Here is a 144,179-nt window from a genome sequence, read left to right as displayed (position 1 = left end):
CAAAGCCCTCACAGGACAAGGTTGCTCTGTTGAATGACGCAGGTGTTTGACGGCAAAGTGGTCTGCGGTTTGGGCACTGGGTGTGGACGACTCACCCTCCTGTCTACAGCTACCAGATAAGAAGTTGTGGGGAGTTAGCTTGCTCTGTGCTTCTTAGCCCTTACCTTCTTAGCCCTTCAACTGTGCCTTCTCCCCTGACTGCGTCCCCTCTTATCTCTACGACCTGCCCCTCTGCCCCTGCCCCTTGGACGGTTGTGCCCTGTTCCCTTTTGATTCCTACCTGCGTTGTCCTCTCCCACCCCTCCTGAGTCACCCTCGCCCCTTCATCCTCATTCCCCCGTAATCCCTGATCGCATGCTCTCCGCTTGCATCCTTGCCTGTTCGCGTGCTTCTCCTCCCCTTCCATCTTTGGATATGCTCACGCCTGCACATCCTCAGCCTGTGTGGTCCCTCGCAATCCTTTATCATGTGTGCTTCTGCTTCCCTTCCATCCATGGCTACGCTTGCACCTGTGCGTCCTCAGCACGCATGGTCCGACGCAATCCTTGAATGCATGTGCTTCCTTGCCCTTCCATCCTTGGCTACGCTTGCGCCCCAGCCCGCGTGGTCCCTCGCAATCCTTGATTGCATGTTCTTCCGCTCCCTTCCATCCTTGGCTAAGCTCGCGCCTGCGCTCCTCAGCCTGCGTGGCCCATTGCAATCCCTGATCGCGTGCGCGCCTCGCTGCTTCCATCCTTCCTGTTTGCATTTGCGCACCCACGGCCTGTGTGGTCCCTTGCACACCTACCTTCTTATGCCCGCGTGTCCTCAGCCCGCTTGGTCCCTCACAATCCATGATCGCGCGTGCTTCTGCGTCCCTTCCATCCGTGACTACGCTCATGCCTTCACAGCCTTCGCACGCACAGCTCCCTCGCAATCCTTGATCGTGTATCTTGGCTGGTTGTATACGAATTGTTCGAACTACAATTGTTTGAATTACAATTGACCTTTGCACAATTGACTGAATTGTGAAGGTCAATTGTTACATATATGCGGGGAAACCCCTGCAACCCCCTATTATATATATATATATATATATATATATATATATATATATATATATATATATACAAATATATATATGTGCGGTCAATTGTGCAAAGGTCAATTCGGACCCCTGACTTTCGGTCAATTAGGTAATTCGAACAATTGTGTTCGAACAATTTGGGTAATACCTCTTGTCTCATTAGCACTCACGTGCCCTCTGCATATCCTTGCCCTCCTGCAGGTTCCCTCCTCCTGGCCCTTTTCCCCTCTAAGACTCTTTTGCTATGCTGTGTTGCTCTGTGTTTCTTCTTCTGTGCCTCTTTGCTTATTTCACTGTTCTTGTTTTTGTTTTTGCTTTCTTGACTACTGTTATGTGTACTGCCTACCTCCGTTTTTTTCTCACTCTTCTCTGTAGGTTCCCTGATCACTGCTCAGTTATCTTGCCCTAGCTCTACCTGGTTGTTCCCTGTTGTGTCCTTTTCTTTCAGGTTCCCTCGTTCTTGTCATACGCAGTACTGCCTACTTCTGTATGTTTTTTCATGTTTCTCCTTAGGTTCCCTTTGTCTTCGTTCTTTTCCAGGCCCTGCTCTGCCTGTTATTCCCCTGTTGTGTCCTTTTCCTTTCAGGTCCCCTCATTCTCACTCTGTTAACTGGGTTTGTTCACTTCTACTACTCATCTCTTGTCCCTTTGAGCCCTTTGTTTAAATTAGTTTATTTATTTACTAACTTGTTCTTGTCTTCTTGTCTCGTTCGGTCTCGTCTGCTTACACCCCCCCTTTTGTCCGCCCCCAGTGTCTCTCCCTTCCGTTCTCCCACTCCTCAATTCCCCTCTCTTGCTATCTCCTCTTTCCCCACCTACGCCTCTTCTATGGTGCTCTCTGTTTCTCCTATCTTCTCCATCTGCTTCCCTATTGACTATCCTGCCGTTCCCACTAAGTCCGGTAGGAAGAAGCTCAAAAAGGATATCCTAGTCTCCAACCCAGGACTCCCTATCGCCGACACCTGTACCAGCGCTTCCACCAGACAGACCCTCACTGACATCCTCTTTGTCTTTCCTTCGCCAGACCTATGGACTCCTCATATAGTCTCTGTGCTCTCTCCTTTCTCTTCCTCTCCCATTAATCGTGGCACCCGGTGGGAGGCTCTCCAGGCCCCCTTCCACTCCTCTAAGATCATCATTAATATCTACCTGAATGGCACTGTCTTGGTCCAAGGCCCTCAGGCCAACCTCCACCTCTTTATAGAGACTTCCCGCGCCTTATCAATTTCCTTTCCTCTCCTGCTGTCCCTTGTTTGGCTTCCTTGCCTCCTTCCACTGCCACCTCTCTGGCGCCCTCATCCTCCTCCTTGGCTACCTTGCCATCTCTTTCTTCCTCTTCTGCCCTCCTTTGGGCTCCTTCCACACTTCCACAGGGAGTACCTCTGATTTGTACCCCTGCCCGGAACTCTTTCAAGGGTGGCAACCTTACCCACATTGCCACTCTCAAATCTCGCTCAGCTGTCAAACACTCCTCTGCCGTCTCCTGGAATAACTCAACCTTGATGTTCTCAGTCTCACCAAGACATGGTTCACGGCTACGTCTGTCACGAGTTTTGACACTCTCCTCCCTGATGGCTACAAGATCCTCTCTGTGCCCAGATCCAACGATTCTGGTGGGCGTGTAGCCTTGATCTTCCCGAAGTGGATTCCTGCATCTATCTTTCAAATACAGGTCTACTCCTCCTTTGAATGCTTTGACTGCAGGCTTTCTCTCTCTCCTGGCCACTCTCTCACTGTGGCTACTATCTACAGGCCACCTGGTCAGATAACCTCCTTCCTCTCTGAGTGGGCGGACCTCTCATCCTCCCTCCTGGCCTCGATCCCTCAACTCCTCCTCCTTGAAGACCTCAACATCCACCTGGATTATTCCTGTCCCTCCTCCAGACTCTTTCGTGACCTCTGCGACTCTCTGTCTCTCTCTCTATTCTTCCCTCTGGCCCGACTCACTCTGTAGGGCACACTCTGGATATTCTGATCTCCTCAGACCTCCCCCTCTCTAACCCGATCATCACTCCTCTCATCTGGAGTGACCCTTTTCTCCTCTCTTCTCAGCTCTCTCTCTCTACCCCTCATGCCGAGCCAATGCTCACACTGTCACCCACATTCCCGGTCATGCGACCCATGAAGCCTATGTCATTTGAGGATTTCTGGCCCACTTTCTCTCCCCCTCTTTCACCTCTAGCTGACTCACATCCTGACACAGCCCTCTTCAACCACCACTCTTCTATCTCTGATACTCTTGATGTACTTGCTCCTGTCATGAGGATCTGCTTGAAGCCCAAAGCCAAGTGCAACTCCTGGTATGACTCAGACCTTGTCACCCTTAAGCGCAAGTGTAGGGTGGCTGAGAGGAAATGGCTGGGATCTTGTGTATCCTCTGACAAACTGACCTGCTGCCTGCTACAAAGGCAATACCGACTCTCTGTCCTCACTAAGAAGAAAGCTCACCTCCAAGCCTGCATCTCTGCAGCCTCTTACAACTCAGCCGAGCTCTTTAAAATTTGAAAAGAGCTGACCAATCCTGCTGCAGTCTATACCTCTCCTGTCCCTTCCCAGGCCCTCTGCACAGCCCTGGCTTCTCATTTCATCACTAAAACCCAGGACGTCCTGTCCACCATCTTGTCCTCTCCTCCTTCTCCCTCTGCCTTCTCCTTTACCACCGGCCTCCCGGTGGCCACCTCTCCTCTGCCCTTCTTTGCTTTCCTCTGTTGACCCCTGACAAGGTTTCTAGACAAGTCCGATCTATGAAAGTCTCGTCAGAACAGATTCTTCCCTGTTCCTCCAAAGCCATCAAGGACCATGTTGACAACCTCGCTCCAGCCTTGGCCGACTTGTGCAATCACTCTTTCGCCACTGGAACCTTCCCTCCCCCCCCCCGAAGCACTCTCTTGTACACCCTCTTCTCAAGAAACCCTTAGCTGACCCCTCCTGTCTGGCTAACTATCACCCAATCTCCATTACTCCTTTCCTGGGCAAACTCCTGGAAATGCTGGCCATCTTTCAGCTTAATCTTCACTTGCTGGTTGTCTCCATGACCATCAGTCTGGCTTCAGAGCTGCCAGTAGCTCTCGTGAACATCCATGAAGACCTGCTCTCTAACTTTGTTGACCATCACCCCTCTGTCCTCTTCTTACTCGATCTCTCTTCTGCTTTCGACATGGTCAACCACGCCATCCTGCTAAACCGGCTCCTTAATAACCTGGGTATCATTGATCAGGCCCTGCCCTAGCTGACCTCTTTCCTCTCTGACCGACCCTCGCAGGTCCAACTTGGGTCCTTTCTCTCCTCTATCTCACTGTCTACCTGTGGTGTTCCCGAGGGGTCTAACCTTTCTCCCTGGCTGTTCAACCAATACCTGGCACCTCTCGCCCATTGTATTGCTGCTCTCTGTTCCAACTTTCAACTTATGCAGTTGACACTCTGCTCACTTTCAGGCTCCCTTATGCCCCCTGGTCACCCTCTCTCAACCCAAATTGTCTGTCTGCAATCCATGAGTGGTGTGCCACCAATTATTTCTGCCTTAATGCCAGTAAAATGGAGATCCTCCTCATCGGCACACCTGCACCTTCCTTTCCTGTCACTCTCTGGCCGGCCATTCTTGGCCCTCTTCCTGCTCCCATCTGTGAGACTAAGAACCCCTGGGTCATGTTCGACTCCACACTCTCCTTCTCTCCTCACATCTCTGATGTCTCTAAGGAGTCAAACTACCAGCTGCACCTCTGTGATGCTGGAAATGCATCGGAGGGACAGGGCCTCCGTATCCTTGTCCTTTACTGCTTTTTATCGTGTTCTGTCGTGTTTTCCGCACAGGGGTTCGTGTGGGACTCCTGGCGGTGCAGCTCTCTCTCTTGGTTTGGTGAACAGACCCATGGGATACCCTTATGGCACCCATGGGTAGGGGTGCAACCCTGTGCCCCTAGTGTATGTTTTTGGGCACCTGTGGGTGGCCCACAGAGCAGGGTACGGGCTGGTGGCAGCTCCGTGCTGAAATGACTGGTGCCCTGGGCGTCCTCCATTTTGGGATGCCCAGGCCCTGCCATTGGAATCGGTGGATTCCTGATGGAGACAAAATGGCCCCCATGGCCTCTTGCCTTCCATCGCCTATTACTTTGATCTTCCCGAAGTCCCGGGAAGCCCTGACTCTGTCCCTTCCCCCTGACTGGCTGTTGGGTGGAAGTTCCATATATGGTAGTGTGGGGAAGTGCTGACCAGACTGGCTGGAGCCTTCCTAACGACCGTATGTTGTGGGTACGCCTGTGGGTGGGACCTGGGTGAATGTAGTGTGTGACGAATACGCATTCTATGTTGTGGGTGTCTAGTATCTGCTGGTTGACACAATGGCCCTCATTAGGACCCTGGCAGATTTATTCCGCCGTCGGCGGACTTTTCCGCCATGGCGCAAAATCCCTTTACGCCATGGCGGATGGCGGACTTACCGCCCCATTCCGAGGTCGGCGGGGCGGTAAGTCCCCATTGACCCATTTACCCTTCCCCATTCCCATTTCGGCCCCATAGGGCTCAATGGGAGTGGGGAAGGAGTTAATTACGCCACCGTAAATTACGGTGGCGTAATTAACACCAAGGTCCCATAGCGCCATGGATTTTTACGCCCGCAAAAAGCGGGCGGAAAAATGACCATGGCGCTATGGGAACTCGTAGTTGGCGGTAAGGGGTCGGCGGAGCTAACGCTGGCGCAAACCCCTTACCGCCAGGGTCCTAATGAGGGCCAATGACTGAGACAGCCCTGGCCGAAACCGGTATGAATGCAGTATGAAGTGTTGAATGGCTCGGTACTTGTCCCAATACACTTAACTTGTTGTGAGTGTCTGGAGAGAAGTGAATGGCCTGAATGCACTGTGTGCCTGATTGGTTGCCTGCCTGCATGAATGCCCTTCATAGTGATTGGATGCTTCAGTGTGACCCAGCGGAATGAATGGGAGATCAACAGTATATCTGGGGACCTCTCACTGCTAGGAATCGTGTTCAGAAGCTCCACTACGACGCTTAACTGGAGTAACTGAAGCTTGACCTTGAAGCCCTGATGGACGAGAAGAATTGCTGTTGCTCTCCTTCACAATCTGAAAGTTGCTGTGTCTCCCAGGACGGACCCAGAGAGGACCTGGTAAGGCGCCCTCTTCCCGTGCTACGAGGGACCATCGTGCACCAGCAGATCTTTGCCAAAGATCCCTCATGGACAGACCTTCGAGAGGCTGCTGACCCGAGACGGGGACCGCCGCGGAATTCCCAAGGAGAAGCGCCCGGACTGTTTTCCGCCACTGTCGGCGACCGCCGTCGCCGACCGGAGCCGCCGTGCTCCCGTTTGCCTAAGAACTTTCGAATCCAAGGATGCTCTCGTCCGCATCGTCGCCGCTGTATCCTGCTGGAGAAGGCCTGACCGTCGATGCGCCGAGGAGCATCCACCAGTGGGTTTCCCGCCACCCAAAGACCACAGAGACGCTCACGACTCGACGCCCTTGCTGGGCCACAGTTCTTCAAACTCTTTGCGGTCCAGAACTATCGACACCGAGGTGTCCCGCACGCCTCTTCCTTGCAGGACGTTTATGCCTCCCCGCCAACGAGCACCACTAGAAACGAAGCTGCCACTTCACCGTCGTAGCTCACCCCGTTCTCCATCGGACGTTCGACGATCCGTGACTCCTGCCTTAAAGGGAGGGCATTCAAGAAGGGCCGTCGATTCCCCGACGAGGAACGCTACAATGCCAAAGTACTTTGGGATTGCAGAACTATTGGAAAGTCTAGTGTGAACAATATATGGACTGGGCTTGTGAAACATCTTTTCTTTACAGGTTGCCCAGGTGGGGTGATCTCCACACAAACTGTATCTAGGTATCGGGGCCAGTATTCTGCCAATTGTTCTACCATCTTGCTTTCCTTCCTTTCTCTACTGCTGGTTTCCTCTTTATTTTGATCTGTGTGTCATTCTGACCGTATGCACTTTAATGAGAATTGATAATGTTACTGGTACCACTTTAGAACTGTATTTATTTACCATTGTTGATTTTCGGAGTACAAAGTGAGTTATCGTGATAGTGTATGTGATATTGAATATTAATTATATAAAGACTGTGTTTTAACTGATACAGTGTGCGGACATTCCTTTGTGGGTGCTTGGGGACTACACTGTTCTTAAGAACCAGCCCGCATCACCTCCTGAGAAGTTAGGCCTTAATTGCTCGACCACGTTTACCAATAATAGAGAATCTTGGCAGGGGTCCTCTGTGCCTCCTCTACCCTATAGAGAGCAGAAGTACAGACACCCCCCACCGGCGTCTTTACAACCTCCTCAGAGGTATTCTTCCTTTCCTTTTCTTCCTTTCCTCACCTTCACCTCCTTTCCCCCAGAACTCTGGTTCTCTCTATGCTGGACTACTGCAACAGCCTCTTTCTAAATCTGCCTACCTCTACTCTCCATCCTCTACAACTCATCCAGAGCAGGACTACGAGACTTGTCCTTGGCCTCAAGCCTGGGGATCGTATCTCTCCAGCCCTGAAATCTCTCCATTGGCTCCCGGTGGCTGCAAGGATCAAGTTCAAGATCCTCGGCATTGTCCACAAGGCCTTCTGGGGCCTGGGACCGAAATACCTCCAACTCTCTCTCCAGAAATATGTTCCCACTCAAGCTCTTCGCTCCTCCACCTCCAACTCCTTGAGGGTCAGTCGTTTCTCCAAGCAACAAGTTAGGGCAGATCTCTTTCTTCGGCTGGTGCTTCCATCTGGAACATCCTCTCTGCCTTTCGGAAACTTGAGCAAAACCAAACCCGGTTTCGGAGGCACCTCAAGACCTTCCTCTTTGTTTCTGGCTTCTCTCTTCCTCTCCCCTGCTGATTGCCTGTCTGTTTCTGCACTGGTCACCTGGTTACCCTCTGAACTCAGGGCCAGGTCCCTGCCCGCCTAGTTGCACATCTGCACTGCCTCCTGGCAACCCCTGTACTTGTGGTCTGTATTTGCAACCCCACAGTCCCCTTACCTGCACTTATTAGACACCTGTTGTCTGCACTTTTATCACTCGCAATTGCCACATGTTGGCCACACTACTTATTGTTTTTGGTCCGTGTCCGGCACTTGCCCTCCTCCCCTCCGCTCCGGCACTTGCCCTCCTCCCCTCCCCCTGGCACTTTTCCAATCCCCTCCCCCTGCACTTGCGCGTTCTCAGTGTCACTAGGCCTAGTAAAATCATTGTCTTTGTCCTCCCTCTGGGTCCCATGTGATATAATCGCTGCAGTACATGTAAGACATGCGGGGGACACCCCTGCAAACCCCGGACCCATTATACCATTTAAGGGGAGCGTGGGACAAACCCCTGCAACCCCCGCTCCCCTTAAATGGTATAATGGGGCACACTTTTACCGGGTCAAACAGTGGCGCCGCGATATTTTTTTACCGTGACTTTTTGCCTCGATTATATTACCTGATACCTCCCTCTGTTCCCCTTCCTTGCCTCATCGTGCCTTGAAACAGTTCCATGTCATTTCATCGTGGGATGATACAACGATGGCTTTTTCTCTGTTGATATTTCAACGTGAAAACTCCTCGTCTTTTTTATTTTTTTATTTTTGGGGGGTTCCCCTCCAACCCCATCCCCTTTAATTATTTAACTATTCCCGAACACCCACACCCCATCTATATATTTTTTTTAACCCTCTACAAAATGCGATGAGTTTTCACGTTGAAATGACAATAGTGAAAAACCCAGCGTCCTTTCATCCCATGATGAAAGGACGTTGTACCCTTGAAACACTTGTGTATAGGCGTGTTATAAATGCCATATCATATCATATCTTAATGCCCGCTCAGCCAACAAACACTCTGCTGACATCTGCCTCATTCTTGAAGACACTGACCCTGACATTCTTGTTCTTACTGAGACATGGTTCAATGCCAGCTCAGTCACTGCTTTTGACTCCATTCTACCTGAAGGCTCTAAGCTCACTTGCAAGCCACATTCACACCGTGCTGGCTGTGGGGGTGCCTTAATCTTCCCTGAATGATGTTGCATCGTCACTTCAGAAAATCACAGAGTCCTTTAATAATAGTAGATGCTTATGTCTTAAAAGACCAAATGACTCTGCGCTCCACCTACAACTGTCATTCACGGGCCCCTCTCTCTACATACTCTCACGTCACACACATCAACATTCCATCCCCGACGTACTATGCATTCTCAAAGAACAGAGTGAAGCACAGGTGAATAATGTTATTCCTACACACTATAACCCCCCCCCCAGCCTAAATACAATGAACAATAAAATGTTTAGGACAACCATAACAAACAAATCAATAGTCCTTCTAAATAATTCTTAAACCTACTGAGAGTCAGTTCTTCACCAATTATTTCATGAAATTGTCTATTGACCACATTGGGGGTCTGCTCATTCTTCCTCCAGAGACACCCCTTTCACTGGTTGTGTTATTAACCTCTTCCTCACTAGAATGAGTACAGCTCTCTCCTCTCATCCTGTACTCTTTCATCACATCCCTATCAAACAATTTATTACCATTACGCTCCACTTCCTCAGAATTCTGAACACCCATACTCACTCCTTGCCATCTCCATCTACTCACATGATACATATTCCATATTGACCAATCCTGTACCCTAACAGCATTTTTTAAAACCACTTTAACTCTTATAGGCTCGGTGTACTTCGACTCTCCCTTTCTCACTACTCTTCCCTTCTTTATCCTGACAAAATCACCCGGTGCCACACGTATTTGCAATGGATGGCTAGACATCATACACATACTGGATTTAACACTGTGTTCAGCTCTCTACCTCTCATCAACTCAAACAGAGACTTCCCCAAATCAGCTTGAAAAGATGTCCTACAACTCCACAACTTTTTCTCAATCACTTTTTCAACTGACATGTTGTTTCTAATGGCTTGTTCAACAGCTTCTACAACTACCCTATTACTCCTTTCTACTAACCCATTGGTCCGTGGGTGATAATTAGCTGAGAACCTCCACTCAATACCAAATGACCTGGCATACTTCATCATTTCATTACTCCTACAATGCATACCATTGTCACTATTGATGACTTTAGGGTAACCTTCCCTTCTAAATACATGTTGCATGAACTTGATGACATCATTCATCCCTGCATTACGCACCATTTTAATCTCAAGCCATCTCAAACAATAATCCACCATAACAACCACAAATCTGATTTCCTTGCCCAAATTACCATATGGACCTACAATGTCAATTCCAATCTGCGCCCATGGTTTTTCTGGTTTACGCATAACTATAGGTTCAGTTCACTTTTATCCGAATTTGGACAAGGCCAACAACTTCTCAAAAACCTTTCCACTTTAAGATCCACACCAGGCCACCAATATTTAGACCTAACATTTCTTTTGGTTCCTGTGGGCCCTGGGTGTCCCAGATGCGCCCTCTTGATTAACCCTTCTCTAAGACTCTGGGGTGGTATCAACTTGTCTCCTCTTACCAATAACTCATCCTCAATGGAACACTCATCCCTAACTTCCCAAAACGGACGATATCTCTCATCCACCAAACCTTTATTGGAACAACCTCTTACGGTATAGTCCATGACCTTGCAGAAGAGCTTGTCATCCTGGAGTTCCTGAATCCATTTTTCTCTAGGAATCACATACACTTCCTCAGCTTGCCCATCTTCTTCCAGGTCTAGGGGCAACCTTGAAAGGAAATCAGCAAACTTATTCTTTTTCCCATGCAGATACTTAACTTCAAAATGGTCATCGTGTAATCTCAAACTCAACCTTGCAAGTCTGGGTGTTGTTCTCCACATACCTCATACTAATAAAACTTCTATCAGAGGTTTATGGTCGGTACAGACTGTAAACGTATTCCCCCACACATGCATCCTGAAATAGTTAATTGCCCAAACACAAGCCAATAATTCTCTCTCAATTACTGAGTATCTACTCTCTACTTCAGTCACTGCTCTGGATGCATGGCAGATGATTCGTTCACTGCCATTCTCCATCACTTGAGATAACACTGCTCCCAATCCAACACCATTTGCATATACAATGAGTTTGGTTTTATTTCCAATCGTAAATCCTCCCAGACTAAGTGACTCGCACAAACTATTCTTTATGCATTCAGCTGACTTCTTGCATTCTGCATCCCATTGAAATTTGACCTCCTTTTTGGGTAATCTTCTCATAGGTTCCGTTAAACTTGCAGAGTTCCGCACGAACTTGTTATAAAATTCACAAAGACGCAAAAATGATCTGAGTTCCTCTTTACTAGTTGGATCCGGTGCATTTTTGATAGCTCTCATGGCATCCACCCTTGGTTTATAACCTCCCCCACTGGCCACATGGCCCAAGTACTCTTCTTCAGGCTCTTTAAACCTACATTTGCTCCTTTCCACCTTCAAACCCTTCTCACTCATTCTAAACAGCATTTTCTGCAACCTTTCACTCTCCTTTACCACACACAATGATATCATCCTGATACACTAACGTCCCCTAAAACCTTCCAGGAGGGGAGTTGCTAGGTCTGGAAAAGACCCGGGGCTAAGCTGATGTCAGAACTTTTGGGACTGGGGGCTAGCTAGTCTTTTGGCTGTAGCTCCTGAGATTCTATCCGGGGCTACAACCAAAAGATCAGGGGCTATAGCCCCCTCAGCCCCCCCTAGCAACGCCCCTGCCTTCCAGCACTTGAGGTGTGCCCCTCTGAAATACTACAGCATTGGATATTAAACCGAAAGGCATTCTTTTATAGCAGTAAATGCCGAAAGGCATAATGAAGGCAGCTAAATTTATGCAATCTTCTGTGAGATTGATCTGATGGTATACATAGGACAAATCTAATGTAGTAAATATGTCCGCTCCCTCAGTGCAGTTCAACATTTCTGATATTATGGGCAACAGATATTTGTTCACCAAAATATTCTTATTTAGATTCCTGAGATCTATACAAATTCTTAACCTCCCATTGTTCTTGACTGCGACAACAATGGGGCTCACCCATTGAGACGATTCAATCTTCTTAATCATTTCTTCCTTCTCAAGTCTATTCAGTTCTTGATCTACTCCCTCCACCAAGGCAAGCAGAATCTGCCTCGCCTTGGTATGTGCAACTGAAATTGCTCCAGGTTTCAAAACTATCTTGTGAGCATAGTTTTTCAACAACCCAATTCCTGCTGAAACACATCACCAGTATTTTTTTAACACTCTTCCATACATGGGCTGCTGCTTTCACCAACAGCACAGGCTCTTCTTAACATGCATCTAAGTTCATTCTTAACACAGCCTGATCTCTCTAGCCAAGAAGATTTACACCCTTCCTTGCAGTATTAACTTTGATTTCTGCTTGACGATCCTTGAACTGTACAATACTTTTGAACAAACCCATGATGTAAATTCTGGATCCTTCTTACCCTCTAGGATTCTTGATGTCTAATGGATGAACTTTTGCTTTCAATCCTTGGTATCTTACTTTCTCCCATGTCTTGGCTGTAATTATGATGTATGGAGAGAGAAACTATCCACCATGACTGATAATTCCCAATTTTCTATCAAAATGTCACATCTGGGGGATTTTAACTCTCCGCCAACTGGTTCACAAACTACTTCTACATGTTCCTCTTCTGAATCCCTATCTTCTTGTACAACTGACACCTTTTATTTATTTCTACAGACCACTGCAAAATGTCCCCTCATTCTACAAATTGCACGTGTCTGATTCATGGCTGGACAGTTTCTTGAATTAGCATAATGTCCTGCCTTGCTGCATTTAAAGCATCTATCTTCATCTCTGTTCTCATTCTTGGATCCAGTTTTCTTCATACCCCTCTGGTTCTCTCTACGATCCTGATCTTTCAACTTTGAATGTCTTCCACTTGCTTCATCAGCTTCTTCTTTATCGCTCTTACTTCTCACAATATTCGCCATAGATTGTTCTACAGACTCTTGGCTTGGTTTGGTTTGGCTTTGACCGGCGGTTTGAGCTTGTATAACTTCCATTTTCTTATTCTTAATCTCCTTCGAACAGTGGTGAGGTTGTTCAACCCTCTTTGCAATTGCCACAACCTCCGATAATGAGGGATTACCCACCATCCACAACCGATCTTGAACCAAGGGGTCTTTGGTGTGGATGATAATCTGATCTCTTAAATAATCCAGTGTGATGCCTGCACCAAATCGGCAGATGTGAGCTAGCTTCTTCAGAGCTGATATATATTTTGCCACTGTTTCTTCCTCTTTGCGACCTAGTGTAGAAGTAGTATCTATTAATTGTGACATTTATCTCTGGGACATAATACTTATCCAATTGCCTTAAAGCTCGCTCATATTCATCAGCGTCACCAGCTTCATCACCAGTCAATTCCGGCAACTCCCTATATTTGCACTGGCCTTCAAGCACTAAAGCATATAATAACAGTAGATTCTTCTTTTGTGGAGATAGTCCAGCCTGTTCAGATTTAACATAATTCTTACAATATTCCCTCCATTCTGGCCACAAAACATTTGGCTGACCAGGATTTGCCAAAAATCTTTCTGGAGGGTGCACTGTTATCCCTTGCATCTTTGTACTGCAAACTCTTCACTATTGTTGTTTCTCTAATTATAAGGTGTTGAAATGAATGTTGTAAACCTTCCATTAACACTGTGTTACTTGCGGCAAAGCATTCATGTCTTCAACATAATGAAATGTTTTTTTTTAAGTACTGTGAAGAAGAAGAACTTCAGGATGAATGCTGATCCCCGCCTGAGCCTTGAGTTTACTTTTAATGCATTCAAAATGGTAGTACGTGGCCTGGTGTTTTATGGTCCTTTACTCTAATCTTTTTTCCTCATTGCGTCGCTGCAGTGCTTCAAATTGCCGGAAATGTCTTAATGGCACACAAGTGACTTCTTGTTTCAACAATTATCGCTGCTCTATGCTATGCCCCGCTGCGCCTTACTTGATATGATATGATATGATATGGCATTTATAACGCGCCTATACACAAGTGTTTCAAGGCACGAAAAGGTGTACTTGTAACTCCTTCATGGCCCAGGATCAGCAGACAACATGAAACGGAGGGAGCTTCACTGCAAAACTTCCAGGTATACTTATTGCGCGGGTCCTTGATCGGTCGTTGGTCAGCTCGTTGCCAATTGTATCTTCACTTCAATGAATCAGAGAGTCCTTTAATAGTAGTAGATGCTTATTTATTAAAAGACCAAACCGCCCTGCGCTCCCTCCGGCATCCACCTTCAACTATAATTCACGAGCCCCTCTCTCTACATTCTCTCATTTGTATTTTGTATTTATTTGTATTTTGTATTTATTTGTATTTGTTTGGTTTATATAGCGCTTTACACCAAAGCACTGCACATGAAAAACAACATGATACATTAACATAATAAATACCAGTAACTAAAGAAGCATAAATTCCAATTTTGAATCAGCCAACAAAACAGTATTTAGAGCAATTAGACAGAGGGAATGGGAGAGAAGTGGAGTAGAGCTTGGAGGAAGAGGGAGGAAGGGAAGGAGGAGGGAAAGGAAGGGGGTGAGGTTGAGGAAGGGATAGAGGGGAAAGGAGGGAGAGGCTTAAAGGGGGAGGATGGGGAGGGTGGGAGAGGGGGAGCAAGAAGAGGGTGGAATCATGGCGGGGAATGGAGAAGGAGAGATTTAAGGGACGTGCGGAATGAGGAAACGTTATGGATAGAGCGGATTGATAGAGGTAAGGAATTCCAGTGGAGGGGGGCCAGGAGTTGGAAGGAGCGGAAACGGGAGGAGGCGCAAGGGGAGGGAGGAACAGTGCGTAGGAAGTGGTCAGCGGAACGAAGTGAGCGAGATGGAGTATAGAAAGAGACAAGGGAAGAGAGATAAGGGGGAGCAAGATCGTGGAGAGATTTGAAGACTAGGCAGAGAAAATGAAATTTAAGTTGGGAGTGAAAGGGAAGCCAGCCAATGGAGGATAGAGAAGCAGAGATGGAGTCACGGGGGAGAGGAGACAGAGGGTACGGATGGCAGAGTGGTAGATGGATTTGAGGGGGGCGAGATGTGAAGTAAGTAGATCAAAGAGTAAGGAGGAGCAGTAGAAGAGGTGAGAGAAGATAAGGGAGGAGATTAAAGGTTTAGTAGCATGGGAAGTAAGGCAGGGGCAAAATTTGCGAATATTAAAGAGGTGGTAGCGACAAGCACGAGAGGTGAGAGAGATATGGTGGGAAAAAGTGAGAGAAGAGTCAAAGTGAAAGCCTAAGTTGCGAGCGTGGGGGGAGAAAGAAAGATTTGAGGGAGGAAAATATATGAAAGGAGGAAGAGACGGAGGGGGAAGGGAGTTGGAAGGGAAGAAAACTACTTCAGTTTTGTCAGAGTTAAGAGAAAGAAAGCGAGAAGACATCCAGTTCTTAATAGCAGTAAGACAGGAGGAAAGTTTAAGGTGGAGGTCAGGAGAGAAGGAAGAGAAGGAAAGAAAGAGCTGCGTGTCATCAGCATACAAATGGTGAGAGATGCCAAATGAGGAGATAACAGGGCAAAGAAGGAGGTGTAGAGTGAGAATAGGAAAGGACCAAGCACCGAGCCTTGGGGTACTCCGTATTCAAGAGGGTGAGTGGGAGAGGAGCGGCCTCCCCAGGTAACAGTAAAAGAGCGGGAGGAGAGGTAAGAGGATAGCCATTTGAGTACAGAACCCTTGACACCAAAGGAAGAGAGAGTGTTGAGAAGAAGGGGGTGATCAACAGTGTCGAAAGCAGCAGAGAGATCAAGAATAAGGACAGAGGATTGCTTATCGAGTCGGGCAGTGAGGAGGGAGTTAAGGATGTAGGTGAGGGCTGTTTCGGGAGGGTGTTTGGGGTGAAAACCAGATTGAGAAGGGGGAAGGAGAGAGAGGTTAGTGACAAAGGTAGAGAGCTGCGAGTAAGCGAGGCGCTCAAGAAGTTTAAATAGGAAAGGGAGAAGTGAGATTGGACGGAAGTTAGAGGTGAGCAGGGGATCAGGAGAAGGTTTCTTCAGAATCGGAATAATAGTGGCATGCTTGAAAGCAGAGGGGAAGGAGGCCGAGGAAAGGCAGGTGTTGAAGAAGGAGGTTAGGTAGGGAATAAGAAGAGGGTAGATCTTAGGAATAAGAAGGGAGGGGACAGGGTCAGAAGGGGCTGATGAGCGGTGGGCTTTGGAGAGGAGGGTAGAGACGTCAGAAGGGGAGACAGGGGAGAATACAGTCATGGAGGTAGAGGGTGAGGTGGGAGAAGTGGGGGGGGGGGAATGAAGAGGAATTGATTTTTTGCCGAAGGGCAAGAATCTTGGTGGAGAAGAAGCTTGCGAAGTCATAGAGAGAAAGGGTGGAGTAGGTTGAGGGATCAGGGGTTGGGGGAGAGAGAAGACGAAAGAGAGTTTGGAAGATGCGGCGGGGATGCGAGGCTTGGGAGAGAAGAAGGTTAGAGTAGAAGGAGCGTTTTGCCGAGGAGAGGCAGGAGTCATAGAGGGAGTGATAAGAGAAGTAGGAGGTTTGGTTGGATAGAGAAGGAGAGTTGAGCCAGAGTCTCTCAAGACGTCGGAGGAGGCGTGGCATGGAGAGGAGTTGGGGGGAGAGCCATGGTTGAGAGGGTTTCCGGGTTGGACGGAAGAAGGAAAGGGGGTGGAGTAGATCAAGAGAGGAGAGGATAGAAGAGGAGAGAGTAGATAGTGCATCATTGGCTGATAGTGCAGAGCAGTCATGGAGAGAGGGGAGATAATAAGAGCAAGTTTCAAGAAAGAGAGAGGGATTAAAGTTACGAAGGTCGCGACGTGAGAATAAAGAAGGGGAGGGTTTAGGAGAAGAAGGAAGGGGAAGGGGAGAAAGGGAGAATGAGAGTAAAGCATGATCAGAGAGATAGAGGGGGAGTGTAGAGACAGTAGAGGAGGTGTAGGAAGAGTTGAAGATAAGGTCAAGAGTGGAGCCAGGGGAGTGAGTAGGGGAGGAAGGAAGAGGGGAAAGAAGGTAGGAGTCGAGGATGGATGAAAGGGGAGAAGAGTGAGGGGGAGGAGGGAAGTGAAGATTAAAGTCGCAGAGAACAGTAAGAGGAGAGGGAGAGGGAGAGATGAGAGAAAGGAGGTGATCGAGGTCATCATAGAATGTAGAGTGAGGGCCAGGTGGGAAATATATGATTAGAAAGAAGATGGGGTGAGGAGAGGAGAATGATTTTTAAAGAAACTCGAAAGAGGGGAAAGAAGGAAGGGAAGGAGGGGAGGGATAGGAAAGGTATTTGGGGTGGAAGAGGAGGCCAACACCTCTGCCACGACCAGTAGGACGAGAGATATGGGAGAAGGAGGAGGAAGAGGTGGTGAGGGAAGCAGGGACTGTAGTGTTGTGAGGAGGGATCCAGGTTTCAGTAAGGCAGAGGAAATGAAGGTTGAGACGGAGGAATATGTCAAGAACTGCTGCGGTCTTGTTGCAGAGGGATCTAGCGTTCCAGAGAGCAATGTTGATGAGAGAGGAGGGTTGGACAGTGGGGGGGTAGAGAAGGTTAGGGCGGTGAGGGAGGGTAGGTGTAGTAAAGGAAGAGTGGGGGGATTGAAGAGGGGGATAGACATGAGGAGGAGGGAGAAGTAGCGTAGGAGAGGACAGGGGAGGCGGAGATGGAGAGGGAGGTGGGGGAAGGGTAAAGAGGACGGTGGGGAGGTGATGTGGCCAAACACATAACCGAGGGGGGGAGAGTGGATGGAGAGGGACAAAGAGGTGGTGAGGAGAGCAAGTAGTAGAGGAGGGATGGAAGATGGAGGGAGAGGGGGATAGGGAGGTGGGGAGAACAGTGAGGACCAGAGAGCTGGCAGAAGAAGGCAGGTAGTTGAGAGGTCTGGAGGCCGCACAGGGAGGTCGAGTTGGGTTAGCTGAAGTGGGGCACTCAGAGGTGGCGGGAGAGGTGAGTCACTCTGCAGAATGGACTTGCGCGTGGGTAGATCCGTGAGGGGCAAGAGCTGGCAGAGGAGGGTAGGTGGGTAAGAGAGCTGGAGTCCGCACAAGGGGGGTCGTGTTGGGTTCAGCTGAGGAGGAGCACTCAGAGCAGGCAGAAGAGTTTGGCAGATGAGATGGGCTGCTGAGGAGGGGCACTGAGCATGTAGATGAGGGGCTGGAAGGTATAAAAGGACTGGGGGTCACACAGGGGCGGCGTTGGGACCAGCTGAGTTGGGGCAGTGGACAGGAGAGACGGTGGGACAGATGAGACAGTCCTGGGGAGTGGACTGTCGGTAGTGGAGGTGGGGAGAGACCTAGTAGTTCAGGGAGTGGGTTGCAGAGAGGGCCTCAGTGGCAAGGACGCTCTGGTGTGGAGAGGAAGGTGGGCAAGACACTGAGGTTGGAGAGCTGAATAAGGAGGAAGGCTGGAAGGGTCAGCAGGTGAGGGCTACTTAGGGTTCGTAGTGGAAAGGACGCCACGGCCAGAGGAGGGGGGCGTGCAGCGAGTCAGAGGGTCAGGGGATAGTAGATGAGGAGAGTTGGAGGGCACTGAAGAGGCTCCCTTGGGCTCAGGAGCGCCAGGCACTGAAGAGTGTAGGGCGCTGAAGTCAGAGAGCCTGCGCGGGAGCAGCGCAGGAAGAGGCTTTGAAGGAATCTAAAGTCAGAGTTCCAGCACAGGTACAGCGCAAGAAGAGGCTCTGATGGGTTCTAAAGTGAGTGTGCCAGGGCAGGAACAGCACAGGAGGAGGCTCAGTGGGGTATTGGTGACCATGGAGCCCATGCAGGAACAGTTCAGGGAGAGGCACTGAAGGGCACTGAAGTCTGTGGTGCCGTGCAGGAATTGCGTAGGAAGAGGCAGTAATAGGGACTGAGCAGGGATTCTTCTAAAGAGGGGCCCACAGTAGTGAACAACACGCAGTCATGAAAAAGGGGTGGGCAATGAAGCCAAAGTCTGGTGAGTCACTGGAGGCTCTGAGGGCTGGGGGGCCTGTGTCAGAGCTGGGCAGGCTGCAGAGGGGTCCAGCTGAGAATATCCGATATGGGACCTTTGAGGAGAGGATTGGAGGTGGATCACCGCTGAAATCCAACAGGGCTGTGGGGAAGAGGCGGCGAGACCCGCCGTGGCAAGCAGGAGCCACAGTCTGGGCAAGATGTACTGCACTCACGCAAAACACCGGGAGCACAAGCTCCAGTCCAAGGAGGAGGGCGAGCTAGCATGCATGGGTCACAGGGGGCTGAGGCGGAACCGAGTCAGGACAGCTGCAGAACACTGGGCTTCCTGACCCTGGAAGACAACAGTACCGGGAACAGTACAGATGGAGACCCGGTGAAGGCGAAGGGCGTGCCGGATCTTGGCAGGCTGATGGACCGTGGCAGGCTGATGGATTGCAGGTGAAGAGGCCAGACCAAGAGGCCAGACCAGCTGCAGAACATTGGGCTTCCTGACCCTGGAAGACAACAATACCGGTGTGTGTACTCATGTCACACACACCAACATTCCATCCCTCACGTACTCTGCATTCTCACAGAACATTCACACAGGAGTGGAGAGCAGGTGAATGACCTCAGACACTACAAGCATTTGTTTTCCTAAAGCTCCGACCATAAGAAACCTAGTGAGCCCGAGTTTTCTAAAACCATTACCGGACACAAGGAAGATATTTTTTCAATCACTAATGAAAGGTACTCAAAAGTGTGGACATTGCAAATTATGCCCATTCTTGAGCACAGGAAAAAAGGAAATTTCATTACCCAATGGCAATATTAAACAAATTAAACAACTTATCAATTGCAATTCTACTTGTGATTTATGGACTGGAATGTGTCTGCAAAAAACTCTACATAGGCAGCACGATAAGGAAACTAAAAGTTAGAATGTTTGAACATTTAAGAGCTATTCAAAACCGTGACCTAAGATCTCCCATTGCAATGCATATTTTGGAAAATCATCCTATGTTTGATATATCAGGATTGAAAATATTTGGCTTGGAAAAAATTTCCCTAGCGCCAAGAGGGGGGAACAAAGAAGACATTTTGAGAAAGCAGGAATGCAAGTGGATTTGTATAATGGATACATGCACAACTGGTTTGAATAATGGTACAGAAATGTATAACTGGTTATGAGACTAATTGTTTGGACAATGACACTGTAATTGGCTATGATATTATATTTTTTTATTTAATTTATTTATGAATTGAGCAAATTGCCTGGCCAAAAAATGTATTAATATAAAGTATTGTGTTTTGTTACGTTAGGATATAAGACTTTGGCTGGTAAAATAATGTTGTATGAGAAATCAGATCTTTTCTTATCGAAAGATAAAAGAGTTGCATACTTCCTTTTTCTTAAAAATGTGATTACTTGCATGAGCCTGCATCTTGTAAGCACATACAGGATCGAACTTGGAACAAAATGGCCGCTACAGCGTGAGCGGGCGCGATGATGTCATTGCGCTGCGCTAAATCACGTGACGTTATGACGTCATCGCGACCCGCGGGAGCGTTATAAATAGAGTAATAAGCTACAGAGAGGCCGCGAAAGCATCCGGCGGCACTCTGCTTTGGAACCTGGACAAAAGCAGGACTTTTAGAGGAAAAACAAAGCTAAATAACAAGGTGAGGTATTTGGATATGCATTTAGTGTTAGAATTCGAAATTTTGGTTAGAAAAAAGGACTCCAATAGCCAAATATTTGTTGAAATTGAAACTTTAATATAAAATAAAACAAAACCTTCTTTATCCCCTATAGAATCTGAAAGGAATTGACAGCAGAGGGCTGCAATATTAACAACAGTGTAATATACAAAAATAAATAAGGATTGAAGTGAAAGTAACCCCAAAAATTAAGGGTAATTTAAGAATAAGCTTATTTGGTGAGTATAAAATAATATTTGTCAAACTATTAACTATATAAAGAATCCCTATGAAGCTAAAAAGCATATGGCAATGGTCCCTTTTCTAAAAGTTATCCTTTTCTTTTGATTTATTGTCTTTTTTACAAAAAGGTTATCAAGATTATGTCAAACTCTCCTGAAGAACCATTGCAAACAGTGATGGGGAAACACGTGTAGAGAGTATTTGGGAATTGGAATCTATTAAATGGAAAATTGAAAAACAAATTCAATGGATAAGTTTGCATGTGATGCTATCATGTGTAGCCTACAATAAATGGAATATTGGAACTACAAAGTTGACTACTTGCAATTATTAATTTGTGGAATTTTGCTTTTCATATTTTTTATGAGAGTACTCACCGAAAACAAATTCAAAACAAGTGGTTGGCGCATTAGAGTAAAAGTGTAACTCTTATCGATTCTTAAGTTCTAGTTTGTTTCTGTGTAGCAACCACACATGGATTAGAGAATTACTCATGCTGACAACCTTCTAATTAAAAAAGTGAACAATTTTGACCACATAACTGTCGCCAAGGCAAGCTTTTTTGTTTGGTTGCAAACTTCTTCGCTGAAGTCAGAGTGCCAGCACAGGTACAGCGCAAGAAGAGGCTCTGATGGGTTCTAAAGTGAGTGTGCCAGGGCAGGAACAGCACAGGAGGAGAGGAGGCTCAGTGGGGTATTGGTGACCAGGGAGCCCATGCAGGAACAGTTCAGGGAGAGGCACTGAAGGGCACTGAAGTCTGTGGTGCCGTGCAGGAATTGCGTAGGAAGAGGCAGTAATAGGGACTGAGCAGGGATTCTTCTAAAGAGGGGCCCACAGTAGTGAAGAACACGCAGTCATGAAAAAGGGGTGGGCAATGAAGCCAAAGTCTGGTGAGTCACTGGAGGCTCTGAGGGCCGGGGGGCCTGTGTCAGAGCTGGGCAGGCTGCAGAGGGGTCCAGCTGAGAATATCCGATATGGGACCTTTGAGGAGAGGATTGGAGGTGGATCACTGCTGAAATCCAACAGGGCTGTGGGGAAGAGGCGGCGAGACCCGCCGTGGCAAGCAGGAGCCACAGTCTGGGCAAGATGTACTGCACTCACCGCAAAACACCGGGAGCACAAGCTCCAGTCCAAGGAGGAGGGCGAGCTAGCATGCATAGGTCACAGTGGGCTGAGGCGGAACCGAGTCAGGACAGCTGCAGAACACTGGGCTTCCTGACCCTGGAAGACAACAGTACCGGCAACAGTACAGATGGAGACCCGGTGAAGGCGAAGGGCGTGCCAGGACCTTGGCAGGCTGATGGATCGTGGCAGGCTGATGGATTGCAGGTGAAGAGGCCAGACCAAGAGGCCAGACCAGCTGCAGAACATTGGGCTTCCTGACCCTGGAAGACAACAATACCGGTGTGTGTACTCATGTCACACACGCCAACATTCCATCCCTCACGTACTCTGCTGCATTCTCACAGAACATTCACACAGGAGTGGAGTGCAGGTGAATGACCTCAGACACTACAACTGGATTCCTTCTTCCATTTTACCCACCTAACTCTACTCTTCCTTTGAGAGCCGGGTATGCAGGTTGGTCATCTCTCCCTCCTCCACCCTCACCATTGCTACCATTGCTACTATTTACCGGCCTCCAGGGCTACTGCTCTGTTCCTCTCTGAATGGGCTGATTTCTGTTCCTCCTTACTTTCTACCTCCTCCAACCTGCTCCTCTTGGGTAACTTTAGCATCCAATTTGACTTGCCTGGCACAGCATCCACTCTTTTAATTGACCTCTGCACCTCTCTATCCCTGTCCATTCTCCCTTCGGGTCCAACCCACTCTGCTGGACACACTCTGGACGCCCTCATCCACTCTTACCTCCCTCTCTCATCTCCTTTGGTCACCCCTCTCTCTTGGCCAGACCACTCTCTTCTCTCCTCCCAACTGGGTCCCTATGGCCTGCTGTCCAGAACGCCAAAAGCCCTCCCAACCTCGTTCATGAACATCTGCCCAATGAAACAAGTGTCAGCTGCTGCCTTCATTTCCAGATATATCCCTCCTTTCCCCCCAATTCTGACTCTACCACCAACACTGCTCTCAGAAAGTTCGACCTGTCCATCACCAACACCCACGTGTCTGGGGTTGCTGTTGGTACTCTTGTTCAGAGGAGAATTCCCTAGCATTTTTGATGCTGGACTGCCCCAGGGCAGGACAAAGACTGATATGTTTTGGATATTTCTCCTCTGTGAAAGATAGTGAGCTAAAGAATCTGGGTAAGTCTCTCATAACCAGGACTAATGTCTGGCAGAGGGACTCACAGGATCCCCCTTGTTAATTTGCATAATTTAAGTAACTTTGGGTCTCACCCTAAGTTACTAGGGGAATCCAGACGTGGACCCTTTGCTCACTATTCTTAGAGAAGCACAGCTCCACCCTACTAATGAGGTCCAACCAGACTGAAACACATGTCTGGGGTTGCTGTTGGTACTCTTGTTCAGAGAAGAATTGCCTAGATATTCGGTGCTGGACTGCCCCAGGGGAGGACAAAGGCTTATATGTTTTGGATATTTCTTCTCTGCGAAAAATAATGAGCTAAAGAATCTGGGTAAGTCTCTCGTACCCAGGACTAATGTCTGGCAGAGGGACTCCCAGGACCCCCCTTTTTAATCATCACCAACACCCTTAACATTCTTGCCCCAGTCATGAGGATCCGCCTGAAACCTGCCGCTAAGGCAGAACCTGGTAGGACTCCCAACTTGTAGCTCCGAAATGAAAGTGCAGATCGACAGAATGGAAGTTGCAATCTTCAGGCTCACCCTCTGACAAACTGGACTGTCGCCTGCTCCAAAGGCAATACAGACTCTCTATCCGTGCCAAGAAAAGGGCCCACATTCAGGCACGGGTATCTGGCGCATCCAACAACGTGGCTGAACTTTACAAAATCTTCAGGAAACTAGCCAACCTTTCTGCAGTCTCATCCTCCTCTATTCCTTCTCAGGCCCTCTGCAATGCACTAGCCACTCACTTCACTACCAAAACTCAGGACATCCTGAACAGCCTTGTTACACAGCCTCTCAACCCATCCCGCTCCCCCTTGCCTCCCTTGGTCACTCACCCTCCTCCTTCCTCCTTCTCCTCCTTCACCCTTGTCACTCCTGAAGAAACCACCCATCAGAGTTGTCCGCTCCATGAAGGTCACCCAGAACCAACAAGGACAACATTGGCTCTCTTGCCCCTGCACTCGCTGATCTCTGCAACCACTCCTTTGCTACTGGTCCTTTCCCCTTCCTCCCTCAAGCACTCCCTTGTGCGACCCCTCCTTAAAAACAACATCAGCAGACCCTACCTGTCCAGCCAACTAGCGCCCTATCTCCATCACGCCCTTCCTGGGGAAACTGCTGGAGAAGTTGGCCTTGTCCCAACTCAACTCTCACACTGAACTTGTCGGTGGTCTCCACAACCATCAATCTGGATTCCGATCATCCAGAGGTACGGAAACTGCTCTTCTGAACACCCGTGAAGAACTGCTCACATCCCTGGATTCCAACTCCCCAGCTGGCGTCATCCTTCTTGATCTCTCCTCTGCCTTTGACATGGTCAACGACTCCATCCTCATACAAAGGATCCATGAAATCCTTAGTATCTTGGAGCAGGCACTGGACTGGCTGACCTACTTCCTAACTGACTACTCCTCCCCAGTCATCCTGGACACCTTATCCTCTTCTACTTCCTTCTCCACCTGTGGTGTCTCCCAGGTCTCTATCCTCTTGCCTTGGCTCTTTATCGTCTCCTTTACTCAGCTGGCACACCTGATCTCCTCCTTCTCCTCCAACTTCCAGTGTTATGCAGATGATGCACAACGCTTCTTCAAACTTCCTGCTGACCCTTTTGCAACTTCCATCATCCCTGGCTGCCTATCTGACATCCAGGCCTGGTGGACTTCTAATGATCTCAGCCTCAGTGCCAGCAAAATGGAGATCCTTCCCATTGGGACCCCTGCTCCTGACATTTTCCCTTCACTCTGGTCTTCCTCCTTGGGTGCTCGCGCTGTTCCTTCTTCTGACACCAAAACATTGGAGTCATCTTCAGCTCCTCTCTGTCCTTTCTCCCTCACACTCAGGACATTGCCAAGAAGTCCCCCTATCAGCTCTTCATTCTCAAAGGAATTCTAGCTTTTCACAACTTCCCCCAGAAGCTCAATGTTACCCAAGCCCTGGTTCTCTCTAGGTTTGACTATTGCAATAGCCTCCACCTGAGTCTACATTCTTCCACTCTGCGACCCCTCCAGCTAATCCAGAATAGGGCAGCAAGACTTATCCTTGGCCTTAAGCCCAGGGACCACATCTCTCCTGCTCTAAAATGTCTTCACTGGCTCCCGGTTGCATCACAGATTAAATTCAAATCTGTCATAATGTACACTGGAATGCCGGCTCGCATTAGCGTGTAGTTGGCATTCCAGGTTCGTGAGAAAAGGACGGTTGGTCTGGGCAGGGTGGCGGTGTGGCCACGGGGTCTGTCTGGTTAATAAAGACTTACCGTAATCCACCGGACTCCCCCATTATATCACTGGCGATGAGGATAAACAAAGACAGACCCTGTGCGACGATCCATGTGTGCAGGACTCGGCGCACCAGCAAATCCTGCAGCTACAGTCTGGTCCGGGCATACCTCCCGCTGCGGGGACGCACAGTGGTTGAGGTGGAGGACCAGAAACCTGCAGTGTGTTTCACGGCACAGTGAGGATATAAACCACACCAGAGCAGCCTGGTATAGGGAACGGCACGGCATCATTGAAAGCTAGAGGAAAGTACCTAGCTATGTCTGCACCCCGGCAGCCATTCTGGGTTGCTGGGCAATGGCTTCTCCTTAAAAGACGGCAGCAGCATTGAGGAAACAAAGAGAAGGAGAAGGAGACCAACGTTAGGCGGCGGATTAAAGCAAATCACAGATATTTGCAGCAATTTTGGAGACAAGAAACATTGGGCCTCATTACACGGTAGGCGGTAAACCATGGCGCTATTAGCGCCATGGTTCATGCCGGTAAAATACCGGCACTGCCTTGGTGGAAAGGGGAATTACCGCCCTATTCCAAGGTTGGCGGGTGGCAATTCCCCCTTCCACCATTGCCCTTCCCCATTCCCATTTTTGCCCCATAGGGCTCTATGGGAATGGGGAAGGCGCTAATTACGGTACCGCAAATTGCGGTACCGTAATTAGCTCCACTGGTCCCTTTGTGGGTTGGTTTTTAATGCCTGCAAAAATCAGGCGTTAAATTCCCCAACCCGCAAAGGGACCTCGTAGTAAGGCGGTAAGGATTTACCGGTACCGGTAAAATACCGGTACCGGTAAACCCTTACCGCCTACCGTGTAATGAGGCCCATTGTGACATTGCAGACTTTAATTGCAGTGCAGTACTGGGAAATGTTCTGATGGCCCTGTGTTGTAGCTACAAGTGGATGGAGATACCTGCATGTTAACGGAGATACAGGCATGAAGTAGCCATTCTGGAAGGGGAGGCTACATAGCCACCGACATTGAGGGGTGCACCAACCACCAGTGAGTAGCATAGTTGGTGGCACTGGCAAATTGAACTGTCAGAGCACACAGCCAACATGCAGCATAACAACGCCAGCCCTCCACCGGCCTTCTTGGTGTCTCCAGGTGAACCGCCTGTTCCATGGGTTTTATGGGTGGATGCCTTCAAGGTATGCATGAGAGCGGCAGGAGGGATGAGGTACAGTGACGACTAGAAGGAGGCGGCGCTGTTGAATTGCATCGGGACTGAAGGGCTCAGGATTTTCAGACATATGCCAGGAGAGGAGGTGTATGTGCCAGGTAGCGGAGAGAGAGAAAGAGTAGTGAGTGCCTACGAGATAGCTCTTAAAAACTTGGAAGGACGGGTTGGAGAAAAAAAAAAACATTGGTACTTGAGCGGTACCATTTCTTCTCCAGGGCACAAGGAGTTGGGGAAGGTATTAACGCTTATGTCACGGCACTGCGGACACTTATGGATACATGTAGATTCACTGGAACGCTGGACGAGTGCATTAGGGACCTCATCATGATGAAGACCAGCCATTCCAAAGCCACGGAGAGACTGTGGATAGAAAGAGAGACCTCACTAGACAAGGTGTGTGAGGAATCACATGCCAGCATTCAGACAGTTACTGAGAAAGCAGACAAGCACAGCCAAGGGGAGTTGGTTCAAGTTATATTGCCTTCATTTAGGAAGGTCACTAGTGATCTCAGGAAGAAGGTGGATAAACCTGAGGGGAAACCCATCAGACCAAGCAGGGGGAACTATGGTGGTGGGGTGAGGGATGCATGTAAAAAGTGTGGTTGGTCCAGTCACCCCACTGAGGCCAAGGAATGTCCTGCCTGGACTGTGGACTGCAGTCGATGCAAGGTCAGAGGACATTTTGCCAGGATGTGCAGAGCAAATATGGATGAGAGTAATACACAAGGAAGGCAGACTATCAGGGTGATAGAACTGGAAGGGGGTCCGGGGTATCCTGCAACCTTTGATGGCATCAGGATGAGAGAGGGGGTGATTTTACATGTTGTTGGAGGGGCCAAAAAGGGGCCATGGGACATGTTGACTGTGAATGGTGTGTTTTTAGAAATGTTGGTGGATTCCGGCTCCCCGTATACTGTGATTTCTTCTGAGGTTTATGGAGAAAAATTTGGGAAGGAGGTATCTGATCTCAGGCCTCCTGACATTAGTCCTAGTGCATATGGTCAAGCACCTATAAAGGTTATGGGGTACGAGTTGGTGCGAATCGAGTTTAAGGGGCGTAGCACACAAGGTAAACTGTATGTAGCACACAAAGATGCCAGTGTGTTGGGATGGGATGAGCAGACTGCGCAGATATTGAAATACGTCCTGGGAAAAGTGTGTCTGTGTTGACTGGTGAGGAGGGGTCGGATGAGGTCATATCAGCGCAGTATTTGCGCAACAAGTACCTTGCGGTATTTGTGGAGCGACTGGGGATGTTGCGAGGATTTTCTCACCAAATTGTTCTGAAGAGAGGGGCAGTGCCAAAGGTACACAGTGTGAGGGGGGTTCCTGTTTTGGCCAGGGAAGGTTTGAAATCTGAATTGGAAAAGTTAAAATTGGCAGGGACATAGAGGAGATAGAGAGTTCAGAGTGGTTATCTCCAGTGGTGTTGGCTTGAAAACAGGATGGGGGTTGAGGATGTGCGTGGATCTTAGGGAACTTGTCGCCAGTATTTGGGTAGATCGTCATCCTCTTCCCAACATCAATGAGTCGCTGTTGATGATGGGACATGTGGAGTGTTTCTCTACTTTTGATTTGTCATCGCCATATCACCAAATCAATTTGCATGTGGATTCACGTCTGTTGACCTCTTTTTTAACATCGTTTGGGGCATATAGGGTTTGTTGCATGCCGTTTGGTTTGGCTTCGGCGTCAGCTGTCTTTCAGCGTCTTATGCAGGAGTTTTTTGGGGGCGTACCAGGGGTGAGCTATTTCCAGGATGACATTTTGGTCTGAGGTAGGAGCAAAATGGAGCATGACGAGAGGGTGCATCAGGTTATGTGTATTCTGCAGCGGAGTCGATTGACGGTAAAGTTGTCCAAGTGTCAGGTGCGGGTGACCAGCATGGCATATTTGGGGCATACATTAGGAGCCGATGGCATAAGGCCAAGGGAGGAGCTGGTGAAGGTTATGAGGGAGACTCCGACCCCTATCGATAAGGAATAACTCAGATTGTTTCTGGGCATGACTGAATACTATGTAAAGTTTATACCGTCATATACGGAAAAGACGGTGTGCATGCAGGCTCTTTTAAAGAAAAATGCTAGATTCACATGGTCTCGGGAATGCCAGGCTGAATTTGTATCATTGAAGGAGGATGTGGATGGTGCTCCATCTTTCATGTCATTTGACCCGAAAAACAGGACGGTACTCACAGCGATGCCAGAGATGTGGGTGTGGGGGCGGTTTTAGAGCAGTGGCAGGATGGGGTATGTAAGCCAATTGCCTTTGCCTCTAGAGCGCTTAGAGATGCAGAGAGGAGGTACGCGGTTATAGAGAGAGAGGGATTTGACGCAGTGTGGGCTTCAAAGCATTTTAGAACTTTTCTTTTTAGAATCCCATATGTGATAAGGACGGATCATGAGCCATTGGTGTGTGTGCTCATGACCAAAGGGATGGCATTGGTGTCTCTGAGAATAGCCAGGTGGATGGTGGACTTGCAAGAGTTCAATTTTAGAGTGGAGAATCTTCTGGGAAAAAGGAATGTGGTGGCAGACTGTTTGTCGCGGCTACCTGTGGAGGTACCGGAGGAGGTGGAGGAGAGTGATGTGGGCACAGAGGGGGCATGCGTACTTCCCGCGGTGGATAAGAATGAGTGGGAGGTGGAATCAACCAAGGATGCTGAACTTGCTTGGATCAGGGAAGCTCTGCAAGAAGGTTGGGATGCGATTAAGGATAGGGTGGAAGGTAAGGGGTATTTGCAAGTTTTGAGTGAGTTGGCGGAGGGACCATGGGGTGTCACAAGGGGAGAGAGGTTGGTGCCTCCCCTATGTATGAGAACCAGGTTGGTGGACCTGGCCCATGAAGGGCATTTAGGTAGGTCCTTGACCAAAAGGAGGTTGCGGGAGGACTATTGGGGGCCGGCCATGGATGAGGAGGTGGAAGTGGTAGTGAAAGAGTGTGTGGCTTGCACAGTGAGTGTCAAGAGTAGGTTGATGCGCCCGCAGCCTGTGTATCCTGTGGACGTGCCTAACGAGTTGTGGTCCAAGGTAGCTCTGGATGTTATGGGCCCCATGGAGTGTTTGTAGGATGGTTTGAGGTTCATGGTGGTGTTGGTGGATTATACTTTGCGGTGGGTGGAGGCTGCCGCTTTTTAGAACGTGACTACAGACAAAGTTATTGGGTTTCTCAAGAGGATATTTGATAAGGAAGGGGTGCCTGGGAGCATGGTCACGGACAATGGGGTGCAATTTGTATCCCACAAAATGTAGGATTTTCTAAGGATCTATGGCATTAGACACCATCGGACTGCTTTTTACAATCCACGTGCGAATGGATTGGTGGTAAAAATTTATGGTTTTGTTAAGGATGCCATTCAGCTGGCCATAGCCAACGGGTTGCCGTGGCAGGAGGTGTTGTTGGAGGCTTTGTCGGCGTACAGGAGGACACCTTCGGTGATAACAGGCAGAACTCTGTTTGAACTTATTAGGGGCAGGAAGGCTGGGTCTAGGTCAGTGGTCTTCAAACTTTTTTTGCCAGGGCCCCCCTGAGCAAAATTTGGGCAGGTCGGGACCCCCCAGAAATGCCAAATGGACAGTATATATTGCGCGCCGTCACCTGCTCCCATCAAAGTCGCTGGGCTCCCTCATCCCACTCCTACCCAGTCGCTGGTCTCTCCCCACCCCATCACACACCCAGGGCTCTCCCCACTCTGCTCCCATCACTATCCCATGGTTCCCACCCATTGTGCTCCCACCATAGTCCCTCGGTTCCCCCATCCCGTTCCCAACACAGTCTGAGGGCCAGTGGCGGCTGGTGAATCTTTTTTAAGTGGAGGGGCATTAAGGGGAGGTTCGGGGGGGTTTCCCCCTGTGAATTTTTTTTTAAATAATAGGTTAAAATGTTGCATTGTAGAGCATACTTTTAACAAAAAATGGGTAAATAGCCAAACAGTTTGCAATTGTTGCTGGGAGTCCAGGGGGCAGGCATTGATATTTTATTTCTATCGCGCTCGTACACAAGTGTTTCAGAGCGTGACAAGGCAAGGGAGGGGAACAGAGGAGAATAAAACAGCGATCTTACTAGGCCCAGTGACATTGAGAACGCGCAAGTGTGAGGGGAAAAGTGCATGGAAGGGGGGAGAAGTGGAAAGTGCGAAGCAGAGGAGAAACAGATAAATAACAATAAATAAATAATAAAGGCAACAAACAGTGGTAGTGCAGCCAGCAATTTGCAAGTGCTACGTTTAAGGCAGCAGACAGGGTAGGTCTGATAAGTGCAGGAAGAAAGATGGTTCTCCTCAAGTTTTAGAGTGGCAGGGCGCTGTTCCAGAGGGAGGCCCCAGCCGAAGACGGAGATCTACCCCCAGCTCGTTTCTTTGATAAACGACTGACCCTGAGGGAGTTGGAGGTAGAGGAGTGAAGAGCTCGAGAGGGGAGGTATTTGCGGAGGAATAGCTGAAGGTATTTTGGACCCAGGCCCCAGAAAGCCTTGTGGACAAGGCAGAGGGTTTTGAATGATAGATGTCCGGTAAAAAGATACCATCCCTGTCCCCTGGGCCCCACTGGTCCTAACACAATGAACATGATTATGTGTATATGCAAGGCGCTGCACATTCAAACAGCAATCACTCTATCATTCACATGAGCATCCATCACCATACACTCACTCATAACGCATCCATACACATGTTTAAATAAAAACAATGAACATAAACGTACCTTCTGCATTGGCCTGTGTGTGGGTGCTGAAACGGCCTGCTCCAGCTGCTCTGTCCGTATGTGCGAGGAGGCGCAGGAGCTCCCCCTCGGACATACAGACATGCAGTGCCCCAGCCAGCATTTCCAATGAGCTATGCAATGCTGGCGAAGCAAAACGCCCCAGCACTTGCATGGCTCAGTGAGCATGTGCGGCTGGGGAACTAAACTGAACTGTCAAAGGGAAACAGTGTTTCCCTTTGACAGTTCAGCCAGCCCAGGAGCACTCCATTAGCTGGATAAAGCAGCTGAGGGAGTGCTCACTGTTTCACTGGGCTGGCTCCTTAGCTCCTCCATAATGGGTGAGGGGCCACTGGGTGGGCGCCTCTTGCTATTATGGATGAGCCGCCAGGCTCGGACAGGCCTATAGGGCAATGCCTGTACCAAAAATGTAAAATGCTAGTTTGGGCCAATCAAAATGGGCCACCATTTTGGCCAATGTGGACCATTTTGATGAGTTACTTAACTATGCAGTTAGTAATGTTGACCATTGTTGCTGAATAAATCACAATTTACTTACATTTTAACACAAAGCACCCCTTTGGGTACTATTGAAACAGTGGGCTTCATAACTACTCTGGCGGTAGCTGTGCCGGTAAAACCGGCACGGCTGCCACTGGAGTTGCATCCGGGTCTGGCACCCGCGAATGGGCAATTACTAGGTCATGCCGAGTTAGGCGGACATGATAATTGCCCTTTCGAAGGTGCCGGTAGATCCCCATTCCCATTTCAGCCCCATATGGCTCAAATGGGAATGGGGAGCTCGGATGCACCGGCACCGTTAATAACGGTGCCGGTGCATCCGACGAGCTGAGGTCAGACCTGGCGGGGGCTGTCAAGCACCCACGAGCACAACTCTTACTATGGCGGAACGGTAGCAACGGTGCCGGTAGCTTACCAGCACCGTTGTTACTGGTCCGCCATAGTAGTAATGAGGCCCAGTCTGTGACTAAAGGAATGAATATCCATTTACAACTGTGGGCCACTTTTTCATTGTTGCCTGAGACAGTTTCATGCTTCAGCCCGCCCATGTGGGCCACCCCAGCCCATTTCTTCCAATCTAAAAAAAAAATAAAATATAAAAAAAAAAATCTTTTTTCATGCTGAGCTCTCAGGGCCCCCCTGGGATGCACCCGCGGACCCCTAGGGGGTCGCGACCTACAGTTTGAATACCACTGGTCTAGGTTGAGGACAGCTGCCCTGGGTGGGGGTGTGGTGACAGAGGTGAATATGTCAGAGGTGTTGCAGAGAGTGCGGTCTCATCAAGATCGTGTGAGGGTGCAACAGTGCGGGAGAAAGCCTGTTAGGGTTGAAGTTGGTGATCAGGTCTGTGTGAAGAATCCCAGGTTTGTTTCCAAGAGGAGAAGTGTTTTTATGTATCCTCGTGTGGTAGTGAGGGTGGGGACAGGTTATGTAGTTCTTAATGATGGGACGAGATGAGCCAGAGAAGGATTGTTGTGCTAGGCAGTGGCAGTGGTGCTGCATCGTTGCTTCAACGGGATTCTGATTTGGACAGTGCATTGTGTGATTTTCCTGTGGATCAGCGTGTGCGGGGTATTCGAGGTGGTGATAACGTGGTGTCTATGGGAAATGGTCAGGAGGTCGGAGTGAATGTGGCATCAGGGGAAAGTGTTACCCGTGCTTCGGTTGTGTGTGGGGGGCATCCAACAAGGGTGTGTGGGCCTTCTGTCGGGATAAGAGATTATGTATGCTAGTGTGTGTTCTGTGCAGTTAGTGTCAGTAATCTTGTTTTTTGCGTAGAGATTGATATGCTTACATTTGTTTCCATAGTTATTGTTTTTCCTACATTTGTATTCTTTTCGGACTATTCCTGGTTATTGAATTCATGAAATGTTTTATTGCTTATTGTCGCTCATGTTATGTTTTCTTTTGTTGTGTTGGGCTAAGGGGGGGAGATGTGTCATAATGTACATAGGAATGCTGGCTCACGTTAGCGCATAGTCGGCATTCCAGGTTCGTGAGAAAAGGAAGGTTGGTATGGCCTGTGTGGCGTTGTGGCCATGTGGTCTGTTTGGTTAATAAAGACTTACCATAATCCACCGGACTCCCTCATTATATCAAAATCCCTCTGTATCATCCACAAGGCTGTCTGGAACCGGGGACCACTCTATCAGCAATTCTCTCTTACTAAATACTCCCCCTCTAGACCTCTGGGCTCCTCTGGCACCAACTCTTTGTGTGTAAAGCATTTCGCCAAACAAAGGGCAGGAGGTTGATCGCTTTCCTCAGCTCCCTTCTTTGGAACAGCTTCCTCCCCCCTCTTTGTCTTGAGCAAGACTTTCTTCAATTCTGGAAAGCTCCTCAAGACTTTCCTCTTTACCTCCTCCTTCCACCCCTTCTCTCCTCTGCTAATCTCACAGTTGCTTGTTTGGTGTTCAGGGCCCTTATGCATCCTCGGGCCCCTGATCTCCCACACCGAACCGCGCCCAGCTTCTGTCTATCCTCAGCACTTGCCTCGGCAAAACCCTCCATCCTGGATGCCGGACTTACCAGACATTGCACGTCACTTGTTGCTCACCCACGAGCACCCCCACACCTACCCCCTTCCCCCCTCCCTTCTGCACTTGCACGTTCTGAACACTCACAAGGCATGGTAGGTTCGCCCCCACCCCCACTGTATTTAATATTTCTTATGTATTTTTTTGGTTGTGTTCTTATTGTATGTATCTCATCCTTATGTCACCTCTCTGTTGCCCTGTGGGCGCTTTGAAACTGAATTTAACATTTAACAAGCCAACAATAAATAAATAAATAACATGATCCCCAAATTAAAGTTTCAGCAAATACATGTTATTTTTATAGAGAGGAAAATGTAGGAACCCCGTTTGAAAAATAGCAGGAACTCACATATAATTCAACAAAGAAAATTAAAATTGACAAAAATGAACCAGATTAATAAGTGTGGAGGGAAGACCCCTTGGCTTTTTTGCATAGCAAAGAACTCTGCACAGTTATGGCAGCGGGGGAGGGGGGGTAGAGGGGGCAGGTCTGGGAGGGGGTCTGATTGGCTGCCTTATGACCCAGGCTTGCTGAGAGAGCACACACACTGACAGCCAAAGTCAAGGCGAGCGAGGGGAGAGCGCCAACAGCAGGGAACGTGGCTGCAGGGCGGATCCGCACATGGCCCACGGGCAGCACCGAGGCAATAGAGTGCACCGCGGGGCGACTGATAACGAGGAGCTCGGGGTCCCCGTGCAGCCGCTGCTCAGCCCCCTAGAAGATACATCTTTGGGCGGCACCGTTTAAAAGTGATTGCGTGGCTGGGGCGCCCAGAAGTTCACCCTGCCGAGGAATGTACCCCGCTTCTGACTGAGCGTGCTGCGGAAGTCCCCTGAGCAGCCACCCATCGCCCCATGCCCCTGGTGGACGCCAGGTGTCGGCCCCGCTGAGGCCATGCGGGCGGCGCTGCTGCCGCTGCTGCTGCTGCTGCCGCTGCTCCTGCACTGGCGGCCAGTGGGCGCGCAGGGCGAGTACTGCCACGGCTGGCTGGACAGCGGCTCCCGATACCACGAGGGCTTCCAGTGCCCGGAGACCTTCGACACGGCCGACGCCACCGTCTGCTGCGGCTCCTGCGCCCTGCGCTACTGCTGCGCCGCCGCCGAGGCCCGCCTGCCCCAGGGCACCTGTACCAACGACCGGCCGCCGGGGGAGGAGGAGAGTGCCGCTGGACCCGCAGCGCGTGAGTCTTACCCGCACCCTGCTCACACAGAAGCACCGCACCTCCATCGCGCAGCGCTGTGCGCACCCACACACCCGGCCAACCTGCGGGGAGGCGCCCGGTCACACGCCCAAACACCCTGTGTACATACTTCACACCTGCGGTGCACGGGCGGTGTTCGTGCACACCCCTGTCACCCACACCTGCATCCGTCACCTGGCTCACGCCCACGGCATCATGCCCACATCCCCCATCGTCTCGTGCGCTTCACTCTGTGTGAATGCCCTGTTTCTCCCTGTACACTACATCCAGCGCGCGCACACTACTTTATTCTAAGGCGTGCACAGAGGCTGCCATCCATGCATCCTTGAACTTTTAGCTCCCAGAAGTAAGCGTTTAAATCGTCAACTTGGCCGTTTATGGTAACCATTTGTATCTCCCCAAACTCAGAGATCTCTTTTTTACAATCCAAACGGCTACGGCAGTGCAGCCAACGATGCACACTCCAACTTGCTTCCCGAGTGATCCCCGAGATGGCATGTATGAGTATGCCCAGCGACAGGCACCGAGGAGTGTTTGGTGCCCTCCGCGTTGGGACCTCTCGGGTCTATGGTTCGCATCCATGGTAGACATATATCATTTGTCTGGCCGCAGTGTGGGGCCGTCTGCAGACACAACATGTTCGCTTAGTAGGCCCTGGCTGTGTTATGGTGTCACATGTCGGTGCCACCTGGTCCAACAGTTGTGAAGTTAAATCTGCTCTGTTTACCCTAATATGCAAAAGCTTCAGGAGCTTTTGCATATGATATTATAGGTTATTTATAATGTGCTTAATACCCAGAGTTTTCTAAGGGCGGACCCGGGGCTCGAACCTGTGTTGCTGCGTGTTGCCTTGCTTCCAAGGTAAGCACGTTGCTCCTGAGCTATTATCCTGTGCCTCTTGGATAAAAAGCAAACGCATTTCCCCTGAAACCTGATATTTTGGGGGACACTATGTTGTTGGTTTGAGTGGCAGCGCTAATGTGCGGTGCATGCCACTGAGGGTAGCGTGCGGACCCGAGAGAGGCGCAGGGCACCGGCCACTCGGCACGACGAGCACGCGGGGCAGGCGGATTTTCCAGCATTGCTTTACATTGGACAGCGGGTATGTGAACGGGGAGAACGTCGGGAAATATCAGCATTCGTGGATGGAAAATGGGGGCTCTCTGGGGAGTTGGAAAGTATGCATGACCTGTGCCCGTCTCATGGGGAGGAGGTGCTATGAAAAGACGAGCCAGCGATCAAATTACAGAGGTGGCGCTGGCCCGCGGGGGCCTTCCTCCATCAGCATTAGAGATGACGAACCTGCAGGCAATTTCCTCCTCACCCGGCGGGCATGGCCCACTGCCCTGCGGGCACAGCCTCCCGCGCCCACTGGAGGTGTCGCGGCGCTGCTGCGTCTCCCGCGTGCTCATTAGCGGTGCCATCCTGCCCTGCGGGCAACTACCCCCATTAGCAATACATGCTGCGACCACTTTCCCGCATCTACTGCGAGTGAGACGCCCCCCTCCAAAAAGTAGCCCCCAACACATGAGTCTTAACATTGGAACCCTTGCATTCTTAAATCAGGAGAGCGTGTGTGGGGAAAGAGAGAGTGGCAGTGTAAAAACACTCGTGTTGGGACTGCGCCTGTGGTTTCTGCTCCGTGTCGGGGGCAGGGGGTCTATACACGTGTGACCCGTGAGAAAATTCTAGCACTGTCATCTGGATGCCGGGGGTATGTTTGTTTCTTTAACAGTGTTTTGCAAATGGCCTTTTAATTGCTGACAGCCTCCCGCCAGAAGGTCATCCATGGTCAGTTGTGGCTGACCCCTGACCTGCGCTGCCCTCCTCGCGAAGCCCCTCTCCCTTGCGTAGGCGTGCGCCCACTTCGGATCTTTAAAGGGTGCATGAGAGTTGATGGGTATTCGGGTACTACTCTTTGGCGTCCGTGGAGAGGCGTTATATCTTCAAAGCTAGCTCTGCGCCAGAATAGAAAAAGCAGCCCTGTCAGAAAAAGAAGCCTCACGGAAAACCACACCTTGCGCGTTTCGTTGCTAGCCGAACTTCACTGGTCATATGTGTGTGACCCCACTGTTAACTCGCAGGCCCTAAAGCGGCCAGAGGCCCCGCAAATGGCAAAAGCAGCACTATAGCAAGAGCCACTCACATGAGACAGAAACTTCTAGACGCCGGGTCTGACCTGTAGTGTACATACAGGCTCGCGCTTTCTTGCACATATTTGCGCAACATGCATTTTTTGGGGAGTCTCCTTTGGGTTACATTAAAACTGCTGCGGTTGACACAGCTCGGGGGGGGGGGGGGGCTTTTCTGTGACATTTGCCAATGCGTCAGGTCTCTTCCCTGGCGGGGTTGATGTTATTCTTTGCCAGCGGTTACAGGCAGGGTTGCGCTAAAAGGCCTCTCCAATGCTATGATACACTCGGGTACACCCTGCTAACGTGGTCCCTCCCCGCCCCCGTTTAACGCGTTCTCATGTCCCCATTTCAGCCGAGCAAGCCACAGGTGGCCTATTCTACTCCCACGCCTCAGGGGGGCGTGTTTAATGTGCATGTTTAATACCACTATATGATGTATGACTTGGGTTTCTAAACATTGACCTTCCGCTGGCCCGGCGGCCATCTTCCATCCCGTCAGACCCCACAAGAGGCGCACTGGCTCGCAGGGGTCCCTCTCTCGCTCTGATGGGATTAGCCGCAGACTCAGCGGGTGGTCTCTATGCCTGGCACTAGAGGTTTGCTGCCTGTTGTGGGGAACATGGCCTCCCCATGGAGAGACCTAAGGCGGCTTATAAATGACACGCGCGTAAGGACAGGTCGCTGTCAGTATATCATCACGTCCTAAATGACACATTAAGAGCGGTGCTTCAGTGGCTATTCTCGGACGCACCCCACATTGAGGTAGATCCTGCCCCGTTGGTTAAACAAAATTTCCCCTCTAAGGTTATCCTCTGTCATGAAGCCCGTGACTGGCCTTGTTTGTATCTTTGCTGTGTAAGAAACATGGGACAAAATGTACATTTGTGCACGTGGAGCTCATTTTCATTGAGGGGTAACGAAGAATGAATGCGTGAAATACACGCGTAAACACTTTTCTCATGATTTTTACTTTACTCAAAATGTTAATGCATTTCTAGGGAAGAAAGTTGGTATGGAACGAAATAGTCGCTTCCACCTCCCCATCCCTCCATACAAATGCGACAGCATTGACGCCAGCAAGAGATTTTCACGCTGACGTAAATGCTGTGGATTCCTATGAAATCCACTTGCTTTTTACACCTGCTAAAAGCAGGAGGGTTCCATAGCAATTCCTTGGAAACGCCGCCTGCCACGCGTAAATGTCCGGCAGCATTTACCCAGTTTTCACTTTGAAGTGCAAAAAAAAAGGAGTACAGGTGATTTTGCCCACTTTTGACACCTGCCTTTTGCAACTTGTAGTGCAAATGACACAAATTGCACTGGTTTTCTCTGTGCAATTTACGGGGACTAGGAAAGTGAGCCCCAGATGATTTAATGTTTGTACGCTGGCATGCTATGCATGTGCATTACGCCCATTACGCTTTTGAAAAACACCGTGGGCCTAATTGCACGAAGGGGACAGATTACATTTGTACTTAGATGCAAACAAGTCTCCTCCGTGCAATCTTGTCATTTGCTCTACAAAGTGCAAAAAGGAGCAAAAAGCCGACAGAATTGCTTTTGGCCCTTGCATTTGCCTTTTATAGCGCAAATTGTATGAACGCTGCCTTATATTTACACCTGGCATGCATCATCTAGATTGGATACCTATGATATGTGCACATTTTCGCTCATGTAAAAAGCAGGTGAATTCCATAAGAATCCAATGCATTTGCGCCAGCATGCAGATTTGTATGGCGGAGGGGAAAGGGGGTTGCGGAAACAGCAGTTCCATTCTGGGTCCCAAATCAGGGAAAATATGGAGTGGCGTAAAAAGCATGTGTAAAAGTTGTGCGCATGCTTTTTACTCTACTTCATAAAGAACATGACAGTGTTTGTTAATTAATTATTGAGCTTTTTAGAATGTGCCAAATCACCACCGTTGTAGTCTCAAAGCGCCTATCCTTGTCTGAGATTTTAGGGTGCATTGGGTCCTCACCCAGAGATCGCCAGACCTTAGTCTACAGGAGGAAAATGGAAAGAGGGAATTAGAGATGGGATGATGTATAGAAAGGAGTATGTAAAGAATGCACGTGAGCGTGTATGGAGGCAGTGAGCGGAGGGATGAAAATAATGTGTATGTATGGTCTGGATGCACGAGGGGCTATCCTAAGTATAGTGAAGGCATGACTGACTGGGACACCCCTGGGATGGACCGTGCCTTTTAAAGCGCTAGAGAAACTGCTGCCAAGGGCACACAATCCAACATCTATGTTGTTCAGAAGAGAACTGCCTGGCATTTCGGTGCTGGACTGCTCTTGGACGGGACAAAGACTGATATGTAGTTGACATTTCTTTCTGTGAAAGGATGGTAAGCTAAAGACTAAATAAACCCAGTTTATGTTCCTTATGGAAAAGACATTTTGGGGGGGATGGAAGATAAAGGCGTAGAGGTGGGAAGAGGAGATAAAGAGCAGCGGTTCCATGGTTTAACCCAATGCTGTATAGACATTTTATTTATTACATTTGTATAGCGCACAGGTAGCCCCTGCGCATCGTGGCGCTGTTACTTGTCGTTACACTTAGTTACAAAAGCGGCAATACATTACAATTCTTGTGCAGAAGGAATCATTACATAATGTATATATGGCGGGTGTGCGGGGGTTTTAAAGATACAAGTAATATAGAAAGCATCAGGAGAAAAGTTGTCTTCCAAAACGTAAAAGATATAAACATAAGATAGGTGAAAACAAACGATGAAGAATCAAGTCTCAGACAAGATGAACTTTAATTCATGCAGCCCTTTTTGTATTTGATGAAGCACAGACATGCAGCCAAGCAGTGGGTCGCTTTTTATTCATTTATCCTGCGTTGCAGTTCAAAACTGAACTTTTCACACATTACACCAATCAAATAAACGCGAAGATGCATTTTAAGGAAATGTATACATAATACAATACATCATTGTACCCATACACACTCTTAAAAATCCAGAACAATATTCAAACATTCTAAAACACTTATTAAAATCGATAGTTCATTGGTGTTGAAAATCCTTTCGCAGAGATCCTCTTCCCCAAGTAGTAGGAACGTTCCCGTTTTCCTCTCGCGGTGGATCACTTTACAGTGCATGTGCGATTGCAGCAGGGAGCTTGTGTAGGTGCTGCACACAGAGACACCACTGACCTCATCATTGAAAAACTTCACACTGCTGCAAGGGCAATTTTGCACGGCATTGGTACTAGGCCTGAAATTGCCATAAGGCAAAACACGTATTGGGTAGTGCATTTTGCTGCTTGAGTAGTTAGGAACAGAGCATACTAACTCTGCTGCACTTCTTCTTGAATGTAAGAGCTGAGAGTATGTTTGCGGCCAGTCAAGTTCCCCCTGCAAGGAGTGGAACTGCTGAGGCAAGTCTGCAAACTATTTTGCAAACACGGACACATACATCGATACACCTGAGTGGTCTGCCTCTGGATTTGCAACACGTGTTACTTTGGTATTTTGGAGAAAACTGTTCATTTCTTTTCTTCATTGGGTTGCTCAGAGAGTTAAGCACTTGGTTCACACGTTCGAAGCCTTACACCCTTCCTGGATGATAAATCAGGTAAACCTGTGATTTGTTATTTATTTATTTATTTATTAAAGATAAAATCGGTGGCAGCAAGTGCTACATAGGCTACACAGTAGTCAGAGTCATGGACCCATACACCCACTAACCTACTCGCCTTTCTAATTTCCGCCGTACGCTACACGCTTCAGGCAGCTGCGCGCATCCTGCAGTGGTATCCTGCAGTGGTATGTGTGCTCGTACACCCGGCCCGCATCTGCCCCTAACACCGTGTAGACACCACCCTTCTCCAGCAAACCCACCACCAGCACCTCTCAAGTGATCCCAAAGCACACTTCGAAAGAAAACAAAGCCATACTTGCCAACCCTACAGATTTAGGCAGTAGGCTACTGCTTTTTAAGCAGTCATACCGCCTACAGATTTCAGTGACAGATCCTACTGCTTTTTACAGTAGCGAGTATGTGACTCTAAGGCAGGCTCCAGGACAAAGCATGCAACACATTAATTAGTCTGTCTATACAGATGACTGGTAGGTGATTACTTTGATTTTTCTCAGACCAATCCACTTGACACTTTCCTGCACTCTTGCTGGGACAACCCTTAGGTGAACCACCATTGAAGGCAAGTGGAAGAGTGTAACACAGCATCTGCCTATCAGACCAAGGGAGGTGTCAGTCACCATGTCATTCAGTGTTCAACTTACAATAAATATGTACTGCCTGGGCTGCTGCTACAGAGCAGTGGCAAACGTTCCCTACCAGCTCTGTGTGATTACCTTCTGTGAAGTTAGGTTATTGAATTTGGTGTTAAGTTACCATTCAGAATTATACATTTTTACCATTTCAACATTTTTCCATGTTGTGATGTTTGATGGGTTGTGTATTTTAGAATGCTTCAATGGTGCCAACAATGTATGTTTTGTATTTTCCTGTGATGTCATTGTTATGGGAATTATTTTTGAAACTTGAAAAATCCTACATCTTTTTGGTGACAAAATGTTGGCGAGTATGCAAAGCAATCACAACAAGGCCTGCACCCCCACTCTGGCAGCACGCATCCACGTGGCCACCACAATTTTCGTCGAATATTGGCAGCGCACTGGGGCTAGTTTGCGGGGTTATTCGCGGATGTAACTGAACAAAGGGCAGAAATAACGCAACGGGAACGCGAGGCACCTATAGCAGCGACCCGAAACCCTGTGTCCGCGGCCTACGCACTTTGTTATTCTGACGTAATTGCAATAATAAGCCTGGCGGGAATTCTGTCAGTAATAATACGCTGCGTGCTTCCCGCCCCAGCGGAGCCGCGTAAGAGGGCGGGCCGCGGCTTAATTGCCTGGACGCTTGCGCCGTGCCATCTGTTTTCCCGATCCGCGAGCCCGTGTCGGCGCGAGAGCAGCGCCGTCTCCTTCATTATTTACGGCGTGGAGGTGTTTCCCCCCCCCATTCCCTCGCCCTCGTGGTTTAGTGGTGGAAGTAATTGGCTGTGAAGGCCTCCCCAGAGGGCGGTGAATCACGCGGCTTCTGCCGGCGCAGGAGAGGCCGTCAGTATTTCCTCACGGACAGCCGGGGCCTTGTACTGTGCAGGTGCGCGGCCAGGGGAGCCCCGAGCAGTCCATAAACACACACCTCTCACCCCATCCGTGCCCGGGCCGTGCCATTTGCCGTCCGCGGGGGGCCATGAAGGTAGCGCTCTTTGGTTCTTGGTCATTGAAAAGTAGTTATTTTCCCTCTTGTTTCTCTAGTGACGCACCCTAATTAGCCTCTTGGGATCACTGCAGAAGGGGGCGGGGGGGGTCAGCGTGTTCTGAAGTGTTTTTATGATCGCATTCAAGTTTAAGGCCCACAGGAAGAGTGTTCCTAGATAGAAAAGCAGCAGCCTCCCGTGGGTGTCCCGAATTCAAGGAATTTAGGGACCCGAGAGGAAGTTATTGGTTGATTTTATAAGGTAGATATTGGAGGCCGCACTCCACAAAATCATGGACAGGAGACACATAAGCTAATAGAATGTTCTCCCTTTTATTTTCGAGCCTATGAAGATAGTCCAGTCCTGATGAGACGTGATCACTAGGTGATGAGCCCAGAGTGGGCCTGCCTGCTGCCTTCTGTGGTACTTCAAATCTCTCTATATGGGAAGTCCTGCATACATCATATTGCCATAACCCAGGCGGGGCTCCCTTTCATGACCATTCTTATGATTTTAGTTTTGTGTTGCGGTGTTTAAGAAAACCAACTCCCTTGTGTCTTTGATGTGGCCGTGCTTCGCATTTTATGTTTCCTGCAGAAGTCTGACGTAATCCTCATTATACTACCAACAAATAGGTGAAATCTCTCTGCACCTAAAACCCAGGATAGAGATATTTATTCTGGTATTGGTTTTGTATTGTAGAAGGTAAGATTTGAGCGTATGCTATTCAGAGTAGTTGTCGTAACCTAGTGCCAAAATCAGAAAAAAGGAGATTACTTTGGTCACTAACATGCACATTATTAAATTTGTATCCCTTAAAAAGTTGTAGTCAATGTTTAATGCTGCGGCAAGACTTCACACGGTCAAGATTATCACATCCTTAAAAGATATGATCGATCATTGAACATACACACACTAGTGCTTCATAAGGGAATTTGTTCAGTCACCTTGGCCACCATGATGGTTTGGTAAAGGGAGAGGTCTTTGACTATCAATAACCTCTCTTACAATCAGTGAACAATCTGGTCCTGCACAAGACTGTCGGCGAGAGCTCCAAATTCACAGTGTTTTGCCAACCAGCCTTGGGCCGCCACATAGGCATTCACCTTTTCACCTGGTGTTTCCATGTGTGAGAAGAACAAGTGCCGCTCCATGACCGCATTGATGCACAGCCCACACGGACAAAATAGGGCACATTCAGTGGCTTGGTAAACATCTCGGGCACCCCCTTCATCTTCTCCAAAAGAGAGTATGTTTGAGTGGAATTGGCGTGGTGAGGGCTGCAACTGATGGGAGAGATGTTAGAGACAGTTACGACTGCTTGCCATCTGCAACGCCTACCGTGAGCAGACCTGTTCATAGCACCTTTGGGAGGCAAAGACATCGTTTGACTAAGTAGAAGAGGAGTGAGATGGTTGGTGCTCCAGGACCTTGCATGTGTGAGGTGCCCTCATTGCCTAGTCGGCCATAATGAAATCCCAGAGGAGATTTTGGGATGCAGGAATGGGTATAGCTGAGCCAATGAAAGCGTTGAACAGTGGACTTCTTAGACTGATGAAGAGGACAGGTCGACAGAAGAAAGGCAACCGAAGATGGAGACTGGGGAGAAGATGTTTCACCTGGATCAGGTGCCTCTATCAACAGAGGAATGTATCATTTCATAGGCACTTTGGAGAATTTGTTAAGTTCTCTTTTTCGAGGGTGCAACCGACCTGTGGGTCAGACACCCTGTGCAGGGATTGGCTACAAAGAAATGGCCTTGATCCTCAGTTGTTTCCAGTGGGGTTTCTCATGGTGATTGGAGGGAGCATGGCATGGTCTGACAGCACCAATCCTCTGACATTGACCGTGATGGGGCATACATGTTGGTGCAGGTTATGGCTAAGCATCAGGGTCAGCATCGCTGCTGTGTTCATTGCATTGTTGGTTTTTGGAGGATGGCAAGCAGTGAGGGCTAGAGATTAGTGGCCAGATATTCATAACAGCATTTCTTCCATGCAAAATCATTTTTTTTGGGTTATATTTTAGTCATACAATAACATTTTTAAAAAATTATTTTGTTTGGATGTGTGTTAATAAATGCAGGTATCTAAAGTCAACAATGTGTGCGCAGTAATTATTCGGTGGTCGTCTAGGGCACCCTTTTCTCCAACTCTGTGGCCTATACAAATGCACATCAATATATTAGGAGACAGAGCTCAATAACAGGTTGCACACCGCAATTATGCTCCTAAAAAACATATATATCTTTAATTAAATATACATAAAGAGGTTCTGATTCACACAACTAATAATAAACATCATAAATTCCTATACATAATCTCTGTTAAGATCAACATCTAAAAAACAAGGATTTCGTCAATTCCAATCTAATGGTAAGGTAACAAATAGGTATAGGCCCTCATTACGACCCTGTCGTGAAGGGATTACCGGTACCGGTAGGGGTACCAGTAATCCCTTAACGCCTGATTACGAGGTCCCTTTGCGGGTCCCTACCTTAACGGCTGGTCTGTACCAGCCGTTAAGGTAGGGACCCGCAAAGGGACCTTGAAGGTGATTACGGTACCACATTTTGCGGTACCGTAATTACCGCCTTCCCCATTCCCATTGAGCCCTATGGGGCAAAAATGGGAATGGGGAAGGGCCAGTGGTAAATGGGGAATTACCGCCCCGCCAACCTTGGAATGGGGCGGTAATTCCCCATGTCACCATGGCGGAGCCAGTAAATTACCGGCGTTAACCATGGCGCTAATAGCTCCATGGCGCCATTGGTTAATGCCAGGGTTGTAATGAGGGCCATAGAGTACATTCAGCAAACAAATGGCAATGTAATTCAGTTTCTGATTATTATTCAATAACACAAGTTGTTGCAATCCTGTAAACATCCAGGAAATTGTCTCAACATGTTTCTGTTCTTGGGAGATTTACTCAGAGAACTTTCATCAGGAGGGTTTGTCAAAATCACGAAAATCCAAATTAAAATCATAGACTGTTATGTAAGTAGAACAGTATAGTGTACATATGCAACCTGTAGATTAAAAGAAAAGGGGACAGATAAGAAGCCAGTAGATAGCTAAGGTACATCTGTCGTGTTCCCCTAAAGGGGAAACAAGATAACCAAACGTTGGGTTATTGTTACCTTTCGTGGTGCTCGTGGGGGCTCACAACATAAGTGAATCAAGTTGTAGTCAGCTATCGAATAGATGAAGACCTGTAATGAATACATGAAAAACCTATACAAATGCACCACAGATCACTGGGAGCTGCATCTAAAGGCCCAGAGGTGGCAGAGGGGACCTTGATGTGGCCATGCTTTGCATTTTATGTTTCCTGGTGTCTGAGGCCATCCAAACCTTTGTCTGACCAGTTATGCAGGGGCCACCCTAGAAGTCCCTGAGCTGCCTTTCAGGAGTGGCAGTGAGGGCAGCATATAAGGAGCCGCCTCACTCACCTCTGCCTCGTGTTCCTGGATTCCTCTTCGCACAACACCAGACAATCGAGCTTATTTTCCCAACCAACCACCCTTAGGAGAAGGTTCAAAGGGTTGTGATCAGGGTGATAAATGCTGTTTTCCTATCGTCACATTTGTCATTGCAAGTAGTAGGGGGTTGTTGTCTAAAAATAGCCAGATCCTCTGCCCTCCCTCCCCCGAGTTTACAGGCTGTGGGCGGCTACCAGAGTTGAGTTGGCATTGATCCCACAATATTGGCCCTGATGAGAGGTCTGGGCTAGTCAAGAAGGTCGTGGGTGCCCAGGACAGTCGTCACTGACAGATCACTATGGTTTTGGTTTTTGGAGAAAGGAAGGCAGTGGGTACTCGGGGATTAATCCCAGAACAATCAAAATGAAACGGACAAAGACATGCTTCACAATAATGTGTTGTTGCTTTCTTAGTTTGAGTAAAGACTGTTTTTGGGTGTATGCAAATAAATGCTACCTTTTAATGTTTCCAAAGTCAACAATCTGTCCACTGTGGTTGTTGAGAGCTCTTCTGGGGACCTCCTATGCCTTGTCAGCTCTAGGATCTATGCAGAATGCACACACTTTGAACCGAAACGTAAAATGAGATCTGTCCAGGCATCAGCAGATCTTTTTAGAATGGGATCTTGTAGGTGGTTAATATTAGTTAAAGATATGAATACACAACACATTTCTCTTTCATACAACAGTTCCCATGTCCTGTTTGAGGCATTTCAATACCCTTAATACCCATTGGTTGCTTTTTCTGGGATTAGAGAGAGTGGGGTAGGGTGGGTGAGTTAGGGTAGAGGGAGTGGGGGTGAGGTGGGTGGCTGGGATTAGAGAGAGTGGGGGTTCGGTGGGGCAGAGAGTGGGGGTAGGGTGGATGGTGGTAAAGAGTAGGGTAGGATGGGTGGGGTAGAGACAGCGGGGGTAGAGAGTGTGGGGTAAGGGTCGAGTGGGTGGGGGTAGAGAGAGTGGGGATTGGGTGGATGATGTAGAGAGGGTGGGGGTAGGGTGGGTTTAGAGAGAGTGGGGGTAGGATGGGGCTAGAGAGAGTGGGGGTAGGGTGGGTGGGGTTAGAGAGAGTGGGGTAGGGTTAGGTGAGGGTAGAGAAAGTGGCGGTAGAGAGAATGGGGGTAGGGTGGGGTAGTGTGAGTTGGGTGGGGTAGAGAGTGGGGTAGGTTTGGTGGTGGATGGGGTAGAGAGTGGGGATGGGGTGCATGGGTGGAGGTAGAGAGAGTGGGGACTGGGTGAGGGTAGAGAGAGTGCAGATAGAGTGGAGGTAGAGAGAGTGCAGGTAGGGTGGGGGTGGAGAGAGTTACAGTTGGGTGGGGTAGAGAGCGTGGAGGCAGGGTGGGTGGGGGTAGAGAGAGACAGAGCGGGCTAGAGAGAGTGGGGGTAGAGGGAGTGGGCATAGGGTGGGTGGGGATAGAGAGAGTCGGGCTATGGGGGGTGTGGTAGAGAGAGTGGAGGTAGGTTGGGTGGGGTAGAGAGAACTTGAGCAGGCTCGAGAGAGTGGGGCTAGATCGAGTGGGCATAGGGTGGGTGGGGGTAGAGAGAGTGGGGTTAAGGTGGGTGAGGGGAGAAAGAGAGTGGAGATCGGGTGGGTGGGGTAGAGAGAACTTGAGCAGGCTCGAGAGAGAGTAGGGCTAGATCGAGTGGGCATAGGGTGGGTGGGGGTAGAGAGAGTGGGGTTAAGGTGGGTGAGGGGAGAAAGAGAGTGGAGATCGGGTGGGTGGGGTAGAGAGAATGGGGGTATGTAGGGTGGGTGGGGTTAGAGACAGTGGGGGCAGGGTGGGTAGAGAGAGCGGGGTGGGGTAGAGAGTGGGCATAGGCTGGGTGGGGGTAAAGAGTGTGGGGGTAGGATGGGTGAAGGGTGAGAAAGTGGAGGTAGGGTGTGTGGGGGTAGAGAGAGTACAGGTAGAGTTGGTGGGGGCGAGAGAGAATGGGGGAAGGTTGGGTGCGGTTAGTGAGAGGGGTAGGTTGCGTGGGGCTAGAGAGAGTGAGGGTAGGGTGAGCGTTTGGGTTAGAGTGACTGGGGGTAGGGTGGGGTTAGAGTGAATGGAGGTAGCGTGGGAGGGTGGGGTTAGAGTGAATTGGGGTAGGGTGGGGTTAGAGGGAGTGTAGTTAGGGTGGGCAGCTGGGGTTAGAAAAGAGCAGGGGTAGGGGGAGCGGGTGGGATTAGAGGGAGTGGGGTTAGGGTGGGTGGGTTTAGAGGGAGTGGGGGTAGGGTAGGTAGGGTGGGCGGGGTTAGAGAGAGTGGGGGTATGGTGGGTTTGGGTAAAGAGAGTGGGGGTAGGCTAGAGAGAGTGCATGTAGGGTGGGTGGAGGTACAGAGGGTGGGGTAGAGAGAGTGAGAGTAGAGAAAGTGGAGTTAGGCTGGGTGGGGGTAGAGAGAGCAGCAGTAGGATGGGTGAGGTGAGAGAGAACATGGGGATAAAAATAGTGGGGGCTGGAGTGGGTGAGGCTAGAGAATGTGAGGGTAGATAGGGTCCTGGAAGGGTGGTAGACCATGTGGGGGTAAGGGTAGAGTGGATGGGGGTAGAGAGAGTGGGGATTGGGTGGGTGATGGTAGAGAGGGTGGGGGTAAGGCCAGCTGCCACACGGCGAAGGCCACAGGATAAGGCCTATGTTCCTCTCTGCAGCTCCGCTGCAAGTGAGGAATACCCCGGCACCCAGGATGCGCCCTTGCCGTAACATCAGACCAGCCACTGCCGCCATTGCAGGCCACTCGGCCTCCGCCGCAATCAACATGCCCGAGGAGCCGTCTGTGGGCTCCATGGAAACAAAGAATGCTCAGCCAGCTGATTAGCCCGATGCCGCCTGCAGCCCCTCCTCTCCCGCTTTAAAGGGAGAGGAGGACAGCCGCCACACGGCTAAGGCCACAGGATAAGGCCTATGTCCCTCTCTGCAGCTCTCTGCTGCTCGACGGCGAGGATGGCGCTCTCAGGCTCACACAAGGTAAGGCCTCCAGCCTCAATACCCGCCTGCCACACTTCTCACTAAGGCCTTCCCAGAGCACCACCATGCGCACCGTGCTATGCTGCTACAGGAATGCACTTCTACGGTCATGCACCCACCCCACTATCCCCAACACCTATACTCCCAACCTGGGATCCCGCAATGTAAGGGTAGGCTTGAGACGTCAACAACCCCTATACATGCGCATCGCCACCAAGGTATACACTAACCTCAGGGCTGCCTTGTGCACTGTAGCCATGCTACGTCAGACCCGCTATGCTCACAGCACCAACCTCTACTCCATGGCCGCCACAAATGCTAAGCCCAATAATATCATTGACTCTCCACTACCACCCGTGCCCAACTCCAGTGTTGCCACCACGCTCAATGCCCATGTTGATGCCCCCATGACCACTGCTGATACTGATGCGCCTAATGTTGTTACTATGCTCAATGCCCATGTTGATGCCCCCATGACCACTGCTGATACTGATGTGCTTAATGTTGTTGCTATGCTCAATGCCCATGCTGATGCCCCCATGACCACTGCTGATACTGATGCGCCTAATGTTGTTACTATGCTCAATGCCCATGTTGATGACACCATGACCACCTCTGAAACCATACCACCGAATATGTCTGAGCCATCGGCCACACCGACTAGCCCACCCACTTCCACACCCCCTACTGCCTACACGCTAAGTTGCGCCCTGCTCAATGCCCGATCCGTACCTGCCAACGCCCTTGACATCAACGACCTTCACATCAAGGACAACCTCGACCTCCTCATCCTCACTGAAACATGGCTCAATGAAAGCTCAGGCCCAGCATTATTGCTGGCCATTCCATCTGGGTACTCCATCTTCATGAAAGACCGCACCTCTTAGAGAGGTGGAGGCGTTGCCCTCATCGCCAGGGAAACTCTTGCTATCAGAGTAGCTGAAGGAGTGCTTGACAATAATAGCGACTACCTCCCACTAAAAATTAATGTCTCCCCTAACTGCATCATAACCATGCACATTGTTTATAGACCCCCAAGCCCATGTCTCGACTTCCATAACAGCCTGATCCCTGCACTGTCCAACAACATCAAAAAGACCTCACAGGTCATACTACTGGGAGACTTCAACCTAGGGCTCAACGACCCAAAGGATTCCCATGCTAAATCCCTCAAGAAGGCGCTGTCCAACCTCGGCTTCACGCAATCTATATATCTGATCCTACCCATTTCAAAGGGCGCACCCTCGACTGGATCAGTCATCACAACTGCTCCCTTAGCATCACCGCCAACACCCCCATCCCTTGGTCCGACCACCACTACATCCAATTCAACCTTGGTACCAAGAAAGTAGCTCTCTCACCCCCCCACCATGCCCGGCCACTTATGCATGGAGCTCACTCCTATTCACAGTCGAGAAGCTAACACCCTACCTTCTCCACCCCGCGCTGCAGGCCCCGTCCTCCAACAACCCTGAAACCTTAGCTAACACACTTCAAGGAGGTCATTACGTCAGCTGTGGAAGCCATCGCTCCACTGACCCTTAAAAAAGCTAATAAAGCCAAACATGCCAACTCATGGTTCACCAACGAACTCCTCGACCAACGTGCGCAAAAGAGGATTGCCCTCTCCACTTGGAAAGCCAACCCCTCTGAAGCCACCAAACAGAAGTTCAAAGCCATTTCCAAATCCTACAAAACAAACATTACCACAGCCAAAGCCGCCTCCTTCAACGCAAAGATCTCTGACGCCAAGTCGGGGTCTAAGGAGCTATTCACCATCTTTAGGGAATTGGAAAAACCATCTGCTCCCCCACTACCAATCATCAAAGACGACAAGTGGTGCAATAGCATTCAATCTGCCATGCTAGAGAAGCTTAACACTCTCCAAACCAAAATTTGTGGCCACCAAAAAGCCCTCTCCAACCTTATAGCTAACTTGCATGCTGAACCACCCAACAAGACCACCTCCTCCCCTCTATTTGACTTCAAAGACATCACTGAGCTCGAGGTCATTGCCCTGCTCAATTCCATCAAACCCTCCAACTGTAAGGGCGATCCTTGCCCACCTAGCCTCATCAAAGATTCGGGACCCACCCTAGCCCCCTTCCTTACAGCATTTATTAACTCCTCCTTCCAGTCAGGCCATGTTCCGTCTGGACTCAAGGAAGCTTGGGTACGCCCACTCCTCAAAAAATCCTCACTCGACCCAACAATCCCTGGGAACTACAGGCCCATCACCACTGTACCTTTCCTGCTCAAAATCTTGGACAAAGCAGCATACCTGCATGTCCAAAAATTCCTGGAAGATAAACGTCTCCTCGGCCTGCGGCAATCTGGGTTCCGCCCACGTCACGTCACCGAGACGGCCCTCCTAGACATAAAAAACGATCTCAGAGATGAAGGCAAACCTGCTCTTCTACTGCTACTGGGTTTATCCGCGGCCTTTGACCTGGTGGACCACAAAACCCTGTGCCACCATCTAGCCACCCAAGCCAACTTCTCCACCAAAGCCTGTCAATGGATCACCTCCTTTCTCCAAAAAAGGGCCATGAAAGTCTTTTTTGACTCAGCAGCCGCCTCTCCTAGCCTCATCACGTGCGGTGTTCCTCAGGGCTCCTGCATTGCGCCCACACTTTACAACCTCATCACGAGGCTCCTGTTCAGCATCCTTGACTCCCATGGCATCTCGTATACCAACTATGCGGATGACACACAGGTCCTTATACCACTCACTGGCGACTACCTAGCAGATACCTAAACCCTCACCACCATCTACTCTACCATCCAATCTTGGATGGCAGAGAACTGGCTCTGCCTCAACAGTGAAAAAACTGAACTCCTCCTCATAGGGTCACCCTCCACACTGGGCAACCTCAGAGATCAGTACGCCTCCTTCACCATTGATAACATTCCCATCAAGGTCTCCAACAACGTGAAGACACTCGGGGTCTACTTGGACTCCGACCTGTCCATGGACAGACAGGTCAATGCTATCGCTGCCTCCTCGGCCTACTACTCTAAAGTCCTCAATGCCGCTAGGCCCTTCCTGTCCTGTCATAACTGCCTTACCATGGCTAGGGCAGTTATTGGGTCAAGGCTAGACTACTGCAATGCCCTTCTCATTGGTACCTCCAACAAAAACATTGCGAAATTACAGCTAGTCCAAAACAACGCTTCGAGGGCAGCCACAGGTATCGCTAGAAGAGACCATATCTCCGAAATCAGAAGGAAGGTACACTGGCTCCCAGTCAAAGAGAGAATTGTCTTCAAAACACTCGCTATCACTCACAAATGCCTTCATGAACTTGCCCCTCCCTACCTTACACACAGAATTACCAAGCACACGGCCACAAGACCCATAAGATCGTGCTATGCCAACACGATTGTCATGCCCATAACGCAAAAGGAACGCGCTGGTGGCTCCAGCTTCCCCACCCTAGCAGCCACGCATTGGAACGCACTGCCACCTCACCTAAGACTGATTGAGTCACACCTAGCCTTTCGTAAGGCTATCAAAACCAGGCTCTTTGTTTAAATGGCCACTCCCATCATTTTTGAACCTGTACATGTCATCTCTTGTACCTTGCTTTCCACTGTGTAACTATAAGACTCTGATCACCTGTTTGTAAATCACAAGTCCTTTCATCTTCTGTAACAGCGCCTCGATGCCTTTTGGCTGCAAGCGCGCTTGACAAATGCAAATAAATAAAATAAAGGTGGTCAGGAGTAGAAAGAGTGGGGGTAGGGCAGGTGGTGGTTGAAAGAGTGGTGTACAGTGGGTGAGGGTAGAGAGAGCAGGCATTGGGTGAGTGGGGGTAGAGGGAGTGGGGGTAGGGTGGGTGGATGAGGGTAGAAGGAGTGGGTGTAAGGTGGGTGGCTGGGATTAGAGAGAGTGGGGGTTCGGTGGGACAGAAAGAGTGGGGGTAGGGTGGTTTGTGGTAGAGAGAGTAGAGTGGGATGGGTGGGGTAGAGAGAGAGGGGTTAGGGTGGGTTAGTGTGAGTAGAAGGAGTGCAGTGGGGTAGGGAGAGAGGGGGTAGGGTGGGTTAGTGCGGGTAGAGGGAGTGGGGTGGGGTAGAGAGAGTGGGGGTAGGGTGGGTGGGTTTAGAGGGAGTGGGGGTAGGGTAGGTGGGGTTAGAGGGAGTGGGGGTAGGGTGGGTGGGGTTAGAGGGAGTGGGGGTAGGGTGGGTGGGGTTAGAGAGAGTGGTAGAGAGAGTGGGGGTATGGCGGGTTTGGGTAAAGAGAGTGGGTATAGGCTAGAGAGAGTGCATGTAGGGTAGGTGGAGGTACAGAGGGTGGGGTAGAGAGAGTGAGAGTAGAGAAAGTGGGGTTAGGGTGGGCGGGGGTAGAGAGAACGGCAGTAGGATGGGTGTGGGGAGAGAGAACATGGGTTAAAAAGAGTGGGGGGCTGGAGTGGGTGAGGCTAGAGAATGTGAGGGTAGATAGGGTCCTGGTAGGGTGGTAGACCATGTGGGGGTAAGGTTAGAGTGGGGATTGGGTGGGTGATGGTAGAGAGGGTGGGGGTAAGGTGGTCAGGAGTAGAAAGAGTGGGGGTAGGGCAGGTGGTGGTTGAAAGAGTGGTGTACGGTGGGTGAGGGCGGAGAAAAGAAGGCATTGGGTGAGTGGGGGAAGAGGGAGTGGGAGTAGGGTGGGTGAATGAGGGTAGGAGTGGGGGTAAGGTGGGTGGCTGGGATTAGAGAGAGTGGGGGTTCGGTGGGGCAGAGAGAGTGGGGGCAGGGTGGGTTGTGGTAGAGAGAGTAGGGTAGGATTGGTGGGGTAGAGAGAGAGGGGGTAGAGTGGGTTAGTGTGGGTAGAAGGAGTGCGGTGGGGTAGGGAGAGAGGTGGTAGGGTGGATTAGTGCAGGTAGAGGGAGTGGGGTGGGGTAGAGAGAGTGGGGGTAGGGTGAGTGCAGTGGGGTAGAGAGAGTGGAGGTAGGGTGGGTGGGGCAGAGCGAGTGGTGGTAGGGTGAGTCGTTGCAGAGAGAATGGGGGTAGGATGGGTTGGGGTAGAGAGAGCGGGGGCAGAGAGTGTGAGGGTAAGTGTAGAGTGGTTGGGGGTAGAGCAAGTAGGCATTGGGTGGGAGATATAGAGAGGGTGAGAGTAGAGTGGGTATTGGATCAGGTAGAGAGAGTGGGGGTAATGTTGGCAGTGGTAGAAAGAGTGGGGGTACCGTGGGTGAGTGTAGAGAGAGTCTGCGTTGGGTGGGTGGGGCGAGAGAGAGTGGGGGTACGGTGGGTGAGTGAGTGTAGAGGGATGCCCTCCATATAAAGTGCGTATAGGCCTTTTTAGCACAGAAATCTTGTAAATACAGCCCCTTTAACTGTTCCTTGTGTGCAGCTTACACAGGCTATTTATGGTAGCACCCCCATAAATCATGGAGTTCACCGGTGGCAGACTGGCCAGCAGTAGCTTGCAAATCCACACTTTACTTTAGCAATTCATGCAGCTCCTTGAAAGAAGCAAAATGGATGACTCCTGCTCTGTTTATTTTTCAACACTCTCCTCTGTTAATAATTCTATGAAGATAATTCTTTCTCAGTAATGTAGAAGGGCATTTGTGTTTTGTTCACTTTGTTCAACTGCCTGCATTTTGTAGGATACAGTGTTATTAAAGCATTTTGAATCATGAAACATGCTTTTCACATTACTTTAGGACACAAGTAGTAATCAGCTTTAATAGAGGCAGCGGAGTTGCAGCAGCATGGAATTTCATACTTTGTTTTCTTTCCATTGCGGAAGCACATCAATTGCATTTAATGGCTTGGGGTTCTTGATGTCTTGAAGTTTTAGGAGAGCCCCCAGGCAAGCAGTTGTTTGGCATTCGTGAGAAGAAAAAGCTTTTGGTGTTCTATATGAAGATGTGATTTCTTTTTTAGTCTTAAGATTGCATGTTTTCGCATGCATGCACATTTATGAAAGGCTACTGTACATAGTTTGTTGTCTTAGAGAGCAAGAAATAGCTGGGTATGTGCTCTGAACTTTACTTTAACTCCCTTTCTCAGCACCCACCCACCGCAAGCAGGTTTAATTGATGCAGGTAGAAGCAGGGCTGTATATATTTTCAGTGGCACATATTCTTCCGGTACCTCGCAACAGTACTGCTATATATTCAGGCAAAGTAGCTTAATTTATCAGTGAAGCTGTAATATGCATGTCATGGCACAATGCCAATTATTCACAGCAGGGCTGATTGCATCATGCCCACATTTCTTAGAAGGACTGCTATGTTTTGGGACAGTACCTGAGTTTGTTAACAGAGCTGCTGTAATGACAAAGCACAAACATTTGTTGGCATTTTCTGAGCAAGAACAGTGTCTGAGCTCGTCCCACCGGTATTCACTACAAACTACTGAATCCGATTACTGTGAGGTAGAAAAACTTGCATGAAAAACAATGAATATCCACCCAAAAATAGATGATGGTGGATGGGTGGGCGGCAGGCAGAGGGTTTCCCTCTGCATTAAAAATACAGACAATTTGGTGTTTTACATGCAAGATTTTTGACCTCACAAATGTATTTTCACGTAGATCCTTCCCACCATCCGCCTGAGCTGGTGTGATGCACACTGGCGGACAGTGTGAGAAGATGGCACTGTTGTCCTATACTTCTATCCCTCCTTCTCGGCCTTGCACTTTTCAAAACTTCTGCTTCTCCCATGTCTGATTACTAAGTCCCACTGCCAAAAATCTAGCACATTTGAAAGCCTCATTAGGCATCTCTTGACTCATGTAAGATAGTCCAAACAGGCTGAGGGCTTTTGACAAGCCAGTTATGTCAGGCAAGCCTCACATGGAATTGCCAGTCCCCTAACCCAATGCGCCTTTCTGAGTCAACAGCCTGTTGGTAAAGGTAGCTCAGTGGGTCACTAACCCTGCTGCAGAGATCATTGTGTAACCTGGTGATATGTGAATGAATGCATCTGCATCAGAGGTATGTGTTTAAGATGCAGGTAACATTCAATTGTAACAGAGCTGACATAGCTTTCAATTTATCAAAAGGACTACTAAATGTTCAGTGATTCAGAACACACACATTTCACCTGGATGCTTTACTTGTAATGGCACAGAACACACACCTCTGATCAATTCAATGTATAGCAGGGCTGAAGAGAAGTACGACACACACATCCTATGTTGGGTGCTATACGTGTAATGGCTGAGGCCAAAACAGATATAGCCAGAGTAATGACAGGAGAGAGGAAGGGGAGTTATATCAACTGATACAGCACAATGTAGGAGGGAAACAGCAATAATAAAATACAAAGATGGGAGAGGCAGAGTGACAGAGCAACAGACCTCAAAACGTGGCATAGCAACACTTTAGGGTGAGAGGCAGAACATCAGAAAGTAAGAGGCCGGGGAAACAGATTAGCAAAGAGTAGGAGAGATGGAGCAAAAACATGGAGTGGCTGTAATACTAAGCAGGTAGTGTATAGAAATGGTATTGATGCACACCAACAAGTAATATTATTCAAATCGATGTAGAAAAACGTTTATATAGACTTGGGTGCAGGGGAGGTAACTCAACCTTGACACAAGGTTGAAAAACATAGAGGAACAGATGGTGTCTGAAATATTGGCCCTCCTGTCTCCTGCACACCTTTTCGCTGAAAAGATCAGCCGAGAGTAATTGAAATGCATGTGTATTCATACATTAATATACAAATTATGTAATGAGAGTCTTGGAAATGTTGTAAGCAATGATGATAGTGAGAAGGTTGAATTTTCAAATCTTCCTTTATATTCAGATTAAAGCTGCACAACGCGTTTCGGGAAAAAACTGCCTAACTTATGGGATGCCACCCACAATCTCTATGTGACTAAGTGGTTTCCGACTTGCTTAACTTGTGACTGAGTGGTTGCTCACGTACTTGTGATGTACACTTTTGGCTACCTTAATATCTTGACTCCATGTCTCCGCTGGCATGTTACACACAGTGATCTTATTCAAATGCACTATATCAATATAATCGGGCTATAGACACTATTTCTTTAGACATATATGGTACGTCCTCACAAAGTCTGTTTTTTTAAATGCACTCGACTTTTGCATGTTAACCCTTTTGGTTTAGGGGACAGGGATTTAGATACCCTTATTCGTGAGATTTTATCATTATCATAATATTTAATTTGAACTCTGAAAAATTCATAACACATGGTCAGAATGTGTTTTGATCATTTACCATCTTATGTTTCCAAATAAAGAGTTGTACATTATTAACTAAATATGTCTATATATAATTTAATTTTAAAATGCACTTACAATGTTGTTATTATATCTTATTGTATTGTAGATATTTGATTTGCACCTGATGAAGGGAGTGTTTTCCGCAAGACGCGTTGTTCAGCTTAAATCTGAATATAAAGGAAGATTTGAAAATTCAACCTTCTCACTATCATCATTGTTTATAATATTTCCAAGATTCACATTACGTAATTTGTATCTGAATGTATAAATACACATGTATTTGAATTAGTCTCTGCTGATCTTTTCAACAAAAAGGTGTGCAGGGGGCAGGAATGCCCAATATTTTGGACACCATCTGTTCCGGTCAAGAAGGTAGTGCCAGGCAGCAACAGTAGGCCCGAGAGGCAGTGAAGTGATGCTGGTACAGTGAGAGACTTGCTTTATGATGTAACTAGCTGGCCTCTGCAGTAGCTCTTAACAGAATTTTATTGTCCAAGTATAATGAAGATGAAGCTGGGCAGTACGCATCGACAAGTTCTCTGTCACTAAGGTTTTTTAACACAGTTTTAATTTAACGCACAAATTGGATTGTTGTCAGACACTTTTTTACTCTCTTGCGAAGGAGGAAATTCATTTTTACTCTCTTGAAATTGGATTTACACTCCATTTTAAAAAATTGGGAGTAAAATACTCTCACCCTAAAATCCTATCTGGAGCACTGGTAGAGGGAGTGGGGGTAAGGTGGGTGGCTGGGGGGGGGGGGATAGTGGAGTTAGGGTGGGTGGGGGTAGAGAGTGGAGGTAGGGTGGGTGGGGGTAGAGATTGGAGGTTGGGTAGAGAGTGGAGGTAGGGTGGGTATGGGGTAGAGAGTGGAGGTTGGGTGGGTGGGTGTGGGGTAGAGAGTGGAGGTAGGGTGGGTGGGTGGGTGTGGGGTAGAGAGTGGAGGGGTAGAGAGTGGAGGTTGGGTGGGTTGGCAGACGGGTAGAGAGTGGAGGTAGGGTGGGTGTTCGGGGGTTAGAGAGTGGAGGTCGGGTGGGTGGGTGGGGGTTAGAGAGTGGAGGTAGGGTGGGGGGTTAGAGAGTGGAGTGGAGGTAGGGTGAGTGAGTGGGGGCAAGAGAGTGGAGGTAGGGTAGGTGGGGGCTAGAGAGTGGAGGCAGGGTGGGTGGGGGCTAGAGAGTGGAGGTAGGGTGGGTGGGGGCTAGAGAGTGGAGGTAGGGTGGGTGGGTGACGGCTAGAGAGTGGAGGTAGGGTGGGTGGGCTGGGGCTAGAGAGTGGAGGTAGGGTGGGTGGGTGGGGGCTAGAGAATGGAGGTAGGGTGGGTGGGTGGGGGCTAGAGAGTGGAGGTAGGGTGGGTGGGTGGGGGCTAGAGAGTGGAGGTAGGGTGGGTGGGTGGGGGCTAGAGAGTGGAGGTTGGGTGGGTGGGGGGCTAGAGAGTGGAGGTAGGGTGGGTGGGTGGGGGGCTAGAGAGTGGAGGTAGGGTGGGTGGGTGGCTGCTAGAGAGTGGAGGTTTTAGAGAGTGGAGGTAGGGTGGGTGGGTGGGGGGCTAGAGAGTGGAGGTATTGGGCTAGAGAGTGGAGGTAGGGTGGGTGGGTGGGGGGCTAGAGAGTGGAGGTCGGGTGGGTGTGTGTCTGGAAAGAGAGTGGAGGTAGGGTGGGTGTGTCTTGGAAAAGTTTGCTACTTTGCCCTCGGGCATGAAGGCCCGACCCAGGCGAGTGTCCAAAACCGCCCAATGAATCAGAGGGAATGGGACAGCGAAACGGAAATTCAGGGAGAAGCCTAAGCTCTGCAACAGGCTACATTTCGGTTAAAAGTGTACAGACACCTGGTCTGGGACAGAGCTCAGACGAGCCAGTTGTCCAGATAGGGAAAGACACGTATTCCCTCCCTTCTGAGGCAAGCTGCTAGCACTGCCAGCAGCTTGGTGAAGACCCTGCATGTCGAAGAAAGGCCGAATGGCAGGACTTTGAATTGGTAATGGCAATTTCCCACTCCGAATCTCAGAAACCTCTGTGCTTCTTATGTATGGGCACATGGCAGTATGCATCCTGTGGCTCCATGGGGACCAGCCAATCCTGCAGGTACAGTGCCTGAAAGATCTGAGCAAAACTGACCATTTTGCACTTGTCCTTGAGTTAGTACAGGTTCAAAGCCGCAGATCTAGGATGGAACGGAAGCCTGTGTCCTTCTTTGGCACCAGGAAATAAGTTGAGTACCAGCCCTTGGCTTGTTCTGAGCAGGGTACCGGATCTATTGCCCCCTTTGCTTTGAAATGATGAACCTCTTCTAACAGGAGAGGATCCGGAGGCAATATCTGGTCATCCAGCAGGCGATCTGGAGGGTGAAGTGCAAAAGGGATATAGTATTCCTGGTGAATGACCTGTAAGGCCCATGCGTTGGAAGTGGTAATACCCTATTACTCTCTGAATTGGGATAATCTGCCTCCCTCAGGGGATTGGTGGTGTAAGTCTGGCTCATAGAGGCTTCTCACCTAGGGCAGCAGAGGGCATGGTGGAGGTTGCAACACTTCTTCCAGAGGCACCTCTACTCCAACCCCTTTCCTAAGGGGGCTTGACCCTTTCCCCTGTGGGCATAGGAGGAGTTCGGTGTGAACACCCATGCCCCTGACCGAAGGGTTTGCAGGTTGCTCCAGTGCCAGTCCTAACAATTTTGCAGTCACCTTGAGGTCTGGAATTTCTGTTGGTACGCCTCGTCCTTAATAACAAACAGGTTGTTGTCATCAAATGGCATGCCCATCAGCTTTTCCTGGACATCAGGGGCAAAACCTGACGGCCTCAGCAATGAGTACCTTCTGAAGACAGTGCTGGTAGCCATACTCTTGGCCACGTCTTATTATGTCTGTCTACAGAACACCACTCTCACTCACATCTCACATGGTAAGCAACCACACCTTCTTGCAACACATCTCCCATGGCTACATCTGGCCCCATACCCACACCTTCAACAACTAATGCCATTCTCTTTCCCTTTGCCCTGGTGCCAGCTACCAATTTGACATATACTAACCTTGCTACACATCTATGACACCACAATTGTAACTTCGCAAATGTAAAACTGTTGCACACTTATGTCACTCATAACTATGACTGTCATATCATTGCAAGGCTTTTAACCTGTACAAACATGTATGTGTAACTGTCACCACATCAAATCTGTACACCAACAATCGAACCAAACACGTTGAACACTGGCCTGCTCACAAACACTGCACCTTGGTTTTAAGTAAAGGGGTGTGGTTTTTTGCAACCAATTCTCCATTTAACATCATATATACTCACCACAGCCTTGAAAAAGACCCATGGTGGGTCGAAACACGTGTCGGCTTCAAGTGTGTAATTAAATCACTGTTTGCTTATGAACATACCAGTGACAAGACTCCTAATTAATTGCGTTAAAATTGAATCAAACTATAGTGACTATATTATCAGTGATCCAGCGCCCAGGTGACCCAGGCTCTTAACCAAACCCACTGTAGAGTTGCTGTCCTTAGTTGGATCATGTGGGGGCTTTTCCAAAAGGATTATTAGAGTGGACTGTTTTAGGGCTGGAGGAACTGCCCCTGTAGATAGCATTTGGAAATCCAAGGGACAAAGACAAGAGCATTTGTTTTGTCTATGATTTCAGGGATGGCATCAACTGGGGTGGAAGTGGGCCAAAGGGAGCAAAGTAAAGGGAAGTAGTAGACAGGATCTGTATCAGGAAAAGGAAAAAGTGGGCTGGGGGCAGCCAACTGGCAAGGTAACACTCAAAGCTAGATGAGGGATAGGGGCAAGTCATTGCCGACATCTGATTGGATGTTCTTAGCATTTTGAGAAAGAAAGAGGATAGGCTATCACAGTGTTCCTGAGTAATGGCCATAGTGCTATTTGTACACAAAGAAGCAAAAATACTTGGCATTATTTAGTGCATTTGTTGAGAAGAGTTCTTTCATTTTATTTTACGGAGATGAAAAACATATTTTTGCAATGAAGATGGATTTGTTTGCGTGTTTAAGGCTTCCTGGGCTACGGTCCGATTCGATTCATTTAGGTATTTCTTTCAATGAGATTCTAGGCAATGAAGCTCTCGAGCAAGGAGATCAGGAGTGAGCCACGGGGAATTATTATGTCTAGACTTAGGTGGCACGAGCTGGGCAATAGGATCGATCTCCATGAGAAGAATACCTTCAAGGGTATCAAAAACAGTTGACAAGAAGAACCATCAAGAGGTGAAAGATCAAGAAACGAGAGGGCAGCCGAAATAAGTTTGCGCTTAGCCTGGAGGATATCGTCTGGGGTAAAGAACAAGACTGTTAATCAAGAGAAACATACCAAGGGCATGGTCCTACCAAACAAAGGGGCATGTTTCCAATAGAGAGGGGTTAACATTAACTGTAGTGACATCTAGCTAGTGCCCCTACGTGTGTGAAGGGGTCAATAAAGAAATGTCATGAGCATCAATACGATCAACAAATGTCAAGTAATCAGGATTAGAGTGTGCATCCACCCAGAAACTGAAATCACCTAAAATCAAAAGATGAGGGGCATACAAATTTCAAATTGGCAAAACTTTCTAGAAAAGATTATCATTGATCTGACTATGAACCCCCGACCCCTAGTGCTTCAGTGAGAGTGAGGAAAGGAAAGCATGCACAGATCAACATTTTCAATTCATTTTTAGGAATGACAACTAGGCCAATGCCCGTCTGTGGTTGTGATCACTCAATGATATGCTAAGGTTGCCTGGAGCCAATGTAGAAAGTACTGTGGAGCAATTGTCTGTGAGCAAGGCCTCGGCACTAAAAAGAGAAGCTACGTTTGCTTCTCCAATGATCTCCAAGGTGTGGCAGACATTGGCAACAGCCGCTGATCTGGCATTAAATAGCCCACAGACAAGCTCAATCTGAGATATCTGCAGGGTCATTTGACCGGGGAGTACAGGGTCAGGCCTGTTTGCTGAAATACAAATCTCATCCCCATTAAGTCTAGCAGCTCCATGAGTTGAACAGGAATCAGAGAGTGGCGAATGCGGATACCAACCACTGTTGGTGCTAGAAAATTCGAGTGCAGGATCTCAGCTTTTTCGCAACAGATTCTTTTTTCTGGCAGGCAAGCGTGAACTGGTCCTGTAGCGCAGCACTGTATACCCTAAAGCAGATAGCGTGAATGACTTGAGCGCAGTGTTCTGCAGAAGATTAACAAGAAGGATTTTTGTTGACTTTTTCCTTAAATATGTTAACATTTAGGAGAAATCCAGAAGTACAACTATCTGCAAAATACCTACGGACATTACCGAACAGCAACATAAAATGTGAGGCTAGTTGAGATTTTCAGAGCCTATCAGGTCTGTCCATTTTCACAGAACCACCAAGTTCCCAACCTTTAGCCTTGTATTCTTAGTACTTTTGCCCCCCTGTTTCTGTGCCAGCCCAACTTAGTTTATTTTTTTCCTCAACCCAGCCTCCTTCCTTTTCTCCGATTTACAAGCTGTCTGGACCTGCCCTATTCCTCTCGTCACAATAATTTGTTGAACATATGCATTTCCCTTCAATGTGGCCAATAGGATCCTCCCGCATCACATTCCCACCCTTTCCTTGCTGTTGGAAGTTACTCGTGCCTTGATCCCTTTACTCTTCAGTGCTGCTAGGGGTTGGAGGTACCACTCTCTTTCTCAACCTCCCTTAATTCTACCAGAAATTGCCAGCCTGTTCTCTTTTCCGCCCTGTCACCCTCTTTTTTTTCTTCCCACAATTCTTTCCGAATCTCTCTTTATTCTTCTTTCCCACTGCTTCATACATGTTACATAAAGCTCCCTGTGTATGTCTTTCATCCTCTACCTACCCGCGGCCGTGCAATGCTTCTCTTTTGCACCCCCTTAAATGTCTCCCACTTTTGGGAGTTCCCTTTTTCACCTTCTCCTCACTCTGCTCCCACCACTATCCCATGGTTCCCACCCATTGCGCTCCCATCATAGTCCCTGGGTTCCCCTCATCCCATTCCCAACACAGTCTGAGGGCCAGTGGCGGCTGGTGATTTTTTTAAGTGGAGGGGCATAACTATTTCCCCCAAAAATGCCATAGCGACTGAGCATAGTGAGGGAGCCCGAACCAATAAAGGGTGACTCGGGGGGGGGGGGTGTTTCCCCCTGTGAATTATCTTTTTAATAATGCGTTAAAATGTTGCATTGTAGAGCATACTCTTAACAAAAAATGGGTAAATAGCCAAACAGTTTGCAATTGGTGCTGGGGGGCCCAGGCATGACATTTATTACTGGACATCTATGATAGATGTCCGGTAAAAAGATACCATCCCTGTCCCCTGGGCCCAACACAATCAACATGATTATGTGTGTATGCAAGGCACTGCACATTCATACAGCATTCACTCTATCATTCACACAAGCATCCATCACCATACACCCACTCATAACATAAGCATGCACGCATCCATACACATGTTTAAATAAAAACAATGAACATAAACGTACCTTCTGCATTGGCCTGCGTGTGGGTGCTGAAACGCCCTGCTCCAGGCTGCTCTGTCCATATGTGCGAGGAGGCGCAGGAGCTCCCGCTCGGACATACAGACATGCAGTGTCCCAGCCGGCATTTCCAATGAGCTATGCAATGCTGGTGAAGCAAAACGCCCCAGCACTTGCATGGCTCAGTGAGCATGTGCGGCTGGGGAACTAAACTGAACTGTCAAAGGGAAACACAGTTTCCCTTTGACAGTTCAGCCAGCCTAGGAGCACTCCATCAGCTGGAAAAATGCAGCTGAGGGAGTGCTCACTGTTTCACTGGGCTGGCTCCTTAGCTCCTCCATAATGGTTGAGGGACCACTGGGTGGGCGCTCCCTCGCCATTATGGATGAGCCGCCAGGCTCGGACTGGCCTATAGGGCAATACCTGTACCAAAAATGTAAAATGCTAGTGTGGACCAGTCAAAATGGGCCACCATTTTGGCCAATGTGGACCAGTTTGATGAGTTACTTAACTATGCAGTTAGTAATTTTGACCCTTGTTGCTGAATATATCACAATTTACTTACATTTTAACACAAAGCACCCCCTTGGGTACTATTGAAACAGTGGGCCTTATTACAACCCTGGCAGTAGCTGTGCCAGTAAAGCCGGCATGGCTGCCGCCGGAGTTGCATCTTAGTCCGGCACCCGCGAATGGGCAATTACCGGGTCATGGCAAGTTAGGCGGACCTGATAATTGCCCTTTCGCGGGTGCCGGTACCGGTAGATCCCCATTCCCATTTGAGCCCCATATGCCTGCCAGGTCAGTCCTGGCAGGCTGTCAGGCACCCGCGAGCACAACTTAAACTATGGCGGTACGGTAGCAACAGTGCCGGTAGCTTACCAGCACTGTTGTTACCGTTCTGCCATAGTTGTAATGAGGCCCAGTCTGTGACTAAAGGAATGAATATCCAGTTACAACTACAGCCCACTTTTTCATTGTTGCTTGAGACAGTTTCATGCTTCAGCCCGACCATGTGAGCCACCCCTGCCCATTTCTTCCAATCAAAAAAAAAAAATACATTTTTTTTTTATATTTCATGCTGAGCTCTCAGGGCCCCCCAGGGATGCACCCGCGTTCACGACCAACAGTTTGATTACCGCTGCCTTAGGTGGCCTCACCTCTCCTCCTTCAATGCTGCCAGGATTCTGTGGCTCTCTCACTTCCTTTTGTCACACCGTTCAGAAACCTATACCAGCATAACAATCACACCACAAAGTATCACTCTTAGAGGCAAAATGCGTAAGGTATGGCTGGGCATCAAAGAAGAAATGCAACCAAAATTAGACTTTGATAGTCGGCAGAAATGGAAAACAGCAGTTTCTCTCGATAAACATCGTTCACTTGTTTTCATCAAGCAATTCACGAGGGCCAATAAAGGGATCGGGAGGCGCAGTTAACCAAACACGTAAGAAATAAAACGCTGTCTGGACCAACACATTAAAGAAAAACACCATCTTAATAAAGGTACCGCATTAAATTGTGAGCATCGATTAGCTTAACTATCCATATAATAAACCAAGCAGAAATTCGGATGAAAACGAGGTACAACGTGCAAACAAAATAGGAAAACAGTATTTGAAGGGGCCTCGGTACCGCCGTCATAGTTGGTCTGATCCAAAGCGTACCTTGGGTGGATGGAACCTGCTACGGAGCCTGGCCTCGGAAGGGAATTTTGTATTTTGTGAGGTTGAAGATGGAGAGCAGTGCGCACTCCAGGGGGACATGATGTGCTGTAGCCAGATACAGATGTCGGAATTCTAGGGGAAATGTGTTCCATGCTGCCACTGAGCCATTGGCATTAAACCTTTATCCGTGCTGGACGCACAATAAGTGCCGCATTTTTCAACCTTGTCGGTGCTGGGCACAAGTGTCGCATTTTTCCCCTTTCTGCCCAGTTGGAAAGCTTTTTCTCCAGGAAAGCGGGTTCTTTCCCATGCTTGAATAGTGTTCATTGCAGTGATCAAAGCAGACACTATTGATCACTGAGCCAGTGACGCAGATTCAATGGGGCCTGGTATTTTCGCCCACACATTAAGAATATTGGGAGAGGCATGGCCACCTCCACCAGCGCACGGCAACAACAGAGCCATGATTGACAGGACATGGGCTGTGCTCTGCGAGAGACGGCCGGCAATACCCTTTGTTTCCTATGCTTTGTCACTTATTTCAGCCCACACCAGACAAAGCACAGAGTAATGGTTGCTAGCAGTGGGATTGAGGCCCATTTACACCTCAAAGTAAAATGACTACCAGTAATAGTAAGTACACTGTTGCTAAACCTGACTGCTTACAAGTGTCTCTGCAACATCCAATGCTTTTTTTTGAGCAATAAATCTGCACTGTTAACGATTCTAACCTCTCTAAAAATAGACACGGTTAGAAAGCAAATCTATTTTCTTAAACTGAAAATCACTAGTTGACTTCCAATATGTAGTGCATGCTTCATGTATGTTGTGGCAACGCCAACTGTATGCACAACCTTTCATAACACAATGGGCCTCATTACGACTCAGGCGGTAAGGGTTTTACGGCGGCGTAAACAGCGCCGACCCTTACCGCCTGAGTACGAGGTCCCTTAGCGCCATGGCGGACTTAACACCTGCTTTTAGCAGGTGTTAAAATCCATGGCGCTAAGGGACCATGGAGTTAATTACGCCACCGTAATTTACGGTGGCGTAATTAACGCCTTCCCCACTCCCATTATGCCCTATGGGGCAAAAATGGGAATGGGGAAGGGTAAATGGGGATTGGGGACTTACCGCCCCGCCAAACTCGGAATGGGGCGGTAAGTCCGCCAACCACCATGGCGTAAACATAGTTTACGCCATGGTGGTAAAGTCACGGCCCAGGCGGTAACTTTCCGCCTGGGTCGTAATGAGGCCCAATGTTGCAGGTCTAGATCAAACAATGAGCGGGTGATGTTATCACACATGTGCAACCCAGGAGAGAGGTGAACATATCTTGAGTTGGCCAATGTCAAATGTGGCATTCACAGCTGCTCCTAGCTTTCAGGGCCCATCACATTGCTTTCAGGTACTTGCAGTCCAGAGTTTATTGTGGAAACATTAATCTACAAATGATGTACAAAAATTCAGAATGACATGAGCAAACATCCCAAACTCGCAAAACATCTCAATCCTCACCAAGAATCGTTTACATGCTCACTGGAGCAGATGTGGTTGTCAGCATGAGTCTTTCCCAAATAATTGTGTGGGTGCCTCACAAACAAAATGCACATTTAATGAGATGGGAACAGGTACTCAAATGCGCCAACCTTTTTGATGTAATGTTCATAGGTGAGTCAAACAAATGAAGAGATTTGTTTCTTACTTCAGAATCCTGTTTGATTTGAACAAAAAGATTTTTAAACAAATAATACTTGTTGAGGTGTTGTCATCACACCTGTTACTATCCAAAAAATAGTTGACACTTTCAATACTTGGATACATTCAGCATGATTGCTTTCTCTCAAAACTTTGATTCAGCATGATAGCATTATTCTCATGATAGCATTATTCTCAACACGTGTTTCCCCATTGTTGGTAACAATCATTCATCAGGAGAAAGGAAGTTTCTGAGAGAAAGAGAAAAAAAGCAAAGAAAAAAAAGAGAAGGTAAAAAGTGTCAAAGTCATGTGTCAATGAGATAATTATTAGTGTTAAGACCGATATATTTGTTTAATCACGTGGTTGGTTACTTGAGGGAGAAATCTACAAGAAAAAAATTGGAGGGGTTTGACTCACCCTAATTTTGTTTTGTTCCGGACACTATGTAGTATTTTCCAATGTACTTTTTTCTTCAAGTAAAACATATTTTTCCAAATGTATCCGCGCACCAGCCCGACCAGACTTTCTCTGCTTACCATGGCGAGAATGTGATTTGTTTTCAACAGCGCATTTTCACGGCTTATCATGGCGTCCTCTTTGTGTATCTAGTAGGTAAGGTTCCCAGACCATTATTCTGCAAACCTTAAGCTGCATTAACTAAACAGAGTTTCTTTCTCTCCACCTTTCTTTCTACCAAATACCCTGATTGGACTTAGCCCCTTTCCTTGGACTTAAGAAAAGGATACATTTGGAAAAATATTTTTTACTTGAAGAAAAACGTATATTGGAAAATACTACATAGTGTCTGGAACAAAACAAAATTAGGGTGAGTCAAACCCCCCAATATTTTTCTTGTAGATTTCTCCCTCAAGTAACCACGTGATTAAACAACTATATCGGTCTTAACACTAGTAATGACCTCATTGACACATGACTTTGACACCTTTTTCCTTCTCTTTTTATTCTTTGCTTTTTTTCTCTTTCTCTCAGAAACTTCCTTTCTCCTGATGAACGATTGTTACCAACAATGGGGAAACGCGTGTTGAGAATAATGCTATCATGAGAATAATGCTATCATGCTGAATCAAAGTTTTGAGAGAATGCAATCATGCTGAATTTATCCTGTATTGAAAGTGTCAACTATTTTTTGGATACTAACAGGTGTGATAACACCTCGACAAGTATTATTTATTTAAAAATCTTTTTGTTCAAATAAAACAGGATTCTGAAGAAACAAATCTCTTCATTTGTTTGACTCACCTATGAACATTACATGAAAAAGTTTGGCGCATTTGAGTACCTGTTCCCATCTCTTTAAAAGTGGACTGTCGATGTCCCCATAACTTTCCCAATGCCATCTGCCATGTAAATGCCAGCTTCGAGGGCTTGACAAGTCACTTCCTTACAGTCATTGACAATATCCTAAAAGCCTTCTCTGATGCCACCCTCTTGCAAGCGTGAAGCCGCCTCCGACACCACATTCCAGCACACACAGGTCAACTTTTCCAAATTGCAGGAAGCATTAACTGCCTTGAGTGCCATGCTGCCATATGCGAAAATGTTTTACACCGAAGCGCCTGTCTTCTTCGTGTCCCGGTCCGTCGGTAAGATAGACATTGAACTCCTCGAATTTACAGTCACGACCTTAACCACCAAGCTTTCTGGCTGGGGTTCATCGAAAGAAAGGGTTGACTTTCCCTGGCAGGCTTGTATTTTCTAGCACGTTCCTTGTTGACCACTGGCCTTTAGCAGGGGTGCTTCCACTGAGTTAGAATTGGAATCGCTATGACTGTGTTGAAGGGGGGAGCGGTCTCTGATTGAGGGCTCTTATCCAAGATATCCATGAGATCACACAGCATTAAAGGCCTCATGAAGCTCTGAGACTACAGGTTGTCCCCACTTTAATTATAGCCTAGTAGAATTGAGGCCTTCGGGTACATGTACACTGTCTCCTGCTTGATTGCGACATCAGGGAAGTATCCAACCTGCTAAAGTCATGAAGGCCTCTGCCTGATCCGCCATTGAAATTCCGATACGTTGTCGCGCTCCATGTCAGAGCTCCATGTCAAAGAGAATGGGGTATCCATAAGCGAAGATGAACCGCATGGATTGGGAGAAGTCTGTCCTGGATTCAGGGGCATAGCTACGATTCTACAAAGACGGTAGCGACGAGGGAATGTCCCCAGTGGACGTCACCAATGCACCTGCTCCTTCGATTAGGGCCACCAAGGTGGGTGCCTTCTTAGACCTTGACTGGGTCGAGCTCGAGGGCAGGAGACCTTTCCTCCAAGGTCTTTGTGCCGGTTTCTCCAGGTGCAGTTGTCGATGGCAGAATCTGTACCCATCGCAGCCTTTTCAAACAAATGAAGCATTTGTGGCTGAATCTCTTTTATATTATACTATATACTTGTGTATAGGCGCGTTACAAATGCCATATCATATCTTCCCATTCCACCATCAGAGCCCCTTTTTGAATGGTAATACTTACCACTCTCCTTGCATGACTCAGAATCACCCCGTCTCTGCCTGTGCTTTTTTTGCTTCTTGTAGGAAGGGGAGGAAGAAGAGTCTCTGGGCTCACTGCGGGAGGAAGATCTCTTTATAGATCGTTTGTGTCGACTGCTCTCCCTGTCCTTTTTTTCAGGGGTGGGCCCCTCGGTATTGACCCCTGAGGATTTAGCAGTCGACCGGTCCACGGCAACTTCAAAGGAGTTCTTCCTAGAGTTTAGATGAGTAGGCTTGGGCCATGACATAGTGGCCCACAAAACACATGAATAACATGATCGTGCTCCGAACTAAGTGCTAAGCACACAGAAAAGAGGAAGCCGGGTGATGGGGCGTAGTACATGCTACAAGTAGTTCTGTCAATGTCACATCTGGCGTCTAGGAGTGTCAGAGTCGAGATAAGAGAGAGTCGAGGAGATGTCGTCGAGATATACTAGGGCCCCTGTCAACATTTTCAGAACAGCTGGAGCAGGGGAGGATGTCTATCAAGATGAGGAATCTGTCAAAATGAGGAATTTGTGGCAGAATGCATTCCATTGAAGTGACTGTTTAAGTGCACACTACACAACATGTCTCACTCGTACATAGTTGCATACACTGCAGTGTTTTCTCTCTATATATATATATATATTAGTATAATAGTGGGCATTTATATTGTAAACAGCACAGTCAGAATTGCCCTTAGCTTGCCCATGGCTCATAGCAATATTAATTGTTTGCCATTGTTCTCGCCAAAAAAAGTATATAATGATGTACTACGATGTTTGGTAGGTGGAAGGGCTAGGCCGGGGCATGTGTCTTCATTTTGTGGGGTGTCCACAAGCATGATTTCTTTCACTTTCCTCATCTCCGGTCTAGAGACTGTGGTCATGGGTTCTCCACCTGCTGGGGTTTGCCACCGGGCACCCAATGATTTGGTTTTTCTTACCTCTCTCCCAGCATTTCGGAAAAGTTGGTGTCATCAGCTGCTGCTAGTTTTGCCTGCCGGCGGACTGGAAATAGCCTCCATAGGGCTTACGCCCTCCAAAAGTTCTGTTTTCCCCTCTTCTCCCAGGCTTGAGGGAATGAGCCATCTCAATGCTCTGCATTTTTTCACCATTAAAACTTTATCGGCTCATACAAGATACAAATGTGACATGCAGGCAGGGACTGCATCAGGGCCTTTCAACTATTTCAGTTGCAAGCGGCCTTGGGCCTCTTTGGGGTGGGGGGGACGTTGGGGGTGGTAGTAACTGCCGCAATGTTAGCAGCCAGCAGCCTTATGACGCAGCAATCTTTCCCTTTAGTTTGGGACTTTAAAATGTGTACTTTGCAGCACACACAGAACAAGGTGCATTTGTTAGAGCCATTCCGCGTGTTGCGTCAAGCCTCCTCTGGTACCTTTTTTCTCTACATTAGCCCCCGGCTGACAAAGAATGACTAATCACGAGACAACCAGTGAGCAAGGAGCTGCAGAACTAAGCATTCTTTTCAGGCAACATTTAGGGCTTCAGCTCCCTGCTAGCTAACTGTCTCGTGATAATCAACAGCTATTAACCCCCTTCTCCCCATTATAATGTATGCACCCCACGGGTGGTTCAGACTTCTGTTCTCCACTGTAAGCCAGGGGTGCCCCAACTGTCCTGTTGAAATGGGGCCCCTAAGCCTCTTCAGCCAGCCCTGCCTGCAGCATTCAGACACATCTCTGAACCAGGTGCATCAACTCATTTCCTAACACCTTTCCTAAGATTAGTTGAATTAAATAAGTTTGGTACTTGAAAAATGTAATTCTGAAGGGGAAAGCGGGCTAATATCAAAAAGAGATTGATACAAGGCTTTCAATTATTCATTCCCACTGACATTGCTTTGAGCAGACTCCCATTCCAGCATCTTTTGTCCCATCTGCACCATTAAAGAAAGGGAGCAGCCATACAAAATGATTCTTGGTCTGCCACCAAAAGGTGCAATCCAGTCCGAACTCTGAGGCCACGTCCCCTCTGCATGGGAACATGAGTAAACACAGGCATGTTTTTGGCCTTGTGATCTGGTAGTTCGGGACAGATGGTTAATCTTGGAGGATCAAGACTAATTTGCATGCAACGGAATGGAAGACTTCCTAGAGTAATCCTACTGGTTATAATTGATTTAAAGCTTTCCATCCCTCCCTTTTTGATTTTAGTTTGTCTCCTCCCTAATTGAGTGTATATTCCAATGTGGGTGACTTACTTTCTGTACCTGGAGAGTAAAGCTGCAGGTCACTAATTAGGTCGAACAGGGCAAAAACATGTCTGCAATTGCATGTGCTCCTGTGCAGAGAGGGCATGGCCAGGTAGTTCTGACTGGACTGCTCCACCTGGTAAACATCGTTTGGTGGCTGCTGTAAGAAATGCAAGGGGTTTGTATTTTTTCAAAACATTTCATTCATCACTTTTTAGTGTTGGTGGAAATTGGAATGTCATTAACAAACAAGGCTTAGCTAGTGCGTTGCCAACAGGCAGGTTTCCTGTGATGCTGCTTCCTGTCATTTCACTTTCCATGACATTACCTGGGGGAAAGATTATGTAGACCCTCAGTAAAATCCAGACAATAAAGAGAAGGCCCGAATTGTAGAAAACGCAGCTTTGATGCAAATGCAAAATAATGGCTGGGCGAGTCAATCAGTCTCATGAGACCAAAAAGCTGAGAACTCACCCCACCCACATCAGACAGTAGTATTTAAAGGTGAAAACCACAAAACTAGAATACATTTGTATATCTTCAAGACAGCAGGTGTAACTGCATTCTAACAATCCTATTGACTCCTGCCTATACAAACCTTAAGTTAACATACATTTCCCTATTGTACTTGGTTAATACAACCACATGTAACATTTTGATGTGCGTAACACTGCAGATGACCTAATCATATGCAGTTAGTAAGAAGAGCAAAATCTACCACCGTGGCAACAAACTAGACACTGTGCTGTTCTATCCCATGCAACCAGACGTCCTGGCATCCTCTGTTATTCCCAAGCAACAAACTAGATACAATAAGCTCCCTACCCAGCACCCAGACAGCCTGGCAACATGTACTAATCCCAAGCCTGCTGCTCCTCCACGTTAAAGCTTGTCCTTGCCATTATCACATACCCGTCTGCGTATGCCAAGGACACAAACAGTTATTTTTTGGATGCTCAAGTCTCTTGGGAAAGGTTTTCATGAGAAAGTACAACAAAGGCCTACTTCTTAGGACAATGACTCATATTGTATGCGGCAGAAACAAATTCTAATTCAAAATGGCAGAGATACTGAAATAAAATGGCAGAAACATTTGGAGGCCTAAATCCTAAAGGAATGGTTAATATTTGTGCTGCCCGCTCACCCTGCCGCATACTTGGCCATCCACGGACTCTCTAGAGTGGGGCAGAAACAACACCCTATTCAGTACAATGCAATGGCAAGACACTCATGTTAATAGCAGTTGCAGAGCCTGTATTTTCTTCTACATTAGAACATTGAACCCATATTAACATTTCTCTCTAGTTGATTTATCAACTACTGTGACCGATCCCTTGATATCGTCACTTCTCCCAGAGTGGGGAGACCCTTCCCATGGGGCCAAGTAGGTGAGATCGCTACCCGATAGTCCCCATGGGGGTTGCACACAGTGGGAGGATCCCAATGTTGGGGACCCTCTCTGTGGCAGATGTGAGGACTGTCAAGGGAGAGCATGGTATGTACACAATCATGCTAGCAGACATGACTCACCCAAGCATAGGGCTCAAACACCCCATCCTCTCGGTCTCCTCTTTCTTCTACTTATTTCCTCATACATAGCAATTATGTATATCAGGTAGATGATACTGTGATGAGGAAGAGTGAGGGAAGAGTGAATATGGATGACTCCAAAAGTACTGCCACGAGGAAGAGCACAGCGATGAAGAGCCCTACGCGGAAATGATAGGAACATACTAGCTATTGGAAGCTAGAAAGTCAATCCACCATAAAAACGAATGAGGCACTCTTGCATACATATATACAGTCATATATTCTCTGTTATATGCATGTATCAGTAATCATGTAAATGTATTTACTGGCCTCAGACTGTCAAAGTAAACATGTTGCAATGTCCTTCACTGCCTTGTTTATGTTATTTTCACCTATTCACCACCTGGCATACGTCATTCAAGCCAACAATGGCTTGATCGGGCGGTAGTTTTCTAGACAGGAAGGATCGACAGAAGGCTTTTTCAGGAGGGGGTACACAAGGGACTGCTTGAGGGGAGAGGGGAAAGTTGCAGTGTCAAAAGACTGATTTTGAAAATCAGCCAAGGCTGGAGCAAGGGTGTCAATGTGGTCCTTAATGGTTCTGGAGGAGCAGGGGAGCACCTGCTTGGATGACACTTTCATAGATCGGACTTGTCTAGAAACATTTGTCAGGTGTGGTCAGAGAGAAAGAGGAGAAAGGAGGAGGAGAGGGAGAGGTGCCCAGAAGGGGCCCAAGAGAGGGATAGGGATAGGAAGAGGAGAGAGAGGACAGGATGTCCTGAGTACTTTTAGTGGTGAAGTGAGAAGCCAGAGACGTACAGAGGACCTGCAGGGAATAGGAGAGGTGGAGACTGCAGAAAGACTGGCCAGCTCCTTGCAGATTTTAAAGAGCTTGGCCGTGTTGTTACAGGCCGCAGAGACGCAGGCTTGGATGTGGGCTCTCTTCTTGGACAGGACAGAGAGTCTGTATTGCCCTTGGAGCAGGCGGAAGGCCAGTTTGTCAAAGGATGCACCCGATAGCCTCCTGTAGCAAAGCTTTGCACTCTCTACACATGTTCACAAGGCATTGATAGGTGAAGAAGGTGTTCCAAGTACTTAACTATCAGACGCGCACTTTCCCATGCAGTTATCCTATCCATGCATGGTGCAATGCATCCAAATGCATTAATCTCATCTTGTACGCCCTGTAAAACGGCAGCCCTGTACCTAATGTCAGCTGTGCCCTCCGTTCGGCAAAAGGGGGGCCATTGCTTGATTAAGATGGTACTGATGCTTGGTTCAGTCTGCTACCCCTCTATGTTATATATGGTTTTGTGGAGGATGCATAGAATTTTGAAGGTCATTTTCTGCTTAAGGGGTAACCACTATAGTTTCCTGAAGTGATGAGTGGCATACATTCCACTTTCTAGCTCCCTCATTGAGACCAGTGGCACCATTTTGTAGTGCTTCATGTTCGGTGTCTTGGTGTAGTGAGATGTGATGTCCATAGAGGGGAGAATAGTTACTTCAGTTATTGTTTTAGGGTGTTTTGGAGTTAAATTAAGGACCTCTCTACTTAAGCATCGTCTTGGGAAGCCTATAATAGATGTCTCTTAGTGACTGGTTGCTAGAACCAAGATGCCAATAGGACTAAACCTTTTGAGAGGTTACAATGTATAGTGAACATCACTCATAAAGGCCTATATGATGTGCAATGATATGTTTCGTTTTCCCGTTGCACGTTCATTTGTGGACTTTACTAATGGGCTATGATCATCGGGATTCACTGCATGACAACAAAAACAATAACAACTGATGGGGAAAGGGGGCAAGAGGGCCGCCAATCCCTACATAGTCAGAAAAAAATGCCCCACTTACTTCGGCCCATAAACAAAAAAGGCATTCAAGTGCACAAAAAGAGGACTTTCTGGTGATATATAAGCACACTTTGCCAGTCCACGATTGAAATTGTGGCCAGGGTTTCTCAGCATTTAATTGCTCTGAATGCCAGTAGGCTCTTGGAGAGCAAGAAGGACTCCAACCAATTCCATACTATTTGCTAGAAGGGCCTTCTTCTGATCGATTGGCACAGCCTTAAATCGTGTTTGTTAACTGAGGACCAAGCCGGTGGAGGCATGTCCTTCAAGTGGAGTTTGCGCATGTACAGGTCTGGGAGAAAATATGCTCCTGGATTTTGGTGCTTCTGCGAATGAGCAAGTCCTTTCTTGCTAAGGCTGCTCCTCAGTGTATCCTGCAGCCTGGGCGTGAGCACAGAATGGCTCTGGCGGTGATAGTGCGGCAGCATGTTAATGCTTCAAGAGATTGGGGTGACAAGGTCTCCATCTGAAAAGCTGGTTCATCTGGATTCCCCTGGTCTGATCCAATCCAAGAAGCACGCCTAGAATGTGTAACTTCTAGGAGGAAGATGTTCCCAAACGTAATTAATAGGAGCACTTGCTGCTGGACTAGTTATAGCGCTTAATCGTACCCCTTTTAGGTTAGCGCAACTATTATGGGATTGTGTTGTTCCTATTCGAGGTTCGATGACATAACTGTAATGTTTTGATAGTAACTAAATCAGCTATTGATCCTGTTGAATGACCACCATAGAGTGCCGCGAGAAACCTTTCATGGCCAAACACATGAAGTACTTCCCTTATTCCAGCTCTTCTTGATGCACTGAAGAACAAACAAAGGCAATCATGTGTGGGGCTCATCTCCTTTCATAGAAATGATTGTGTGCCACACCAGGTGAGTGCTGGCGCATTCTCACTAAGGTCATGGCTTGAGAGAGAACAACTATAGATAGCAAGGAGCGAGTTAAAGTGTTAGACACATCAGTGAGGAATTGAGGAATTGAGGTCAAGGTATTTTTTGTACAAAGGAAGACAACATAGAATAAAGCCTACAGTCACTGTGCAAGTCAGAATTACAGATCGGAGCAAGTAGGTAATTTCTTTAGGTAGCTTCTTTTGTTAATACTAAAGATAGCTAAAACAACTTATGTGTGAGGGCGGATTACTTCCTGGCCAACTCTTGTATATCCTCACTTGAAAGCAATGATGAGGGCCATCTGACTACATTGCTGGACAGTCACTGTGAAGCTAGACATCGAGACTTGTGGCAGTGGGAGCAAGCAGCAAAGACTGGTATGTCACGCAGACCCCAGGCAGCTCAGCCAGAGACCTGAAACTCGCAGATAAAACATTGAGGATGATAGGTTGTAAAAAAAAGAAAAAAGAGGAAATCATGGCTGACACCATCTTGGACTGGGAACACAAATGCTTTTGGCAGTGGCAGAGGGTGCATCCGGTCTGCTACTTCACTCTAATAGTCTCCTTCCAGACTGGTATAATTTGGAGTTTGGCTCCCCTGAACACAATGGAGTTAGCTGGGCACCCTTGTACTTTCTGGCTTGGCGACTATGTCAGTACATCAGATCCCCTTTTGAGATGATGCCTGTTTATCTGCTCAGCACATACGTTTGGTGCTGAAAAGATGTCCCTCTGAGGCGCTTCTCGGGGCAGTGCTTCCCAACCGTCGTCCTCCTACCTCCATGGTCAGTATCCATGAGGCCAGCATATTTCACTATAGTCTACCACCGAGCAGTAGCATCCATGCCCCCGTCCCAGACTATAAGACATAGAGAGCAGAGGTTTAAGTGGAAAACGTATTCAGATTTTCATGCACACAGCTATTAAGTTATTAAACAATTTTAGTAAATAAATGTCAATTTTACGCAAAATAAATAGCTTGAAAACAAAATATTGTACACGCTATTGAATCAATCAAGGTAACTTGTGAATCAAAGAAAAGGTTATTGTATGTTGAGTTAGCACACATTTACCTACTCCAGGACACACTCTGCTAGCATAATTTAGGTCTGATGTACACTACCAATCCAAAATCATCATTATTCAGAATCAAACGAGAAATTAACGAAGAGCAATCTTGTTAATCAAATTCAATCTACACAAGGTTGAGCCTAAGCAAAGCCAAAAGCCAAGACCTGCAGTGCCGGGAACACCATGAATACCGATCAAAGCCATTTCCGTTTCAAATAATTCAAGATAGCAAGGCCACATTTACAGGTGGTCCTGAGGGATTCAACTCAATACAATAATGCCAACTATGTTTTCAGTTTCTAAGGGGGTGTTGTCCTTGGCTCGTATATAAATGATCGTATGACAAGCTAAACCATCCTAAACACATGGAGACCCAGTATCACCAGGTTTCGGAGTCAGAGTGGAACACAGCAAGGCTGAACATGGCAGGGTCACTGGGAACAGCAGTGGGAAGGAAGTAGGAAGTGGAGACAAGCTCAGAGGATGGCACTACTGGTGCATCTCGCAGTGATGATGATGAAGAGGCAGAAGAGTCAACAAGTGCTCCCAAAGTCCAGGACCCACCGTCTTATATAACAACTGTGTAAAAAAGCATCGTCTTGTGCCAAAACGTGTGATGCAAAGCATGAGAACCTGGGAAGATTCACTTATATTTTCTAACCTCGATTTTTATTTTCATTCTTGTTCTATACAATCAGACTTATATTATACCCTATACCAACTGCCTCTGAAATAATCCCTTTAGATTTGTATGGTGCTCTGCAACATATATCAGATGATTTACACAGGTGCAAGTACAATTGTACATGTTATTAGCACAAGGGAAAAAAATGCCTTAGCGCCAAAAAAGGATAAGTTTATGTACATTTTTGCCCCAGGTCAATGTTTCTCCTAGCGACAGTACAGAATGGCATTAGCAGTAGGGCAAAGATTTTGCTTGAGCAAAAATGCATTGAAAGAATTGTAATACGGCTATTTCGGCCCTAGTGCTAAAACCATTAAAATAAGCATTAGCAATGCCAACAGTTTGGGCCTATGTGTAGGCATGGAAAATGCACTTGCAAGGCACTGCAGTACTGGTATTAACTGGCCATCAATCGTAGCAGGTCCAAAATGGTGCAAGTACATGGGCATCTAACAGCGGCACCTGGCAAATGCCTAATACTTATATGCAAGCCAAAATCGTTGGCTTTGCCAATGCTTGTTTTTGTTCAGTGAAGGACAGGCTTAGTGATTATAGAGTGGCTGAAGTCAGACCTGGTTAAGGCATTTTAATTATACTAGTAGCACGTTCACAACTCCAATTAAGTCATTAACTCTCAGAAGACTACTTTGAAAAAACACTGGAAGGCCATTTGAGTGCCAAGTTTATGGTAAGGCATAATCAAAGCGAGTTCAAAGAGTTTCCATGAGACGGAGTTTTTTGGGCACCACATACAGGCAGGAATTGGGTGGGAATGACCATATAGATTGCCATGTCCATGGGAAGTCAATGGCTGGGCAAATACACCAAACAACAGCTTCAAGCTGTGTGTGCCTCCGCACATGCCATTTCTCTCCATCTCTACAGCAATATAATATTTTCGGATTATCGGTGTCACATGCAACACCTAATAGCCCATACTAAAAATGTCCACTTCCACCAGTGCAGAGTTCGTGTAATGAGCTCTCTGGAGCGCAGCTGCCCGTTTGCATTGTTGCGCATCCGCCGGCGCGGTCTCTTGTTGAATAAAGAAAATATGCCAAAGTGATGGTGTAGGGCGCCCTACCTGCAGTTGTATCATCTAAACAATGGTAGTGTTGGCTTTGTTAGTGTCGTGTGGGACAAACAGAGGACCATAGCAATTATTTGCTGTCGGCATGCACACATTCCTGACGGACATAATTATTTATTCATCTATTTAATGAACAGTTTACCTTAACTGTGAAAGTGGGTGGAGCCTTCAATGATTCCTTATGGGCATTCTGGACGAACATACTCGCCCTTAGCAATTATTTGGAAAACATGCCTGGCCAACAAAGAGTAAACTTAAAAGCAAATTCCTATCAACAGAATGTTTGATGAAAGGCACCGTTTTAGCATAATACTATATAGTGGGACACTAACACACTAGTCTATAACCTACAATCGAAATTTCATTGAATAATGTTCAGTTCTACAAGGTCGGGTAGGGATGCCAGTAACTTTGGTACCTACCCAATGCATGCCCTTTATAGCATAGACTGTTCTTTAAACAAAACAGTTGTAAATCCCCCTAGACTAAACATTAACATGGCTTCATTGTGGCGTAGAGTAAAGGAGACCGAAGCGTCAAGTACAAGCCGCCAAAAACGGGGCCAGTGCCAGTAACACCATACTACATGTGTGTGTCTCATTTATATGTGGTGCGGCCGGCCTGGCGTGTCGCCAGTTCACATTTATATAGCGTTTCATCATTGATTTCTCTCTCAAGATTTTAAGCACTATGTTTTAGTAGGTGTTATTATCCAATTCAATGGTACTCACTTTCTCTCAGAAGGCTGAAGGGGCCAACTCGGCCATGCTGGAATCCTAATCTATGGCCGCAGCAGGGACATTCAGATTTCTAAAGAGCATTTAACTCCCTGAGCTATCACCTTGAGCTCCCTTTCCTTCTCGAGCATGCCGGCTTCTTGGCGCGGCACTACGGTCTTTGCTGAAGCACTGGCTGGAATATCAGGCGTTCTTGTATATTATACGTATCCCTCAAGGCAGCAATGCTAACACTAGGAGATGAATCATGCTTCCATTGTTGGGCAACGGAGGCCATTCAGGATTGGATTGCATAATCTATTCTGCACTACAACAAGACCAAGGTCTATGATCCAAAATGGTTATTGGGAAAGACACATTTTATTCTTCAATACACAGTGCATTGCTGATGCTGACTTTGCAAAGAAGCATATTACCACTTAAACAGGCGGAAGCTGGAGACCATAATTGATCCTTAAAAAGCACCCCAGAGGGGCTTTTCACGAATCAGAAATGCAAACTACAGAAGACCTTCTAAAATTCAGAAAACTTCTAAAAACCTGGCTCTTCTGCTCCGAAGGGGATGAAAACGGTTGAACAACATCTGCACACCATGAAATGAACAAATACACAGAAAAGTAGCCCAGCGAAACCAAGGACGGAAAGAACACACCCAACATGAACCGTGACCGAGCAAAGGAAGCAACCCCTATCCACACAATCCAACAAGCCAAACTCGACAAAACGCAGCACGAGAAACAAGCCTCAAAAGATGGGAATTAAATCACTAAAGTATTTTGGGAAAGTCCCCTTTTCGCATAACCCGGTACCATACTCCTACCAGCATTTAACCTACCCGCATAGGCCGGCCTATCCAGCATGCACACTATTTGTGTAAATCAGGTACTTTCACACTTAGCATATATGTGCAGTTTAGCCACTTTCAGCAGCAAGTCTGATAGTATAGCTAAGCCTTATGCCCCTTGCTGTGCCCTGAAACAGACTATGCAACGTCTGCATCAAGCTGGGCCAATCAAGATGAATTAATTGGGGTGGGAAATGCATCAAACCCAATAGATTGATGGGAGCAGGATTTGTAACACAACCAGATGTATTAAGAGTGAGGAGTGTGTCGCACCAGGGTGAGGGCAGGGGATGGGAGAGGCATCCCACTTGAAAGGGCGGTTGGAGACCACAAGTGTATCTCACCTTAAAAAGAGTGCTGAATGTAAGAAGCATCCCTAACTGGGATGGACGAACAGGGGAGGGAGTTGTATCGAGGGTGTGAAATGTGTCACACATAAACTAATGGGTTTGAGGGCAGTAACCATGCTGCACACGGATTGAGTTCTGGGGATAGGGAACGCGTCTCTCCTGGAGGAATTTGTGCGGGTGGTAAGCCTCTTTACACTAGAATGTATGATAGGGGGAGAGATATGGGTCACATTCAGTCAGAATGTCAGGGGTAGGAAATGTATTGCCACTAACTAACTAACCGTACTAAAAAACTCACTCCTCTGCAAACGCCTTCTCAAACTCTGAACTAAACACAGGCATACCTCTACAGCACCACAAACCACACTCACAAGTTAAAAAACCATAGACAATCTCACCTCAACACTAAATGACGCCTACCAACCGAAAAAGCACCTACACTCAGTGACTGGTTTTTCTGAACTCAAGCTGCCAACAGCACATCACAGCTCTCTTGCTCTTCTCTCGCTCAATACGACTAACAAACCCTGACACCCTCCTTGCATTGCAAATCCACTACAGCGTCAAGAGACCACCAGGTGGCAACAGTGCACGGTACTAGACCCTTTAACATATAAGTATAAGCCCACATTCTGTGGAAGCTGTTAGCTACTCTCAGCCTCCTCTTTCTCGACTCCTACTCCGTCCTGTGGTCACCTGCGTCCTCCCCCATCTCATACAAAAAGCAAAACACACATTACTGAATACTGCTACACCATTTGCCCCATCTGCTCGCAGGTATCGCGCATCACTTGGCCACCATCAAAATGAATCTATGTGATCAATGCGCTGCCCGTAATTCCACCGACGAAAATGTTGACCATTACGGCACGGCGCAGTGTTCAGATAGACCACTCTGACCCACATCCCCCTACCCCACTCCCCCAGGCTACTTATCTTAACTGCGGCACTCACAGAAGTGTGTCACCGACTTCCCTTGATCCCTGCAGTGTCAGTTCCCACCCACTTATGTGGGTTGGTGCTGGCGCTGCAGGGTCCTTTTCTTTTTTGTTTTATTTTCCTTTACACTTGCATGCCCTCCGTTGTCCATTTAACGGATGCAGGGGACACCCCCGCAACTCCTGACCTGCATTGGCACGACTAAGAGGAGTGGGGGACACCCACACAACCCCCACTTCTCTTAGTCGCAGTAATGGGGGGTTGGCATTTGGTACGATTCCCATCAAAATGGAAGCAATGCTCCTCCAGGAGCCAAACGCCTCATCGCCGACTTCAATGTGGTCACATGCCACACACACCTAATTTCAACCACCACAGAGAGTCAATAGGTTGAGAGGTATGAAGAGTCCTAGCCACCACGTTTGTGGTAGCCAGCTTGTTTGTGGTTGTTCTTTTGTTTCACTGGCTCCCTGTGTTTTGTTTTGTCTGCTGGCGTGAATGGAGATAAAGCCAGAGGTGGCGGCCCATTCTTGCCAGTAACGACCAGTCAGCCCAAAGTAACAGCCAGGAGCAAAGCAACAACTAGTACTCAGGGAGTTGTTTCACTCAGGAGTTGCATTTCAGCCAATTAGATGGTTCGCAATCCAAGGAAGAACAGCTGCTATAGCGTCACATTCCAAGCCATCTCATTGTTCCCCCTCTCAGTTACCTCGTTACCGACACTGGTTCTTTGGCAGTGCTTCACTTTCTCTGATGCTCCTTTTCGGCTCCACGCGTCTTGGTTCTTGATGAAAATAGAAAGAGGGCTCTTTCCATTGTGATGGAGCTCTCTTTCCGATTTCTATGTAGTCCATGTTTGTCTTTTGCCGTCTGGCATTTGTTGTGGGTAACAATAGCCTCAGTTACCACCAGTCCTGGCCATAGCGGCTGTTAAAGGTGCCAGAAAACTTGTTAGCCAGAATGTCGGGCATCCTTTGGCCTCTGAGCATTTAGTCCGATCTGTCACTGCTATTAAGATTGCATAGTTTCTAAAGGCTAAACATTATGTGATGGTGTTGGTTAGACCACTCAACAGCAACCTTTCTAAAGTTGTATTTAGGTTCAGCTACAAACAGACTGTGCTCATTTCCTCCTAAAATAGTTACCAGAATTGGCTAAATTTTAAACAATCATTCCTCCAGGGAATCAATATCTTGTGTACGAGGCATAATCAAATATAGTGGTTTGTCTTCAGGGATGTCATTTCACCAAAATGCCAGGGGTAGCACAAGTGACATCACACGACCCTCGAGCTCTGATGACATCACAGGAAGTGATGTCATTTGGCTCTACCCCAAAGTGACATCATGGGAAGCAATGGAATCCAACCTTTCACCCCTTGACAAACAGGAAGTGGCATCACATAGCATTGTTCCTAAGTACACTCCGATAAATATGGTTGCAATATCACTGTAATGTGATATACATTTCATACAAGAATGAATCACCATATGTATCGTTAATATCAGTGCGTATAGACCCATATTACCAAATTACTGTGAATGCAATTAGACGTCCAAGGCCAAATGATAATGATGCATTATTATTAAGCACTTACGATTAAGCGCTTTACATGAAACAAATATACCTACAATATCACCCAACCTGTGTTGGTACTCATTTATCGACCTCAGAAGGATGAAAGGCTGAGTTGGCCTTTCCGGGATTCAAACCTGAAACCTGCAGATCACACACACATTGCAGCAGCGAGCACTCAACCCACTAAGCAATCTTACCAGCTATAGCTATCTTACCGGCTATAGTAAAATGAGCAATTACATGTCTGAATGTTCTCAAATTCAGAAAGTAAATTGCACTCTGCAGTGGATACCAATAAACTGGTAACTGAAATTTAACAGCAGGCCAGGTCATCTGCAGGTCTGGTGCAAAGTTGGCCACATATCAAGCCTGCGTAGATCTAGTTGTTTGAGGCTTCAGAGGTTGGCAAAATCCGTACCATTTGGAAGGTTCATAACTGTGTATTAAAGAATTTTGAGTAGTGCAGGGAAAGCAGCACATTCACATGGCATCCCGTACTCTGGGCACTCGTTACCTCATACATACACACACACAAACAAACATTGTGAACAGCAGAAAGATATACACTTTGCAACAAAGCATTAATGGTGGCACAATAAAATCAAGGGCCACTTGATGTGCTATGGTCAAACATTTCTACACTGTGCACAAGCTTTTAGGCATAAGGATTTTGTCACTTGACTGAGGACACCGAGGTGGAGTGTCTTGTGTTGATCGTAACAGAGACAACGGCAGAAAAAACATGCTATAACAGCAACTGGCGAAAATCGAATTACATATAGTTTTTGCCTGCATTGAGAATTTGAGGTGGTAAACAGACTAAATCAGACTAAATCAGTGTTTCACCCCCTAAACCTTTAATGAGTCTAGCAATTATTGTATAGAATTTCAGAAAGACTATTTGTTATTCCTATTCTTTCTTATTTAGAGTCACTGCTCAAAGTGTTATACTTGTGGAACCCCTGATTTTTTTAAAGAGGCCTGAACAAGAAAGCCGGCCACTCCAGAAACAAAGAGCCCCATGAAGGTCCATGTAAAAAAAAAAGTTTTTTAAAATCTTTTTTTATGTGTAGCAAGGGAGACCGCAGGGATAGCAAGGGAGGCCACAGGGGTTGCAGTTGTGACCCCCAAATGACGTTGCTGTTTATCTTCAGTATACTTTTGCAGATTGACGTCTATCTTGCCAAATCCCTGATAGGCTTCATAGAAATATTGAATATTAGAGACAGCATTAAGATACTCTGAAGGGTGTTGAACGAGTGTTGGTGATCCTAGTAGAACATCAGAGGTAGACATTGGAGTCAAGCTTTTTGTTGGAGGTGGAATTCACTGTGAAGTTTACGTTACCGTGCCACTCGTCAAAAGGTTTTATTTTTCTCCATCAACCTCCATACATCCCAGGATGTACCCAACATCAGCCAGTCGGTTCTGATACAGGCAGTTCTGCGCATTGCCATTGCTCCACTAATGGTAGCGCGAGTAGAGAGACCCTGTGAAATGTGCACTAAATGCATGTTTTTCTGTACTATGCAATCATCTGGTCACGGCAGCTTGTTTCTCCCAAGAAGCAGTCGCATGGATCCAGTCTTTCCTAGACAATAGGACAATGCGAGTCTTCTCTCCCCTAGCTGCTGCTGACCCCGCACCCATTACTTGCGGAGTGCCCCAAGGATCGTGCGTATCACCCACCCTCTACAATATCTTCACAAAGCCCCTTTCGATGATCTAGACGGTCTTGGTATCACCTACACCAACAATGCAGACGATACATAGATCCTCATCCAGCTGACGGGAGATTATGACAAGGATTTGGCCTTTGTGAACAGAGTCTACCTCATCATCCAGGCATGGATGGCCTCCCATGGTCTATGCCTGAACGATGACAAAACTGAACTCCTCATTCTAGGCACCTCCTCCAACATCAAAAAACTAGGCACCAACTATGACTCCTTCATAATTGATAACAACACCATCACTGTAGCCAAAGTAGTCAAAACCCTTGGGTTTTACATAGACTCTACGCTTACTTTTGATAAACAGGTGAATTTGATGTCCTCAGCCACCTCCTATACCTGCAAGCTAATTAGAGCAGCCAAGCCCTTCCTCTCACCTAACAATTGTGTCACTCTAGCAAGAGCACTTATCCTGTCGAAACTAGATTATTGCAACGCCCTCTACATAGGCAGCAATAAATACATCACCTCTAAAATTCAAACATTGCAAAACAATGCTCTGAGAGCCGCCCTAAACCTTTCTAAAAATGCCCACATATTAGACCTTAGGAGATCCACCAACTGGATATCTACTAAAGACAAAATTCTCCTTAAAACAGCCTCCCTCACCCATAAATGCCTCAACCATGCAGCCCCGCAATACCTCATAGATAGATTTACCAGACAAACAGCCTCCCGTACCTTACGAAAAGGCAACTCTAACCTCCTGTTAGTACCCAGATTTAAACTCACCAAATCTGGCGGGAGCAGCTTTGATGTCAAAGTGGCACAACTATGGAACTCTCTCCCAACTGATTTAAGGGAAGATCTCCCCTACCAGCAATTCAGATCCAACCTGATCCAATGGCTAAAAGTTAATGACATTTAACCTCGCGCTACTGCCATTTGGGATCTCATGTATATTCTGTATATGTGCTCTGTTCTTTTAATCTGTCAATTCTGTATTCTTGTAAGCCTATTGTACATATTTATAGGATCCTCTGACACCACAGGTCTACAGCACTGTAACCGCAGCTGTATTCCCTGTTGTTTTTTTTTTTTTTGCAACATGTAACCATGTCTACAGCACTGTAACCGCAGCTGTATTCCCTGTTTATTTGCAACATGTAACCTAAGTTGAACAACCCTCTTTCTGCCTTCGTGCCCGAATACCCCCGGGTCTGGTGCGCAATACAAATAAACAAACAAACAAAAAACCCAAGGCAAACACCTCCTTCATCAAAGACTTCACAGGCTTGGTCACCTCCATGTCTCTCATGCACGCCAACAAAATCATTCTCTATAACATTTCTAACAACCTACCAATCAAGTCAATGAAGGAAGATCTCCCCTGCCTACCCAACACTCTGAACCTCACATGAAACACCCAACTCATAGGAAAATAACATCCTCAACCTCATCATCACTGTTCTGCCCACCGTCCATCACAGCTCCCCAACCCTGCTCAACCGCTGGGACCATCTGGCAATCCCCTTTGATGTTAATCACACAACCCCAGTCAAGCACACACAACACAAACAATCCTTCAGATCAGTGAAGAGCTTTCCAGTGGGGCCTCTGCTGAAAAACCTTGGCAACCACCACCTCACATGGGCCGATCTCCCTCAGATGAACCAGGACCGCAATTCACTTCTCCAAGGACTCAACACCACCCTCACAACCGACATCAACCACCAAGTCACAAGCCTAAGAAAAACCTGGTGAAAACCGGGGGAAAATCCTTCAGCACGCCTGACCACACCCTGCTCAAGGAACATTGACTGATCACCACTGCTAAAACCAACTACTACCAAAACACCATAGCCAAGACCAACGATAAAAGCAGAGCCCTCTTTAAAGCCATTGAGCATTGTCTTGTACCAAACCTCTGCCCAAACCACCCGTTCCGCACTGCATCAAAAAATAAATCCACCACCATTAATTGTTCCTCAACAAGATCAGCATGATCCACCAGCAGAGACACCAACGCCACAACTGACAGAACACTACACATCCCATCTGGACAACTTTCAGGAAACTCACTATGGAAGACCTGACTGCCACCCTAGCATCCCGCAAGGTCACATTGTACGTGGAGGACATCCCCCCTGTCTCAATGCTCAAGACACTTCCAGCTGAGACACTCCTCCCTTGCTTGACAATCATCAACAGCTCCCCCAATCTTGGGACCTTCCTCTGAACCCTCAAGACTGGACAAATCATCCTGCTTTTCAAGAAATTAGACCCCGACAACCTCAGCAACTACCGCCCCATCGCCCTTCTTCCCTTCCTAGGTAAGGTTCTTGAGTAAGCAGTAGCCACGCAACACTTCTAGCACATCGGAAACAACTTCTTTCAGTCATATCAATCTAGCTTCAGACCCAGATGCAGCACCGAGACTGCAACCATCAAGATAATTGACAATACCTTTAACATCCTTGATTAATTAATTATATTAGGTTATTTATAATGCGCTTAATACCCAGAGGTTTTCTAAGCGCAGGCCAGGGAATCGGACCTGTGTTGCTCCGCGTTGTCTTGTTTCCAAGGTGAGCGCATTGCCCCTGACCTATCCTCCCAAGACAATGAAAGCTATTCTTGTCTCCTGGTTCTCCTTGACCTCTCAGCAGAATTCGACACTGAAGACCACCAGATACTCACTGACATTCTACATCGCTGCATAGGGATACGTGAGAACTCCCTCAGTCGATTCAATTCTTCCTTGCTAACCGTCATCAATTAATCACAATTGGGTTAGTCTGAATCATTAACTCTACCCATCACTCATTAAGTCCTGCAGAGGTCCATCCTCTCCCACATGATCTTCAACCTTTACATGTAACCACTAGCAACCATCCTGCTACAACACAACTTCCACGTCCACTAATACGCAGATAACACAAAGCTCTTCCTTTCAGATATCCTGCATTGAAGACATGCACAGGTTCAAGGCCTGCCTCACATCGATGCATCCCTGGATGTTCAGTGCTTACCTGAAGCTCAGCCTCTACAGCACCACATTCCTGCTGCTTACCAAAAACACTGAACACCCTGGCATCCAGACCTGGCTCTCTGCTTTGACCCTAGAGGGTATCACACCCCTGCTGTCCACAGGCACCAAGTCCCATGGGTTCGACATTGACAGACATTCTTCAGTCAGCAAATAGTAAAGATGCAAACAGTTTGGTACCAACTTTCTCTTCTGATGTAAATCAAGTAATTTATCCCAGAACACTTCAGACCTGCTATCAACGCTGTGGTCATCTCCCACCTGGTTGGTGGCAATGCGCTTCTGGAAGGCCTTCCGACTAATACTGGCACTCCTGAGATGTGTCCTAAACGGTGCAGCACAACTCATCAAAGGACTCAGCAAATTTGACCAAATCACGCCAACCCTCATTGAGATGCACTGGCATCCGCTGCAAGTATGTATATTCTTCAAATCCTGCTGCATCATCTACGAGGCTGACACGTTGAAAGCCCCCAAGCTACCTCACTGAAAAATTCTGCATCTCCGGAGGCCTACGATACATCAAATGTAAGGACATGTGCAGGTTTGAATTTTGTCAGTGCAGGAAAGAAATAATCAGAAGACAGGCCTACACTGTCTATACCCCCACACTCCGGGACCTCCCTCTGTCAACACCAGGCTTGCACCCTCACTTCTACATTTCAGGAAGGAGCTCAAGACCCTACCCTTCAAGGAATGGTTCCTCCCCAATACTTAGGTCCACACACACCACACCCTGCCCACCCAACCTGAGACTCAGTCATCTGTCCCTCCCGCCTCCCCCCCGCTGTTTCCTCCCTTGGGTGCTTGTAGATCTCTTGCTGCAAAATTACCTGCCTCATTGTTAGCTCTCAGCTCCCTTTTAGCTCTGCTTACCTCACTGTGTCCGTCCCCCTATGACTTGTAAAGAGCTCTGTTGATTCCAGAAGCTAGGTCTGTGCTCGATATATAGCCCAATCGTATTTGGCTTATATATAGTGCTTTTATCCAAAACGCTTCACAGTAGAAACAATAGTGTTACAATCACGATAAAAACATTAGCAATGATGACAACACAAATCCATTTAGTTATGGAGAAGGAAAAGCAATAGGCAATAGATGCTGTTTTAAAGGTTTCTTACATATGTTTGGGGAGAGGAAAGGGGTACATCCAAAGGAAGTGCATTCCAGAGTTTAGGAGCTAAAAGGTGAAAAGAGCAAACACGAGAGGATTCCCAAAGAGGACGAGGAGTGGTAAGAACAACCTGGGAACAAGAGCATGTGTTAGTCGATACAAGTAAATCATTGAAGAAAAGTGATTAGGGGCAAGAGCATGAAGGCATTAGAAAACAATACAAAGAAAATAAAACTGGAACTTAACAGAAGTAAAGTTGGGAGATTAAAAATAATATAAACGGCATAATGTAAAATAGAACGAAAGGGAAGACATCCATAATTAGTTAAACTAAGATAAAGCGAACAACAATAATTCAGTCTATGGAGAAATAAAGTTTGAAGAAGTTCTTTAGTAAAAGTGAAAGTCAGTAAGTGACATATTTTCTGAATATTAAAAAGCTGAAACCGACAAATACGAATGACGGAAAGGATTTGCTCCTCATGAGAAAGTGAGGCGTTAAAGATATGTACTTGATCCAAGAGAGGAAGAACAAGTGGAGGAAAATATGTAAATAGAGGAGTAACTATTGAAATAGAGACAGGGAATAATACTATTTCTGTCTTTCGGTCTGTCTGCAAAAGAGAAAGGGGCTAGGTCTCTCTCCTAGACTGGGACCGCAGTTGTAGGCACCCTTCTAATTGAAGATGGTGACATAAAAAATAGTTCTGATTGTTGCACTTGAACCTGACACGCACACTGGAACGGTGGTGGCCAGAACCCTGGTAGAGACTAGAAGGAGATACTCAGCTAGAAAAAAAATATATGATATGTCCACGTGTTGTCCAGACTCCTGGACAATATACATGCTCCGGACCTAGGAGTACGTACCAAGCGGGAGACAGACCTGGGTAGGCCTTTCTCGGATGTTGAATGGGCAAGGGTAATGCTGTACCCAAAACGAGCCTCCAGGAATGCCAGTCTAAAACTCACACAACTGCACATAATACACAGAGCATACTTGACGCCCCGCAAGATCTCCCTGTTCAAGGGGGAGACTAGACGACATTGCCCCACATGTATGGAGGCAAATGCAGGCATGCTGCACATGTTCTGGTCTTGCCGGAAAATTCAGGGGAACTAGGCAGATATTGCAAACAGAGTGTCTAGGGGAAGGGCAGACTTGGATACTGGGTCCCCAGAGGCATGTCTGTTAGGGGTGTTCCCATGCAAACGTGGTACAAAGCACATTGCTAAAATGAAGGATCTCATCTGCGTGCTAGCCAAACGCAGAATAGCGATGTCCTGGAAGTCGGCAGATGGCCCTAAGGTGGAGGCATGGTGGAAAGATTTCCAGAGGTAAGCTCTGGCTGAGATGCAGGGTTTGGAATAGGGCAGTGTACCTGGGACTCCGAGAAACGAGTGAGAATGTCACATCATGGAATGTACTGACACAAACAATGTTTGACCTCTAAACGATGCACCTGCAACACCTGGACTGCCCTGAATAGAGATTGTTTGTATAGAAACATTGACGCCAGAGGGCAATGCTATGTAATATTCATGGGGAAGGTGGGCTTGAACAGAACGGAAATGCAGTGTTTATGTGTTACGGGTGGTTGTGGTTGGGATTGACTATCTGAGGGGGTTCTGATGTTTTGGTCTAACTACGTCACATCTGATGCAGAACTCTGTGGAATAATTTGGGCATGATGTGTCCTGAAAGTGTTCTCAAGGTAAGCAGACATCTCACATAAACACTATAGTTAAAGTGAGCATTGTGAAGCAATGTTGTAGGTATGGGATATGGTTTCATCTGTAGTGGGATGGACTTTGAATTGAGGAAATAAATTATTTGGGCTGAGTGTTTGTACCACAATTCACTCAACACCTTTCCATCGTTTATGGACTTTTTCTTGACACCTCATAAGAACATTTATTTTCAACTTTATATGAAAATGCTTCCCTCTCTGTTTAGATTGGAAAGAGAAGGAGTCCGCAAAGAACATGGCCCACCTATTGAGGCGATACGCCCTGTCGGGGCGGGCCGACACTCTCGGAAACAGCCCACCACCCAAGTTAAGGGCCAGAGGGATATGGGAGAGGTGGGGGAGGGGGAGCAAGGACAGCACAGAGCGAGGGATGCACAGCCATGTGGGAGCTCCGAACTCAGGCTTATGCCAAAGGATTCATCCCGCATTCCGACCTCCCTGATTGGCTTGCGCCTCCGCCCCGGGTGCTAATGAGTGTCATGGTGGGGAAGAAAGTGAAATAGTGCACCTATATTCTTAGATATACCTATGGGGAAAAGGGAGAAACATGTTGTGCAAGATCCATCATGAGAGAAGATGGAAAGTGTGAACTCCATTCAAAATAACGGACGCATACACATTCTTTCATATTAGAGATTACATGAAGAAAAGCATATCATTTTGTAAAAGAAATCCACTTAAAAATCATCAAGAATGTGCGTGCGTTGTGGGTGTGTATGTATGTGTGTGTGCGTCACAAAGTTATAGAACGGTTGAAGCTTTGTCAACATTTCCGGCCCAATATTTATCTTTGCTGGCACCGTCTGCACCTTTTGCTGCAGAATGACTGCGATTTGGTACATGGTCGAGGATGGTTGAGATCAGTGCTTTACATGGAAAAAAGAAGTGCAGGTACTCAGCATGCTAAGAACCGGACATTCCGGCGCAGCCTTTTCAGCGCCAGTCGGTGTGGCGCGGCACCTTGGACACAAGTCCCTTTTAGGCACACTCTGTTGTTTGCAGGCTATGCCCAGTGAGATTAAATGATGTGCCAAAGAGCACACACTTCCAATTTGTTGTTATGCATTGTGTTAAAAAAGTTTGTATATCTATGTTAAACATTTTTGCTTTTTTGTGTATAAAACGAACTGATATCATAGCTGTAAACTAAGCTTTTTAAGGGACCATTCATTATTTCCCGCTTCCATTGCCTAATAAGACATTTGCTGGGTAACTGGAGCTGTGTGCGAGTTTTCAGCCGAAACTGTTCCATCACAACTCCAATTACTCTAACCTGTATATATTAGAATAGGCACTGCTAATGACAAAGCAACATCCTAAAAACGTAATTTCCCAGGCTTTCCAAATCAATTCCTGCTCCATCAAAGGACACCAATGGTAAAAGGTGAAGCACAGTTAGGGAAAGAGTGTTCTGTGCCTAATGTGGTGAGAGCACAGTAGATTCATGTTTGTCTCTCCTTTTGTTCTGCAGGGTGGGCCCTGCAGTTGATATTATGGGCACTGCGGGTGGTGAAGAGAGCAGGAGGTAGAGGGAGCTGCTTTGCCCAGCCACGGCCCCAGAAGCTTAGTCCTTCCAGTTGCAATAACGTGAAATGAAAAGCTTTCATGTTCACCTTGCAACAATGTTGAGTACCGGTACTCTTTTTCAGGCATTGAGAAGTGCAGGTACTCAAATGCTCAAAAACAAGATGTGCAGGTACTGAGGGCCGGATAGGGCCGGCCCATTTAAAGCGCTGGTTGTGATTAAAGCAAACAAATAGTAGAGGATTGCCTCTTCTGCTTGCCACAAGGTCTTCAAGTCTGTCCACTGACCTCTTTAACCGTACCACTCCTATGATGGAAGAGCAAATTAGTGAGGGGGGTAGTTATCTGAACCCATATAATATCTACTTCTTCACCTGTATCCATTTTGGATACACAATTCCTTTGCTCATGTTGTCGTAATCTGTGATTTCTTATAGTACTTCTTGAATAGGCAGTGACAGAAAGGAGTCACGTTCCTTATTTTGTGATAGAAGAACTGAAGAGGCATTTTTTACTAATTTGAATTTGAATTTATTGAATATTTCTAAGGTGCCTATTGCAGCCTATAGAGCAAATGGTGTTTCCATGCGCCACAAAGCAACAAAAAAAAGGGGGAGTGAAAAGAGGAAATAATACAACAATAACAGTCCTACTAGGCCTTGTGAGATTCAGATCGTGCAAGTGTAGTAAAGAGAAGTGCAAAAAAGGAGGGAGTGGAACTGCATACTGTGCAGAGGGGGCCTAGGGGGAGCCCAGGGGCTAGGAAGTGCTGAGGGGAGTCCAGGGCGATAAGTGCCAGGGGGTGCCAGAGGTGTGTATAATCGACTAAGTGCGAAGACAGGGGAGGGCCATACTCAGGAGAGGTGCTGGCCAGTGAGGGAGGCCCGGGGGGGCAGTGCTGAAGGGAGAATGCTGGTAAATACTGGTCAAGGGGGGCCTGGTAGCCTGTAAGACTCATAAGGGACCAGGCTTCCAGTCGCAGTGGCAGAAGTGCAATTGGCAGGGGAGGCGAAGGGGGAAAGAGGTAGAGAAAAGCAGGGTCTTGAGAAGTTTACAGAACTTAAGGAGGTCTGGCTTTAGTCTGAGAGGGGCAGGGAGGCTATTCCAGAGGGAGGAACCTGCCGAAGAGAGAGATCTACCCCCACTCTCCGCTTGGAAAAACGTCTGATCTGCAGAGAGTTGGAGCTAGAGGACCAAGGGCTCTAGCAGGGAGGTATTTAGGGCGAGAGAGCTGGATACAAAGGGGTCCCAAGCCCCAGAAAGCCTTGTGGATGATACAGAGGGCCTAGAATTTGATCTGTACAGCAACCGGGAGCCAGTGGAGAGATTTTAGGGCTGAAGAGATGGTGTCCCTGGGCCAAGGATAACTCTTGCAGTCCTATTCTGGATTGGTTGAAGGGAGTGAAGAGAGGAAAGAGGCAGGTTGAGGTAGAGGCTGTTACAGTAGTCCAGCCTAGAGAGGACTAGAGCTCTAGAGACATTGAGTTTCTGGGGGACGGTGAGGAAGGGGAGAATGCCTCTAAGGAGGTGAAGCTGAAAGTGGCCCTTCTTGGCAAGGTCCATAATGCGAGGGTAGAAGGAGAGAGAGGAGTCGAAGATGACACCAAGGTTTTTGGCCTCACAGGGTGGTGAGGGGAGAGTATTCAAGGAGGGCAGCCAGAGAGTAGGGAGGAAGCAGGTGTCCCAATGAGAAGGATCTCAGTCTTACTGGCATGAAGACAGAGATCATTGGCAGAGCACCGTGCCTGAATAGCAGCCACACAGTCAGTAATGAGAGAGGGAGAAGAGGAGTAAGTGGAGGGAAGCTCGAAGGAGAGCTGTTTGTCGTCACATAACACTGAAAATGAGGAGAGAAGGAGGAGATTAAGTGGGCAAGAGGGGCAAGATAGATGTTGAAGAGCCACAGCATAGGATAGAGCCTGAGGAACACCGCAGATAGAGAGTGAGGTGGAGGAGAGGAAAGGGCCCAGTTGCACCTGGGAAGGACGATTAGAGAGGAAGGAAGTCATCCAGTCCAGTGCCCGGTCATGATGCCGAGGGTATCGCAGAGCCGTTTTATGAGGATGGAATGCTTGACTGTGTCAAAGGCAGACGAAAGATCAGGGAGAGTTGGAATCGAGGTTAGAGAGCAGGTCTTCACAGGTGTTCAGGAGAGCAGTTTCCGTGCCTATGGATGCTCTGAAGCCAGACTGGTGGTCATGGAGACAGCCCACAAGTTTGGTGTGGTGAATCAGTTGGGCGATGACAAACTTCTCCAAGAGTTTACCCAGGAAGGGGGTAGTGGAGATAGGGCGATAGTTAGCCAGGCAGGAAGGGTCAGCTGTTGGCTTTTTTTAGGAGAGGGTGCACAAAGGAGTGCTTGAAGGGTGGGGGGAAGGAGCCAGTGGCAAAGGAGGGGTTGCAGAGGCCCACTAAGACAGGAGCAAGAGAGATGTTGTCCTTGATAGTTCTGGAGGAGCAAGGGAGCACCTGTTTGGAGGAGACTTTCATAGAGCGGACTACTTTAGTGAGCTCATCAGATGATATGGGCAAGAAGGAGGAGATAGTGGGGAGGAAAGAAAGGAGGACCATGGGAGGCCTGGGAAAAGGTGGGTGAGTGAGGAGGGGGGTAGAGGAGAGTGAGGACAAGATGTCCAGTGTTTTAGTTGTGAAGTGGAAGGCCAGTACAGAGGGCCTGTGATGGAAGAGGGGGGGTAGAGACTGCAGTAGGGCTGGGGAGTTCCTTGCAGAGTTTGAACAATTCCGCAGTGTTGTTCTTGGCTCCAGAGATGCAGGCTTGGATGTGGGGCCTCTTCTTGGAGTGGATGAAGAAATGGTATTGCCTTTGGAGCAGGCGACAGGCCAGTTAGTCAGTGGATGTGCCATAAATCTGCCACTTTCATTCAGCAGATTTGCACTTACGTTTCAGTGAGGCTAGGCTGGAATCAAACCAGCTGTTACACTTGGAGGCAGGTTTCAAGCGGATCCTCATGATAGGGTCAAGGATGTCAAGGGTGTTGGAGATGGAGAGGTGAAGGTTAGCAAGGGATGTGCCAATGGGCAAGTCAAAAGCAGTAGTAGGAGGGGGGGATGAAGGTGGCGGCAAAAGCAGCACTGATACTCTCTTCTTCGGCCGACTGATGGTGAAGGAGACTGGCGGTGTGGGCAGATGCTCAGCCAGAGATCCAAGGAGCTCAAGGTGGGAAGAGAGGAGAGCATGGTCAGACAAGGAGAGGGGAGTTGTGAGAGGGTTAGAGATAGGGATGTCGATAGGGATGTCTGTTGAGATGAGTGCATCCGGTGTGTGTCCGGCAGAGTGGGTCGGACCAGAAAAAAGAATCGCGATGGAGAAAGAGTCACAGAGGTTGCTAAGAGTACAGTGACCACTTCAGAGGAGTCAAGGTGGATATTAAAGTCTTAGAGAAGGAGAAACTTGGTGGTAGAGGTCAGGGGAGAGACAGTGAGATCTGCCCATTCAGAACAGAAGAGGGAGATCAGGCCAGGGGGCCTGTAGATGGTGGCGAGAGTAAGCGAGGGGGAAGGAGAAACTTGAGCCTGCATACGAGGCATTCAAAAGAAGAGTAGTATTGAGTGAGTATGATAGTAGCATGGACCCATTCAGGGAAGATTAGGGCCCCTGCGCCTCCAGAACAGTTAGGCCTGGAGAGTATCTTACAGCCCTCAGGAAGAAGAGTGTCATGAGTAGTGGCAGAGCTCACATTGAACCACTTCTTGGTAAGAGCGAGGACGTTGAGGTCCAAGTCTTCAAGAAGGTGACATATCAGAGCAGTGTTTAACAGCAGAGGAAGCATTCAGGGTAGCTAAGTGAAGCTGGTTGCCAGCTTTGAAGGTTTTCAGAGAAGGGCTACAGGGGTGTGGTACACCTGTCGGTGGTGATGAAGAGGTCAGAGGGGAGGTGGCAGGAGGAGTGGAAGGAGAAGGGAGGCAGTTAATTAGAGACGGAAGATGCTGATCAAGGAGACGGAGATTGGGTTGAGAAACTTGGGCCATGACAGTGCCATTGTGATAGACATTAATGGTACACCTAGAGGATGGAAAGTGTGCCAAGAGTACTTCCCATCTGGTTCCACCATTAATGGGTGGAGCGGAGAAAGGGGAGAGGATAGAGACCATATCGGGAGTCCATAGATATGGAGAGGGAGTGACAAAGATGATGTTGGTGATAAAGCAGCCTGGAGGAAGCATTAAGTAGGTGTCAGCAATGGGCAGGCCTGGATTAGCAACCAGGAGAGCTTTTAAAAACGTTTTCCTTTCACGCTTTGAGAGAGAGGTAGGATAGGTGTTAGGACTGATTTTTTATACTCTGGCCTGGAGGACAGATGTATAGAAGCCCAACCTATATTGTGACAGGGACAACTCTGGGAGCTGTAGCCAAACCAGTTCAAGGTAGCAGTGACGAGAGGTCTAGGCTAAGTCTGAAGAGGTGGTGAGCTTGTAAAGGGTCCACAATGAGAACACACACTGGGAATCTCAGATTACACTTAGACAGTATGTATAAAAATACAGTTATTAATTTATGACCAGATATCACTATGAAAAATTACTACTAACAGGTAGAAGTATCACACACCACTAATAATAGGTTACATAAATACAGTCACTAGAGTAGGGAATAATACAACTGAGAAGCTGACTCCACCTGCACGTTGTTGGTTAAACCGTGGGATGACAACACAGTGCGATTGCGCTATTCTGCTAGGTCGCGATGCTGTGTGGTGTGAGAAAGTGTCACAGAGGTATATGGGTGCCTGGTTATTGAGGCACTTGTGAGTGAGTGAAAGCGATTTGAGGTCTATTCTTTGCTTAACGTTAAGCCTGTTTATATTCTGTCTGACTGTCCAATCTAACTGCATTATTTTGCATGACTTGCATTTTATTGATATTTTGTTGGGAAGTTCCTAGGTCGAGCGCATTACAATAGTCAAGCTTAGATAAGACTAGGGATCTTGCTACTGAGATGCAGTTTGTTGTAGTCAAGTAAGGACAGCAGGCTGTAATAAGCCTACATGTATACGCTGTGGATGAAGCTAGGGCATTGGTTTGTCTCGTGAGTGAGAGTGCAGAATCAATGTAAATTCCTAAGGTTTTCACATCATTAGCTACTTTAGGTACCCAGTTCTAATGTCGAAAAGAAATTGGTCGAATGCAAAAATGTCGAAAAAATAATTTGAATGTTTTTTTTATTTATATTTTTTTTTGGTTTAGCTAGTAAAAAATAAACTGGGGGTCGGGGCGGGAAACCCCCAATAAATTTTTATTTTTTTAAAAATTCGATTTTTTTTTCTTCATTATTTTTTTCGACATTTTTGCATTCGACAAATTCACTATAAACTGCTACTTTAATAATGTTACCGTTGATATTGAAAGCTTTGAAGAGGGTTCCTAGTTTATTCAATTTAGTTGGAGCCAAGGACGGTTTTGTCGTCGTTAAGACCTAAACCATGCTTAGGCATCCAAATTTGACTAGTGCTAGAGATACCAGTGATAGGTATGAGTATCTGTGTGTCCGCAAAGTTTGTATACGTCACACCCAGATGATCAAGTATATCAAATAAAGGCTTGGTGAATATGTTGTAGAGAGTAGGGGACACACAGGAACCTTGCGGGACTCCACAGGTAACTGGCGTAGGTGGGGCTGATGCAGAAGGTGCAAAGACCCTCATAGATCTGTTGCTAAGGAAGGATTTCATCCAAGTGTTGGCTTGGTCCTAGAAGGGTGCGGCAGATGACAAATGTTTATATAGAATTTCATGGTTCACTAAATCAAATGCCGCTGATAAGTCAAGTAGTAAGAATAGGGCCAATTTCCCTTTATCTTGTAATACCTGAATTTGTGTCTAAGTCGATGAGCGCCGTTTCGGTCCCATGTTTAGGTCTAAAGCCTGACTGTCTTAGTCCCAACAGGTTGTTGGTTTCCAGATATTGCTGTATCTGGAGGTATGCTGCATGATCAAGAATTATTAGCAGGAACGGGACGGTAACAATGGGTCTGTAGTTTGAGGGGTTGTTGGGGTCCAGAGAAGGTTTTTTTAAATAAAGGGAGTACCCATGTGTTTTTCAAATTAGTGGGTACAGTACTGGAGTCAAATGATGCATTAATGAATGAGGTAATGAAGGGAGCGAGTACATTGGCAGCCTCCTTAATAAGCGTGGCCGGGCAGACGTCACCCTTAAAATTGGAAGGTTTGATTTTGAGTATGATCGTCTTTACTTCTTTGGTTGAGAGAGGTTTGAAGTTGAATTGTGGCATATTAGGGGTGGGGGGCGAAGGCAAGTCCTGAGGTATGCTATTATCGATAATGTTTTTTTTGTAGAAATTTTGTTTATTAGCTGGGTGATTCTATCTTGGAGAGCATTCTGTATGTTAGTACACCATATGGTGTCCTTCGTACAGGTGTCAGGTATAACAGCAGGAAATTCGAGTTCTTTCAGAATATTGAATAATTCCTTAGTACTGGAATTCGCTTTGGCAATACGGTCATTAAAGTTATCTTTTTTTGCCTTAACAATGGCAGTTTTATAATTAAGTGAGGCCGCAGTGAAAATATCTTTGTTGTATTCTGATGGGGAATTTTTCCAAGCAGTTTCTGCTGTACGTTTCTCTTTCCTAAGAGTCTTTAGATGTGGCGTGTACCATTTGTTAAAGTGGGTGAAAGGTTTAGATTTCTGCATTTTAAGCAGTGCTTTCATGTTAATAGCCTTCAGGATAGTTTCATTATATAGGTTCACTAGATCGGATGGGTCCAAATACGAGGTGATAGGATGAGTGATTGGATGTAGTAGAGGTAGTACGTGTAGAATGTAAGTTTCCGTTTACTTCTTGCCAGCATGGCTTGGGCTTGAGTTTGTGTAGTGAGGGGTGCTGACTTGTCAATGTTGAATGTGATTAGGTGGTGGTCAGTCCTTGCACATGGAGTATTGGCAGGTACCTTGATACTACAGTTAAGGTCCGCTAGCCAATCAAGTGTTCTGCCTTTATTATGGGTCGGGCTGGTTAATCGATGTGTGAACCCAAGCTCAGAGATGGTATCCTTAAGGGCAGAGGCCTAAGTTAAAGTCTCATAGAATTATAACTTGTAAATTACTTTTAGTATTATTGGACAGAAAATGTAATAAATCGTTTTCGAAAGTGGAGGTATTACCGGGGGGGTCGGTAAATTAGATGCATAGTAATGGTAGATGTGGCTGAGGTAGATAATTTGATGGAGAGTTGTTCAGCGGATGGTAAGTGTGGTTTGTTGATCATTCTTAACTCTAACACTGATTTATAGATAAACGCAATTCTGCCACCTTTGGCAGTATTAGCCTCTCTGTCCGAGCGTAGAATAATGTAATTGTCTGGTGGGGCTAGTGCTAATGAAGGACCTGAAGTAGGATTTTTCAGTGATGGCAATGACATCAAGGTCATGGAGAGTCAAGATATCCACTATATCCAAGGCGTGTGCTTGAAGAGATCTGGCATAGATGAGCCCTACTTTAATAGTATTGGTAGTGTTGCTAGGTGAAGGTGTTTGTATTTTACAATTATTGACAGGTTTGGTGGGTCTTGCAGTAGCGTGGTTTTTGTCAATCTTGGTTGTATTGTTAACTTTGGGCATTTGTATTTGTTCTCGTAAAGTTCTAGAGCCAAGTGTAGAATTTCTCAATGGTGTAAGGCATGGGGCTGTTGTAGTATGTGTGGGGGAGCATATAGGTGCTAAGTGCCGAGTTGTAGTGACATCAGGAGGCAATGTAGTATGTAGTTCGACCTTGATGTCGTGCAGCACTGTATTACAGTGAAGGGCACAGTGATCCATGTTGAGGATTAGTGGAGAGAGCCTCTGTGGAACGTGTAACAACACATTAAGGCAAGGTTGTAGGAATTTCGATGGAGGGATATCGTTCGATGATGGCAGGTTAGTTGTCATAGTAAGGTGTATTATAGGTGTATTGTGACATATTTGGTAAAGATGGTGGAAATATGATACAATCCATAGACTAGCAGATTAAGGAGCAAATTGGGCAGAAAAGCAAAGATGCTCAGTTACTGTGACATGCCAGTATGCCTCAATAAGCTACCAATTGATACAATTAGGCCCGTGCAGATCCCTGTAGGCTAGTTCGAGTTTAGGCAGTAGGCTAGTGAGTGTCACCGAGGGGCAGGCGCATTCTCAGGAATGGTACGGCATGGCATAGTATGCTTTGATCAGGACGTGTGCAGCGGTGGGCACATTACTAGATGAATATAGCGCTAATGAAATGTATGTACAAGGTTAAATTAGTTGTGTGTATATGGCTAGTCAGTTGCATCAATGAGGCGCGCAATCAGAAGCAGGCAGGCTCAGAGTGGCACTAGAACAGGAGGAAGCATAGAATCGACAAGATGTGTTTAAAAAAAATGTAGATAAGGCGTGCACGGTCATACGATGCAGGTGCGGCACTTGATCAAAGAATATATCTAAAGGTCACGAGCACAACATATCGTGTAAAGGGTCATTGTCGGAAAATGCAAATAAGGCACACATGGTCATACAATGCATAAAGGCTATTGATCATAAAGTGCAGCTAGGACTCACGAAAACAAAAGCAATTTCGGCATACGTATGTTAACCGGGGCACAGTGTGCAGATTAGACAATGCGCCTTCAATAGGATGATTGTTCAAGGCTGCACGGAGCAGAGGTACCAGTGTGCAGTTCATAGGTCCACGGAGTACTGGCGTAGGCAAAGGCAAGTAAGATAAAAGGAGCATTCAGCAGCTAGCGAAACAGCACATTCAATTCAGGAGTGCAGGGAGAGGAGAGGGTTGCAGATAGCTAAGGTCGCTACCGACGAGTTATTGCAAATGTTAATGTCAATTGGCACTGTGTAAGTGCGAAATCGTCAGAAAGTACATGCCATTGAGGTAGTTGTAGACGGTGAACTCGTAGTTGGTGAGGCCGAAAGTTGCGCAGACTAGCAGGTGGTGAGCGGTACTCTTAATCAAACATTGCGCAATAAGATGATACGTGTGGGGTACTCACGTGTGGGGTTGATGTGGCATAAGGTTGCCACCCGTGCAGCAGCCCGTCATGGACAGGCACAGACAGGCCAAGTGCCTTAAAGGGTGCCTTGACCAGGGATGCCGGCTCGCGCCTTCCGGCGGAACCGATCATTGCAAATATTGTAGCTTTAAGTTCCAGTTAATTTTAAATTAGTTTGCCCTTGCTTCCAAGTAGTTAACCTGGCCCAGGCCCTGTTTCTGGAGAATCCAGGTTGAGGGTGATCATCCTGGGAATGTGATGATGTGTATTGCCATTGGTCCAGTTTTTGTAGCGTGCGTTGGGTATGCCCAACCTCTCAATTCCTCCCAGCCTTCATTGACTCATTCTTGTTCTATGACTTCATGCTGGGCAGGCCCTTCACTCAAGCGAGAAGAAGCCTGATGCTCCAGAGTCAGGTCACTGTGCTGAAGGTTTTACTCTGGTGTAAATATTACCCTTTCAGTACTTCCACTTATGCACCTAGCACTACGAGACCAGAATTTGGAATAATACGCCTTTTCCTCTTGTCACAGATTGCCTGAAGAACACACCAATTTATGAAGGCAGTCAAGTGTTTTTATTGAAGGGTTGGAGAAGAGGCTCACCAGGGGTAGAGGTTTACTCTCTCGACTCCCCTGCACAGTTTCTTTCCTAACCCAGGCCCTCCACAACCCCAGAATGGTCAATAAACATTACACACTACATGGGATTACAAAAAGGCCCCGCCCTCTTTCTGTACCAGGTCCTCTGGCATTTAGAAATTGTACCCTGCTTTTAACACAATCCCTGTCCCAGTTCGTACTTATTCAAATTTTTTATGTATTTTATTGTTCGTTTATTATGTGCCTATATACGTGTGTCACAAGGCTCAACAAGTCAAGGGGTTGGCGGGGGGAGGAACATCCTACTAGGCCTTGTATATTCGGATCGTGCAAGTGCAGGTTATTTATAATGTGCTTAATCTCAAGCACGGATCCGTTATTCGAACATGTGTTGCTCAGCGTGGTCTTGTTTCCAAAACCTGCGCGTTGCCACAGTGCTATCCTTCTTTCGAGCATTTACCTTGCTGGCTATATATACAAACCACCCCCTAGCCGGTTGAGGGTTAACTGAATGTCACATTGTGGGTCACTTAGAGCGCTGTGATTGCCGCTTTGACGTGCAGTCCACTCTGCATCCCTGTTGAAGATAAACCGAATGTGTGTGTCACATAGAGTGCTGCGATTGCCTCTTAAATGTGCGAATGCTCCACAGTTTTTTTTTCTCTCTCTCTAGAAAGAGACTGGCCAGCATTGTGCAATGCAGGTGTTTGACAACAAAAGATGGTACTTATTCTGGTCATGCATGCACATGCAGAAGGGCGGTGGGGTACACGTCCCTACCAACTCTCACACCTGGCCTCAGGGGCAGGACTGGTGGTAGTGAAACCACTAATAGGCCTCCCTCCTCAGGCTTGGGGGTGGGGGGGAGGTGTAGGGGCCCCTCTACCCATCCCTACCTGATAGGGTCAGCATCCTGACCCTTTCACACTTTCAATCTATTGAATTCACAGACACATAGTGCTTACAGGAGTCTTTGCTAAGCCTTCACAATTCCACCCACTGAAAGTAGTGTGGATGACTGACAGACATGCCCCTAATGCATTAATGACAGTTTTCAACTCGCATGGTTTTGAAACCACTAAGACCTGGACGATAACTAGATAATATCACACAGCTGGCATTTGTGATGGCGCAACTAGGCACCTTTGTCTTCATGTGGTGACTGCTATGGATGGACATATTTCTAATTGATTTCCTTCTGATGCGACATGTGATTATTGCAAAAGATCAAGCACTTGCAGCATAAAAAGATCATTAGGAACAGCTGGGTGGAGGTGACAACATGTTACTACATCAGGCAATATATTTCGAGGGGCGGCCATAACCTTTTACGATAGTTTAAGGAGACTCGTGGGAAAATGGGCGGATCTCACAATTGTAGCAAAAAAGATGGTTACTTGAGAAACTGTTTTATAAATTAAATTTGAAAGGACAAGTATCAATAGGCTCAAAAGAGAATTAGGTAAACATTCTGAATTCACCATGCGGGCTCCATGTTAAATCAGGCAACACTAACTGCATGCAATAATAGAGATCTTACATCCCTCGTAGCATTGGTTGGCTTTACCCTAATTAGCTCTACGAGTGGCAATAACATAAAATGGTCATTGGCAGAATTTGATTGTATTCTCAATGGGCCAGGCTGAAAAATATTTTCCATTGTAAACATCATGATTCCATACCAAGGCTTTAAGTGGTACTGCAAATGCCCTATTGAAAGCATGACCTACCTGTTTGTTGCAATACGTCTATCTCGGGTTTCTTGAAGCTCCCAAGCTCTCTATCATAAATCTAGTTATTTAAAGTCTACCCTGAGACTCTAGACCCGCAGATTCAGAGGCTGGTGGGTCATTGATGTTTCGAGACCAAAACATAGTGGGCACGGCTAGGACCCATCAGAATGGAAGAGCTTTGCAGACAGCTTATTTTTGGGTGCCTGGGCTAATAAATGAATGGAAGAGGGGGTGTTTCAACAATTCCTTAGAGAGTTTGCCCCTTTCATAGTCCTGAAATCGAATATATCTGCGTTTGACTCCAGATGGTGGCAATCCTTTCAAAAACTCTATGTAATATTCAAGCCATCTGTGTGGCCATTCTGATGCAAAGACAAGCTCATGATTCTGGCAGAAAATGGATTCCAGTGTCCAGAGGATAATGGCTTCATTGTAGAAAGGGAGCAGGGGCCCTCTTGTTTGTTCTTGTGTTTCCTTGAAGTTCGTTTGACTTTAGTAGTAACAACAATCTCACATGCGCATGTAAAATTGCTCCTAACTCCCATGGCCTTATGGGTAAAGTAATGCAGAATCACCATACTCCAACCACCGGGACGCAGATATATAACTCCCATGGCCTGATGGGTTAAGTAATGCAGAATCACCATACTCCAACCACCGGGACGCAGATATATAACTCCCACGGCATGATGGGTAAAGTAATGCAGAATCACCATACACCAACCACAGGGACGCAGATTTATAACTCCCATGGCCTGATGGGTAAAGTAATGCAGAATCAACATACACCAACCACCGGGATGCAGATATATAATTCCCATGGCCTGATGGGTAAAGTAATGCAGAATCACCACACAACAACCACCGGGATGCAGATATATAACTCCCATGGCCTGATGGGCTAAGTAATGCAGAATCACCACACACCAACCACCGGGATGCAGATATATATCTCCCATGGCCTGATGGGCTAAGTAATGCAGAATCACCACACACCAACCACCGGGATGCAGATATATAACTCCCATGGCCCGATGGGCAAAGTAATGCAGAATCACCACACTCCAACCACCGGGATGCAGATATATAACTCCCATGGCCCGATGGGTAAAGTAATGCAGAATCACCACACACCAACCACCGGGATGCAGATATATAACTCCCATGGCCTGATGGGCTAAGTAATGCAGAATCACCACACACCAACCACCGGGATGCAGATATATAACTCCCATGGCCCGATGGGTAAAGTAATGCAGAATCACCACACACCAACCACCGGGATGCAGATATATAACTCCCATGGCCCGATGGGTAAAGTAATGCAGAATCACCACACTCCAACCACCGGGATGCAGATATATAACTCCCATGGCCCGATGGGTAAAGTAATGCAGAATCACCACACACCAACCACGGGGATGCAGATATATAACTCCCATGGCCCGATGGGTAAAGTAATGCAGAATCACCACACTCCAACCACCGGGATGCAGATATATAACTCCCATGGCCCGATGGGTAAAGTAATGCAGAATCACCACACACCAATCACCGGGATGCAGATATATAACTCCCATGGCCCGATGGGTAAAGTAATGCAGAATCACCACACACCAACCACCGCGATGCAGATATATAACTCCCATGGCCCGATGGGTAAAGTAATGCAGAATCACCACACTCCAACCACCGGGATGCAGATATATAACTCCCATGGCCCGATGGGTAAAGTAATGCAGAATCACCACACACCAACCACCGGGATGCAGATATATAACTCCCATGGCCCGATGGGTAAAGTAATGCAGAATCACCACACACCAACCACCGGGATGCAGATATATAACTCCCATGGCCCGATGGGCTAAGTAATGCAGAATCACCACACTCCAACCACCGGGATGCAGATATATAACTCCCATGGCCCGATGGGTAAAGTAATGCAGAATCACCACACACCAACCACCGGGATGCAGATATATAACTCCCATGGCCCGATGGGCAAAGTAATGCAGAATCACCACACTCCAACCACCGGGATGCAGATATATAACTCCCATGGCCCGATGGGTAAAGTAATGCAGAATCACCACACTCCAACCACCGGGATGCAGATATATAACTCCCATGGCCCGATGGGCTAAGTAATGCAGAATCACCACACACCAACCACCGGGATGCAGATATATAACTCCCATGGCCCGATGGGTAAAGTAATGCAGAATCACCACACACCAACCACCGGGATGCAGATATATAACTCCCATGGCCCGATGGGTAAAGTAATGCAGAATCACCACACTCCAACCACCGGGATGCAGATATATAACTCCCATGGCCCGATGGGTAAAGTAATGCAGAATCACCACACTCCAACCACCGGGATGCAGATATATAACTCCCATGGCCTGATGGGTAAAGAAATGCAGAATCACCATACTCCAACCACCGGGACGCAGATATATAACTCCCATGGCCCGATGGGTAAAGTAATGCAGAATCACCACACACCAACCACCGGGACGCAGATATATAACTCCCATGGCCCGATGGGCAAAGTAATGCAGAATCACCACACTCCAACCACCGGGATGCAGATATATAACTCCCATGGCCCGATGGGTAAAGTAATGCAGAATCACCACACTCCAACCACCGGGATGCAGATATATAACTCCCATGGCCCGATGGGTAAAGTAATGCAGAATCACCACACACCAACCACCGGGATGCAGATATATAACTCCCATGGCCCGATGGGTAAAGTAATGCAGAATCACCACACACCAACCACCGCGATGCAGATATATAACTCCCATGGCCCGATGGGTAAAGTAATGCAGAATCACCACACACCAACCACCGGGATGCAGATATATAACTCCCATGGCCCGATGGGTAAAGTAATGCAGAATCACCACACACCAACCACCGGGATGCAGATATATAACTCCCATGGCCCGATGGGTAAAGTAATGCAGAATCACCACACACCAACCACCGGGATGCAGATATATAACTCCCATGGCCCGATGGGTAAAGTAATGCAGAATCACCACACACCAACCACCGGGATGCAGATATATAACTCCCATGGCCCGATGGGTAAAGTAATGCAGAATCACCACACTCCAACCACCGGGATGCAGATATATAACTCCCATGGCCCGATGGGTAAAGTAATGCAGAATCACCACACACCAACCACCGGGATGCAGATATATAACTCCCATGGCCCGATGGGTAAAGTAATGCAGAATCACCATACACCAACCACCGGGATGCACGATGGGTAAAGTAATGCAGAGATATACTTTCCTCCTGCATCAAGTTGGTCTTTAAACACCTGTTCAGCACTGAGCGCACCAGCACATCCTTACTTGACATCAGGGGCAGAGGTGATATGGCCTACCTCTCCTTTAAAACCACTCAACCGCCTTATACATCAACAATTACAGTCACGTTTAGCTCTTATTCCTCATTTAAAGGTAGAAAGATAGCTCATGGTATTAACCCCTCACCCCAAACGTGTGGGGGATCCTGAAGTTCACAAGCTCGAAACTTGGCAGAGCCGAAACATTCCTTAATCCTTCAAATGTTGATACAATGAGTACTGTTAAATTGGGCAATAATGACACCTATTATAACTTTTGGAAAGTTCAGAAAGCATTTTCATTGGATAATCTGCAGGCGGCATAAAGCAGTATGTTCGGAACATTGGTTCATATAGCCCACAAATTGTTCAGAATGCTACATTTCAAGACTAGAGGCATAGCATAGCGTACTTCACAGCCATTTTCCTGTGACTGCCCAGGCGGATTTAAGTCCTAACAACTAATATACTTATATAAACGATATACCAGGGGTATGCAAGCTTTGGTTCTCTTGATGTTTTGGACTACAATATCCATCAGGCCCAGCCAGCAAAGTCAAAGGTGAGGCATCATGGAAGTCACAGTTCAAAACATCTGAAGAGCCGCAATTTACAGACCCATGCTGCATGCTACCAAGAGTTATGCAGGAATAATAGCTTTATATATGCAACCCTATGGCCAAAGCACGTGTAATGATGCTATAAACCTTGTTAAATACCCTTGCTCAGACCTTTTCTTTTATGGCCAGTAACCCCAGTACGCCCCTCGAGTTGTGTGTATAATGCTTAATCTATTTTTAGTACAGGAGGAATCTGCCTCAATGTGCTATAAATAAGGATAACTTTATTTTTAATATTACAAATAATATTATATGGATGGGTGTAGCTGCCCTATATTTGACATATGAGGTTTCTTTCCTTTGGAAACGCACAGTGTTCAGTTCCTGAAGCGAGCTCCTTCATCCACATACTCTTCGTGGTCCTTCTTCCCTACCCTCTGTAACAAATCCATGGAACACCGGGGAAATGCTCTCGCCAGTGTTGCTGTCTATATGGTCCAGGGTCAGTCTTATCCTTGGCAAACAACAAAGAACTTAGTTCCTACCTACCTGACATTATGGAAGTCATCCACATTCCTGAAATTGAACCCTTTCAATTCTGGTGGTGTGGTGGCCCGAATTACCTCCAGCTGGGAACTAGAGGTAATTCCGGCACCCAATTCCGGCACCCAACCATCAAAAACTGCTGGTATTACCAGCAGGGTATTACCAGTGCAAGTAATACCGGCAGCTCCCCCTGGGGAGTAACAACCGTTGCCAGCATTTGGAATATGCCAGTAATTCCAGCATACCAAGTGCCGGTAACTGTATTAACGTTTGGTGGTATCCCACCAGATTTACCAGTAGAATACCACCAAACTTATAATGAGGCCCTATGTGTGATGAAAACAAGCATTGGCAAAGCCAACCGTTTTGGCATGTGTATAAGTATTAGGCATTTTCCAGGCAATGCTATTATACGCCCATGTACTCCCACCATTTTGTAACTGTTACCATCGATGGCCAGTTAATACCACACAAAAACCAACTGCCAATGCTTCTTTTTAATGTGAGGCAGTTGCAAGTAGTCTCGAGTGCAATAGTGACTCAATCATCAAACTGTCTCATGATAAACGATATTGCTGTCAGCAGGTGAAGTTGTGAAATTCAAAATGGTAGTGTCTCTACAGAGGCCCAAAACAACATAGACAACCTGTTACTGCCCATTATTAGTTTGCATTGCTTATTAAACAGACTGCAAGTTGTTGGTTGAAACTGAGGCCTCAGGTGTGAAGTTGCAGATGGCATAGTCAGCAACATGTTGTGTAGACTGGATACGAAGTATAGAAATCCTGTTGGTCACTGATCTTTTCTTGCCTTTCTTTCTTCTGCAGAACCCATCTACATGCCCTTCCTCATCGTGGGATCCATCTTCATTGCCTTTGTTATAGTGGGCTCCTTGGTGGCCGTTTACTGCTGTACCTGTTTGAGGCCCAAACAAACTTCTCAACAGCCCATCCGCTTCTCTTTGCGTAGCTACCAGACGGAGACCCTCCCGATGATCCTGACGTCGAGCAGCATCCGGACTCCGTCCAGGCAGTCCAGCACCGCCACCAGCTCCAGCTCCACTGGGGGCTCTATCCGCAGGTTCTCATTCGCCCGAGCCGAGCCCGGATGCCTTGTGCAGTCTTCTCCTCCACCCTACACCTCCACCCACACAATCCACCTGACTGGCCAACCAGCGGCCTTCCTGGTGTCCCCGCAGTACTTTTCCTATCCTCTTCAAACAGACCCTATGGGCAAGAACTGCCCAGAATTTTGTCAGGGCTGAGACATTACAACAGAGGACAACGGAAGCATACAGAAATTGCGCCGGCGGAAGCATACAGAAATGGCGCCGACAGGAAACAGGCCACATTCCTTTAAGGGGACTTCACCCCCTCTGTGATGCCCCTGATCCGGTGAAGGAGTTTCAACCAGCAACCATGAACAGGGAACCTATTACACATAGGAATCTGTAAATCAGAGATTAGTACTGTAACACACATGGGTGACACAAGTCAACAAGGAATTATGATGCTTAAACTCAATCGAAACTAACAAAACGGTCTCTAGCCCTCAACGAGGGAGTTTCAACCAACATTTAATGCATCAGACAATTTTAGAGCCACACGTGGCAACGTAGTAGGATGTGCAACAAGCAAGCAAAGAGGAGGGAGGGAACCTTTTTTGGACAGGAACACGAGCAAACTTATAATGGTTGTGATAAAAAAAAATGGCCCCTTTCACATTTTATTATGACATTCGATCATGCTCCTTTGCCACCAATCAACTGGATTATTCCTGTTCAATGAAATGAAGTTTAAACATCTACTAATTTAAGATATCTTCTTTTTAAACATCTAAAACATTGCTGTTGGCATGAATTATTTCTCCTATTTATTCCTGGCATTCGGTTATGCAGCAGTAACACAGTTGGATACGTTGCACCTACAGGTGATCTTATTTGTAAAATTAGTGATGTACAAATGTAAAAAATGTAATATAAAATGTATTTACCACACGATGACATTACTAAATAATTAGTGAGTTCACAGAAATGTATTTTATGTTAATAAAAGAGGGTGGTGAGTTTCTAATTCGGTGGCAGTGCTTAAAATCAGGATACACGCAAGGAGTGAAGTTCATGGCTACATTTCTCCAATGAATGTGTCAAACCCATGAGGATAGCGCCTGTGTCGGACATCAAATGGCCAGATAAACCCAAGAACATATTGAACACCCAGGCTCTGCAGTGCAGCGAGTCAGTGACACAGAACCTCGGATGCCAAAATCCCAATCCTGGAATGGGCTTTACCTTCCAAGATCGATATCCCAAGCACCTCTCTGTAGCTGCAGGTCGAAAAGGACATGTGTATTCTTTTAATTGGTTGCATGTAAGTCCAGAGGCGCCAGACCCAATATAGTCTAGTACCTCAATATAGCACCTGTCAAATAACACTCTCCAAACTCTCTTGCATATCACTGTCTAAGCATTCAACTCGCCAGAATCAATCATGACATCACGCTAGCATTCATGACCACATCCGTGGCAAATACAGACGACACATTACAACAGAGCTCCACTTTATGCAACATGTAGTATGCATGCATGAAATTCATAATCTGCAAACCTAGCTGAGAAGCAGGAGCGCTACATAAAGGGGATCAAAGGCGAAATGAGGAGAAACATGCAAAAGGGACTCACCAAGTAAAAGAGAAAAACCGAACCATACGAGAGAATACAATGGATGCACGCATTCATCATCGATGCAAAACCCACACAAAAGAAATGCACACAAAATGTACTCACCCCAGCAAAACGAGAACCCGCAAACATCCTCCACAAGAAAGCAGTGCACCCCGCATCACACCCATTCAGGAGAAAAGCACCAACAACTCTATGTCCACAGACACACCACAGCACTCCCCAAAAGCAGGAATGTTAAGCCATCAAAACGACACCTCATGACCACACCAACTCAGGGACAAGCACCATCCGACACATTGTCTCTGTGAGCGTGCAGTACACTCCACTGAAGCACCTGCCCTGGGAATGGGAACATTACACACAGCCTGAACAGCCAGGGGTGGACTGGCCTAAAGGAAACTCTGGAAATGTCCCGGTAGGCCTCTGCACCCTGGGCCTCTTTAGTGTGGTGTTTCCACATTTTCCCACAGGAAAGGGTTGTGCTTTCTGAAAATGTGGCCTTTGGGGCCACTTTGAACATTATTTCCAGGGCCTCTTTTCGTTCCCAGCCCACCCCTGACAACAGCCAAATAGGATATCCAACAACCACTACCCAAAAGGTCATAGTACCATCCTGCACTGCCTCCGGGCCACCCCTTGCACTGGGGTCTCCATCTGTGCCCATACAGCCCCCCACCCCCTTTTTCTTGCTGCACATATCAGACCTACCCTGTCTGCTGCCTTAAACCTAGCACTTGCACATTTCTGGCTGCACTATCACTGTTTGTTGCCTTTATTATTTATTTATTGTTATTTATCTGTTTCTCCTCTGCTTCGCACTTTCCACTTCTCCTCCCTTCCATGCACTTTTCCCCTCCCATGCACTTGCACGTTCTCAATGTCATTGGACCTAGTAAGATCGCTGTTTTGTTCTCCCGTTCTCCTCCCTTGCTTTGTCGCGCTCTGAAACACTTGTGTACGAGTGCGATAGAAATAAAATATCAATAGTATGCAATGTTCAAAATCTCCCACTAAAGCATGCAAAACAACCTCAGGATCAGGTTTAGAGGTTTACTCTTTAGCGAGCTTGCAGGACCAAAATAAGTCACACAGAGATACTACGTGCAAACATCAGAGTACAGAAAGACACTTGCAAACCTCAAATAAAAAGCCAAATCCTGAACCTCACAAAGTAAATTGTTAAAGCATAAAATAGCAAACGCACACCTGTGAAATACACGCAGAGCATATCAAACACATGACACATTATTATTGGGGTATTTATTGAGCACAGACCTAGCAGGAAGTAACAGACCACTTTACAAGTCATAGGAGAAAGTACAAAGTGAGGGAAGCAGAACAAGGGAGCAGGGAATTAACAGCAGGGAAGGTAGCCGCCGGCAATTTGGCAGCAATGGATCTACAAGCAAGCAGGGGAGGAAATGGGGGGAGCAGAGCACCCACTCTCAAGTTAGGTGGGGAGTGGAGTGTGTGTGGGCTAAGGTGTCAGGGAGCAGCTCAAAGTGAAGAGAGGAGTATCCGGTCTACACATGGCCTTACTTCTGAGCTTCTCAGTGAGTAGCTTAGGGACTTCAGGGCGATGGCCTTGGTGAGGATGCAGCAGGATTTGAAGGTCATGTGTACTTGCAGTGGGAGCCAGTGCATTTCAATGAGGGTCAGGCTTATGTGGTCGAATTTGCAGAGTCCTTTGATGAGTCGTGCTGCAGCATGCGCAACACATCTCAGGGGTGCCAGTGAGGTCACCAGAAGGCCTTCTAGAAGGGCATTGCCACCTTCACTCCGCAGGGCTAATATCCAGCACATGTGAGAACATCTGCACAAAAGTGATGCAGGAGCTGACCTTCAGTCGCACTAGGCAAAAACAGTGCTGTATTACCACTCATGCCAGAATAAAAAGCTTCACAAATATAACCCCAGAAACAACATGTATAAACAATAGCTAACGTGCATTTTCACACTTGTAGCATACCAGGGCTCCCACAGAAGTTTGCACACACACTAGACCAGAACACGGCTAACCCATAGAACCGAACTGGGCATGCAGGAATGCAAACCGTACTATTTTTTCATCCAATTTCTTAAATTCCCAATATTTTCAGCATTACTTTAGAGTAGGTCTACTTTTGTCTGCTAAAAGTGTACTTTTTACACCTTTTGGGCATGTGGAATTCTTTTTTGCTGAACCCGGAAACGAACTTACTATCTCTCTGTCTCGCTCTCCACTCTCTTACTCTCTATCTCTGTCTCACGCACACACTCACACAGGGCCTCATTATAATTTTGGTAGTGTGGGTAAAAGGTGGCAGTAAATCCATTACCGCCATTTTTTTGGCCACTTACGGAATTACCACTGTTTTTCCTGCACTGTCAAATAATAGGTTTTTATCAGATTTACCACGAGCGAAATGACCTCTCCGTAAATCTGCCAATTTTAGAGGAAAGGTGGCAGATTGACCTCCAGATTGTTGCTCGAGGTAAATGCTACACTTTGCCTCCAAAAATCGGTGGATTTACTGCACGGTAATTCCGCCAGCGGTAAATCGGCCGACATTCCCCACGGAGTCCTACAGACTCCAAAAATGGGGAATTACACAACCCCACCACCACTTGTAATCCTGTGGTAACCCCTGGGACAAAGTGGTGGTGACAGTAATCGAGTTTGGTGGTAGTTTGGCAAAATTACCACTGAATTACCGCCGAATTAGTAATGATGGCCAGAGTGTCTGAAAAGTGATCCTCGCCTACTTATCTGAAAAAGTTTGAGGGTAAAAACGCATAGAACATATAAACACAAAAGAAGGTATTACAGTTCCTGTTTGTTTTTAGAATAACGAACCTGGCAGATGCAATTAGGATCTCAGAGCAATCCCTATTACTATAAATAGAAGGTGAGTGTGTGTGGGGGGGGGGGGGTTTGGGGGGGTTGGTTTAAATGTTCTGTTCGCTCCGACACAAGTCTTGGTACCAGATGTTGAGATGTTGATGTTTGGGGAAAGTGTGCATAAGAATATGTTTGGGGCTATCCTTGGCTTCATGTTTGTTTCTATGTTTCGCCCTTTGTCCTACTTTCTTTATGTGGCCAATCTGACCTGTGTATGCACATTCAGCATGGTATTTGGAACCCGTGCAGGGCAGGAAGTTACACTGGGCACGCGATGCTGAATTCACCTTGAATGTGTCTATATCCTGTGCTCGCCCTTGGCCATCATGGGAAACATTAAAGGCTTTGATGATGGCTAGATTATTAGTTTGGAATGCGAGAGGCCTGAATGCCCCCACTAAGCAGAGGAAAGTAATGACTGCCATACGGAAGATAAAAGCCCACATTGTACTCCTGCAGGAAACCCACATGCTAGATAAGGACCTGCCATTTCTCTTCCAGTAGAGACAGTTCGCTATGGAACACCCCAGCACTTACCACAGCAAGACTAGAGCGGCTTCCATTCCAATTCATAAGAACCTCACATGTGATGTACTGAGCACTGCGAGAGGCACGACGGCAGATATGCAGTACCGAATATTGGGATTAGTGGCACAACATAGGTCATTGGGAATATTTATTCCTCGAATATGCTTGGGAAGGATCTCAAGACCTTTCTAGGTGAGAAAATAGTCGTGGGAGGAGACATGGGCATTACATTAGAGCCCCCTTTGGGCAGATTGTAACCTGAACTCGGACCATATAAATGACCAGGAATTTACCAAATGCAGTCCTTCGCAATGACTTTTTTGATGGCTGGGGGATTCATTTCCCTAATTAAAAGAGGGACATTTCTTCACACAGGTAGACAAAAGTAATTTCGAGAATTGGCTTCATCTTCTCTCCGGGCTGTTAGTGTCAACGGCCGAACCGGCCATGTGCTTCAATATATGTGCCGCTGAGGATCGAGCTCAACGTACTGGACAATGATGAGTTACGTGAGACTAAGCTTCTCGCTACTAGAAGACAAAAATGTCTTTGAAAGTATTGCTATAACACAAATGATTTTTAGCAGCACAACCTCCACACTATTAATTCTGTTGGAACAATATGGGATGGCATGAAATCATGAATCGGAGGAAAACCAACCAGTGCAGGGACATGGAAGAAGTGAAGAATCATCAAAATAAGATCGATCTAGAATGTGAACTTAAAAGTCCAGAAAAGAAAGTTTGCACCAATGGGGAAGGAGCACGGCGTGCGTGCGCTCATTAAGACTAGAATGGAATTGAATGATTTACTGAATAGAACACCTGAATTTGCTCCTGGGTCTATATCTTCCCCAGGTTCACAAATCTATCCACAGTAATGCACCACTTCATCTGTCCTCCTCTTGCCACCTCTATAAGCCTTCTCATAATCCCTGCTCTTCCTCCTTGACTACCATTGTGGCAGCTCGCCCTCCCTGTGCCTCCGCTCGCTTCCACTCTTTCTCCCTTCTTGCTCCACTTGGATGGAACCCTCTTCCCACTGACATCTGAGAAACAGTGCACATGGGTTTGTTCAAAGCCAAACTAAAAGCCTACCTCATTGCCTCCGAGTTACCCTCTTAACCTAACTCTCATCTGCCTGCTACCTAACATTTTTTCCTAGCATCTAACCTGCCTCTGTCCCTCACTTCCTCTGCCTTTACTCTAGCACTTCACCCATCATGGTCACATTCCGAGCACAGCTGGTTGTACCGCCTACCTGCACTTAAAAATGTCCAATGTTGGCTGTCCTTCATCTATGTATGTCCACATTTGTATTGTCCAGGTAACTGTTCCATTTGCTCCCTCCACAACCTGGGCAGAATGTCGCTCAAACTCACCCCATTTTAATAAGCTCACTGCTTCCTGTCAATTTCCTATCGATTGTACGTTCTTTTGTGATCAAAAGAGCATAGTTCCTCCTGTGCATAAATAAATAATATACACCAAAGCTACGCGGCATAGGGAGAAAAAGTGAGTATGCGTCTGGTTTACGGGCTGATAGTAGTAGCAGCATCCTGCTCATGACTGTCTGTAGAAGAATGTTGTGGCTCACTTGTAGGATGGTAATATGTTTCCATATATTGAGGATTGTGGGCCACCTCTTGAAGAGATGTGTGAAGCCATAAACAAATCAATTCCATCACTGGTAATTCAACAAACACATATAGTTCTTATGAAATAAGCTTTTGGATTAAAGTTCCTACACCTTGGAAATTACAATAGGCAGATAGACACACACCAGAATTGTATGTAAAGCCTAATAACTAATAGTACCTAAAATGTGTGAGGTCTACAATAAATTATTTTTAAAAGATGAAAGTTTGGCCAGCATCATCCTAATACTAAAAAGTGAAATAATATCTGAATAAATGTAGCGCTTATAGGCCGTTTTCACTCCTCAATACATGCTTCAAGATACCTACCACAATCATTCCAAATAGAATCTTGGCTATGGTGCTCAAGCTGTACTCCTCTCACAGGGTAGCTTCATAAAAGCTAGAAGGGGGTCAGGCGGATATACAGACTTTGCTTGATCTATTGGATATTCATCGAAACTCACAAACCCCAATGACGGCTGAGATTTTGGATGAAGAAAAAACATTAAATTGGATGAAATGGTCAGTTCAACCTTGAAACACAATGCATATCAATCAATATTTGCTAACTTTATTCACTTGATAAACATCAAATAAAGGGCACAGGTTTAAACCAATAAAAGGATATCTAAATGATTTCTAGGTCAAGGGGGTACACTGCAGGTTCAAACCTGTTCTCCATTAGGGAGTGACCTAGCAGTCAAAGCACTACCTAGGATTTTTAATGCAGCCAGAGGGATTGGTGGAATTCCTTACTGTTTAAGGTGGGCAGGAATTAATATCAAGCAGATGGCAGAATACATGGAATCACCAAATTAAAACAATGTAGGAGATTTAGAAGATATTGCATTTCATCAACACTGGTGGATACTGGAACCTTTCCTCTAAGCACATATACACATTTAAAAATCAAGTAAGGAATAGAGAACACGATGCTGAGAAAAGAAATAAAAGTGCAGAAATTCACATCATAGGGACTTCGAGTCTTTTCTCTTCCAGGTGTCATACAGGAATCTCGCTTGTCCCCTATAGAGAGTGAGGTTACACTCTGTGGAGCCCAACCAATTCCGAACTGCAATTTCAGTTGGCAGCAGAATCAGTTTATGTTCATTTCACTGCAAAGAAACACTACAACAGAGTATCCCCGTCAGAAAGAATGAATCCCAAGTGAACAAAGAGATCCCTTTTCATAGGTTTTCAAATAGACTAACAAACAAGCAGTTGCTCATTACTTCACTAAGTTCGTGATTATCATGACCTCGTACTAGTATCACTTTCTAAACAATTTTCAGTATCTTGCCTGCACACTTAAGCTTTCCATGAGACCACGTGATGCTCCCTCGCCTTCCTCCATACTTCAATTTATCATGTGACGTATCCCTCGTCTCTCATCCTGTCAGAGCCACGTGGATCTACTGCTCACTGAACAGCAAAGTCCCATGGGTTTTAACACCCTTGTGAGCCAAGGCGTTATCACTCACGCTTCCTAGTGCCAACAAAGATGGCTGGCTTTCTAACACCCTATTGCACAGTGGTTCCTTGTCCCTTTCTGACTGCTTTTCATTATGGCAGTTCATCATTATGGTTCACATGTGCAGCTTTTTTTTGCTTCCACAGCTGCATCACAGTTAACTATTTTGCTTTTCAGTAGGTAGTCAATACGCGCCCTCCTTCTCAAGACGCTGTATTTGGACAAAGCAGTAGCAATTGTATCAATATTTCATCTTGGGCGCTAGGACCCTGTCTGCATATGCTGGTGCATTTAGAGGGGCATCTTATCTAGCCATTGAGGACCCGCCAAGCCTATTTGTGTTTGCAGAGGCTGGGACTTTTTTTCCATTTCATGGAGTTTTTCTCTTTTTCTCTGCAGGTTCTCACATTTTCTTTTCACTATGCTTAAATGGGCCTTCAGGATTGTCCTCGCTTGGCCGGAGATAACGGCCTCATTTGACAGACCTATTTCTTCCTGTACAAGTTTAATTGATCCGCCTGGCGGCATTGCAGCAGCATATTGCTACATGCCCTCTCCACTAAGCTATTCTAGTGGAGTGTGCCCTCTTGATGGCATATTTCACAGGTGCTCTATTTGCTCTATCAATTGGGGTGTACCGTACGCCACTCTAGAATGCCACAAAGGGAAAGTATCATAGTACCTATATAAGCGTATTCCATAGTTTCTTTTCATAGAGGTTTACTGGTCGTGTCCACCCCCAGAGTTCAACTCTGTCAGCTAGAATTCGTCCAATTTTGTCTTTGTTGTCTTGGCCCACATTGGGTGTCCCATGGTCTTTGTCTTGTCCCACAAAGTGTATTGCTGTATTTGTGACTGAGGTGGTCTTTCCAAATGGAGGCTGAGTGAGATGTCAACAATGAAAGAAATAAAGTCAGCAAGGCAAGAATATAAAATGGACCCAAAGAAAACAGAATCCTAGAATCAGAAATGGCCCGGCTTGGACAGAGCAGCCTCCTGGAACGAAGGCAAAGCATTTTAGAGACTGATTGCCTGAGGAACCAGCATCAGATGTATTCATGTAATGGGAAAATGTATGCAATACGCATTGAAGGGCCTCTTCTACAATATTCTTGTCCCCAAAATATACCCATGGTTGCCAAAGGTTTAGTAAGTCTTTGAGGGGGGGTTGGGAGGAGGGGCCGGGGAGGAGAAATTGCTCAGTGTTGAAGCGCCATGTTTAAAAAAAAAACGATTGCGTCTTTAAAACATGACGTGGAGCCAAGCGTAAAGCGGATTCTAAACTAAATGCATACATGATAGTGATCCCCAAATCTCTTCTATACAGACAACTTGTTCCTCATGGCCCTAACACTGATGTCATTGCACTGATTTCTGAATGTGACTGCAGACTTGAATATCTCAATGAATTTTGAAAAGTCAAAAACGGTTAGGTGGGGTTCCTGCTCCATGCAATTTACAGACATGCACTAGGACTTGTTTCTGCTCCATGGTTTTGGGAATTAACTAGCGCCTTCCTTCATTCCCAAGCACTTTAGAATTAGGCAAGACTTATTTTAACTGTTTCTAGGCACTACAAGAGACCAGGGGGGAGGGGAGCACTAAAAAGAAGGCAGTTAGTATTTAACTATAAGGTGTAAATAACTATTAGCTGAATAAAATTGTAAATGTTAAATTCAATTTAGTTTTAAATCACAACATACGACAGATGCAGGCTCTCTGCCAAAAGGAATGTGGCCTGCACTAAAAATAAATCGCAGCGCTTATGCAATGTTTCATCACTGAGTAGCTCTGGCAGAGCACACAAAGTGGCTCACCAGCTGTTGGCTGCTTGTCAAAAAGCACATGCAGGCTAAGGCTCAATGCACCAAATGCAGAATTATGGAAAGCAAGGTTTAAGGGGAATTGCTGGACCAGATAAAAATATCATTCAAATGAATGAAATATGGAGCGCATGACAGGAACATATTTTAATATATAAATGTTCATAATGTAGCAAAATTATGAAAAACAGGAGCTACAGTGTATTCTTGCATAGGCTAGCAGTATGTTAAGTAGTATGTCCTAAACGGAAATCTGAACAAGAAGGAAGGAAGACTGCAGCACCCCTTGTAGGGAAGAAGGACCGTTTGGATGGAGCCATGCCCATGTCTAGAGATGCCACTACAGCAAGTTGAGTATATAAGCTCCTGCCTGGCTCCAGTCTGCAGGAAATCACAAAATAAACCTTGGTCAGTGAGATTGGGGACACAAATTATTACACAAATTGACTTGAATACTATCCAAAAAGCAGTTTTATTCCATCCAATTAGTAACACTTAACACAATTTTGCTTTCAAATTACATAACATAATTGTATTCATTGGATCTTACACATCTTCCTATTTTAACCACCATACCTTCAAACATTCACTCATACACTTCCAATGTATACTTCTATGTACAACATGGGTTATACAAAACCGTAAAAACCTATCAATAAATCATTATCTAACACCTGTATTAACTGTAAGTGTGTCTTGAATCATAATGGCAAAGAGGATTATTTGAACACCATCTACATATGTTTCAGCCGTGGTTCACAGGCTTGATTATTTGTCGACCTTCTTCAGGATGGGGTTAGAACATGAATATTGTCTAGCCCAGGGGTAACATCTGGTGTAAGATGTATTCCTATGTGAATCTACAAACCTGGAGGACCTTGGGGATTACAGGTACTCTTATATTAAATCCAGTCTGCAGGAGAATGGGATGGTTGAGGGACACTGTTCAGGCAGCAAAGTTCTTTGCTTCAATCCTCATGTCTGCATAGAATACATTTGTTATCCTTGCAAGATAGACTCTTGCCCTTAATTCCTTAGAGGGGTGAACTTTAATCTGGTGTGAGCGTGATTAGGAGTACCCGTATAATTAAGGGGTACCCCTGAAATTAGGGCCTACCTTACAATGGGCATTCATTTAGACCTCTGTCTAGAAACATCACCTGGCAAAAAGTGAAGAACAAACACAGGCAGCAGGCAATGGCGTTCTATGCTTCGCAAGACGATTTGGGGGCAATACCGCTACATTTCTGGCCAGTATTTTATGGGCAAAATGGGAAGCATTTTTCCTGTATGATGGAGAAATCTGGGGTCTCTCCACAAATGGGCTGGACTCCAGATTGGTCAAAAGACATTTCTGGAGTATATTTTCAAATCTCCCAGACATTTATTCATCACCTACAAGCATGGCCATCAGTCATCTTGGAGCCTGACTATGGATTTGCATCCTGAGGCATCAGGACAGAGAAATCTACAATGAAAAATAAAATATGCAGCAAATAGATCAATATCAGAAGGATACACATTTGCTGAGTGCTGGCCTGAAAACATGATAAATTACCCAGAATCGCAAGGTTAGTTTGCCCCTGTTAATGTCCAATGTTCAGCCATACATTAGCATACTGATGCTAAAAGGTAGACTGTATTACTCTGGCTGGCTAGTATATGACAGCAAACGGCAAAAATAACTCCACGAAGAAACAGCTAAATTAGGGTTCTCCATGGAGATAGATATGCGAGTAAAGAATGGAGTTACAGGCACAGTGACCAAATGCACACTGACGAAAAGCTCACAACACCCTCAACAGACACCGTGGAACATAGGAATGGAGGGTTTCAAAATCCATTGGGTGGAAAGAAGTTTGTACACTGGTGGATTCCAACCAATTCTGCGGACCCTAAACCATACTGAAGATCACAGAACATTCCTCCTGGAGGGGCAAATTGGCATGTTTGAATAAATGGACGAAAGAGCAAGATGCTAGCTGCAAATAGCACCCCATACTCTGAAAATGTCTCCTATTGGAAACCATGCGAGAAGCCGAACATAGAACTAGACAAAATATAGAAATTCCCATTAAGTGTCTGTTTGGGGTAGTAATAACACCTATGACCACGTTCTTGAGATGCTCAATGTGCTTACCAATTTGAAGGCTTCCCGTACAGAAAAAACACCTGCATGCAGTCACACACAAGAAGCCTCATCTGGCTTGTTTCATTTAACAATGCAACACCTGAAAATGTTAAAAGACAAGAAGTTGTCCTGAAGACAGACTTTACCTGTATTTACCAACTTCCACCACGCTGCAGCACGTCTTATTACAGGAGCACGGAAATTTGACCGAATTACCCCCATCCTATGCGAACTACATTGGCTTCCACAGAGAGCCAGGAACTGTTCAAGACTGCATATATCATCAATAAGGCAATCACGGGTAGCACACCAACATACCTGGTGGCTAAGCACCACATATCGGGTGGCACATGCTCCTCGAGCAGCAAATTGATCAACTGGCTTGAATCACAACTCGTCCGCAAATGATCCTTCTCTTGTCATGCACCCACTCTCTGGAACTCGATCCCGATGTTGACTCGGAATGCCCCCACAATTCTCCAAATACGCAAATCTCTCAAAAGATGGCACTTTCAACTACACTAGACAAATGACGAATTTGAATGGACACACATAAAAAACGCACAGACCTCACAGTACTGCGCCACTGCTAAAAGATGGCAGCCCAACTTTATAGATCGCTCTGCTGCTCTCGAGCTAGGTCTGCGCTTTAAACAATAAAAAAAAGAAAAAAACAGACCGCCCGGGACCCACAGTGTGCCGTGGGCTTCCCCACAGTGAAGGGGTGCCTGAGAGGGCTGCGGACAGAATGCGGCCTGGAGACTTTGCCAGCAAGGGAGTCAAACCCCTCTCTGGAGGACTCCCTGTGAGGCGGCTGTTCGCCAGAGTGTCCAGGTGTGATGGAGGAGCCTGCGGGCTGACGGTGAGCTGCGGCATGCCCAGGGAGTGTGCCCGGTGTGCCGAGGTTAGCTCCCAGATCAAATCTGAGGGGGCCAGCACCACGGAGGCGAGGTGCCTGCCTGGAGGAACGGACCTCCAGCTGCGGTGACAGCTGGGTGTCGTGAGGTGAGGCTGTGGGCCCCTTGGAAGCAGTGAATCACAGTACAGAGTGGACCACTCCCTCCAGAGTCTGGCAGACTGGAGATTGGATTTATAACCGTGAAAGCAGTGTGTGCACAGGAGAAGGCATTTTTCTCAGGCTCCTGCTGGTGAGTCTAATGGACTGGGGATTGGATTACTGTCTGTGTGTGCGCTGCCCCCGTATCCCTCAGGGTCTCGACCCCAATTGTGGGGACAAAGGCAGGCTGGACTGCATTGAGGTGTGTGCGCTGACAGGGTCAGTGCAGGGTATACACCCAACCGCTTGAAGTGACTGGCAAAGACAGGCCCTGGTCGAGGTTAAGCGCATATGTCATCTGAGCATGCAGTACAGAAGCTGGAGAAATTTAGGAGGAGTGAACCGGGAGTAGACAGTCCAATGGCGATCAAGAAGCAGTTGGGGACAGTGCCGCTGGGAGAGGAGATCGTTACCAAGGCAGACTTAGATGCTTTGTTAGGTAAAATAAGATCAATTAGGAGTGACATTCAGGTCTCAATACAATCCCTGGGGGCAGAGTGGAGAAGTTGGAACAGTCGGTTCGACCTTCTAGAAATGAGGATGGAAGCATGAATGAGGGAGCTGGAGGACAAGGAATATTAAGTGTCCCTCTATGTGGATGATCTGGAAAATGGGGAGAGGCAATGCAACTTTCGAATCCTGACAGTCAAAGAGGGGGAGGGTGACGGTGTCCTGAGGCTGCAGCTGAAGGTAAACTCAGTCATTGGAGCCTAGTTTGAGAAGAAGGGTGCAGAGCCTAAGGACATCAGCTTTGATAGGGTGCATACGGCGGGTGGCCAGCCCTGGAGCACAGCGATCCATCCTGGCAAAATGCCATAATTACAACTGTTGGTTTTGGAAAAGGCCAGGAGACATCCAGAGATTACCTACAAGGGGGCGAGAGTGGCAGTCTATCAAGATCTTTCTGCCTTCACCCTGAAGGAGTCCAGAAGGAGAGGATGCCGACCCCTGACCCAATGGCTCAGAGCACAGCACACAATAACGCTGGGGCTTTTATTTCTCCCTCACTTCTGAAAAGGGCAGTGAGGACTTCCGAATCACAACTAAAGAGGAGGCGGAGGGGGCATTAGCCCATTTATGGGGCCTGAGTGATGAGCTGCCGGTGACACAGGACACAGTGCAGAAAGAACGTAGGCCCCAGGGCACTAAAGGCGCTGGCAGGTGAGAGAAGAGACCAGGGTTTGCCGAAATATTCAAATGTCTAAACACTCCTTCTCCGCAGACCTGAGGAGTTATTTGTGTATCTTAGGCTACTTAATAGATGGTGTGTTTGGTGCTGGTGATAGTTGATGCAAAAATAGGGTTGGGGGTGCTCTCCAGAGCTCAGTGGTTGGCTGAGTTTTGTTTTTCGTGGAGTTGGTTGGGCGGGGAAGAGCACTGTTGCTACCCTACCGACCCTGACAAGTGGTAGGGGCATCTCATGGATGGGGTAGGGGCAAAGGATTGGGGATGGATGGGGGTGGGGAAGGGGTTGGCAGGCGGTGGTGGACAAGGGAGCAGCATGCATGGTGGGTGGGCTTATTGGGCATGGTGGGCTTCAGGACGGGGCAGAGGGTGTATTCTGCCCAACTAGGTAATGGCTGAGGTGGTGCATAATAGCTCTCCCACTAAGCAGGCACTGGTCACTCGTGAGTTCCGTGAGCACAAATTGGAGATCCTGATGCTGCAGGAGACCAGATATTTGAAGCGGAGGAGAGATGTATCCCATGTACGCTGGTTGGGTCCACCCAATGGGTTTCGGGAGAGACAAAAAGGGGGGGGTAACTATCCACAGGGTTCTGGAGCTCAAAGTGACTGGCTTTTTTGAGGGGGGTATTCTGATGGTCAGAGGGAAGATCGGGGGCTCTCCCTCGACTATGGCCACCATATACAGCTCTAACCAGGAGCAGTTCTCCTTTTTTTGTGAGGTGGCGCTGGGGGTATTATTGGAAGAGGTGCCTCTACTATTGGGGGGATTTTAACCAGTGGACCGACCCACGTAGAGGTAGAGTCTTCGGGCCTGGGGGCGAATGGAGAGAGAAAAATCCAACTGGGGGCGGGGGGCTTAACATTTTTTTCTCAACCCCTCAGCTTCTACACCAGAATTGATTACTTGTGTGTGCGCCTCAGGAGTTGCTAACTCGGGTATAATCTAGCTGGGTATTACCTATAGGGTGGTCAAACCATGGCACGGATACCATGGATATTTACCTCTGGTGCCTTGAGAGGCAGGACGGAATGTGGAGGTGTAATAAAACTTTGTTGAAGGGCGCTGTGTTTGAGTCAGAAATGCGAGAGGTCATCGAAGACTACTTTTTGCACAATGATACAGGGAGGTGGGTCTCTGTACAGTTTGTGAGGCTGCGAAAGCCACGTGGCTGGGCCTATTGATCAGGGAGGGGTCCCAAAGGAAGAGGGAAAGACAGCTCCTGGGTGATAAGTTGTGCATGGAAATTGCAAACCTAGAGGGTTTGCTGCTTGCGGATGCAGGGAGCCAGAGTGAAATTGCTGAAGAGCTGCAGGCCAGGAAATGGGAGCTCAGAAATCTGGGGTTGGAGGACGTAGTGCGTAAATTAAGATATCTGAGGCAGAAATGTTATGAGTCTGGTGATAAAGCGGGCTCCATGCTGGTGGCAAGGTTGGGGGCCCAGACAGCTGACAGGTGGGTGGTAGAGGTCGACAGTCAGGATATGGGGTCCTGCACAGAACTGGGGGAGATCTCACAGTGTTTTGTCTCTTACTACGAGGCTCTCTACACACCATAGCGGGACGTGGTGAGATAGAAAGTGGCCACCTATTTAAGGGGGTTCCTCTGCCTTCCCTGATTGCGGAACAGTCGAGTGGGTTGGACAAGCTGGTCAGCCAGCAATTCAGAGGCTCCCGGCTGGGAAGGCTACTGGGGATGATGGCTTCACAGTAGGGTTTTATCAAAAACAAACTAAAAAATGGAGCACAGTTGCTGCACTAGCTGAAGTCTTACTGGTTCAGTGTTTGGCAGATATCTTTAATTTATAACACAGAGATCAGTAGTATGGCGACTTGCTGATTAATTTATGCACTTGATGCAAAGATTCCTGCAGAAAACGTTGAGTTCCTCTAAACGTGTTTCACCACTGAGATCAAGCGGCTCATCAGGAGGAAGAATAAGTGAATAATTTTACATCAATCGATTTCAATAGGTTGACTTAAATATACAATTTCATAATTTGTTCAAAGGTTTTGGTGTATCCTTATTGCTGTAGCATTGGTTCAATAATAAGGAAGGCAAAACCCCACTGCAAAAACGAGCAAGAACTCCACAATACTGTGTCATCCCAGGTGAAGTATATGAAAACGGTGAAATCTAAGTGTGATGGAGTCTCGCTCCAGGAGGAACAACATCAGGATACTTGTGTGCCAGAAGATGCCCTATTAGTGGATATGGACCAGACAGTCGAGAACCTGCTCAAGGAGCTCTTGGGGTCTCCAGCTCTTTCCCCCTTTTTTGCGGTGGAGCAAGCACACCGGGCACTGAGCCCCAGACCCAAACCTGGCGACTTCCCGTGTGCCATTACAGCAAATATTCTTGGTTACAACAACAGGGACAACCTTTTCCGCCTTGCCAGGGAGAAAAAGGAATTATGTTTGGGCTCCCAGATAATTAGACTTTTTCCGGACTTCTTCATACCAGTGCAAAATGAGCAACGCCAGTTCATTGGAATTAAGAAACTGCTCCAAGCCTGCAAAATTCAATATGCAATGCTGTTCCCAGCTCGGCTGAAATTCCAGTTCTGTGGCAAACTGTATTTTTAGTGGTCCTGGACGAAGCAGTCAAATTCATTGAGGGACAGATCCCAATCCCGATGGTGACAACCCACCACCGAACTGAAGAAACACCCCAAGATTGCACCATATATCATCCTTATTGTTCTGTGAGGTTATGGTAATCATAAAGTAATCCCCGCCAGCACGAGTATGCAGGAAAGTATGGTATAGTGGCACACTTGCAAAGCTGGCCACAATGGTGACAGCTTACCCCACAGCAGTTGCTAACAGTTAATATTATGTCAGGGTGTGGAACGGAGGCCATGTTGGGGGTACATCAAGGAGTGCGGGGGGAGGGGGGAGGGAGGGAGCTTACACTGCTAGGTTGGGCAGGCAGTGAGGGTGGGTGGGAGTGGAGGGTGTTTTCAGTTCTCTTTGAAACCTAATAGAATGGGCACTAGTTGCGAGTCCGAGCCAGACAAAGCGAGAACATGGGGAAACTTCTTGGCAGCAGAGTACATGGTTAACTGTGATTATACTTGTGAGACAGACATATTATCCGAGGATTGGGAAGAGAAACCGCGGAACATCCCGCAAGTTAAGTAATGGAGACGAAACTGATATCTTGGAATGTTAGGGGGTTAGGAAAATATACCAAGTCACGTAGAATCATGGCATATGCACATAGGCACGAGATAAAATGAATACTCCTACAAGAGACACACGCCATGGTAGAGGTGGCTACAGGTATAACACCAGCATGGGGGGCAAACCGATTCTTTATCACTTATTCTTCCCAATCTAGGGGCATTATGACAATTATTCACACATCTGTTAAATTTACTCTGAAAAAGAGAGACCTAGAGCCCGAGGGCAAATATGTTATAGTGCAGTGTTTCATGTCATGGCCGATGCTGAGTACCTGTTGGTTAATACCGACTGTCCCAACATAGAAATCCCAGAATTCTTTGACAAGGTGGTATCCATTTTGATGGGGTTCGTTAGGATTCCGATTCTGTAGGGGGTGGGAGTGATATGAACTTGATACTCGATACTGTGTGGGACAGAACTGGGACAGCCCCTAGATCCCAATCACGGGCAGCTCACAGGCTAGTAACACACATGTAAGCACTAGAACTGCGGGATGTATGGAGAACACACCACTCACAAGAAAAGCAATATACATACTATTCCTTGGTACATGACAGTTCATCACAGATAGATTTGTTCTTAGTCTCGACCTCTCTGATGGGCAGGATTAAGAGTGCTGGGATACAATCCTGCACCCTTTCACACCACACCCCAGTGACACTATCCTTATTTATAGGAACCATTCCCGGACCCCCGAAACTCCTGGCGGTTTAAGTCGGAAGCACTCCTTGATATTGTATTCAAGGCAGGGATCTGCTCAGATATAGAAACATACTTCACCTATAATGAGCCGAATGCCACCTCCGCTGGGATAAGATGGGAAGCGTCCAAGGTATATATCCGAGGTATGTCCATATCTAGGGAAGCAGGAATATTAAAAACAATAAGGAGAGATCTACACTGCTAAACTCAAACAACTAGAGTAGGAATATTCTAATCAAACTGTTTGAGGCACATGCTCTTAGGGAAATACAATATCTCACATGCCCAAAAGCTGGCAGGAGATACAGGGAAGGGGAAAGGCTGGGGAGAACACTAGATAGGCTAACTAGATTGGAAGGCGGATATACACAGGTGGGCTGCATCGTCGACGAGCTGGGGTCCCCCCAGTGGTCGGACCAAGAGATCCTAAATGCATTCTCAAGTTTCTATGGCACCTTGTACACGGTGGGACACCTGCAAGATGCACACACTGTTCACTCCCTCTTAGAGGGGATCCCCCTATCGTGCTTAAGCCCCAGGCTAGGGAAGAGCTCGAAAATCCTGTCTTAGTGGAAGAGATCATGAAGGTGATAATGGAACTCCCTAAGGGTAAAGCTCCGGGCCCTGACGGTCTCACCCCAAGTTTATCAAGAGCATGCAGCCCTACTCTCCCCTAACCTCCTTGAGGTATGGAATGAGTTGCTTCGTGACTCTATCCTTCCTTCCACTCTGCGGGATACCACTGTAACTGTTCTTGTGAATCCTGGGAAACTGAGTAATGACTGTGGGTCCTACAGACCGTTATCCCTCATGAATACCCACCTTCTCGGGTATCCGACCCATGAAGCGCGTATCAGTTGAGGCTTTCATCGCCGCTTTCTCAACCCCCCCCCACCCTGGCTGACTCTCACCCTGACACAGCCCTCAACAGCTCCACTTGGCTATATCTGATACTCTTGATATCCTTGCCCCTGGCATGAGGATTCGCCTGAAGCCCAAAGCCAAGTGCAACTCCTGGTACGACTCAGACCTCGTCACCCTAAAACGCAAGTGTAGGGTGGCCGAGAGGAAATGGCGTGCTTCTTGTACATCCTCTGACAAACTGGCCTGCTGCCTCCTCCAAAGGCAATACAGACTCTCTGTCCTCACCAAGAAGAGAGCTCAGATCCAAGCCTGCGTCTCAGCGGCATCTAACAACTTGGCCAATCCTGCTGCAGTCTCTACCTTTCCTGTCCCTTCCCAGGCCCTCTGCACAGTACTGGCTTCTCACTCATCTCTAAAACTCAGGACATCCTGTCCTCACTCTCCTCCTCTCCCCTCCCTCTAATCCCGGTTCTTCCTTTGGCTCTTCTCCAGCCACCTCTCCTCCCTCCTTCTCTGCCTTCCCCCTGTTCTCTGCTGACAAGGTTTCTAGACAAGTCCGATTGGATGAACGTTTCATCAAAACAGGTTCAACCCTGTTCCTCCAAAACCATCAAGGACCACATTGACACCCTGGCTCTTGCCCTAGCTGACTTCTGTAACCTCTCCTTTGCCACTGGAGTCTTCCCATCCCCGCTGAAGCACTCCCTTGTGCACCCTGTTTTTAAGAAACCCTCTGCCGATCCCTCCTGCCCAGCTAACTATCGCCCAATCTCCATCACTCCCTTCCTGGGCAAGCTCCTGGAGAACCTGGCCATCTCCCAGCTTAATCTCCACACTGAATCTGTTGGTTGTCTTCATGACCATCAGTCTGGCCTCAGAGCTGCTGCTCTCCTGAACATCTGTGAGGACCTGCTCTCCAACCTTGACTCGAACACCCCGTGTCCTCATCTTGCTTGATCTCTCTTCTGCCTTTGACACTGTCAACCATGCCATCCTGCTAAATTGTCTCTGTGATAACCTAGGTATCACTGGTCAGGCCCTGGCGTGGCTGACTTCCTCTCTGACTGACCCTCCCAGGTCTAACTTTGGTCCTTCCTCTCTGCTATCTTTTTCTCTACCTGTGGTGTCCCCCTGGGGTCTAACCTCTCTCCCTGGCTGTTCAACCAATACCTGGCACTCCTTGCCCACCGCATTGCCACTCTCTGCCCTAACTTCCAGTGCTATGCGGATGACACTCAGCTCGTTTTTAGGCTAGCTTCGGCCACCTCTTCTCCATCCTTTATCTCTGACTGTCTGTCTGATAACCAGGAGTGGTGTTCCGCCAATGACCTCTGCCTTAATGCCAGTAAGACTGAGATACTCTTCATCGGCACACCCACTCCCTCATTTCCTGTAGCTCTCTGGCCGGCCTCTCTTGGCCGTCTCCATGCTCCCACCTGCAAGGCTAAAAACCTTGGTGTCATCTTCGACTCCACACTCTCTTTCTCTCTTCACATCTCTGACATCTCCAAGAAGTCCCACTACCGGCTGCACCTCCTCAGAGGTATTCTTCCCTTCCCCTCCTTCCCCCAGAATCTCACGGTCTCCAGAGCTCTGGTTCTCTCTAGGCTGGACTATTGCAACAGCCTCTTTCTAAATCTTTCTGCTTCCACTCTCTGTCCTCTGCAACTCATCCAGACCAGGACTGCGAGACTTGTTTTTGGCCTCAAGCTCAGAGATCGTATCTCCCCAGGACTGAAATCTCTCCACTGGCTCCCAGTGGCTGCGAGGATTAAGTTCAAAATCCTCTGCATTGTCCACAAGGCCTTTTGGGGCCTGGGGCCGCAATACCTTCAACTCGCTCTTCCTAAATATCTTCCTTCTCAAGCTCTTCGCTCATCCACCACCAACTCCCTCAGGGTCAGTCGCTTCTCCAAGCAACGAGTTGGTGATAGATCTCTCTCTTCGGCCAGGGCCTCCCTCTAGAACAGCCTACCTGCCTCCCTGAAACTTGAGGAGAACCATCTTCGGTTCCGGAAGTACCTTAAAACCTTCTTCTTTGCTTCTGCTTTCTCTCCCCCTCTCCCCTGCTGAAGACCTGTCTGATACTATACTACACTGGTTACCTGGCCATCCATCTTATCTCGGGCCCAACCCCACCAATTGCACGCCTGCACTGCCTCCCCGGCAACCCCAGCACCTGGGGACTGTTTTCTGCATCCCTACAGTCCACCCACCAGCACTTATGTCTGCACTCATCCTGCACTTGCCACCTGCTGGCCGCCCTCTGTTTATCTTGTTATTTATTATCTCATTTACTGCACTTTCCACTCCCCAGCCTCCTACACTTTCCTTTCCCCCTTCCCTTGCGCGATCTGAATGACACCTGGCCTAGTAGGATCGTCGTCTGTCTTCCCTCAGTTCCCCCTCCCTTGCCTCGCTGCGCCGCACCTTGAAACGTGTTATAAATGCCATATCGTATCATAGACACCAATATTTTTGCTAAGGAACTGGCAAGCAGGCTTCTCCCGCTCATGCCCTACATGATGATCAGCAGGGCTTTGTCCCGGGAAGATCGACATCCTTGAATATCAGGAGGCACTTTGATATTATGCCCAGTGGCAGTGGCATTGGATGCCCAGAAAGCCTTTGACATGGTCTTGTGGCAATACCTGTGGGCAGTCCTGGGGAAGATGGGATTTGGTCCTGAAATGATACGATAAATCAAACTACTCTACACGTGCCCTACGGCTAGTGTACTGGTCAACTTGCATAGGTCGCCAACTCTCACCCAGTGCAGGGGCACGCAACAGGGTTGCCCCCTCTCCCCAATCCTTTTTGCACTGGCCATTCAGCCTTTGGCTGACATGATTCGATCTCATCATGCCCACCCTGGTATTCGTCTGAAGGATCAACCGGAGGTAATATCACTGTATGCAGACATACATTAGAGACCCCCAGATAAACCTTGACCCTATTATACAGGACGTGATCGATATTGGTGGCTTCTCTGGGTTCACAATTAATTATAACAAATCTGTAATATTTCCACTCACGAGTGACACCACACAACCGAATGGAGATTTCCCCCTCAGCTGCTCCGCAGGAGGAATCAGGTATCTGCGTGTTAATCGGCCTTTTCTTTCTTCTTGCAGGTCGTTAAATGGTCCGGAATGGACTTCGACCAAGAGCAAGTCAATTTCAGGTAAGCGTTCGCCTTTTTGGCTGTTTTCCAACGTTGAAGGATAAACGCTTACTAATTCTGCTTCTCTGTTCTCTTTCTTCCCAGGTTACGGCTTTCAAGATTGAGCGAGCGGTCGCCGAGATGCTGGATGTTCGGGATTCTGGAGCAGAGGCCAGAAGCAGGGCTCACTCGTAGGTAAGCAAATACTAACGGTATTCTTGTTCTTGTTCTTGCAGTTAACCGGCCAGGAATGCAGATGAGGATTCCAACAGAACGTGGTGAGCGTCACGCTGCGACCATCAGAGTAACGCGAAGCGTGTTCCCCAGCTTGGGCGTGGCTTATATAGCCTGCAGGTATCCCAGGTGCCCCCAGGCCTGACCACACCCTAAATGCTAGACTGCATGGCTCGGTTCTGGAACTGAGCCATGCGGGGGCATCCATGTTGTGTAAATGCTATTGTAAGTTCCAGTCCTCTGACTTCCCATATGAGCCAGGCGCCAAAGGCGCCAGGACTGACTCCAAGAGAGTCTTGGGATACATGATGGGGCCCTTGAGGCCATGATGGAAGACTATGGTGCAGCCGAGATGGCCTGTCTACCAAGGCCATGGGTAGGGGTCATGACACCAGGTCAAAGTCAATGTTACTATCAGACAATTATGTGGCCATGGAAACTCATGTGGAGAATAAATTGACCAGATGGCGCACACTCCCCATCACTATGGCGGGCAGGTTATCCCTGGTGAAGTTGGTATTAGTACCTAAATTACTATATATATGTGCTAATGTCCCCATCTGGCCAGGGAAGCCGTACTTCGGTCAACTACATGGCTTCTGTGCACAATTCCTATGGCACGCCGGGGCTGTGCTGAAAAAGTGGTCAGACATGTCTCTGCCCTACGAAAGGGGAGGCATCATGGCCCCAGACCTTGAGCTATATTGGATGGCAGCACAGACCCAGTACACGTCTTTTTGGTAAGGCGATACCCAACAACCACCTCTTGTCAAGCTGCAGAGCCTGGCAGTTGAAGACTCCAACCTTAAAACTTTTCTATTGAACCATACCTACATAGATGACTGACCATTTGACCCAATATCTACCACTCTGCAGGCTTGGTGCCAGATACTACCATCGAACACTGAAGCAAGCCCATATTACAGATGGCTCCCCTTGTGGAGGTTCCATGGATTGGAACCCACATGGGATCCAGCGCTAATAAACCACTGGAAAGGGTTAGGATTCAGGGCACTCGTGGACCTGTTGCCGAATGGAAAGTTTATTACGCCCCAAACCTGGTGGGGGCAACACACTGGTTCTGTGTTGGAAACATTACAATACTATAGACTGCGAGCAGCAGTACGATCTCTATTGCCATGCCTTCCATCCGAGCCCCTTGCGAATCAAAAGGTACAGTATATTGCCAATGCATATAGCGTTCGTGGGATAATATCCTCCTTCTATAAGATATTGTTGAACAAGCAGCCTTACTCTACAACTGGGGTGCATGCTAAGTGGTCGGATGATCTGGGTATAGACCTGACTGACACCCAGTGGAGAACCATGTGCTTGCATACACATCGAGTCTCCCTTAATTTCAGGTTCCGTTGTATGCAGTACAAACTGCTGAATAGACTATTATACTCCCCAGAGGCTCAACCAATTTTTCCGAAATATGCTCCATTCTTGTCCCCGATGCCCGTCGGGTGAGGCTGACCACCTGCACATGTTTTGGTCATGTATCCAACTACAGAACTACTGGGACAACGTTTTACAAATGCCTACTGACATTGTAGGGATCCCCATTGAACAAGCTCCACTGGGTGTCCTGTTTGGTATATGGGATGATAACCTGAACAAAAAAAAGCTATCATTTCTGAATGTAAGCTGTATCATTGATAAGAGATGTATACTGCAGCATTGGAAACAAACCTCCCCGCCCAGCTTCAAAATGTGGTTAGCAGCAATAACCTGGACTCAGACTTGTGAGGAGGAATATGTGAATTAATTAACCCTACCCTCGTGTCCCAAAAACATATAGTCTGAATTCTTAACATATTTTTCCAACCTTTCGGCAGATTGAACTGTGAGCATTCCAATCATTTACTATTGTTTCTTAAAGCTGTAAGAGTGTAACATATACTTATATGAGGTTCATATACAGACAAGTACAATAGAGATGTAACTCAGATGTCTGAATCTATACTAAGAAATTAACATATAACGTCTTGTACTCTGACATGTTTGCCAATAAATAAAAGGTTAAAAAAAGAATAGACCAGAATTATGGTCTCTTGTCACGTGAGAGGAGGATGGAAATAGAGTTGAGCTTGGAGTCCTAGAACGATAGTGAACGCCTGTATTCCCATATATTCCCACAGACAATGATACATTGCAAGGCCACGTTCAAAGACAATCTGCATGGCAGAAGGTGTTGGGCTAATTGGGTGGGGAGGTAAAGTCAAGTCCATCTCCTGGCACCTGGGTATGAGCTTACGTGCTGCTAAGTGAACCGAATGTTCCAGACATGGCACGAGCATTCCAACCAATTGTAGAAGGCTGTATAATGAAGGGCCTTATAGTTTGAGAGCCACTTATATACTGTGTGCTTAACAGTGATGAAGATGACATGTTTTAGAGGTAGGCATAATTTGTCCACCTGACAGATAGCCAATCACAATCCCAGCCCTTATAGAAAGTATACTTAGATGTTCCCCTTGAAAGTATCACAATCCCTCGTAGGTTTTTCGTATTTGCCCATAGTATGGCATCACTGCTGACATATTTTTTGCATATAAGGATGTTTTTATGCGAAATTTGTCAAGAGCTGAAACAAACATCCATTGATGTCCATTGTAACCACCCTGTTTTAAATAATTGCTAATAAAACAGCAACCTTTGCCATCTTCCTGAGTTGGTTCGATTATTTGGACTCAGAGTTATTCTGCGAACCCCATCCATTGCATGCACGATACTAAAGAACCACAAGTTCACGTGGTAGCGGTGTGGATGGTTGGAAAAGATTCAAACCAGTTTGTCCCCAGCCTTTCGGATGATCAAGTATCCACCGCCATTGGCTGGAAGATCGCGGTGTTTCCTGTGGTTAGCGGCCGATAGAAATATACTTGCAAGAAGAATCAAGACGGTGGGCATGTCCCCCTTTAACGAAATCCCTGACCGGTTTCCACGGGTGCTCTGCGGATGGAAGGCGAAGTGATCGGATTGGAGGATGAGTTGATACCGTAGGATTTGAGTCGATTAATGAACGAATGGTAAGTAGACTAAGGTGAATGGCAAATGAAGGGGATGGGATTGTGATAATTTTTTAAGTAACAGGAAATATTGTGTGAAGAAAAGGTAGCGCCTAGACGTCCTGGCTCAAGGGAATTTCAGAAGGAGACGTTTCAGATCCCAACGGGGGTAGAGCAGAAACATATAACATGTAAACAGGTTTACTTAAGGTGACGTCTCAAACCCTGTATAGGGTATAAAGTAAAGGTGAGAGAGAAAAAGGTGGTCACTCTGTTTATTAATGTGTAATGTCGACTAGTCCATATGTTTGGTGAGTAAAAATATCAAAGAGCAATAGAAGCTGTGAAGTAATTGAAAAGGTTGAGGAGTAATATTGATTAAGCACAGCAAAGTGATTGGCGCCAATCAAAAGATAGAGATAGCTAATCAAGAAATTACAGACTTGAGCAGCGATTGATGGTGCATGCTCATATTTGTTGTTTTAAAGGCCTTCAAAAAGAGGTGATTTAAGCAAAAGTGCAAAGGCTACTTCACAGGGCTGGTAAGTATTGGCAGTCAATTGAGACTTGTCATTATGGGAGATACTTCTCTGATGCACTTATGTAAAACATTACCGAAGCATATGCCCAAGCTCTAACAGTATAGTGCGTAACAAGTGAAAGGCACAGCAGATAAAAGGTTCATGCCATGGCCACAAGGGGGATAATTGTCAAAAGCGTTATTGGAACACATGACCACATACTTGTACGCTGCGTCCATGGGGAAGAAATTAGAGAAAAGATTAACGATTTTAGAGCTCTGGAAAATGTACCACGAAGAAAGGTCAGACCCTCCCCACCTGAGGAGTGGATGCTTAGTCAGCGGATGGAGGAAGGTGTTGAGCCTTCAGCTCTCCCCACTTCGCCTGAAGTAAAAGGTGCTAGCACGGAAGAAATAGGGTTGTACCCTTCAAAGGAGTTGAAAGTGGCGACGGGATATAGTAATCAGATACGAACCCCCAGCTTACAATAGTGGAGGATAAGAGAAAAGAAGAGATCTATAAGATCATACAAGACAAAGAAGAAAGGAATGAACGGTTGAAATTGTCGACTGAAATAGACAGGGAAATTAAAAGATGGAAAGGAGAGAAGGATAAAGCTGACGAGATACCGATCATGCAGAACAAATGGATGGGAGGACAGATCCTACTTAAAATAAATGGGAAGAGTATAGATGAAGTTAGGCAAAGAGAAGACAAGGACGAACAAGAAAAAAAGGATAAAGAACGAGAGAAGAGATTGACAGAAGATGAGCAAAAATGGAAGAGCAGAGAGCGACGAGAACAGATATACCAGGAGGAGCAAGGGAGAATAGAAGAACAGGCAAAAGAACAAAAAAAGTATGACAGTAGACAGAGAGTGATAGAATAAAAAGATAAACAGGAAAGGAAGAAAGAAGAAGGAAGCGCAAAGACTAAGGGACAAAAGATTAGAGATGAAGGGAAGACAAGGAAAGAAGGGCAGGAATAAGAAGAAGGAAAGAACAAAGTCAAGAGGAAGAAAGAATTAGAAGGGATGCGAGAAAGCGAAGAGAGATAGATGAAGAAGTGGAATGAAAGAGGAGGCAATGAGGTCTTGAGACCAGCCTCACTCGTAAAGAACAGGTAGGGTCAAGCCCAGAAATATGATGGAATATAATAGAAGAGTTCCTTCTGATAAAGGAAGCTACATCAGGGGCATCTATAGTTGTGGTAGACAAAGAAAGGTTTGATGTGGAAAGCATCAGAGAAAGGATCGATAAGGTCTATTAACAGTTGAGATGAAATAGCGAGTATGAAACTCGAGGGAATGATGATCGATCCCTAATGCCTTGATCACGAAGAGAGGAGGGAAGTTTGTTCAGTGATGAATGATACAATATGATATTTTATTTATATCGCGCTCGTACACAGGTGTTTCAGACCGCAACCAGGCAAAGGGAGGGGAACAGGGGAGAAAACAAAAACAACAATCTTACTAGGCCCCGTGACATTGAGAACGCGCAAGTGCATGGGGAAAGGAAAAGGCAGAAAGTGCATGGGAGGGGGAGAAATTGCAAAGTGCAGAGCATAAAAGAGGACAAGATAAATAATAAGTAAATAAATAAAGTGATCCAAAACAGTGCTAGTGCAGCCTGTGAGTGGCCAAGTGCAAGTTTAGTCAGATAGGGAGTATCTGATAAGTGGGGGGCTGTATGGGTACAGATACAGGTCCCAGTGCAAGGGGTGGCAAGGAAGCAGTGCAGGCGGGTGGCAGGGTGAGCAGGTACCTGGGCCCGAAGGGCAGAGGGTGGCCAGGTGCAGCATTGCCGAGAGAGAAAGCAGATCAGCAGGGGAGAAGAGGGGCAGAGGCGAAGAAGAAGGACCTCTGGAACCGTAGATGGTTCTCCTCAAGTGTCAAGGTGGCAGGTAGGCAGTTCCAGAGGGAGGACCCTGCCGAAGACAGAGATCTACCACCAGCTCGTTCCTTTGAAAAATTCTACTGACCTTGAGGGAGTTAGAGTTAGAGGGGCAAAGGGCTCTAGAGGGGGGGTATTTACAGAGGGATAGTTGAAGGATATTTGGACCCAGGCCCCAGAAAGCCTTGTGGACAATGCAAAGGGTTTTAAATGTAATCCTTGTAACCACAGGGAGCCAATTAAGGGATTTCAGAGCTGGAGAGATACTATACCAGGGCTTGAGGCCAAGGACAAGTCTTGCAGTCCTGTTTTGGATTAGATGTAAAGGGCAGAGAGCGGAGGCAGGTAGATTCAGAAAGAGGCTGTTAGAGTAGTCCAACCTAGAAGGAATCAGAGCTTGAGAGACAAGGAGCTTCTGAAGGAAGGAGGAGAAAGGAGGAGTGCCTTTAAGGAGGTGCAGTAAGAAGTTTGACTTTTTGGAGACATCAGAGATGTGTGCGGAGAAGGAAATGTCGAGCATTGTCTTTAAGTAGATTGAATCTGAATAAGGGTGAAGGGGATGATAGTCACACTAGTTGGGGAGAAGACATGTCAGATGGGGGAAAAGAGTCAACCCTTGAGGTAGGAGGAGGGAGCCCATGTGCCCCTGAAGAAAGCTTGCGAATGGACAAAGAAGTGAGATGGTGTGATCTGTAACAACCAAAGGATAGGACGCCAGATCCCATAGAATATCCTGAGCGTCCCCGTGGACGATCGTACAGTGAGAAGAGAGAGTCGCCACCGTATGTGAGCAGGTTAAGGTTGTTACCTACATGGTGGCAGACAGGAACGATCGTCCCTGCCAGGGATAGACTAATAGTAGGATCGGACTGTGGATAAGGGCTTACTCAGTTTCCCTTATTGGAAAAAGGGGGAGCAAAGAGCACAGAATATTCCATGGCCGCAGATGGACAAGGATAATTTAATGTGTAAGCGCCCAAGTTTGACTTCGGGTGCTGCGAAATGGATATATACAAATTTAAAAAAATGACAGGAGGAAATACTTTGTCCATATTGGACATCAAAGGTCTCCTGGCGTCTATTCATGGGGAGAGAGCTGATGACATATGGAGAAGAGCGGGGTATTCAAGTGTGACCACACAGAATACAGCGCATGATAGGGTGGCATTTAATAATTGTAGAGCAGATGTTTGGGGAGCGCGCAGGGTACAATATCCTGACACATCAGATATGGGTACAATTATGACACGCAAGATGAAGGAAGATCAAGACCCTATTGCATACATTCAAGATATTCAGGAGAAAAATAAGAAGAACGATGAGAATAGGAAAATTGACGCCAAGTTAGTTCAGAAAAAATTGTCAAAATTTGCCATAGACGGGGCAGTATTGACAAGCAGAGAAGGATTGGGAATGCAGAAAGCAGTACGTATATCGCAGGCGAGCAACCTGCGCCCAATGGACCAAAGTGGATATGGGTTTGTGCCATGAGGCAGAGGTATAGGCTATAGAGGAAGAGGAGGATTTAAAAATAATCAAGGTGGGTTTCAAGATACACTGAATGAGACCCAGAGCACTCAAGGAGGGCTTGTCAGAAGGGTATCCCCAGTACGTCGGACTTGTGGGATGACCGAGCACATTGCACGACAATGTAGGATCCAAGGGAATGTACAGAATGGCCAATTTACAGGAGGGGGCACAGTTTATCCTCCACCATATAGTACAAAGACTAGAGAAGGGTGCAATCAAGATCAGACATTGTATCAGACACAAGCGCCGCAAGTGCAGCAGGTGCAACAGCAAGAACGAGTGAAAATGAATCCACTGCAAGGGCAGTTGCAACACCCCCATGCAGACACAGCAGTATGCAAATACAGGAGAAGTACTAACACCCAGGATAGGAGGTGTCACTATGGTAGGAGGTAATCCTTTCACAGGGACGGGGATGAGCCTGTACCCACATTAGGACAGCTCACAGGGTGACCTGGTGTGTTCAGTACGACACAGATCCCCAAGAGGAACCAAGGGTCGATGTGACGATAGGAGGAAAATCTTTTTTTTTTCTAGTAGACACTGGAGCTACTCGTTCATGTATACGAGAGGGAAAATATCCAATGTCAGCAATTGCCATGAATGCTGAAGGGTTCTCTGGAGCTAAGACTCGAGTTTCTTTTACTAATGTATTACCAGTCTCTACAGGAGATTGTGACATGTCTATCCTTTGTTATATTCACAACATACACCGGTTAACATTTTGGGAAGAGATTTAATGACAAAACTTAACATGACGATTCCTTCACTGATCAAGCGATAGTGTGCTCCACTCCAGGAATACACTATTTAAACATGGGAGAATGTATACTGGTGTTTACAGGGCAAGTGGCTCTGCAAAGCTTTCCAGTAGATCCAGAGATTTTTCTGTAGGGAGGGAGCATTCTATTGACATGGCTACCTGACTTAGTGGGAAGAACTGTGAGGATACCCGATGAGTTCTTGTTTAGACCATGAATACCTATGGACGAAGAGGATGGATAGACTATCCCTATATAATTGCAAGCAGTCATAGTAGGAAAGGAAATGGCAATGCTTGAAGGAGTAGATGTTCTAGCTCTCGAGTAAGGGTACAGATTGACTGATATCGCTGATGATGACATATTCATAGAAGACCAGATGATAAAGTGGTGCTCTTTATGAGCATTACATTCTGGATAAGAATAGAGAAAAGGGAAGTTCCACAACAAATGGTGATAATGCTGCAATGCCCAGCATTTTTTCAGGAAGACTTGGAGAAGGTGCCGAGTGTCCTTTGGACCACAGGCCCTTATGACGTAGGTTTATTGAAGGGAATAGGGGAGGTTAAAATAAAGCTTAAGCCAGGAGCGATTTTACCTCGAGCAAAGCAGTACCCTATGTTGATGATCATACCCAGTTGATGAGCAGTACCTTATGTCTCGAGAAACTGATTAGGGTATATTCCAGACTATCTCAGCACTGATGAAACAAGGAATTCTGGTGCCATTGGAATCATCGTGTAATACTGCAGTGTATCCGATCAAAAAATCTAAAGGACGGTTGTGAAGATTTATACAAGACACGAGACCGATTAACCAGATTGTAGATGCTGATTTTCCCTTTGTTCCTAACCCAGCTACGATACTGTGCAGTATCCCAGTGGAAGCTCAATATTTCATGGTAATCGATTTGAAAAACACATTTCTCACGATCCCATTGCACAAGGACTCACAAGACTTGACGTCATTCACATTTTGCCAAACTCAACTGAAACATACTTGTTTGCTGCAGGGGTACTGTGAGTCCCCATCGATCTTTAATAGAGTCCTACAGATGGATTTAAGCAATATTGATCTTAAGAGTACAGTGATACAATGCGTAGATGACATTTCAATTTGTAGCACCACAGAAGATGAGTGCAGACAAGATTCTGTTCAGTTGATGACTATTCTAGCAGACAAGGGACATACAGTAGACAAGGGGAAAATACAATATTATCAAGAAGAAGTGTTCTACATAGGTCAATTGATTTCGTATGAAGGAAAGAAAGTGACGCCTGAAAGAGCCGAGGCAATTATGAAAACGCCAAAACCAAACACAGTGAAGTAGATGCAAGGGTTCTTTGGGTTAAGCAACTATGAAAGCTTTAAAGAAAGCAAAGGCGGAAAAAGTAAAAATAGAATGGATTGAAGAAATGGAGGGACGGTTTGAGGAACTGAAAAAGGTAAATTGTACAGCTCCTTTTTTGGGAATTCCCAATTATGCTGAGGAATTGTATTTGTTTTTGCACACAAATGGTACAGTCATGACAGCACTGTTTACACAGAGAACTACATTGGTGTACACACCTTTAGCATATTAAAGTGGGATTTTAGACCCAGTTATGAAAGGACACTTCCCTTGCGAACAGTCATTGGCAGCTGCTGTGTTCGCGATTGAGAACTCTACAAGTATTGTTATGGGCTGCTCTATGACTCTCTTCGTGGAGCATGCTCTGTTTGCCATTTTAGAGAAACCCAGAGATACATTGACATCCCAAAGAGCTTCAGCATATGAGGTAATGATCTTTTATTTTATTTATTTTCTTTAATGTGATATAGTTTAGTACAAAGTACAAACTTTACACATAATAACCATACAAAAGGAAAGGAGAAATAAATATACAAAGAGAAAAAAAGGGGAAAAGAAAAATCATCTAAAAAATCCACTAAACATACCAAATTCTGTGTGCAAATCTAAAATGAATAGATAGAATAAAATAGGATAAAATAAATAAATAAATTGAAACTATACAATCCCCTACGCATAAGAGACATCGTATTCAAACAACAACTCTTATCGTAACTGTAACCATTAGCATAGACAGCACAAGCACGGTCTCTACTACATTAATCCAAGGGACCCTCTGGGACTACATTTTATACAGACCTTAAGATCCCGCCAGACCTGAAATAGTGCCATGTGTAATTTAGGGTTGCGGGTGTTGATACACTGTATCCGGAATTCTGATTGTTCAATATATTCTTTATTATGAACAAATCCGCCCAGATGTTTAGTGCGGCTGACTCTCGTCCCAGTGCATAATGTGAAAACATGACGTGCAGTTTCAGGTTCCTGAGGGAGATCACATACTCTACAGAACCTATCTGTTTTAACTAGACCCTTCTCCTGACCCCTGGCAGCCAATAATGGTAGGTGATTAATGCGAAGGAGTAGGTGAAAACGCCTCAGTTCATCCGATGGGCATAGATTTAAATATGGCTGTGGCTTCATAAAGGTGTAGAGAACATGTGTGATAAAGTTATAGGTTTTCAGGCCTTCAAGGTGGGCGTAATTGCACTGCCAATCCCATAGCCTGAGTCGATACCCAAACTTATTGAACAGACATTCATTCTCACAACCCCACTCCGGTTGCCATCCCACTTCCTCACATAATTTAGTCAGCTGGAATTCATAGCTTTCCAACTTGCCTGTTTCCAGATCCTTACTAATGCACCTCAGAAGGTCATTTGTCGGTACATTCTTAAGGCGAATATAGAGTTCCACCCGCTTTTTTAACACCATGGCCCTGAGAGAACTAATTCCCAGTTCAAGTCTGATCACGGCCATAGGTATGCATTGGGGGAGACCCAGAATTTCCTTCCAAAAGATACCCTCTACAAGCTGTAACCATCCCAGATTCATATTGTAGAGAGGATCAAGACCATAGGTAACCGTCGGGGCCAAACATTCGATATACAATTGGCAAGCCGCCCATATCGAGAACCCACTACGTTCTCGCGTAAATTTATAAATAAGTGCTGTCAATTGTGCCGCTTTGGTTTTCCGCAGTTGGATACAGGTTGAGTAATTGCCCTTATGATCAAACTCTACGCCTAAATATTTGTAGCTAAGGGTGTAGTCAATTTCTGTCACCCCAATCGTCATGCGAGGTCTAGCGACTCTCCCTGCCCAGAACAAAATCAAATTTGTTTTATTGAAGTTAATCACAAGATCGTTAGTCTCGGCATAGGTCCATAATTGCTTTGCAGATCTTCCAAGTCCACTAAAGGTGTGGTCTAAGATCACCAGATCATCGGCATACGCAAGCATGGGGCAATGGCTAGAGCTTATTTTGGGGGGACAGTTATTGATTCCCTGTAGACAATCTGGTGCATCAGACACAAATAAGTTATATAAAGTGGGGGCTGTGACACACCCCTGCTTCACCCCTCTGGTCTGGGGTATGGGATTAGTCATTGTCCCGCAGTTATCCAGACGCACCTGCACTGTGTTATCCGTATGAAGAAGTTCTAGATAATACAATAGAGTTTCAGGGCAGCCAAATCTCCTGAGCTTCTCCCACAAGAGAGAACGGTTCACTGAGTCAAAGGCGGCCCTAAAATCTATAAAGAGTGCATATATTGGCGGATTAGAGTGTCTCAAGGCTTTAGTTCTAAGTGCATTCATTATGAACAAATTATGGGTGGTAGAATAGCCTGCCCTAAAGCCACTTTGGAATTTGTCCAGAATGCCAACACTTGTCACCCATTTTACAAGTTCGCTGAGTATGAAGGCAGCAAACATCTTACCAGTGCAGTCCAACATGGATAATAGCCGGTAGTTTTCCGGTTCCGTTCTATTACCTTTTTTGAACACCGGAATAAGGATTGCTGCCTGCCAAGATGGTGGTATTTGACCCTCCTGGAAAATTTTCCTAAACAGTATATTAAGCAGGCATGCCCAGAAGGGGGGGTTTTTCTTCAGCACCACATTTGAGAGACCATTCGGACGCGGCGCACGGGAGGGATTAAGTTCTTCAATTCTGCTTTGGATTTCTTTAGTGGAGGTCACAAAGGGGGGAACCCTAGGCTTCCTCCTCATGGTCTTATTAGTGTTATTATCAGCCTCACCATTGCGTTTTTCCAGGAAAGAAATCCAATCATTATGGGCTATGGGATTAACCATATTTGTTGATTTCTGCCCCTTGGCCTCCCCCAAAACTGACCAGATGTTACGGGTATTTCTGCTACATAGTGTGCTAACCGTGTGTTGCCAATTAGCCAACATTCTCGCTCTCTTATGTATTTTCAGCCACCACCAATATCCCTTTTTCAGCTTCCTTGTCATTATGGCAGCGGCCATTCTAGATAGCGGGCCGTCTCTGGTCCAACGTATATCTCTTCTCAATTTTCGCTTTCTATCTCTAATGGCCCTGTCATAATTAACCTCTTTCGGGATCTTCCCCACCACCGTGCGCACCTTACGGGCGCCATGCTCACCCGAAAAATCACGAATCCATTTTTCAATTTGCATTGGTGACATACAATTGAGTTGGTCAATCATTTCTGGGCCCCATTTTGCAGTAGCCCTAGAGGCATTTGTTATGTTCTTATCCGACCAGGAGATACGATTTAAGGAGTGATTACAAGACAATTGTCCCAGGTTTACCTCCGCGCCCCTCGGGACACACACTCCCATAGATAGGATCAGAGGATCATGGTCACTCCATTCACTTTCTTTTACCAACATATCATGCACAATTGAGGCAACCTCCCCACTAGTGAAGATGTATTCAAGAGTACTCCCCGATCTTCCGTTACTCCAAGTACTCTTGCCAGGCCTATCACTCTGAGTCCGACCATTAATTATCTCCAGGTCC

The 144,179-nt window shown here is 46.9% G+C and overlaps 1 protein-coding gene across 1 annotated transcript; it reads left to right on the top strand.

Annotated features, from left to right (window-relative positions):
- The first annotated feature begins 34,371 nt into the window (after positions 1 to 34,371).
- On the top strand, positions 34,372 to 110,045 carry SHISA3 (shisa family member 3). The gene is made up of 2 exons (XM_069631742.1): positions 34,372 to 34,992; positions 108,874 to 110,045. The coding sequence occupies exons 1-2, from the start codon at positions 34,707 to 34,709 to the stop codon at positions 109,308 to 109,310; spliced, it is 723 nt and encodes a 240-aa protein (XP_069487843.1). The 5' UTR covers positions 34,372 to 34,706; the 3' UTR covers positions 109,311 to 110,045.
- The last annotated feature ends 34,134 nt before the right edge of the window (positions 110,046 to 144,179 follow it).

Source organism: Ambystoma mexicanum, chromosome 6q (assembly GCF_040938575.1).
Source record: "Ambystoma mexicanum isolate Mex_15411 chromosome 6q, UKY_AmexF1_1, whole genome shotgun sequence".
Classification (NCBI taxonomy): domain Eukaryota; kingdom Metazoa; phylum Chordata; class Amphibia; order Caudata; family Ambystomatidae; genus Ambystoma; species Ambystoma mexicanum.
Note: the sequence above shows the minus strand (reverse complement) of the source record. Positions and strands in the feature narration are given on the sequence as shown.

Bases quoted from the DNA above. Each gene is read 5' to 3' on its own strand.
- SHISA3 (XM_069631742.1), top strand. From the start codon at position 34,707: ATGCGGGCGGCGCTGCTGCCGCTGCTGCTGCTGCTGCCGCTGCTCCTG. The intron at 34,993-108,873 runs GTGAGTCTTACC...TTTCTTCTGCAG, and splicing joins TGCCGCTGGACCCGCAGCGC to AACCCATCTACATGCCCTTC.